The sequence below is a fragment of the Thalassophryne amazonica genome, chromosome 3 (genome assembly GCF_902500255.1).
Source record: "Thalassophryne amazonica chromosome 3, fThaAma1.1, whole genome shotgun sequence".
Taxonomy (NCBI): domain Eukaryota; kingdom Metazoa; phylum Chordata; class Actinopteri; order Batrachoidiformes; family Batrachoididae; genus Thalassophryne; species Thalassophryne amazonica.
In genome coordinates, this window is record NC_047105.1 from 59,425,563 (window position 1) to 59,547,737 (window position 122,175).

Consider the following 122,175-nt stretch of genomic DNA (forward strand, 5'->3'; position numbering starts at 1 on the left):
TCTTAAAATGTGGATCATTCTTTGAATAATCGCTGACACACCCATGAGTGGCTCATTATTCATGGCTTATTATTTGGTGGGACCAAGGCTTTAGTGGTTAGCACGGATGCCTCCAGCACGAAGGTTGTGGGATCACTTCCCACCCTTTCTGTGTGGAGCTTCCATGTTCTCCCCATGTCTGCATGGGTTTGCTCCAGTTTCCTCCCACAGTCAAAACAAAATGCTTATTGAATCACGTGATGCAGTTGGTAGAGAGAAACAGCTTAAAAGCAGAGATATTAAGAAGCATTTGCGGCATCAGGCCGCACAACGTGATGGCGACGACAACAGCTCGGAGGCCCCAGAGCCAGCATGCTTAAGCCAGGACATTGCTAACATCTCTACTCCGCTGTAAAAAAGTCCAGCGATCTAGCCAGCCTTGAAGATATACGCCAAACCACAACGTCAGTTGAAGAGAAACTGTCTTCACTTATTTCGCGAGTGGTGGAGGTGGAGTAAAGGGTAGAGTGGCTGGAGGACTCTGATAAAAAACTGAAGGCCTCGCTGGAGGCTAGTCCGTTAGCTACCAAAGCAGAGCTTGAAGTTCTCTGTGACAAACTTGAAGATATAGAGAACTGCAACAGAAAGAATAATCTACGATTTGTGGGAGTCCCAGAAGGTAATGAGAAAGAGGATATAGTGGAGTTTATGCAGAAACTACTAGCATCAACCAAATGAAGGGGAGAGACCGCGCATGATTCTGGTTCGCTTTCCACGCTCAGCCAACACACAGCGTGCAATAAATCCGAGCTAATCTGGGAAGGTAACTGCATTATGATTTTCCCTGACTTTTCAAGAGGCACAGAGATGAAACGTGATAAAATCAGTTCTCCCTACTCTACCTGGCAGTCCTGAGGTTCGACCACAACGGGACTCAGACGCGCTTTGAGGATCCAAAAAGTGCTGGAATATATCCATAATATTTAGGGGTGAAGATGCATTGGTAATGCCCAGGACCAAAAAAAAGTATGTTATGACATTTTTTACAGGTATGAGACAGTATTCTGGAGGAGGGACCTCCTCAAATTATCATGAAGCATATAAAAGTAATTACGATGTAGTTGGTCAAGATGGGTTCAGTCACTTCGACAGTCGATGTTCATGGACTGTCAGTTCTTTTTTGTAACAAGAGGGAGCACAGAGTTCAGAGCTGTGCATTTTGTTTGGACAATAGGGTACTTTGAGTGGGAGGGGTCTAACAAGGATATGTTTCATAAACACATTGTGTGGTGGCTGCTCACTGGTTATTGGTCCTTTTGTTTTGTCATGGTTAATATTTATGTTTAAAATTTGTTTATGACTGCTAAAACGGACAATTGGCGCATATCCACCTGGACTGTGAATGGCTTGGGACATCCAATTAAGAGGAAGAAAGTATTAGATATTCTGAAATCCCAACAAGATGTTTCTACAAGAAACATCCCAGCTGAAGAATCAGAAAAACTGTGTAAAACATGGGTGAGCCATGTTTATTATAATGTGGGATCCAGCCACAATAGAAAGCTACAATTTAAATGTCTCAGACAATTCAAAGATACCAGGGGAAGGATTCCGATTGTAGTGGCAGAAATACAAGGCCACATGATTATTCTGACAAATGTCTAGGCCCCAAATGGAGATGAACCACAATTTTTTGTTGATTTGGAGGCTAAAATGCTACAGGCAGGTGACTACAATGCTATTATTGGGGGAGATTTTAATTTGGTAATGGATTCCATTCTTGATCGTAGTAGTGCCGCTTCAGTAAGTCTGCCTAGAGCAGTATCAGCAATGAGAAGTATGACTGAATCTTTGGGATATATACAAGTGTGGAGAATGCTGAATCCAAAAGGAAGGGACTACGTCTTTTTATCTGCCGTCTTTTTATCTGCCGCCCACTCGACATTCTCCCGTGTTTCTAAAAACCTCCTGTAGTCAGTGGTTTCCTGTTCTATTGGAAGTATTCTAACTTCTGACCATGTGTCAGTCAACTTGGAGATGATGCCTTTTTGTGACAGGATTCAAATGCCAAGATAGAGATTTAATTCATTCCTGCTATTAGAATCAGAATTTAAAGAGGTATTAAGAAATCAAATTGAAGTATATGTCAGTTAAATGAACCTATAGCACCCTCTGCAAGGATTGCCTAGGAGGCGCTAAAAGTGGTATTACAGGGAATATTATTCAACATGCCTCTTATATGAAGAAAAAAGCATTGTAAAACAGACTGAGATTGAAGACAAGATCAAGAAATGTGAGGCCAAATTAAAAGATAAATTCAATTTCAACTAGAGGATTTAAGAGCTCTCACACAACTTGAATATGATCATAATTGTATACTGTCAGAGAAAGTGACATTTTCGCTTTTTAGAATGAGACAAAAACATTTTGAATCTGGCGACAAAGCAGGCAAATTATTGGCAAACTGTTTAAAACAGAAAGAGATGTCATCTATTCAGCAGTTAGATCAGAAAAGAGGGAATTGAAAACTAAAACAATAGATATTAACCATATGTTTAGAGACTTCAATGTGAATTTATTTTCAGCAGACACACAGAGTAATGAAAAGGATACAAATATGTTCTTTCAAGGACTGAATCTACCTAAACTATCCAAATCACAAAGGATGGACCGTGACAGGCCAATAACTAAGGAAGAAACTGATGTGGTAGTTAAAGGTCTACACAGTAAAATCACCAGTGTAAAACACTGACAGTGTTAAATTGACACTGACAGCGTACATATGGTCCATATGTTCACTGTCAGTGTTAATTTAACACTGGTGATTTTACTGTGCACCAACTGGAAAGGCCCCAGGACCAGAAGGATTCACAGCTGAATTTTTTAAATGTTATGCCACTGAATTGACACCGCTGCTACTTAGTATGCATAATGAAGCATTTGCAAAGGGGAAATTGCCAGCTACTGTATCAAAAGCTTTGATAACACTAGTTCTTAAAAAAGGAAAAAGATCATTGCTGCTGCAAGAATTATTGTCCGATTTCCCTTATTCCATTAGATGCAAAAATTCTGTCTAAAGTACATGCAAATAGACTGGAAAAGGTAATGACCTCTGTGGTACACAAAGATCAGGTGGGGTTCATTCAGAGATGCAGTTCTGCAGACAATATTAGACGTTTTATTAATATAATGTTGGCAGTCTTCGATTCTACTTTGCCAATTGCTGCTTTATCCTTTGATGCTGAAAAGGTGTTTGATAGGGTAGAATGGGGATTTCTGTTCAGAACTTTAGAAATTCTTGGTTTTGGCAAAATTTTTATAAAGTGGATATGCCTGTTATATAGTGGGCCAGAAGCAGCAGTACAGAATAACATACATCTCTTCATATTTTGGATTGAGGAGGGGTACATGTCAGGGTTCACCTCTTAGCCCTCTCCTGTTTTGCCTGGTGATGGAACCCTTGGCAGGGGCAGTAACGGGGGATGATAATTTTCCGGGAGTTGTATATAATGGTTCTATACATAAATTAATGATGTTCGCAGATGATATATTGTTACTGGCATGAGACCCTGCAGTATCAATACCCTCATTGTTGAATACAATTATTATCTTTTCAAATGTCTTGGGATATAAGGTCAACTGGGACAAATCCAAAGCAGTTCCGTTAACCAGGTTTTGCACATCCACACTCTTTCAAGCTGGAGGTTTTAGATGGCCTAAGCAGGGGCTAAAATATCTGGGTTTTTTTTTTTTTTTTGTCCCTAAACCAGAGGAGATTATCAAGGTGAACTTTGAACCTTCGATACAGGGACTAGAGATGATGTGAAACAGTGGTCATCACTGTATCTGTCTTTATGGGGAAAAGTTAATGTTGTAAAAATGAGCTGCATCCCCAGGATTAATTATCTGCTTCACTCTCTGCCATTAAACATCCCAGACAGTTACTTCAAACATCTTAATAATATATTTAAAGGATTTCTGTGGAATGGGAAACGAGCGTGAATGAATATGAAAAAAATTACAAAGACCAATCAACAGATTAAGATTAGGACTTCCAAATTTACAATATTATTATTACACATTTAATTTAAGGCACTTGGCACACTGGGCTTTACCTACAGAGGGAGCCCCTCAATGGTACAGTATAGAGCAGTTGGTGTCAGCCCCCCTCCCTGTTCTGCACTGTCTGTCCACTAAAGTAACTAAACATAACAGGACCCATCCAATCATATATCATCTTCAACGGATATGGAAAAGGATCTCAAGGTTGATAGATTTCAACCCTCATTTGAACAAAGCTGCTAGTGGACTGGACTGTGCACTGCATTTATATAGTGCTTTTTCATCTGTATCAGACGCTCAAAGCGCTTTACACATCAATGCCTCACATTCAGCCTGATGTGAGGGTGCTGCCATGCAAGGGCCCACATCTCTTATCCACAAAAAAGTGCTGAACAATTGTTATTACTATCTCAGGATACATACTATGAACACCGCTAGTATTTGGCTAAACCCTAAGTTAAACATTAACAAAAAAGCATTCATCTGGAAGGACTGAGTAGAAAAAGGTATCCTGGTATGTTTTACAGTATAAACATATTTAAAACATTTGAGGACCTTAGACAAGAATACAATCTACCAAAGACTCAATTCTGGAGATATCTTCAACGTCGCCATGTACTACAGCGGAATTTTGGGTCGAGTTTAGATCCCCCGAAATCAGTAGACAAGCTGGAAAAGATCCTTCGGGTACTGGGTTAAGGTCATGAAGCAGCTAAGTATTATAGGATGCTGATGGAATGTGAGGGAGAGATGGGAATATCAGTCTTGAGACTGTCCTGGGAAAGAGACTTGGGGGTGACATATGATAAGAAGGAATGGGATAAGGTCCGTGGAAACTCCCGAACAATGCCATGAGACGTAAGGGTTAGGCTTATTCAATTCAAGATTCTGCACCGATTTTATTGGACCCCAAACAGGCTGTTTAGACTTGGTTTAAAGATTCAGATGAGTGTTGGAAATGTGAAGTGGAAGAAGCTACAATGGTTCATGTGTTGTGGTCCTGCTCTAAGATTAATCAATACTGGTTAAAGTTTCACAGCTATATTGTCAAAGTGCTAACTTTTTTTTTTTTTTACTTTGCCCCAAATATTTATTGGGAGACAGTAAAGTGCTGTCCATTTTCCCTCAGCCACTACAATCCTGGATGCAAAAGGCTATCATAATCAGATGACAGATTATTCTCAGGAATTGGAAGAAACATGGAGAAGCGCTTTGAGGCAACTCTGTTGTGATAAGGCGCTATATAAATGAAAATAAATTGAGAACCTCCCTTTCAAGACTGGGTGACTGAATTAGGCAAACAGCTGCATATGAAAGGATGTCTTACAGGATGCAGGACAGAACAGACAAGTACCTTATGAAGTGGAGCAGGTACCTTGACGCTATATCGGTCCCAAAGTAATAAAAAAGAAAGGGGAAAAAATAAAGAAAAGCATGGGGGAAGGGAAAAAGAAGGGAAGAAAGGAAAAAATGGATACGATGGAACAGTTATGAAAAGGAGGGAGATATGCTGCTTATGAGAATGTTACTCCTTGCCCTCCTTTGTTTTCTGTTTTGACTGGGGCACTCTTATTGTAACAAAAAAAAAAGTATTTTTAATTTTGTTATTTGGAGTGACATTACAGACCTATTCTGGTGGATTGTTTTTCAGATTTGATTGAGTAATTCACAGCCACCTTTTGTTTACGGTTTATCCTTTTTTTTTTCCTCTTTCTTTTTGTGGATAAGATGACCCGTGTGGTGGTGGGTGGGACGGGGGGATTTTGTTCTATATTAGGAAAGAAAGTATTCTGTATTTCTTGTTGTTCTTGATGTTATCTGTTTATTGGAAGAAAATTAAAAAATGACAGTCATAAAAAAAAAGATGCTTATTTGGGGTCTGCTCCTATCTCTGCCCCTGAACAAGACAAGTTGGTCCCCGGGTGCCGGACTGTGGCTGCCCACTGCTCCTAGTGGTTGGATTGTTGGTTCAAATCTCAGCCTGACCTGTAAAATCACAAAGTGCCCTTGGGCAAGGTCCTTAATCCCCTAGTTGCTCCCGTGTGTAGTGAGTAACTTGTATGGCAGCAGCATCACATCAGGGTGAATGTGAGGCATTACTTTAAAGCGCTTTGAGCGTCGGATGCAGATGGAAAAGCTCTATATAAATGCAGTCCATTTACCATTGTGTCTAACTGTAATTAGGATGGGTTAAATACAGAAAACAAATTTTGTTCTATGTATGTACAACAACAAAGAAAATTATTATATAAATTATTATTATAAATCTTACTGTAGTAAGGGTTTTTGTATTGGGGTTTTGGGGGGCAGCATTTCAAAACGCCATTTCACAATTGTGAAAGAAAATGAAGAGTGAACATCTCTAGGTGCACAGTAAACATCTCTATAATTTACTACAGCAACACTCAAATTACATACATTCACAAATGCCCAATACACTTTGTCTTGTAATGCCAACCACACAAGCACAAAAACACTATAAATTTTATTTAGATCCAGCCCAAGATGTTGCATCAATTTAGATCCAGCCCAAGATGTTGCATCAATTGCATATTTTTTAAGTTATTTCAACTTGGTTATGTCAACTTTCAACTGAGTTAATGCCACAAGACTTCTCTAGTTAAATTGAAATAAAGTTTTAAGCTGAAATTCTATGCAAATTGTTACATCACTTTTTCTTGTTCAGACAGCAGTTCATTTTTTAGAGTGTAGGCTTTGCTTTTGTCAATATATTTTTGAGAGATACAACAGCTAAATATGAAATATGTTAGCATTTATTTTCTTTATCTTTTTCTTTCTCGGGAAGGAGGACATCCATTTTATCAGGGCATGTGGTTTATTTAGAGTTATGGAGAAAAATGATCAATCACATGATTTCACAATGTTCATGTAAAAATAAACTCCTAGCTCTGCATTATAATCTCAACAAAATATTATTTAAAAGAGAGAAAAAAACTTGTACATAATTGACAAACATAAGTATGTTGTCTGTTGTACAAATAAAAATCTGTCATTGTTGCAGCATTAGTGCACATGTTTGCAGGCGTTTTGTCTGTCCTGGAGAATACTCTTAGTACTGGATGAATATAATTTGCAGTTGAGGTCGAACCTTTACATAGACTCGTCATGGGCGTGACCATTATGGTAATTTTGGGCTTTTAATGACGACTTTGAACTGTTGCTTTTTATGACTGTACAACATACATCATCAATGACTCCAAAAAAAACAAGAATTGGGTGTACAAGTTTGAATTTATTTTGGATCTTCTCTAATCCACACAGGGTCAAAACTATACATACAGGCTCAAATATATACACGCATCCACTTAAATCATTTAATAAGTGTTGCTAAAGGTTCTACGGTGTCTTTTATTGTGACATGCCAAGGCCTGTTAACTCCTCATTAGTGATTAAAACTGACAACTGGTAGTTTCTTTTTGCCAGCATAAAAAGGCTGTGTTTGACAGCACTCACTGGACTAACTCAAAAGAATGAGAAAGTCCAAGGAACTCAGTGAAGATCTAAGAAGAAGAACAATTGTGGATTTAAACAAGTTGGGAATGCACACTTGTGCTCGAACACCATGTTCAAGCACAGGTCCGGTATGGGAACCACAGAATCTCATCTCTGCTGTTTGCGGACGATGTGGTTCTGTTGGCTTTGTCAAATCAGGACCTTCAGCGTGCACTGGGGCAGTTTGCAGCCGAGTGTGAAGCGTCTGGGATGAAAATCAGCACCTCCAAATCCGAGGCCATGGTTCTCGACCGGAAAAAGGTGCCTTGCCCTCTTCAGGTCGGTGGAGTGTCCTTGCCTCAAGTGGAGGAGTTTAAGTATCTCGGGTCTTGTTCATGAGTGAGGGAAGGATGGAGCGTGAGATCGACAGACGGATCGGTGCAGCATCTGCAGTGACGCGGTCGCTGTATCGGACCGTCGTGGTGAAGAGAGAGCTGAGCAGGGGGGCAAAGCTCTCGATTTACCGATCGATCTACGTTCCAACCCTCACCTATGGTCGTGAGATTTGGCTCATGACTGAAACAACGAGATCGCAAGTACAAGCGGCCGAGATGAGTTTCCTCCGCAGGGTGGCTGGGCGCTCCCTTAGAGATAAGGTGAGGAGCTCGGTCACTCGGGAGGAGCTAGGAGTCGAGCCACTGCTCCTCCACGTCGAAAGGAGCCATCTGAGGTGGCTCGGGCATCTTTTCCGGATGCCCCCTGGACGCCTCGCTGGAGAGGTGTGCCAGGCACGTCCCTTTGGAAGGTTGTGGGTTGGATAAAGCAGGCTAGCATTAAGCTTCCCAAAGCCCCAACCTCAAACCTATTGAAAATTTGTGGATTACATTTAAATGATGGGTCCATGCCACAAAACCAATCAGTTTAAAAGAAGTTTATGATTTCTGCCAAGAAGAGTGGCCAAACAGCCTGCCAGAATTATGCCACAAGCATGTTGATGACTATCAAAAGTGTCTGATCGAGGTGCAGCTTACACAGGGACATTTAACCAAATATTACTGAGAGTGAATGTATTTATTTGAGACTGTATGTATAATTTTGACCCTGTGTGGCTTAGAGAAGATCCCAAATAAAAGCATATTTGTACAACCAATTCTTGTTGTTTAAATAATTAATGATGCATGCTGTACAGCCATTCCACCCTGGCAAACAAACAATTAAAATACATCATTAAAAGCACGAGTATGTACACTTCTGACCACAACTGTGGAAAAAATTAAAAGCTGTCAAACTGTTAGCAAACAATATTCCTGATTTCCTTGTATCGTCAGCTCAAAGCTTAGCACTTTTGTGTAAAATCGTGACATAATGATCATATGAGAAAATACAACATGCAAGAGGAGAACAAAATTGACCATCAAGTGTCTTTTAAAAACATATTCAAGCAAAAAAAAAAAAAAAAATCATTTCAAAATGTTGTCACTTGTTGCTTGTTTTATAAGCTGATGTTAGGGGAGAAAAGAAACTGTTAAAATGTCGACCTTTTATGTAACAGTCAGAACCTGATGTTCCTGTTTATATTACAATTCAACTTTCAATTGCGTAAATGATTTACCCTAACAGAATTACCACAACTGAAGTTGTGGTCTATACCTGCCTCTGCTTTAAAAACTGGTATGATTGTTTTTTGACCAACAATCAGGGGTGCTGCCAGGGATTTTGGGCCCCATTAAAAGAAATCTTCCTGGGCCACCCCATATGATTTTGTCAGTATTATAATTGTATTAGGAGCTTCTCTGGGCCCATGTCAATCACAGACCCCTAGAATTCTTCTCCTTATTCTCCCCTGCCAACAATATATGAATCTAGCTGTATAATGTGAACGGTTGCATCTAAACTTTATCTGTTTTGTTCATTTGTAACAACTACCAAAAAAAAGCAGGACTTTCCATTGTATTGTCATCGCCCTTACAGCTGCTCCCATATGTTCGGGGTCACCACAGCAGATACAACCAGATTCGCATTGGTATTTGGCACAGGTTTTACGATGGATGCCCTTCCTGATGCAACTCCAGTTTTACCTAGAGAAGCACACAGCCCCTGGTGTTCCCAAGTGGTTGAGCAATCCGGTACCTATGTTGACCAATGGTTGAGCGACATTAAGCACGTCGAGCGCTCAACGTACCAATGGCTGAGTGACGTTAAGCAAGTTGAGTGCTCAACAGACCAGACCAATCACTGAGCGTTGATGGCCTCAACAGACCAATCAGGTAGCCCACCACCAGAGGTTGGATTGCACACACAGTGCTTTGCAAATGGCCACTGCAAGTGTGGAAGCGAGCGGAGCACTTTTTCTGCCGTCGTTTCTCTCAGGCAAGTTGAAAATTCTTCACCCTTATCTTATTTTGTAGTCATTTTAATAAAGAAGTGCAGTTTTTATAGTTTTTATAAGTTAACTGTTTGTCGTAAAATCGGCCGCTTCCCGTACTCCCCAGCGGTCTCCCATCCAAGTGCTAACCAGATCCCACACTGCTTAGCTTCTGAGATCTGACAAGATCAGGCTTACACAGAGCAGACCAGCTGCTCAGGATTTTCCGTTGTATCTGTGTACCATATTTCTGCAACCAACATCTTCACAGAAACTAGCCATGTCCAATTGTTCAAAATTTGCAAAACTGCAGAATTTACAATGTACACTGTCATGGCACAGCTGTCTTACAAAACGGCCTTGAGTTTTGACCACAGTGTCAGAGAAAAAGGGCCTAGAATGCAGTGCTATAATGACTACTAAACTATTTGCCAAAAAAATTAAGACTTTATCTGTTCTGAAAAGTACTAACTGAAAACACTCTAAAACCAAAGCTGACAACATCACAGCCATTTAGCATTTCCAATGGGACGGTGTCCCAGCATCAAACTTTACTTTTTTTAGGAGAGGAAAACAGTATAAACCACACATGGGAATTCTAGAAGTTTCCCATCAGCTCTTGTGGACGTCTAAGTTGTGATGATGACCATTTGTAAATATTCTGCTTTGCTAACTAAAGTAATGATTGACAATGAGCAGAGCAGCTTGACCTAAATCAACTAAGCATCAACTTGGCAGCGAGCTCAGTCAAGGTTGCTGCATAATCAATGAAGGAATACATTTAATATTCTTGTTGTTGGCAAGATCTTAGGAAAATATGCATGCTCATGCCATGGCAGCATGTGTTTCTTTGCACATATGTTGAAAAAAAACATAACTGACTGAAACTGTCTAATTCATTTTGTGTCACTCTGCACCAAAAAAAAAATTGCTTTCAAAAAGTGCCTCATTTTCTTTGATGCCACCGTTTTAAATATGATGCATTTCACTTCGGAAGCCCTTCTGTTTGTGTGTGTGTGTGTGTGTGTGTGTGTGTGTGTGTGTGTGTGTGTGTGTGTGTGTGTGTGTGTGTGTGTGTGTGTGTGTGTGTGTGGTGTGTGTGTGTCTGAACATAGTGTTCCCTCTATTCACGGTTCCCCAGTGGCAGTGCAGTTGGTGTTCAACAACATCACACACCTTCAGTCACAACCAACTTACGTTTTAGGACATAGAAAAGCAGATCTAAATTATTCTGAATGATCAAACATTTGTATTTGTAGATCATAAGCATTTGTGCAAAACAGGTGACCTGTTTTTGAAGAACATTTAGATTATTACAGTAAAAGGTATTCATTGCTCATTTTCTTTCCTTTCAGAGAGAAAAATTATTTCTTAAAGACTCAGATCCAACAATACACTTGAAAATCTTTACAGACGCAGTTGTATACCGTTTGTAACTGTGATACTGTGCAGAGGAATGCCGGCTCAGAACACAGTGACGTAAAGATCATATTCATGGACACCGTGTACTTTTGTAGAATCCATGTCACTGCTGATTCATGAACATGTGAGGAAAAAGCTGCACGTCTTCACATTTAACAAACCGAAATAGTCAAACGCTTGCATTAGTTTGAATTAATCAAATATATATATATAAAAAAAAACTTTCTTTGATTTTTTTTTTTTTATTATTATTTATTTATTATTATTATTTTTGATCAATCATCATTTTAGCATTAAACCTACGACTAAATGGACAAATGCAACAATATGCTGGGACTGTTTGGGAAAAGCTTTGACCCATTCAGCTGCTTTCATACACGTCACTTGACGAAGATGTTGATGTAACACATAATTAAAGTTTTGCACTCTGACATTTCTTTGCATTTGATGATGCAGACTGCTTTCTGTAATTGAGAGTAATTTCAATTTTTTTTTCAAGCAACAAAAATGGTTCAGAACCCCTCAACAGAATGAGAGAAAACATGTTGTTTGATTTCATTATATGTATACGTCCATCCATCCATTTTCTTCTGCCTTATCCGGAGTCAGGTCGCAATGAAATGTTGTTTGATTTCATTATGTCTTTTCATTATGTATGTCTCCTTAAAGCTGAGAGAGATGATTCATCTCACTTTGCCTCAACTTGTGTCAGAGTCAGTCGGCCAAGTCTCCAAACCACATCTAAATACACATTTGAAACACACTCATTTAAAATCGTCAGACCTCCCCCATTATACACCGTTATGTACCAGCACGGTTATACTTAAGTCCAAAATGAATTATAATCAGCTCATAAACTGGTGCTAATGTTATATTTCAAACAAAACAAAACAAAGAATGTACAATCTGTGATTTATGAAGCTACACCTCACCCTGAAGGGATTCTGGATGTAAACCAATGTCCTCATCCACCTCCAGAGGAAACTAATGCCAGTGCTGCATTCACACCCACACACTGCCAATCTTATCAGTCCTTATTTTGCAGGACACTGAGACACCCTGCCCTGTCCTTGTGTACCCCACCAAAATTATCACCATATCCATATCCAAAATTATCACCATATCCATGTTAAAGCTGTTTTCACTGGACTCAGCCAGGAGCAGACGCAAAGATCACCATTGTATTTAATGATTAGCTGTTACGCACCTGCACCAGGACTCTATGTATTCACTTACTTATGTATTTATGTGAAGACGGGAGACTTTCTTACGTTATGTCTAGTGTCTTTTTAGGCCCAGCACAAATAAACCTCTCCAGCAGCCATTTTTGCCACTTTACTCTTTTGTTTTATTGTCCCACAGTGCTTTGGTGTGGCCAAGTGAAGCCCAGTGTCATTTACTTGGCTGAATAATAGTTGGAAAAAATAATAATCAATCAATAATGTGAAGAGATAAAGGAAGAACTATTACTATCACTGGCTATTTTTTAATTTTTGAAAGGTTGACTACGTGGACAGTCCCAAATGAGTGTATACTGTTTTTTGTTTCCTATTTTTTAGGTCACTATAATTAGAATAACTTTGCCTGACAGTCATTTGAACATCACATTAGTCATTTTTAAGAAAGGTTTAAACAATTGGCAGTTATTCATCAGCAGAAAAATAATTACCGGCTATTTGATAATCAATTAATTTAAAAATGCAAAACAATTGCTTTTCAGTTTTTCATTCTCAGTTTTTAATCATTGAAGATTTTGAAATTTTATTAAACATCAGCAGAAAAACAATCATCAGTTACTTTGATTTGATAGGTTTTAACATTTTTTAATGTAAATGTTTGTTACAGCTGGCTCAACTGTTCATTGTCTCAGTTGTATGAAAATGTAATATTTTGTATTTGGGCATCGCATTGAGCTGTTGAATTTAAACAGTAATTTTGAATCAGTTTTTATTGATTTGTTGATTAATTGATTACTCACTGACAGAAAAATAAGAATCAACTACTTTGATTTCATAATGTTTACCTATTTTAGAGAGGTGATGGTCCACAGGTTAGAGATGCAGGCTTATAACATCACTGTGAAGTCCTTTGGAGGGGAAAAAAAGCATTATGATGCAGTTTATTTCGTAATGTAGTAATCTGACTGGTTTACAGCTTCTGGGGCGTTTGTTTTCCTGTACACTGGACATCACTTTGAGCTCTTCAATTAAAATGCTCAAGTTTGATGAGTCCTATAGGATTAAAATAATCATTAATTACATGATTTGATAGGGTTTTACCTTTATTTAGTCTTTTTTTTTTTTATGTAAACGTTTAACCCAGTTAAAGCTTCTCAAGTTATTTTAAATTGAATACATTTGAACTGCACTCAAGTGAACGTCACAGCTAATTTGGTAATGTAATTTTTTACGATAGCTCAGTTAATCAACAGAAAATAATACATTATTTGATTTGGTAATCTTTTACGAATGAAAAAGAAAATAAACTGGTTACAGCCTATATAATTATCATCAATTAAATATATTTGTTGTATCTGTGCAACCTGTAATCTTAAAATCTACTGACGGTTGACATCACATATTTTTACAGAGCAAATCATTTACGTTAAACATTTGGAAAAAAAAGCCATATGTTGCGGTGACTTACTTACATTGTCTTGAATTCTTCTCCTCTGTGACGTCACTGTGGACCGGGCCCACTCGTGTATCCTCCGCAGAACTCGATGTTCCTGAGCATGTGGTTGTTTTTGTCTCGCTCCACGATGTGTGCTGACGCTGCCGGTGGTGTAGTAACCACATGGACTTCACAAGACACGGGTGGCAGAGAGACACTGACTCTCTCCCTCTCTCACACACACACACACACACACAACACACACACACACCCACGCACACACACACACACACACACACACACACACACACACACACACACACACACACACACACAGAGTTGTGGGAGGAGATTTAGTGTAAAATTCGGGGCAGGTCTTGGAAAGCAGCCACAAAGTAACACAATGTTCCGGCTGTACTGTAGCTTCGCTGCCGCCGTCGCTGCTGCTGAGAACACTGTGTTCCAACAGACACCCTGACCTGTAACCCGTTCCGTGCCGAGCCGGAACACACTGTACCGCCGCGTCCCCTTCCACAACAACACGGAGATCCGCCGGCAGGTGACCGTCCCAAATTAAAGACCTACTGCTCCCATAACCACGAAACACCACCTTTTATTTATTCACTTTTCTTTCTTTTTTTTTTAACTCTAACCGCTACCGAACACTTATTTGAAGGTTCCATTTAAGAAACTGATAACAAACATGAGCTCTTATGTCTTTCTTCACTTCCTGGTTTATTTTCTCTCCTTTTTCTATGTTTGTCTTGCTGTATTTTCGTTTGTTTTTTTTGTTCATTTTCTCTTAAATATTGTTCTTTTCTTTAATTCTGTGTAGCTTTCTGTATTTTGTTTGTTGCTGATTGATTGGTTTAATTTACATTATTTTTGCCTGGATGTCGTTCTGTCACGCTTTTTTTTGGTTTATTTTCATTTTGTCTGGCTCTTGTTCTTCGTGTTTCTTTCTATTATTCCCATCGGATTTAAACCCTCAGGGGTCTAAGGGTCTTACCATAATTTCAGAAATCAAAGTGGCTAGCCGTAATAATTCCAAATTCAATTCATACATAGCACAGCCTTGTAATGGTTGTGGTATGGGTGAGGGGTTGTGGTTAACATTGTTTTACATTGTTTAACATTGTTAACATTGTTCCACCTCCGTTGGAAGCGTTACGGGACAAGTTTTGAACATGCCCAGCTGTTAAACAGTTTCTCGGATACTCACTCGACTGAAAACCATCGAAAGCCGCCTGAATTTTACGAATGGTTATCAACACGGAGTTGTTTCTCTGTGGCACAGGCAATGAGCGGCTGCCTGCCGACGCGCGAATCCATCCGCACGTCTTTCATTACAAAATCTCCTTTAACAGTGGAATGTCCGGATAAACTGCTGATCCCGACCTCTTCTGAAACTTCTCTGTTCTCTCACGATGTCCTGGGTCAACAGAGGCTTAAATTTGGAAGTTTTCAGCTCGAAACAGGCTGACAATGGCAGCTCGGAGCGCGGCACGCCCTCCAGCTCCGTGGGTTGTCCTTAAAGCCACGTAACACTCCATAATCTCTCATCAACCCTTAAAATTTTCACCGAAAACCAGCTGAATTTCTCGAATGGTGTCCACTCGGATGTGCCTTACAGTTTCTGAAAAAATTTTGATCAAGCAAAGCAGCAGGTCTCTGAGCCATTCCTGAACAATGAAAAAATAGACGGGAGGGGTGGACCACTCCTCACTCAAAGCCTGCCCACAGGCAAATGACGCAACCGACAGGCGGGAAAAACTCACGCATGCCCACGAGGGTTCAAGCTTGTCTGATGTAATTGCACGTGATTCAAATCCATATAGTTTTTGAAAAAAATAAAAAGGTCGGTTTCTTTTCTAATAGACCACGTATGTTAGCAACATATGATTACCATTTTATGATCACTAAGCATGACACATGGTATGTTCCCATTTAAAACTCTATTTGCTCAGCCAATAATTTGCATCACTTTTTACCAAATTGGAGCAACTTTAACTTTTGACCCCTGTACAAACTGATATTGACCTTTCTCGCCATTTTTGCTATTTTTTTTTTTAGCCCATAACTTCATAGAATTCAGTCACAGATAGTACAAACTATACCTTTTTCGAATCTTTATGATCAGACACATAATATGGAATACCTTTCAAAATAATTAGAGCATTTTTAAATTTTGACCCCTGTGTAAATCTTCATTGACCTACCTGGCCGCCTATTGAAAATTCAAGTGGACACTCTGTTTTTTCAAAAGAGTAATGTCTAAGGAGTATTTGTGACAAATTTGGTGCTTGCATCACTATTTAAAGGATTCCTCTGTAAATGTTCTGTTTTCTGCTGCACTAATAGAAGTGTGTAAATTATGCACAAACTGCACGAGGCCCTATGTGCAAACTGCGCAACGCCCTGTGCACAATGACATGCAGCGACACACAGTGTTTCCGAATTGGTTGCGCAGTGGTCATGACTAGCTCACGCAAGTGGCATGAAATTTATGCGTGCCAGAAATTTTGAACATTTTTTTTTTTTATTTGCACACTGGCACACCAGCTCACACAGTTTACACATAGTTTACGCACAGTTTACGACACGTTTACTCATTGGCACACAAGATTACAAGGTAAATGGCCGTCTCAAGATCATGTGTACTGAGAAAGGATTTTACGAGGGCTCGTATTTTAGCCAGAAGATGTAACTTGAAAAACTTGCTTTGACAACAGCATTTATCTGTTGATCGAGCCTCAAACAGCTGTCAGATATCACTCCCAAATTCTTAACAGCTCATTTTAAAGAATTAGCCAGAACAACAAAGTTTGATGGTACAACATTCGGCATGCCAGAATGTCCAAACACTATGGTCTCTGTTTCACCATCGTTCGGGTAAAGAATTCAGTGAATCACAAGATACCATTCATTGTTTTTGAGTTACTGTCTACACCAGCTGGCTAGGATGGACTAACTCACTCACTCACCCAGTCATTCGCATTTTTACCTGAGGACAAAATAAGGCCATCGGGTATTGCAAAGACTTTGTGTCTGTCTTTCTGTCCATCTGTCTGTGCTCAGCATACTCGTAAGTCCAGTTCTATTACTACCAGGGTCTTCAAATTCACAGGGAGCATTCTTGGGACATAGACCTTAGACACGTTCAAAGATGGCTAATTTTGACCTATTTTAAGGGGTCAAAAGGTCACATTCTGTTTCCTATTTTTATGCTCATACGGCCGAGGGTATTTTAGCATTACATTATATTTTTCCTGTTCAAGCTCTATGCAGAGTGCAGACAATGTTACTATTTTGTAAAAAGAGTACTAGAAAACAGTTTATGTAATGAAATACTTTAAAAAATCAAACTCTCCTTTTTTGCCTCTGTTGTTGTTATTGATTTCTTATTTTCTGTCTCTATCATTTCTTTTTCTCTCTTTCTGTGTGTCTTTTGTACTTTCTTTCCTGTTGCAGGGCTGTAGCCACAGAGGAGCCACGGGTAGCAGAGCTCACCCAACATTTGGCAAAGGATATTTATTTTATAGCACAGAGATTGCGCTAAAAGTATTTGTACTGTTTTGTTTGTTCATACCGTCAGGTTATATATCTATTATGCCACAGACTCACAAGATGGTTATTTCACTTTTACTTCCTTAAAAAAATGAAATGTAAAGACCGTTCCTTGTCCTGCCATAGAAACATGAGATACACAGCTTGATATACCCACCCAAACCTTTTTTTTTTGGGGGGGGGGGGGGGGGGTAGAACTGTGGTGTGCAGTTATATAAGTACATGTGAATGAGGTCTTTATTCTAAGCCAGTGTACTAAAAAAAAAACTTTTGAGAATGTGATTTGGTTGCATGCTTGTGCTACATAAACTTTGCCAAATACAACTCTACCCTTCAGGTGCACAATAAAGTATGTGAAGAATGAAGTTTGTGCATTTTGTGTGCACGTTCCATAGTTTTGCGAAATATGAGTCGACTTGTAGCTGTTATAAACAGCAACTAACAATGTCCTCCTTCAATGTAAAAATCTACTCTATGTGATTTGTCTGGAATAAAAAGTATATACCTTTATGTGTGATTAATGATGTATTTATTTTACTACTTCCCAACAATATAGTAAGTTCCTTCGGCTGCTCCCTTGTTTTGCACTCGGGGTCACCACAGCAAAACCAAAGTGGATTTGCATGTTGAATTGGCACACGTTTTATGCCAGATACCCTTCCTGATGCAAACTCCATATTGCATGGAGAAATGTGGCAGGAGCAGGATTTGAACCGGGGAACCATCTGCACTGAAACCAAGTGCATTAACTACTTGGCCACCACCCCTGCTAATTCCCAACAATGTTTTAATATGCATCTGGCATAAAATGGCAAATCCAATTGCATATCTCTACGGGGATTTGCCGCGGTGCCCCGAGCAACTGGGAATAGCTGAAAACAAATATGATAATGTAGTTGTACTAAATCAAATTTGAGAACACGCACATTATTACAACTTGACTGTTGTATGGCTGGGGGGCCTGGCTGCCTTTTTGTTTCTGTCTTTTGTTTTTCCTTCCAGGTGGCTTGCATTTGGGACTGAGTGGCTGTGTAGCTGAGTTTATCAGGACCTCACCCTGATCACCTGAGGCTGATCACCTGCGGCTCGTCAGGACTCACAGCTGTGGTGCATCTACATGGATTGGAACATGGTGGCATTTAAGACTGGAGTACACAGTGTGTATTTGCCAGAGACTCGACCTTGTGACCAGACGGGTGAGATCGTCGTCTCAAGAGCCATCTCATCATCAGTGGATGCAGAGAACGTCCAGGTTTGATGCATGGTCTGTGAAAGAGGAGGGGGTGAGGTCTCACGCTCGTCAGCACACTTCCTGAGGTACGTTAGATTTTGTGACTAACATTTATACAGTCAGTAAATGTGGTGTCCCTCACACCTTTATTATATTGAGCTGTATGTTGGTCGTTTAAATCAGCTTCCACTGCAGTGGAGTTTTGTGAACTGGATGTTCTATGCCTGCAGGATGGGAAGCTGATTAGTAACCAAGCCAGGAAGTGTTTGCTGTTTGTGCACCTTTGAGCGTTCTCTCTGTGTGTTGAGTGTGGACTCACATAATGATTCCTTCTTTCACAGACTCGGTTTGTCGCAGCCACCTGGGGGGTGTCGGCGGGGTCCTTGGGTCCGAATTGGTTCTGGCTCCAGACCGTTAGCGCTGCTGGGAGCGCACCGCAATCCACCACGCCAGACCGCGCACTTTTATATTTATCACAGCACTGTTATGTTCATTAAATTCTGTTATCCTTTGTACCGTGCTCTGCTTATTTTATACTGGGTCCTTCAAACGCTGGTCGGTTCTCCGGGCTGCGTCCGACACATAACATTGACTAGCTGATCACACATTAGGAACCCCACCCCCCCCCCCCAGCTCTCACACACACACACACACACACACACACACACACACACACACACACCACACACACACACACACACACACACACACACACACACACACATACACACACACACACGTTGTCCATATCCAGTAAGCATTTTGAAATGTGTTGGCCTGAAGGGTTGCCTCACCCCACTGTACAGGAAGAGGGTAAAATCACCAAAAACCAAAACCGTTTTAAAATGTGTAAGCAGGTCTCATATGGATTCAGAAAATTACTCTAAAAAGTTAGTATATGATCCAGATGTTCTGCACAGCAAAGCCTACCTTGAAGTGCCCAAAGTGGTACATGTCCATGTGTAATGTTTTACCACTTCAGCTACTGTTCATAATTTTGTTCTTTATTTCTATTAAAAGAAAAACAAAGATTCCTAACTTTAAAATAATTGTTATGAGAACAATTTGTGATCATCAGTGGAACCCAGAAGGTGATGTGACGTGAGATGTTTTTCACTCACTGCTTTCCACACTGGGTGAATTCCAGTCAGAAGCTGGCCCACTGCTGGCAGAAAGCCAGCAGCTCTGGAGAGGAACATGGTGCACTTGTTAATCATCCGGGTGACGTAACACCAGCGAACACAATTCTGCAAACCCACAGGGACATCTGTCATCAAGGGAGAGTTATTTTCTGTGGGATCAGTAGAGGAAGAGCGCGTCGTTCTCCCATTTCCAACAGAGACTGTTTTATTAAAAATAACTAAGAAATGTCACGCTTGTGCTAAAAACGGCCACAAACTCCACCACCATAAAAACAAACGTGAACGGCAATGATTTTCCAAATTTTTATTTAATGGGAGTGGAGAGGGCATGATTATACAGTTGAAGAGCAACAGGTCACAGTCTGGGAGCAGGCGCTGGTGCCATGTGTTGCTGCATCTCCACATTACAGAATCACCCTGCATCCTGGTTGGCAACCACACAGGAAACAACAGGCGTGCCAATTGTGCTACATGATGGACAAGACGCCAGTCTGTCACAACGCCACATACAGACAGACAAACACATTCATACCTACGGTCAATTTAAAGTTTCCAGTCCACCTAACCTGCATGTCTCTGGATGTGGGAGGAAGCCGGATCACCCGGAGGGAACCCACACAGACACGGGGTGAACATGCAAACTCCACACAGAAATGCCACAGGTGGGAATCGACCTCATGACCTTCTTGCTGTGAGGCAGCAGTGCTAACCGCTAAGCCACCGTACTGCCCAAATAATGATAAAATAATAATAATAACTACAGTACAACACGAGCAGAGCGCAAACCTCCTCCAACACTAGTTTCCAATTCCACAAAATTTTACCTTGGAAAAAAATTTCAAGGTCAAAGTCCTGTTAGAAGTGGCTTTTCATTAGTTAATTTAGATGTGATCAAATGTCAGGAATTTGTATTTACTTCATGCACTTGAATCAAAGTTTTTTGTGGTGTTGTCAGGGGTTTTTTTTTTTTCTTTAGCTTTTTTGGTTTCTGAATTCTTTTTCAGATAATTTTCACAGAACATTGGTTATCTCTGCTATACACGATTTGGCACTTGGTTTCTGACTGGTAGCTGGAAGATAAACAAACAGGCATAAAATTGGAACCTCCATCCAATTTTGGTGGTGTAGGTAAATCCATAACAGAAAAATGAGTGATTGAGGCACTTTTGATTGAGATATAATGCAAAATGTCCACCAAATGGGCTTTTCAGTATTAAATTAAATGTCCATAAAATCCGCAATCCAGATCAGATCAGGATCAAACTTTGTCAGGTAATAGTGAGTGCCAGTCTGGACCTCACTTTCAAATATAAAAGTGATTGGGGTGAGTTTGGTTAAGATACAATGTAAATATACATTAAATGGGGTTTTCAGTGTTCAATTTAAATGGTCACAAAGTCTATCATCATCAGATCCAGATCAAGCTTTGTATGTTGATAAAGGATACCATTCTACATAACACCTTCAAATATGAAAGAAATTTGATGTTTTTTGACAGAGGTGTAAATTTTAGAAAATTTGTTCAATGTAAAAGATAGGGATTTTTCTAAATTTCCAAGATTTTCCTGACTTTGCCCTTTGACCTTGCATATATAATCAATTCTTGTCTATCAGGATATGAATCTTCAGTAAAAAAAATTCATAATGCTATATGAAAAATTGTGGGCTCCAGGCTGGTCATAAACAAACAAGCAGACAGATAAACAAACGGGTCAAAACATTACCTTTTCCAACTTTGTTGGCAGAGGTATTAATACTAATATGGTCAACCCTCTCTGCCTCTTTCCTTTACAAAAAATAACTAGGAAATCATTAGTGGTTTTGAGGTATTACAATCTAGTCCACATTAAATAACAAGGCCATGATATTGAAAAAAAAACACTGCCTCCTCCTCTGAGCGTACAAACAAAACAGTCATCATCATAAAAGTGATGTTGGACATTACAGATTGTGTCCTGGCTGAACTGCTCTTTATTATCCTCTGCACATCAAAGCAGGTGAGAGACTATATTACACCGAAGACATGGACCATCATTCTTAAATGGACCAAATTTCAATTTAAATCCCCTTCAGACCTCTAGAGAAACCTCAGCACATCAGTGTCTTCATACATGCCTTCACCTAGTAAAGCATAGAATCAGTATCTGCTGCGATTGCCACGGGTTCTTTCCTAAATCTAGATACTACTCCAGTCAGTAAACCAATAAGGTCTGGCCCTTGTAAAAGGGACACTCATTGGAAACAAACACTTTACTCATTCGGGATATACCAAATTTTTTCATGATTATGTTCCAAATCCTCATTAGGAACCCTCTCAGCCGAACCCTTGCCAACAGTGTCATTCATAAAACCAGTATACTCAGCAGGGAGTGGATTCTGAAGCTTTTCTTCAAAATCAAAGCACTTCTTCTTATTTGGCATAATGACGCCTTTTCCCAGAATACTACATATATGTGCCTTCTGTCTTATTAGGGTGGACATAATACTCCCATACACCATTAATCCATGAAAGCATGTAACAAGAATCTTATGTCGTTTACCTACTTTAACTTACACCGCTATGATCACCAGCATCGGAAAGATCTCTCAAAACCAGAGTGTCGTCATCTGATCTGTCACATGTCCTTTCTGTTTGCTCAGTTTTTTTTTGTTGTTGTTGTTGTTTTTTTGTTTTTTTACTTTGAAAGAAAATGGAATAGGGTCAGATATTTTAGGCTACATCTTCGACATGTAAGTTGTTTTCTGCTGTCTTTGCTGCTGTGTCCACTATACAAGCAATATTAATCATTTTCTTCTAAGAAGATTATCTTCTTATTTTGGAACATTTTTTTCCCAATTGAGGATAGAAATCAGCAGAGACCGCTCTTAAGCCAAAACATTTCTTCCTTTCCTGTATCTTCAGGCTGAGTTTTATTTTCCACAGTACTCACACCGGCACCAAACCTAGTTCTTTTTGTTCTAGAACTAGGTAGTGATGTGGTTTTGCTTACATGGGCATTTACTGACAGGGATGGAACATCCTGAATATTCCAAAAACTGAGTTAGTTACAGTTTTCACTTGCCTTTCAATGAAAGTGACAATGGGTGGCTTTGTCTTGTCCTGGTTCCTCACTTCTTCTATACTAGTATGAGAACAGTCTCTGAGGAAAAACACTGTAATACTGAACAGTTTTTACATCTTTCGCGTTAATAAAAGGACATGAACGAACATTTTCCATATTAGACAGTGATGAGAGATGTTGTACAAGTATGTTGTTTCATTTTCATTGCATAATATCAACCATATTGCTTTCATCTCTGTCATTTGAATTCATTTTGAAGTGGCAAATGAATGTTTGGCTGAATAAAAATAAATAAATAAATAATTGACCATTGCCTTACCAATTGTCTTGACTTTGTCTTTAGGCCTTGTCACTGAGTCCATATGATCATGCTGGATTTCTTTTTGCTTTATAGATACTGTATTTGAGGAACACATGATTAGATTAGATGAGATTTATTGACATTGTCATTACACGAGTGCAACAACAACAAAATTACATTTACACTCCAATTACCTCAGACAAGATCCAGCAATACTCCATAATTATTACTTGTTTACCATAATAATGGCACACATCAGAATTAAAACACATATACATGTGACATTGTTTATGTGCACTAAACCTGAAGCAGTCCGTCATCCGAATTGAGGCAAGTGGGTGAAGGCTGCAGCAGGAGGGGCCCGCGCTGCCCAACTTGGAGTTGAAGGCTGCAGCATTAAAAAAAAGCGCTGCCTCCAGGGTGGCAGGGAGGAAGCCAGGGTGAGGGGAGTAGAGAGACATGGGGGGGGTAATAGGGATGGAATGAGGGAGACATGTGTCATCTGCAGATGAGTTCAATTTCTGTCAGTTTCTGTCTGTGTGTGTAAAGTCTGACATTGCTAGGCAACAGCAGGCTGGAGGAGGAGGTAGATAGATGAGAAGGGGGAGCCAAATTCCTTTACCAAGGCCATAGATCCTTCTGGGGGAAGAGCAGGATATTTGGCCTTCAGGAGCTGATACGGCTGCCATGTTGATGTTAGGTGGAGAGATACAGAATTCCATTTACTGCACCTCTGACCTTCTAGAGTCCAAATTTATGAAGAATATTCTCCGGTCCTCAGCAGCACATTCCCTTGCAATGCTGCGATATGCTCCAGATGGTATCCATTTTGCATTTGAGTTCAAGAGTTCACACAGTCTGAGATTTCACAGCATTGCCCAACTGATTAATCATGAGGGACAGATGAGGAGACGAGATTCTGGAAGCAGCCGTCTTGCTAATATTCCTGTGGGTCAGGGCAGCGAACAAACCAATCAGCACCAAATCTCCCACCATAAAAGCGAATAGAAATAAATCCTCAACGGCTTCCACAGAGAGTGGAGCCAAGCATGTCACACTCCATTCTCTCAGGCGTGGACAGCATAGCCCGCTGGGTAGGTTCCATCAGGGCACACAGGGTCCCCCAGCCCTGATTTCTTTATCGGAAAAAATGGTGTCAATAGCATTGAGAGACCAACTAATCAATTCCATGGTTAATCCAAATCTTAATTTGAAGAATTCACAGTCTAGTGAAGCTGGGACTTTTGAAGGTTGGCACAGAGACAGAGAACAGAAAGGAGGAGAGGAGAGGGGAGGAATGCGACTGTCCTTGCCGGAGTCCCAAGCAGTTCATGACATGTGTCATGTCTGTCTTTGCAATTGTCCTGGATCAATGCTAAGATCCAGGCTTTCAATAGCTTCCTGGACTCAGCCATCAGAAGTGTACATGTGTGCGGTCAAAGTATGGAACTTGTGGAGACATTCACTTATCTCGATGGTGACGTTCATGTGTCTGGTTCCTCACTCTTTGTGATCAAGAGACACTTGCCTTATGGGCGCATGAGGTCACTGGACAGAGGAGTTTGACAATGTCGATATCACCCAACAAAGGTCTATATATTCAGGTTCTGATATAACTTCAGTAACTGATATGAACTCATCTGCATGACGCACGCCTCCCCTACCAAGGTTTCTACCACCCCCTCCCCCTTGTGTCTCTGACCCTAACCCCCCCCCCCCCCCAGGCCTCCGCTCTGCCGCTCCCCCAAGCTCGCGGCTGCGCAGGAGACAGCTGTGCCCCCCCCCCACACACACACATGCACACACACTCATATTGCCTCAATTTGGATGACGGACTGTCTTAAAGTTTAGCGTACATAAACAATCAAATGTATATGTGCGGTGTTTTAATTCAGATGTGTGCCATTATTACATTCAACTAGTAATATTTGTGGATTAATTGCTGTATTTTTTGTCTGAGGTAACTGGGTGTGATATGAATTGTCCTTTTAGGGATCAATAAAGTTGTTTGAATCTTGAATCTTGAATTTGAGGTTCCGGATGTGTCCTCTGTAAATAAATCTTGACTTGAAAAAATATGCTCATGCAGCCCCTGTAGGGGGCGCATGAAATTCTGTGGTGAGACTAAGTATTATATATGTTTTGACGTATACTACCAAAAAAGGAAGTTGTGTGCTCAGAAAGTTGCATAGTTTTTCTGATCCTCTTAGTGTGCTTGTTGGCACCTCGTCCTCCTTCATGTGCTTAAGCAATGATCAAAAATGAACTTACTGAAATTTATAATTATAAGATGCTTCAGCTGCAGAATATTTAAAACATCTTGTCTCTGTTCTAGACAACAATAACATTATACTTGTGCATACAGTGTGTGAAATTAATAGTTATTCAGTAATTGTTCTAATGTGCAAATCTTCTATTCACTGCACTGGCTTTCATTCACATTTACTAAATAGTACATAAAGTACAGGATTCTGACAGGCAGTTGTAAAAATGCATGTGAACGGCTGAATGAGTGTCTTTGGTGTAAGCAGAAGCACGCGGCTGAGTTTATTCAGGGAAAGAGGCAGCGCAGTCATCAGGAAGTGAAAGAGAACAGAATGTGCTGTACTAATGTGATTGAAAAACAGTGTTCTGACTCAACACTCAACAATAGGGGTTTCATTTAAATGGCTCAAAGGAGAATCCTGTGTCGGTGGGGAATATGTACACAAAAAACACTTTTGAATCACTGAAACATAATAGGAAAGATAAGGACAGAGCAGAAAAGCCGCTGCAAGACAAACAAGCGCAGTGCGGTCAAAAGTGAAGCTGAGCAGCATAATACTCTGTTGTGTTCTGGACATCTGTGTTATGTACACGGGTGTAATCTCCTGTCTGATCCCTGTTATCCCTCAACCTTTGCCCCCTGAAGCAACAGTTCTTTATTGTTGTTTCTGCCAAGAAATTCACACTAAATTTAAAGAACTCATAGTGGGTCACTGTCTATCAGGGGAAAGGTTCATGATTTCAGCAAGGGTTTTAATCATCAATTACGATGATTGTAATGAAGATTCTGTTCAGACTTTGATGATTATAGGCAGTAAAAAAAATTGTTGAAGACAACTTTTAATTTGTTGTCTGACATAGTTTGACCTGGAATTTTTTTAATAAATGTTTTTTAATTACTTTTCCGTTGAATTTGTTTTTATTTAAAGGAGGCGCAATGTTCAAAATCTATTTTAGAGTGCGCCTGGAAATCACTTTTCCACATTTTGTTATGTTACAGCCTTATTCCAAAATGGATGAAATTCATAGCTAAGCCTGGCAGGCAGGGGTAGGTTGGGTAGGATTACTTTGAAAGAATACATGTGGATTACATGTATGTATGTACATACATTTGGATTACTTGTAATCTGATTATTTTTGGATTACATTTCAAAGTAATCCTACCCAACCTTGTAACAAGTAGGTGTGGGAACCACTGACATAGGCTATCTATAGTGATCCTGATAATCACGATCAGCATCTCTGTGAATGGAAAAATGCCAGCGGTGAAAGCATCTCCAACCTGCACAGACAGTGAAGAACACCAGCAGAGCAACAGCTTCTATTCCAGAGAGGTGAGGAATTTACTGGGATGATTCGCAATCAAGGAAATTCCACAACGCTGCAAAAACAAGAAAGGAAGTGTGCCAATAAGTGGCAGTTAAACTACAACAGCCATTCTCCTATGGACAAAATCAAATGGTGCAACATCAAAGTCAGAGCCAAAAAAATTGAAAGATGGAGAATGAGAGTAATGAAAAAAAATTCAAATCTTTGCAAGTATTATTTCATATTTGAGTTTTCCTTCTTCACAACTGCAGCACTCTTTTTACGGTGCTTCACAAATGCATTTTCAGAGTTAAATTTGTGGCTGTTCTCCTATATTTACCTCCGTCAACGAAGCTGGAGGAGGTTATGATTTTGCCCGTTTGATTGTTTGTTTGTCTGTTTGTGAACAGCCTGGAGCCCACAATCTGTCATATATCATTTTGAAATTTTTACTGAAAATTCATATCCTGATAGGCTAAAACTAATTCCATTTTCAAGGTTATAGGTCAAAGGTCAAAGTCAGGAAAAGCTTAGAAATTTAGAAAAATCCCCGTCTTTAACATTGAACTGATTTTCAAAAACTCATATCTTTGTCAAAAATATCACATTTCTTTCTTTGAAGGTGTTATGTAGGATTTATCGACTGACAAAGCATGAGCTGGATCTGATCCAGATGACAGATTTTGTGGCCATTTCCATTTAACATTGAAGAAAGAGGATCATATTTAATGTGGGTAACCAACAAAAGCACGAAGCTTGTTTCCAGAAGGGCCCACGGCACATGTCTCTCCCTCCTCCCCAGCACTGATGTTAAGAGTGCCAGTCGGGAGCATGGCTGCGATCAGGAAGCGAACCCGAGTCGCTGGCATCCCAGTCCAAGGTGCAAGCTGTTACGCCACCACCTCCCTGAAAATCCCATTTAATGGATATTTTATATTATATGTTCATCAAACGTGCCCCAATCACTCTCATATTTGAAGGTGAGATGCAGACTGGCACTCACTATCACTAGATCTGATCGTGGCTTTTGTGGACTTTTTAATTTAATATTGAAAAGACCATTTGGTGTACATTTTGCATTATATGCCAATCAAAAGTGCTTCAGTTACTCTCATGTCTCTGTTATGGATTTACCTACACCAACAAAATTGGATGGAGGTTCCAATTTTATGCCTGTTTGTCTCTCTTCCAGTTATCACTCAGAAACCAAGTGCCAAAACACAATGACAAATTGTGCATAGCAGAGATAACCAATGTTCTGTGAAAATTATCTGAAAAAGAATTCAGAAACTGACAAAGTTGAAAAAACACACACACACACACAAAAAAAACCTTTGATTCAAGTGCATGAACTAAATACAAACTCCTGACATTTGATCACCTCTAATTTGGCTTATGAAAAGCCACTTCTAACAGGACTTAGACCTTGAAATTTTTTTCCAAGGTAAAATTTTGTGGAATTGGAAACTAGAGTTGGCAGAGGTTTGCGCTCTACAAGCGTGGTGCTCTAGTTTTTGATCGTATTTTGGTTTGAAACCTTAGAAATGGTGATCTAAAACTGTTGTGCGATGTCCATCCATTTTCTAAACCTGGTTATTTGAATTAAGGGTCACAGGGTTCAAGTTGTTGTCATCCCAAGAACAACATTCTCAATTGTTGGAGTTATGAACAGATCAAATGATGACTTGATGTCTTCAATATGGCTGACTACATATCTTGTGGGGCCTGGTACCATTTTGATTATATTAGCAGCACCAAGTCTACCCTGCCGTTGAAGTGGTGAAAGGGACCATGTTATCTCCCCATTTTTGGAAGTGATCGTGTCTGCTTGTGGTTGAGTGAAGACAGGAGGTTCAACGCTTTCATTCTCATCAGATGAGACAGCTTCAAAATCTGGGTCCTCCTCTACACAATCCTCTGTCTCAGACACATTCTCCTCTATTTCACTTTCACTGTCAAAGAGCTGTTCCAAAACTTCATTCACTGTAAATCTTTTCCCAGATGACATCTTCAAGAGATAAAGAGAAAGAGGGACACCATGAAGATTGCAGTACCGATGGAGCACAATGAGGAATGATTTGGCTAGAGGGCTGCGGTGCAAGCTTTTATATGCTTGATCCTAGCTTATTTTGCATGAACTACCAGTGTCCTTGTGGGAAAATCCTGCCCCCACAGTGGGGGAATTATCAGTTGTATCAGTTCTCAGGCGGTGTCAGAAGTAGACCACACATTCATAGACACACACACATACACCCCCAATCCTCCCCCTAATGTCATGTATCAACTGTGCACCTACAGGTGTGGGGATGATACATTTCACATGGGTCACACACAGACAGACAAGTTTTAGACAGCTAAAAGAGCCTGGGGTCAAATTGATACCAGAGGACCATCGATGTGTGTAATATGTGTTCAGCACAATGAAAAAATGTCATTGTGAAAATTTTATGCTAAATCAAATGTACCCATTAAATTAGGAAAAGTCATGAAATATGAAGTTTGAAAAGTCAAGTATTATTTTTTGAATGATAAACATTGAATGGGGTCAAATTGACCCCAAGGATAATAGGAGGGTCTTTGCGAGTGGGAGTGAAAACATACTGCTGCTGAGTTGACCAAATTTTTTCAATCTGTTTATGTAAATTGAAGATGACAAGGATCTGATTTATTGTAATGATTTTGTACACTGTGTGTTTGATAGCAATGCTCCTGAACTGTTAATTTCTTGGGTACACCCAGTGCTGTGACCTTTACCCCAGAAGATGTTAAAAATGTGTTGCAGACGACACAAAATTGTTTCACCCTATGCAGTCATTAGAGGATTACAGTTGTATTAAGGATGATTTAGATAAGCTATCAGATTGGTCAAAAGAATGGTTACTCAGGTTTAATAGTGACAAATGCAAGGTAATGCACTTTGGTGCAGAAATCCTTGTTATGAGTGTTATATGAATAAAGATAAAACAGATACTGCTATGTAAGTAAAGGATTGAGGTATTTTGTTTACTAATAACACTACATATGTAACACAATTTTTGTTCCTGGCTTGTAAGTGTTATATTTCAACTGCTTATGTCTAAAGTCTATGGAAAAATGACTACATTCAGCACAAACTTTGATTTTATTTATTTATTTATTTACGTTCTAGAAAGTTCTAAACGTTTATTGAAATTTCTAGATAATTCTGGAAACTTCTAGGAAATTCTGGACAGTTCTAGCAGTTAAAGTATATTCTAGAAGACTACTCAGTAGTAGTGAAGGCGAATCGAGAATATTCTTGAAAACAGACAAATTTCAAAATATCATTGTCCTGATCACAGAAGCAAAGTTTCTCTGGAATAACAGCTATTTTCTATTTATTTAAGGCATAACAGGTTAGGAAAACACACTGTGTACCCAGGAACAAAACAAAAATAAAAATTTGTTACATAGTGTAATTTATCAGTTTCCAAGTATATAAGTATTTATATACTTGTGTGCAAGTGTGGTCCCCCTTTCTGCAGAGGGACAAAGATACATTAGAAAGAGTTCAACGCACGGCAACAAAAATTGTACCTGGTTTAGAACATTATGAAAATATGTTGAAGGAAGGATTTACTACACTAGAAAACAGAAGAAACTCATAAAATATTAAACTGCCACAAAAATGTTAATTGCAATCAATTTTTTTCTATTTAGAGATTATACTGGTCTGAGGCCACTTGACAATGTTAAAGGTTATTAGGTCAAGACTGCATGTCAGAAAACATTTTTTAACAACAGAATTGTCAGCTTGTGGAACAGTTTACCAAACCACATCGTTAACTCGCCCAGTGTCAATGTTTTTAAAGATAGGTATTATTATGGATTTTAGGTATTGTTACGGTTTTTAAGTATTGTTATGGTTTTAGCTTAGGTGGTGTGCTTTTAGGTGCTATTTTATTAATTGCATTTTAGTTTTTTTTATTATTATTATTATTTAATTAATATTTCAACTTTGGATGGTGTTTTATGTACTAATTGCGCTATTAGTATTATTATGGTTTTAATTATTACTATGGAATTTTAATTTTTGATGTGTGCTTGTACTATTTGTACAAACATTGTTCACACAATAAATTATGTTATGTTGTTATGCTGTACACAAATGAGAAAAGAAAAGCTTTGAAAGGTTAAAAGTCAGTGTTTGAAATTTCAGCCTCAGTTTTGACATAAATCTTACCCCCACCCCACCCCACTCACCCCACCCAACACTACCACCATCACCATTTCTGCGTGAGGCCGGCGCTGTTTCCTCCTGTGCGGTAGGGGGCAGCATGCATACTTCACAGCGGTTTACGACACTTCAAAAACAAGGAAGTGGCGCTTTTCTTGTGGTCTTCGTGTAATTTATTTTTCTCGCTTTTATTGCGTTTCAGTGAGAAAAAAGGTGAGTCGTGTTGAGTGAAGACGTTTCGCTATGTCTGCATTTTTTTTTTTTTTACTGTGTTTCTGTGAGTTATTTTAAAATCTTAATTGGCTGTTTTGACGTGCCTAATGTTGCTCATGCTACAAACACTGGATTTGCTCTTAAGGTTGAACAACGTCAAACCTGAAAAAAATAAACATAATTAAGGCATATGTTATCATAACCGACGTTCGCTGGAGCATAGTTTGACTCAAGTCTTATCGGTGTTATTTTGCTGTGACTGAACAGTCTAGGGATACACCGATCCGCAATTTTTCACTTCCGATCCCTATCCCGAGCCCTGAATTTGGATATTTGCACGATACCGATACTATTCCAATACCAGAGCTCAGAGCTCTGTTTGCTTTAATATTATTGATATGTATATGTCGCGGTCATGATGAGTGAAGCTCTTCAGCATCTCATCATTTCAGACTTTTTTTTTTTTTTTTTTTTTTGAGTAAATGCTTCGGTGGAGCATGAGTATGGCTAAAACCTTTCACCTTCCTTTTTAAACATGTTTTTTGTTGTTTTTGCCTTTCCGCTTCTGGGAGAGCTCTGCCGCTCCCCAGACCCCATTATTTTTGATTTTCCCTTTCAGCTTCTGAGGGAATCCCCCACCCCCCGCTGCTGCTGCCGCCGCCGCCGCCGCCGCCACCTTTTTAAGCAGTTTTCTTTTTTTGGCCTTTCAGCTTCTTGGGGGGGGACTCCAACTCCCCAAACCTCCCTAATTACAGCCCTCTTAACTCCCTGCCACTTTAAGCTTTTTTTTTTAGATGTAAATTAATATTCAGAGTTTTCAGCTAGTTGACAGTAGGGCTGTACAATATGTCCAAATGATCATATCACAATATTATCATATCAGTATGATATATGATCTGACTATGATTTTACACAAAGTGCAGCAGCAGTGAAAATGAAACATTCTTAAAGAAAAAAGTAATAATACCACACTCATTTTGCACTCATCATAAGGTTAGGATACAGTGCCCTTCAAAAGTATTGGAACCAGGGGTCGAAATAGTACATGCATGTGCTAGTTTGTGCACGTATTATTAGAGCGGTGCACGTAATTTTATACTGTACTAGCACTGGTGCAAGTAACTCCCCAGCATTAGGGTTCTCCAATTGGTTCAAAATGCTTTAGCCAGACTTTTGACACGAAGCAGAAAGTTCCACCACATTACACCCATTTTGGCATCCCTTCACTGGCTTCCAGTCCCAGTGAGATACGATTTTAAGGTTCTGCTACTAGTGTATAAAATTGTTCACAGACTGGCACCTCCCTACTTAGCTGACCTAATTAAACCCTACGTATCGGCCTGGGCTTTGCATTCTTAGGGTGCAGGACTACTTTGTGTCCCTAGGGTGAATAAGAATCTGCGGGTCACAGAGCTTTCTCTTATCGTGCCCCTGTTCTGTGGAATGATCTCCCTGCGTCAATAAAACAGTCAGATTCTGTGGAAACTTTCATGTCCACATTTAAGACACACTTATTTTCTCTTTCGTATAGCTAGCATACTGGCATAGTATAGTTTTAACCTTTTTACTCTTTTAATTCATTTTATTAGGAAACCGAGCGTGCCGCGGCCTCAACTTTACCTAAATTCTGGGTCTTTTACTGAAGGTTAGAGCTAGTGGCCGGCGATCACCTTAGTATTTCCTGTTTTTCTTGTTGTTTAATGCTAGCAAATTATACTGTATTTCTTGTCTTTCTGATGCTTGATTCTGTTTTTGTTTTTTTTAAGGTGCAGCTCCATCCAGAGATGGGTGTGGTATTCGTGCTGGAGACCCTCCTGTCCTGTGCACCAACTGCATTTCCTGTATATTCGTTTTGTGAATTGTTCTGTAATTTATGTCTGTAGCATGGCCCAAGCGTAGGGTCACCCCTTTGAGTCTGGTCTGCTTGAGGTTTCTTCCTCAGAGGGAGTTTTTCCTTATCACTGTTGCTCTGAGGGTTAGTAAGGTTAGACCTTACTTGTGTGAAGCGCCTTGAGGGAACTCTGTTGTGATTTGGTGCTATATAAATCAAAATCAATTGAAATTGAATTGAATTGGATAAACATCTGCCTCCATCATCCCTGTCTCTCCTTTCTTCACACTCTAACACTCACTACACAGACTATCACACAAACATTTTCTAAGGTTCTCACACTCACTTCACACTGTCTGCTAACTAACCTACTAATCTTTCTCTGTATGTGTGTAAATCAGTATGTATAGTGTCTGAATGTCTATGTGCCACTGTGAGTGTATAAAAGTCCATTTGGCTGCTCCCGTTTTTGTGTTCAGGTCCGCCACAGCGGATACAACCAGATCCGTATTGATATTTGGTGTGAGTATATAAAAGTATGATGGTTTATCTCATCTAATGTTAAATCTGACCTAAATCTCTCTCTGGTTGTCAATCGATGAAACTATACTAACAATGTTGTCCATTCGGCTGCTCCCGTTTTGTGTTTGGGATTGCCACAGCGGATACAACCAGATCCGCATTGATATTTGGCACAAGTTTTACGCAGGATGCCCTTCCTGATGCAACTCCAGTGTTACCTGGAGAAACACACATGGCCGCTGGTGTTCCAAAGAGGTCTCCCATCCAAGTACTAACCATATCCTGCACTGCTTAGCTTTTGAGATCTGATGGGATCAGGCTTAAACAGAGCAGATTGGCTGCGAAACTATACTGACAATACACACCAAAACTCTCCTCAAAAAACCCACCAATTATAGAGGGATTGTGTCCTTTCATAAGCACTATGAGTTTTTGATAAGTCCCGCCCTGAATTCAAATTAGTGGGACACGTTGCCCATACACATGTGAGGTAATGAAGCTTTATTTGGGGAGTTACCTGATTTTTCACAGGGTGAAGCAAGGCATTGAACCATCTTGCAGTGACACTTTTGCTTTGAAAGATCAGTACATTGTCGACCTGTCTTCTTTGAACATAACATCATGAGTAATTTCTTGAAGTGAGATCCTTAATGAGCCACTGTGTAGTAATTGGGATTCCTTGCACAGTACACTTTACCCAAAAGCTGAAATGGTGTGCCTCAAATTGCTTATTTCATGTTGTCTTCTTTTTGCATTTAGGTCTATCTGTAGGACTTGTAAGGATAATTGTACCTGCTGAAATGGGAGGTAAGATGAATTGTTATGCCACCTATTACTTTCCCAAATACAAAATATTACGTTATATACAATTACAGTAATAGTTGTACAGCACTCTCAATGACATTATAGTGTATTTACAACTTCAATATAATGAAAACAATAAAATCACGATGAAACACAATCATGAAAACAAATTTTAAAAATAAATACAAACTAGCATGTTGCCCGTGGGATCCACTGGCTCTAGATTGGGTAGTGTTGATAAAATAGGTAGGTGACGGGTGGTAATAAATTATGCAAAGTTTCTATAATGAGTTGGAATGGCCTGTGAGTCCAGAATGTTTTTAGAATGTTAGACCTTATATTTCCTGTTGAGTATGTAAATTTTAATGTTAATTTACTGTCTTAATGTATTTATAAATTGTTTAGGTTCTTGTTATCATATACACACATATTTTATTTTTGCTTCTATTTTATCATTTGATTTTTAAATGGACTACAGTGGAAATGTTTTCACTTTCTTGTCATCCATGTATTTTTAAAGTATTTACAGTTATATTATGTACTTGCATTGAACTTGCTACACTCAACAAAAATATAAACGCAACACTTTTGGTTTTGCTCCCATTTTGTATGAGATGAACTCAAAGATCTAAAACTTTTTCCACATACACAATGTCACCATTTCCCTCAAATACTGTTCACAAACCAGTCTAAATCTGTGATAGTGAGCACTTCTCCTTTGCTGAGATAATCCAGCCCACCTCACAGGTGTGCCATATCAAGATGCTGATTAGACACCATGATTAGTGCACAGGTGTGCCTTAGACTGTCCACAATAAAAGGCCACTCTGAAAGGGGCAGTTTTGTTTTATTGGGGGGGGATAACAGTCAGTATCTGGTGTGACCACCATTTGCCTCATGCAGTGCAACACATCTCCTTCGCATAGAGTTGATCAGGTTGTCAATTGTGGCCTGTGGAATGTTGGTCCACTCCTCTTCAATGGCTGTGCGAAGTTGCTGGATATTGGCAGGAACTGGTACACGCTGTCGTATACGCCGGTCCAGAGCATCCCAAACATGCTCAATGGGTGACATGTCCGGTGAGTATGCCGGCCATGCAAGAACTGGGACATTTTCAGCTTCCAAGAATTGTGTACAGATCCTTGCAACATGAGGTGATGTTCTTGGATGTATGGCACAACAATGGGCCTCAGGATCTCGTCACAGTATCTCTGTGCATTCAAAATGCCATCAATAAAATGCACCTGTGTTCTTCGTCTATAACAGACACCTGCCCATACCATAACCCCACCGCCACCATGGGCCGCTCGATCCACAACATTGACATTAGAAAACCACTCACCCACACGACGCCACACACGCTGTCTGCCATCTGCCCTCAACAGTGTGAACCGGGATTCATCCGTGAAGAGAACACCTCTCCAACGTGCCAAATGCCAGCGAATGTGAGCATTTGCCCACTGTTACGACGACGAACTGGAGTCAGGTTGAGACCCAGATGAGGACGACGAGCATGCAGATGAGCTTCCCTGAGACGGTTTCTGACAGTTTGTGCAGAAATTCTTTGGTTATGCAAATGGATTGTTTCAGCAGCTGTCCGAGTGGCTGGTCTCAGACGATCTTGGAGGTGAACATGCTGGATGTGGAGGTCGTGGGCTGGTGTGGTTACACATGGTCTGCGGTTGTGAGGCTGGTTGGATGTACTGCCAAATTCTCTGAAACGCCTTTGGAGACGGCTTATGGTAGAGAAATGAACATTCAATACACGAGCAACAGCTCTGGTTGACATTCCTGCTGTCAGCATGCCAATTGCACGCTCCTTCAAATCTTGCGACATCTGTGGCATTGTGCTGTGTGATAAAACTGCACCTTTCAGAGTGGCCTTTTATTGTGGACAGTCTAAGGCACACCTGTGCACTAATCATGGTGTCTAATCAGCATCTTGATATGGCACACCTGTGAGGTGGGATGGATTATCTCAGCAAAGGAGAAGTGCTCACTATCACAGATTTAGACTGGTTTGTGAACAATATTTGAGGGAAATGGTGATATTGTGTATGTGGAAAAAGTTTTAGATCTTTGAGTTCATCTCGTACAAAATGGGAGCAAAACCAAAAGTGTTGCATTTATATTTTTGTTGAGTGTAAATAGAATTACGCCCGCACTCATGCTTTTAATATAAAGATCATTTAACACCCCCTGCTGGAATGGCGTGTTGGTCCAGAATGTAATTAGCAACATTAACTAATATCTGTAGTTTCTGCAAAAATATTAGCCCTATCAGTGTTTCCTTTTTGCACCATTCATTCTTGACCCAAAATACATAAGCATACCAAACAGCAAATGTCAGCTCTCCACAGTCACGCACACACACATTGTTTTTTTGTTGTTGTTATTTCTGCTGCAAGCAGGTGCATTTAATTTTTATACACACACAAATGGAGACTGTCTTCTGCCACAGTGGCGGAAGACATCAGAAGTAATACTCTTTTCACTCATGGTAACGACAGCATGACACTTAACTAAACTGACTAAACCAATTGAACTACAAAACACAATAAATTAATAACACTTACAACACTGTTAAACTAACATGAAACACAATAATATTTAAAACCCCAAACACCCATGGTGCATTGCAGCACAATGTCCATTGTTTACTGGTCAGCTAAAATTTCTAATTTCTCCAAAGATATTAATCCTATCAACGGTCCATTTGGTGGTGTTCATCCTTGACCCAAAATACATAACATACAAAACGGGAAATGTCAGCTCTCCACAATTTATCCATGATCGAAGTTATACGCACACACACAGAGCTTTTTCACAGTGAGGGTTGTACTGTATGATAAATCTGTCTGGAGGAAGCAGTTGTCAAATACAGTGACAGTGCAAGAAGACTAGTAAGGGAAGCCATTAAGACACCCACGGTAACTCTGAAATAGTTAAAGGCTTATGTTTTGAGAAGCAATGCAGAATTTTTGATTCTGACCAGCACACCATGTTGAAGTGGGCCAAAGAAGAACTTATGTATTAGAAATCTGATCATATCTAGGCTTCAGCCTCCCATGTGTGTAGCTGAAATTTCATATTTTCTTTTTAAGAAAGTCCTTCTAATTGCCACTAAAATGTATCGTTAGATGAATCAGTATTCCACGTCTCTTTTTGGAAGATGTAACTGCTGTGTACCCAAATGTGAAAGGGCCATCTAGACTGTTATCAGCAACAAGTCCAAAGGCCAGGTGTGTCATGGTATGGATAGTGCCCTTTACACTTATATTTACACTTAATGCAACATTCATGCAGAAAAGTACATAGAGATTTTAAAGTAACATATGCTGCCTGAACCTCTATACCTTAGTGTCCCGCCTTTTTGGAATACATTTCAGGCCTTGAATGCAGGAATGGATGAAGCTGACCACACAAAGCAATATTTTTAGTTCAGACTTTGTAATACAATAGAAATCAAACTAACTAAGAATTATTGCAGGGTTTGTTTGTTTTGTTTTTCCTCATTTTCCATACTGTCCCAACTTTTTCTGATTACGTAATTGTTGTTCTTTTCAGACCCTGCATTTCAGAGAGACTGTCCCCTTGACTGCAAGGTTTATGTTGGAAATCTGGGAAACAATGGGAATAAGACTGAAATAGAAAGGTATTTTGGATACTATGGTCCCTTAAGAAGTGTCTGGGTGGCCAGGAATCCTCCAGGCTTTGCATTTGTTGAATTTGAAGATCCCAGAGATGCATCTGATGCTGTGAGGGAGTTAGATGGAAGGTAACATTCAAAAAATAAAAACTGGGTTTTTCTTTGTGTTCTGCTCATTCTTGAAATATACAGCCACATGGTCATTTGTGTTTAGAAATATGTGTGGTTCTCGAGTGCGGGTGGAGATGTCCACTGGGGAAAAGCGATCCAGGAGCCGCGGCCCACCACAGTCCTGGGGAAGACGCACTTCTGATGACTACAGGCGCCGTAGCCCCCCAGTAAAGCGCAGGTGTGGCTTTTGTGCTTACTGATTCTGTTAACTATTGAGGCCAGATTTGACTACATCTGGAAAGTTTTTGTTCAGTACTAAATGTTAGCACTTACTGCGCTTCCTTCTGTTGAGCAGGTACAGCGTAGCAACCTTCTTAGTATTAAAGCTTTGTCTTTTTGAAGGAAAAACAAAATGGTAAGAATTTTTAACCCTCTGGGCCATAAAGACGCTCTGTGTCCTGGTCAACTTTTCATTATATTTCTATTAGTAGATCATATCTTTACACAAGTGTTCTCGACAAATACATGTCTCACATTCAGAAAGCTGAAATTGTTTTGAAGATTTTGATATGCAGCACATGGGAGTTATACTAAAAGAGAGTATCTCAAAAGGGGAATTTCTTAAGGTGTGGTAAAATCAAGGAAATACCCTTCGGGCTATAAGGGTTAAAGTGGAAATTTGTATAGATTACATGCAACTCTGATATTGACCACTTCAGTAAAATAAATTGTTATATATGTGAAAAGACAAAGCTCTGCCATAGTGGGTTAAACAACTTTTATCAGTGTTGATCTGACAAATTTGGCAGCTTTAGCAAATTTTTTTTTTTTTTTTTTTTTTTTTTTTTGGGGGGGGGGGCGGGGTTGACTTTCTGTAGGTTTAAGTTTTGTTTTGAGTTCAGTTGTTATCTATTAATGAAACTGAACCCCATTGCAGAGTCACCACCATCCTTCTCACCATCTGAGTCAGTCAACTAGTCCTCTTTCAGCGTCATGTGACTGCAGACCAGGGAGCCCCAAACAGCTTGGCTGGTGTTGTCACATGTCCCAGGCTCACCGCCAGTCGTCAGGTTCCATCAACCTTTTGGTTCCTGAGCATGCAGGTCCCAGCACCATCCTCTTCTTCCTCCAACCATAATCCAGTCCTCTGCGACCCACATCGTATTATCAGCTTATCTGCGTCTTTACTTTGTTCTCAACACAACTGCTGTATCAGTGAGAACAGTCCCTTCCCCCAAAAAGCAGAGAAAATGTCCAACTCTCCCCTCCAACCAGCCACGACATCTTCATTTCGCCAACATTTACAGCATGTGCCAAACCCTCTCTGCAATTCGACCTCCCTCATCGTCATGCTGGCTTCCTTGCGTCATTTCTATCTTGTCCAAATATCACAAAAATAGTAAGTTGATTTTTATCGTGCTATTTGTAGTTTTGTTTTTTTTCTCTCTTTTGCCTAATGTAGTTGATAGAACTGTCTGACATTTTAGCCTTTTCAGTCAGATCATGATCAAAACTTTATCAATAACTTTCCTATTTGTTTTTGTTTCTTTGCATTTTATCACTGTTATCAGTGTAAATGTGTTTTGTGCATCTTCACATTTATCCATCATATGCATTATCTAATAGACTAGTGACTGGTTTGAATGATCATCACATTATGGGTACAGATTTTGTCATCAGTATTCAGAGTCCACATTCTTGTGCAATCTATATCATTTTACAGTTTCTTGTTTTTAAAGATTTTGCAGGGAAATTACAGTGCATCCAGAAAGTATTCACAGTGCTTCACTTTTTCCACATTTTATGTTACAGCCTTATTCCAAAATGGAGTAAATTAATTTTTTCCCTTAATTCTACTCACAACACCTCATAATGACAACATGAAAAAAAATTGCTTTTGTTGCAAATTTCTTAGTAAAAACAAACAAACAAAAAACTAAAATCACATGTACACAAGTATTCACACCATTTGTTCAATACTTTAGCAGCAATTACAGCCTCAAGTCTTCTTGAATATGATGCAACATGCTGGGCACACCTATCGTTAGTTTTGCCCATTCCTCTTTGCAGCACCTCTCAAACTCCATCAGGTTGGATGGGGAGTGTTGGTGCACAGCCATTTTCAGATCTCTCCAGAGATGTTCAATTGGATTCAGGTCTGAGCTGTGGCTGGGCCACCTGAGGACATTCACAGAATTGTCCTGAAGCCACTCCTCTGATATCTTGGCTGTGTGCTTAGGGTCATTGTCCTGCTGAAAGATGAAACGTTGCCCCAGTCTCAGGTCAAGAGTGCTCTATAGCTGGTTTTCATCCAGGATGCCTCTGTACATTGCTCCATTCATCATTCCGTCAATCCTGACTAGTCGCCCTCTTTCTCCTGCTGAAAAACATCCACACAGCATGATGGTGCCACCACCATGCTTCACTGTAGAGATGGTGGCTGGTCTCGTCCAAACATGACACCTGGCTTTCATGCCAAAGTGTTCAATCTCATCAGACCAGAGAATTTTGTTTCTCATGGTCTGAGAGTCCTTCAGGTGCCTTTTGGCAAGCTCCAGGTGGGCTACCATGTGCCTTTTACTAAAGCGTGGCTTCCGTCTGGTCATTATACCATACAAGCCTAACTGGTGGATTGTTGGAGAGATGGTTGTCCTCCAGGAAGGTTCTCCGTGAAGGAATGCTGAAGTTTTTACAGAGTGTCCATCAAGTTCTTCATCACCTCCCTGACTAAGGCCCTTCCCCCTGATCACTCACCCTTTACCAGATTTGTGCATCAACACAATCCTGTCTACAGATAATTTCTTTGACTTCATGCTTGGTTTGTGCTCTGACATGCACTGTCAACTGTGGGACTTTATATGTAGACAGATGTGCCTTTCTAAATCATGTCCAATCAACAGAATTTACCCCAGGTGGACTCCAATTAAGCTGAAGAAACATCTCATTGGATCATCAGTGAAAACGTGATGCACCTGAACTCAGTTTTGAGCTTCATCACAAAGGCTGTGAATACTTACGTACACGTGATTTTTTTAATTTATATATATATATATATATATATATATATATATATATATATATATATATATATATATATTTTATTGAATACATTTCCAAAAATCAAAAAAAAAAAAGAACTTTTCACATGGTCGTTATGGGGTAGTGTGTGTAGAATGTTGAAGGGCAAAAAATGAATTTCATCCATTAATAAAGCTGTAACGTAACAAAATGTGGAAAAAGTGAAGCACTGTGAATACTTTCCGGATGTACTGTACATAATGTTACTTCAAACTGGGGGTGTCACAGTACGCAAAAGTCATGGTTTGGTACTAGTGTGGTACAGGAGCTTTAATCTGAGCAGCACAGGTGCCATCAGACATTTTAGCACTGTGTGTACTTTTTATGAAACGTTTATGAATTGATTACATCTCTTTTCATTTGCATTGGAATGAAATTACTGTACAGTGAGTTGTTTGTTTGTTTTTTGTCTGTTTGCTTACAGTAGTGTTCAGAATAATAGTAGTGCTATGTGACTAAAAAGATTAATCCAGGTTGTGAGTATATTTCTTAATTGTTACATGGGAAACAAGGTACCAGTAGATTCTCACAAATCCAACAAGACCAAGCATTCATGATATGCACACTCTTAAGGCTATGAAATTGGGCTATTAGTAAAAAAGTAAAAAAAAAAAAAAAAAGGAGAAAAGGGGGTGTTCACAATAATAGTAGTGTGGCATACAGTCAGCGAGTTCGTCAATTTTGTGGAACAAACAGCTGTGAATCAGGTGTCCCCTATTTAAGGATGAAGCCAGCACCTGTTGAACATGCTTTTCTCTTTGAAAGCCTGAGGAAAATGGGACGTTCAATACATTGTTCAGAAGAACAGCGTAGTTTGATTAAAAAGTTGATTGGAGAGGGGAAAACGTATACACAGGTGCAAAAAATAATAGGCTGTCCATCTACAATGATCTCCAATGCTTTAAAATGGACAAAAAAAAAAAAAAAAAAAAACAGACGCATGGAAGAAAACAGAAAACAACCATCAAAATGGATAGAATAATAACCAGAATGGCAAAGGCTCACCCATTGATCAGCTCCAGGATGATCAAACAGTCTGGATTTACCTGTAAGTGCTGTGACAGTTAGACGCCTGTGTGAAGCTAATTTATTTGCAAGAATCCCCTGCAAAGTCTCTGTGTTAAATAAAAGACACGCAGAAGAGGTTACAATTTGCCAAAGAACACATCAACTGGCCTAAAGAGAAATGGAGGAATATTTTGTGGCCTGATGAGAGTAAAACTGTTCTTTTTGGGGTCCAAGGGCCGCAGACAGTTTGTGAGATGACCCCCAAACTCTGAATTCAAGCCACAGTTCACAGTGACGACAGTGAAGCATGGTGGTGCAAGCATCATGATATGGGCATGTTTCTCCTACTATGGTGTTGGGCCTGTATATCGCATACCAGGTATCATGGATCAGTTTGGATATGTCAAAATACTTGAAGAGGGCATGTTGCCTTATGCTGAAGAGGACATGCCGTTGAAATGGGTGTTTCAACAAGACAATGACCCCAAGCACACTAGTAAACGAGCAAAATCTTGGTTCCAAACCAACAAAATGAATGGCTCACAGATGTGAAGAAATCATGAAAAACTGTGGTTATACAACTAAATACTAGTTTAGTGATTCACAGGATTGCTAAAAAAAGCAGTTTGAACATAATAGTTTTGAGTTTGTAGCGTCAACAGCAGATGCTACTATTATTGTGAACACCCCCTTTTCTACTTTTTTTTTTTTTACTAATAGCCCAATTTCATAGCCTTAAGAGTGTGCATATCATGAATGCTTGGTCTTGTTGGATTTGTGAGAATCTACTGGTACCTTGTTTCCCATGTAACAATAAGAAATATACTCAAAACCTGGCTTAATCTTTTTAGTCACATAGCACTGCTATTATTCTGAACACTACTGTATGTTGCGTGACATGTGGAGCTAGACTCCCTTCAATATTTTGTCCATTTTAAGTTTCTTATTTTTGTGCAAATGATGGCATCTCGTAAAACTTCACTCTGTACAGATTTGAAATCATTGTTTGAAGTGTCGCTATTCTACGGCTGTCTCATCTGTGAAATTTTCCGCGAATTCATATAAACATCAACTTATAAGTTGGTGGCATTTTCTGTGTAAATTGGAATGTGCACTGATCTCATCCGGGGACAGTGATTCAGCAGGTTTATGTTTTGGAAGAAAAAGGTAAATTAACCAATTACATTTATGATCCAAAAGTTTCTAATGGGAATAATCTGTTCACTAACTTTAACTGCCTGGTTCTTTTCACCTCCGAAACAGACACCAGACTCAGGGGTGTGGCCACGCCTCCTACACACAGCATGGAACTAGAGTGACAGTCTGTGGAAATGTAAATGGCAAAATACCAGTGACTTACGGAAGCAAATAAGCATGTGTCTTTCATACTGTGCAGTTGTACCATGTATTTTGCGTGCCATTCTGTGAACCAAACCATCACGTGCACACGGTACAGTTCAATACATTACGCGTATTGTGACATCCCTACTTCAGACCCTTGTTATGGTAGTAATACAGCGGACACGAGTAGTTGGATAACAAAAGAATGAATTCTTAGATGCATCACGATACAGGCATTGGACATTTCTGAATTGATTCACAAATGTCTAAAATTGGTTTTATAAATGTTAATTGCAGAGGTACGAACACGGGTCCTGACCACGGTCAAGAAACACTTTTCATGTTCGTTACTTATATCTGTATTTCTACTTTTACTTTTTGTGTTTTTGGTGGTGGGGGGGGGGAATAGTCTAGGACCTAACTTAGACATGTATGCACATCATTTAGGAGAGTATAACTCAACTGCTCTAGACTAATATGACCCCACTGAACAACTTGGGATATGTGCTAAAATCTCTGTCCAGGACTAACGGCCCAAAAATGACCACGCTCTTTTTTTTGGCCTGAGTGTTACTTCAAATACAGCTGTATTTTCTAAACTGCAGCAGCTACAGATTTTCCAAGGTACTCAGTGTTTACAATGACCAGTACATGTTCAGAAGGGTCAAAAAAGAGTGTAAAATTTCCAATTTCTATATTTTAAGAAAAAAAAAACACTAGAAAACACTGGGTCAGACAACCTACATACTGGCAAGAATCACCACATATTTAATGATTTCAACTTTTTTCATTTTCTTTCAATGTACCATAATGCATTGACCCACTTATTTTTGCCATTTACTCTTAAAATATCAAAATAGAAATTTTACACTTTTCTGTGACCCTCCCAAATGTGTACTGGTCATTCTGAGCATTTTGAATACCTTGGAGAATGTATAGCTGCTGCAGTTAACACTCAGGATGAAAAAGGGCGTAGTCATCTTTGGGCTGTTCGTCCCGGATAGAGATTTTGACACACATCCCAAGTTGTTAATTGTGGTCATATTATTATAGAACAGTTGAGTTATCTTCTTCTAAATGATGTACATACATGTGTTGGGGCGCACATGCACACAGTTCTGTCCCGCTGAACCCATAGTGTAAGTAAAAGCAATATGCATGCACAAAATGAGACCAGATGTCACATGCCATGTTTTAAGTGTTTGCAACTCCGTAATACAACAAAATTTCATCATTATCACAGTTTTATTACTGTGACATTCGCAAAGTACATTAGTGGAACCCAGCCAGTGTGACATGTCATGCATTGCATTGAGGTGCACACAGATATTTTGCCTTTTACTTTTCTGGAGTTGCAATAGTCCGAAGTGGAGTCGGTCATATACATGAGCCCACACTTACACAGGTGGTGGAAGCAGGGTGGCTGTGGGGGCAACAGCCTCCCTAGGTTTTATAATTTAGAATCAGTGAGTGAGAGCCACACATGTGCAACTATGGCTGAACTGCTAAAGAAACCATTTCAGAATGGATCATTAGAAATACTTTGCTTTAACAATTTCCAAGCAGTCACATGGTGAGAAAAATAGAAATTCTACACAGAAAAAAAATATAAGATGCATCGAAAATCGTATTGCAGCCCTCGGAATCATCAAATCATGAGGTGCTTTGAGATTCCTACCCCTAATGGACAGTTTTTAATAACTGAACAGTAGCAATGTTGGAGCTTTTGAAGTTGATTTGCTGCACCCGTATTCAGGCTTCAAACTTATTTTAATATGAAACAGTTGGTTTGAAGTGTTGATGTCATTTGTCACGTGACACTAGATGACAGCATTTCCATTAACTGGTGGAAGGTGACTGATGGCTTGTGTCTTTTTGGAATAACATTCTAGCTAGGGTCTTGCGAGAACTGTAATTCTAATAGGCATGGCTATGGAACGGTAAGTCCAGCTAAATATTGCAATTTCATTATTGGTTTTTTTAATTCAATGTTGCTGATATGTCATCTCAAGCTTTCCGTCTCTTACTTCATCCACATGTACCGCCATATTTTAGAATGCTTTTTGAATGTCATGTGCCCTGCATTTACTGAAAAGTGTTTCTATTACACTTCTTTGAAATAAGGCTTTTTCATATTGCCTGAAAAACCTTTTTACAATGATCATGGTGTGACTTGTGATCCAGTTAACATTCAAGTCACTAAACCTTACATCTGCAACACGTGTCTTGTAAAAAAAAATTTGAATACAGCTGTCTCAACTTAGAAAGAGTCCAATTCCTCCTTTCTTTTACCTCACCTATATCATAGGTCACCACGGAGACGAAGCCTCAGCCGCAGTCGCAGTAGGTAAGGTCATAAATGGCTGTTTTTCCTCTTAATTACAGAGTAAATTTTGCAGTGTAAAATTTACTCTTCTCAGATAACATTTGGTCCCAGTCCATATAGAGTTAAATATACTTTATCACAGTGTAAAATCAACTCCTATTGGAGTAGAAACACTTGATTTGACAAGACTGTAGAGCTGATTTCACGCTATAATAGTGTATTTTACTGTATTTTAGAGTGGGACCAAATGTTATCTGAGCAGAGTAAAATTTAATGTGTAGCAAATTGTCACTGAATCATAAAAAGTCATGTTCACTGCTGTCTGAACTTTTGTGGTTTCATTCCAAAGGTCACTTTCAAGAGACAAACGAAAGTATCGGTCTCTATCCAAGAAAAAGACTCTAAACGCTCAAAACATTTATCAAGGTCAAGGAGGTAAGTAATTTTAACATCATACTGGACCTTAAGGCTCTTATTTTTACAGATGTTTTGGCATTTATTCCTTTTTTGTCTTCATTTTGCAGTCACTCCCGGTCTAACGAGAAGAGATGAATACATTGGAGAACGAATATTTTGCAGGAGCCTCTTATGGGGGTTAAAAATGAACATTTTTACAGTCATTTTCTTCATAGTCAGCCCAAAGCAGTCTCTTTAGCTGGCAAGGTTGGGTGTTGTATGAGAGCAGAACAAACGCGTTTTCTGACATATTGAATCTGATGGCAAGATGGTTCAAGTTTTGGTGGTCTTTGTTTGGGTTTGGGGGGGGGGGGGGGGGGGGGGGTCTCCCTTAAATTTTTTTTTTTTTTTTTTTTTTTTACTGCATGTTTTGAAATGGAGTACAAGGGTTAATTTTATATGACTGCATTTATATTTTTGGTTTAATCTCGACATGGAGTTTTTGTCACTTTAATTCTTGATGGTGGCTCAAGTTTTCTCCGAGGGTTAAATGTAAGGTATTGTGAACAGCATAAAATTGTAAATAATGGTGATTCTTTTCACAGGCTGTGAAGCCACATAAACATGTAATTCTGACTGCTGGTTGTCATTTTTGCAAAAGAAGACATTTATTGTATTCAGATTTGCTTGACAGTCCCTGTTGGTTTAGGTACTCAATAAATGTTTTTTTTTATAAGGGCAAACTTGTGCTGTTCTTGTGTAAATTCCAAGGTAATATGTTTTAATATGCAAGAAAGAAAGAAGAATTAAGAAGTATTTAGTGATCTAAATGTAATAGAAACAACTTAGATATGAATCAGGATGTGTGTTGTGGGCGTGAGTGCTGTAAGCATGACCAACACAGGAAGTTATCACAGTTGCAGTCAAGAAACTTCATAGGTAGTTTTTTAGTTTCGGGCTGCTGTTCAGCAGAAGCTGATGATGTTATGAAGCTGTGAGAACGAAGGACCAGGAATTGGAAGTAAGTACTTCTGTCATGACTGACCTGCATTTGGCTTATTTGTGCTAGAAAACTATGTTCTATGTCTGTGCTATGTTCTTCAGTGATGTGGTTTGGCAGTTTGCTTTTGCTCATGGTGCACTGATGGTATATAATTAAATATTTCTTGCTTCAGACAAGAAGAATAGAAGTTATGTCTACTCAAAGTGTCAAGAAAAAAAGAATTGCTTCACGCCGCCGTGTAAAAAATCAGGAAGAAGAAGCTGTTGATTATGAGTTCCATGCAGCGGACAGTCCATCTGTGTTACGGGAAGAAAACACAGAAATATTAGCCGAAGTGGTTCACAACACTGATTCCCAGTCTGCAAGTCAACATCTACCTTCACCAGTTATGGGGAACAGAAGAAAACTTGGGTCTAGCCGAAGAAGTAAAGGAAGACGATATGTCGAGGGCCTTGTTTCTGAATCATGGAATGATCAAGAGGAAAACGCCTTGGGTAACGAGTTCCTTAACACACCTTCAGCACCCACAATGGTAACAATGAGGCAAGAAGAATTGAGTCAAATGAGTGAAGGTGAATTAACATCTGTGACACATCACAGCTCACTATATCCATCAACTTCATTTGACTTTTCTTCTGAGATTCAGGACACCAACAAAACAAATACTCCACAGTCCATACAAAATTTGAAAGAGCATTTTGATGAAAAGGACTGCAAACAGACCTGTTGTGAAATCACACATGAAAAGATGAATACATCAGAAGCTCTTTGGAGTGACAATGGTAATCGAATCCCACAAAGTGTGCATAGTTATTGTGTATCTTCAATCACAAGTTTAAAAGAACGTCCATGTTCTCAGACTGAGCAGCAGTCTGGTGACCAATCGCATGTCGTGGATGATGAAAAACTTGTAAAGTCTGTATTAGTACCCAAACATCAAGCTGATGCAAAACTGATGAGTGGAAATGTACAAGACCACTATTTGGTTCCTGAGGTACAAGTAACATCAGAAGACAAAGTGTCTTGTATCACATCTATGGACAGCACAAAACAAAACGCAGGAGAAGCAGCTGAAATTCAAAGCATTGAGCAAGCCCCATTTGCAAAATCAGAGCAGGCAACCATGAATGAGAAACAAAGTGAAGTCGCAGCTGATCATCAACCAGAGGATAATGTAAATGAAATGCATGAGCTGGAGATTGTGTCTACACAAATGCAAGAATTGCATCAGACTCAGAGTTGTGGCCTTGTGATGCATGGTGCTAACGACACCTCGGATTTTGGACATCTGCTGGAAACTGGGAAAAATATGGACACGCATGAATCTGAATTCAATGTGAACAATTCAACTGCTGATGGTGAACTGCCAGTTCCAAAACAACTGAATGAACATCTTATTGATGAAAGCAATGTGGACATTTTAACCCTCAGAAATAAAGATCATGTTTGTGACTCTGAGGGATTACGGATCAATAGCCCTGAATTGGTGGAGGCTGAAGCCAGAGGTGTAGATGATGTAAAATGCAGTTGTGAACAACTAGTGCATGGGAAAATGGAAGCACTAGTTTCTGGTGTTGAGGGTTCTGAATGTTCTTTCCAAATATTGCAGTTAGAAACAAATGTCTCTTTGAACTCCCAACCTATGGATGATTCTGAGAGCACAGAATTGCAAACTGATACAGACTTCAAACCTGCAGGGGAAGTGAGCTCCACTGAGGAACATTCTCAAAACTCAGCAGATACATGTGATGAGAACACAGTGTTCCAGAATACCACGGGCAATAACATTGTGGCAGCTGAAATTACTTCAAGTTCAGATAAAGACCAATTTCTGAAATCCACAGAGGACATCAGTGTGGAGGAGAACCTGGGGATACAAATGAAAGACCCTGAGAATCTCAGTCAACTTGAAGAATATGAGCCATTTACAACAGAACTGATGCATGTACAAGAAGATTCACCTTCTCAGAACCTGTCAAATCACAGTGAGGCAGTGATCTCCATCACAAGTGTTGTGGATGAACTTTACCAAGGGGCAAGTAGTCCTGTTGCATTGGATCAAGATATGGACATGAAACAAGGAGATGATGTGGAAACTGCAGAAGACGCCACCATAGAAAACTGGACAGAAAATTTGGTCAAAGACCCAGTGAGTTTGGTGGATAGTGTTTCTGGGGGGGATGAAGTTGGAGAAAAATGTGATGTTCCTGTTCGAGAAGACTCTGCTGTCACAGAAATTGATGGGACACAGGAAAGCATAGATGTTGTTTTGTTTTCTGCTCCATTTCATGAAGAAAATGAAAAGGTACTTGCAGAGCCACCTGGTGATGCATGTGAGGAAAATGGAATTTCAAATGCTGCTGATTGGGATAACATTCAACAAGATACACAGCAACAAATGCACTTTATAGATGATGATATGCACACAAGCACCAAACAGAAAAGGAGAAAGATGGGTTCAACTCGTAGGATTAATCTGAACAGAGGCCAAGACGAAGGAATGGACACCAGAGATGTAACAAAAACTGAACATTATGCTGAAGCCAAGGAGACAAATGAGTCTTTTTCAGGTGCAGAGAAGAGAAAAACACTTGAGCTTAAATGTAATGAAAACAACCTGCATCAGGTATTAGATGAACAGGATGTTGGCAGTATTGTGACAGACATGACCCATACATTAACACAGCTGACTGTTAAAGAAAATGACCATTACACTGACATCAAAGTGACTAAACAAACAAATTTGGATGAGGCTGTAGCTCGCGAGGAAGTCAGTGAATCAACAACCTGGGAATCTGCATTCACCGTGATGGATAATAAAAAGACGATAATTACAGAAGAGAAAACATCACCAGATTCAACTCCAAGCCAAATTAGTCAAAAAGACGCTGAAGAGGCAGATCAGGTATTAAATGAAGAAATATTTGCTCAAAGTGTCAATAAAAGAGGAATTGGTTCACGTCATGGTGTACCAAAACAAAATGAACAGGGAAATACTCACGATGAGTTCCGTGCAGCAGACGCTCCCTCTCTGTTCAAGGGCTACGAACAGGAAGAAAACACAGAAATGATGGTTGAAGTGGTTCATACCAATGATTCCCAGTCTGTAAGCCAACATTCACCTTCACAAGAAGCCTCGGGGAACAGAAGAAAACTTGGATCTAGTCGAAGGAGTAAAGAAAGAAAATATGTCAAGGACTATGTTGTGGAATCACAGAGTGAGCCCCATGAAGAACCTGTGGAGAACACCTCAGGTCATGATATCCTCAATACACCTGCAGTGGTGGCAACTGTGGGACAAGAAGAATTGCAAGAATCTTCATTAACTGCATTAATTGAACATCCATGTTCCCAGACTGAGCAACACTTGAGTGACCAGTCTCATGTCATGGAGACACCAGGTGATGTCAGTATGGAGGAAACCATGAGGTTACCAGTGAAAGAACCTAACAGTCTCAGTCAGCTTGTAGCATATGAGACATTTACAGTGGGTTTGATGCAGTCACCAGAAGATTCAACTTTTCAGAACATGACAAATCACGGTGAGGAAGTGATCTCCATCATAAGCATTGTGGATGAACTTTACCAAGAAGCATGTAGTCCTGATGCATTTGATCAAAATATGGACATGAAACGGGGAGGAGATACAGAAACTGCATACGGTGCCACAGTAGGAAACATGGCGGCAAACTATGACAAAGACTCACTGAGTCTGGTAGATAGTGTTTCTGGTCAACGTGGAGGAGAGAAATGTGATGTTCTTGCGAAAGAAGAAATCAATGCTACACAGGAAAACATAAATGTCGTTTTTTCTGCTGCAGAAAGTGACTTATCTGTTCAGTTTCATGAAGAAAACTCTAAAGTATTTACAGAGCCAACTGGTGATGTATGTGAGGAAAATGGAATTTCAAGTTCAGCTGATGGATTTAAGAGTCAACAAGATGGAGTGGAAGAAACACATTTTGAGTACAAGGACAATTTGGACACAAACACCAAACAGAAAAGGAGAAAGATGGGTTCAAGTCGTAGGATGAAGCTTCACAGAGAACAAGAGGGAGAAGTGGACAGCAGAGAGGCAACAAAAGACAGCGACTTTCACGTAGAAGTTGAGCAGAAGAAAAATGAGAGTTCTGGTGGTGAAATGGAAAAAACAGTTGAGTCTAAGTCAAACGTAAACAATCTGCAGCAGGTAAAAGAAAGTGAAATTATGAGTGAAGTAGCGCATAATACAAATACCAGTCAGGATTCCAATGCATCAAGCAGGAGAAGAAAGTTGGGCTCCACCCGGAAGAATTTTGGATCAAGAACCAAAGTGGAAAACTTGCATCGAAAGCAGGAGATGGTGGCGGAGACTGCAACAAGTGAAAGAGATGCCATAACTGAAAATATCTTTGTTGACAAAGAAATGCTACAATATCAAATGCAACATGATGTTTGTGGCCCTGAACGAGAGATGTTAAAAACTTTCCAATCAGTGGAGTGCAGCCTCATGTTGTTGGCATGTCAGTCAGTTGAAGAAATTGCTGTTTCTCACATCCAGCTGGGAGAAATGGAGCGGTGTCAACCTCCAAATGACTTTTCTTCAAGATCACCAGATTCTTCCGCGCAAGATTTTCAGTCAGAGTCAACAAGTGGTGGTCGAAAAAGGAAAATGGGCTCGCACCGCAAGACATGTGGACACCAGCTTTCTGAAAACCGAAGTGCATGTGAGGACAAAATAACAGGTGATAGAAATGGAAGACCAGTTGAAAGTACCAGAGATGCAGCTGCTATCCAGACCTCTAAAGATGAGAGTGAAGAATCACTGAAGAAAACACACGAGGTAAGAAACAGAACACAAATATCTTCATTTCATATTTATTGCAACAGCAGCACATAGCTTTGAGTTTGGCTCCAGTCACATTACTGCCTGCAGATGCTTGCTTGAGATAAAGGGGGTGATGATTAGATAAACACGTTTCCTCCCCGATCTGAGCCCTCAGGTGGATGTTGAAGTGGCGGGGCTGAGCAGCAGCAGTGACATGTTGCAGCAGGCATCATTTGACAGGCAGAGGGGGGAGCTGGGAACTTTTTGCGCCTTAAATATCTCGCTCAATTTAGAGGGATTTTTTTTAGACGCTCACATGACATAGTGTTTTAGTAGGAGGTACAGGGTATTTGTGTAAATGAGGCATGTTAGTGTATATGTAGGAAGAAGCTCAAATTAAAGGTCATATTGCCAAAATAAAGGTGATATATTCTTTCACGTTTGTGTTTAATAGCTACATAAGTTCCTTTAACTGATTACTATAGTCCATGAGCCACTCATCAATTTTGCCCAAATCGGTACCACTTAAGGGGAATAAACAACACTTAGAATCCAGCCTCAGTGTATCACGGCCAACACAAAAATGTATGATAGCCATCCCAGGGTGGTAGCTGTAGCCAGGTAGGGGTCAATGAAGAATTACACAAAGGTCAAACTTTAAAAATGCTCCAATCATGCTGAAAACTATATCACATTACTTGTCTGATCATAACGAATCCAAAAAGATATAAGTTGGACTATCTGTGTTGGAATGTTTTGGAGTTATGGGGTAAAAACAGCAAGAATGGTGATAAAGGTCAGTTTCAAGTTTGTACAGGGGTCAAAAGTTAAAGTTGCTCCGATTTCAGTACAAAATGATGCAAATTATTGGTTGAAATAAAAGGATTAATAAACGGAATAGTTTTGACTGTGTTGAATGTTTGGTCTCCAAGGTAAAGGTCAAACAAGGTCAACTATTGGATTCTATGACATGTGACATATGTTACCTTGTAACATGATAACTAAGCATGACAGATGGTGCAAACTATTCCTTATTAGAACCCTATTAACCCAAACAATAATTTGCATCTTTTTTTTTTACTGAATTTTAGCAACTTTAACTTTTGACCCCTGTACAAACTGAAACTTGACGTTTGTAACCATTTTTGTTGTTTTTACCCCATAAATCCAGAACATTCCATCACAGACAGTCCAACCTATACCTTTTTGGAATTGTTATGATCAGACAAGTAATGTGATATAGTTTTCAACATGATTGGAGCATTTTTTAAAGTTTGACCTCTGTGTAATTCTTCACTGACCCCTACCTGGCTACAGCTACCACCCTGAGATGGCTATCATACATTTTTGTGTAGGCCGTGATACACTGAGGCTGGATTCTAAGTGTTGTTTATTCCCCTTAAGTGGTACAGAAAACCTGCTTGGCCCATGGACTACTAGTTCTACTGTAAATATGTCCTTTGCAGGTGCTATATAATGATTGAAGCTACATTTTTACATTAGCCTGTAATGTTGATATTTAACCAGTCAAGCTTAACATCATGTCAACTTGTTCTTATCTGATCCTCAAACGTGTTCCCCGAGTTTGGTCAAAATCAGTTCATTGTTCACACAATGCCCCTGTGCGCACAACTGCATGTGGGGTTTGAAAAGTATTTTTCTAACTACAGGCAGTTACCAAGTCAAATAAATAAATAAATAAATATATTGTGCACTTATTGCTGGCTTCAGCCTGAATGATTGGTTCAACACAAGCTCTTGCAAGGTGCACAGATAAATGACACAACAAAATGGCACAGTTAACTGAAATGAGGAACATGAAGTTGCAACTATAGTTTTCTCATCATGAAAAAGAAGAACAAGAACTTGTACCTGGAGTCTTCAGCATAAATATGTCATCATTTCTTGTTAAGGTTTTTATCTGTTGTGGTTTACATTAGCAGCAAAACAAGAAGCTTGTCAAATGACTTAATCTGACAGTATCCAAGAGAGCACAAAACTGTGTGGCAAACCATTTTTGTTAGTGAAAATTAATTTTAACAGATGCAGTTGGGGCCATAAGTATTTGGACTGTGACACTATCTGTTACCTAAAGACCACTGAGTTGCAACATGCACAGTTTCTCCAATCACAGTGACTGAAGCCTATAATTCCTTCAGAGTTGTCTGGATGTCTTTGGCTTTCCTCACTACTACTACTACTACTACTACTACTACTACTAGTGCCAATACTCCCTTTTTGAGAACTGCCTACTGCAGACAGATTTACAACACAGTACCATACCGTTTGCATTTCTTAATGACTGATGTAAATTAAGTTCAAGACATATTGCAAATGTTTATGTATCCATCCACTGACATGTCTATAGATAAGTAACTTGTATTAACAATAATGCTTATACGGTGCATCCAGAAAGTATACACAATGCTTCACTTTTTGCACATTTTGTTATATTACAGCCTTATCCCAAAATAAAAGTAAATTAATTTTTTCCCTCAAAATTCTACTCACAACACCCCATAATGACAACATGAAACAAGTTTTTTTTTTTTGCAAATTTATTAAAAATAAACTTGTTTGGGGAGTTTTGGAAATTCCTCTTTGCAGCATCTCTCAAGCTCCATCAGGTTGGATGGGGAGCATTGATACACAGCCATTTTCACATCTCTCCAAAGATGTTCAATCGGATTCAGGTTTGGGCTCTGGCTGAGCCACTCCAGGACATTCACAGAGTTGCCCTGAAGCCACTCCTTTGATATCTTGGCTGTGTGCTTAGGGTCATTGTCCTGATGAAAGATTAACAATCTCCCCTTTAACATCATTCTTGGTTTGTCCTCTGACATGGAAAAAATGAATTTAGTCCAATTTAGAATAAGGCTGTAAGATGAGAAAATGTGAATAAAGTAAAGCACTGTGAATACTTTCCAGATGCACTGTATGTAGTTTGTCCAATTACTTAAAGCCTCTGACACTGGAGGGACTGTGTATGAAAATGGTTAATGCAATATTGTTTGTTGAACTCCTTGAATTAAAGGTTAAAGTCTGAAGGACATGTTGAATTTAATTTTTTTATTTTGGCTCCATTGTGGTGTTCAGAGGAAAATTATAATAACTGACACTGTCAAAATTTAGACATGACTGTATGTTCACTATTTTTGTCTTATTACTAAACACCTGCAACCTTTTTTTCTATTAGATGTCTTTTTTTTATTGTAATTTTGCATTGTTGTATACAAAAAAAATTTAAAATTCTGGAATTACTGTGACTCCATTCCAGAGCAACCACATTAAGAAATGTTTCTCCTTTAGGTTAATGAAAATGGCAGAAGACCATCACGTAACTGCGGTTCAGAGTCGGGGGCGAACTTTCCAAGGTGAGTCATCATCGAAACAAATTAAACAAAAACACTTCAGCCGCACATTAAACTCATGATCTGCAGCGTCTACAGACCTACTATATACATTTTGGGTACAGTGGTTATATATCTAGTTGTTACAAATACAGCCTAATACTGGTTGAGCGTGATGATATTTTAATTCTGAGCCATCGTGGCTCAACAATGTATTTCTGTTCAGCCACAGTTAGTTTCCTTGAGTCACATAATGTATATGGATAACATTAAGAAGATGAAAATAACATGAAAATGTTATTAGCCACTGTAGATAAAAGTAAATGTTCTTCAAGTCACACTGCATTTCTCTTAGCATCTGGCTACATGTCTGTTGGGTAGCACTCACCCAACTAATACAGTAGTTCTCACGGTGTGAACAGGGTGACCAACTGTAACAATATAAAGTGTCAATGAGCAAGACTCGAATGAGAATAATATAATTTCCTTGAGGCAGCAAGTTGAACTGATTTTTGATGCAGAACTTACAAAAAGCTTGAGTTTGATCATTATTTAAATTTACAAAATTAAAATGGACCCGATTCCGCATAAGCAGTTGAAGCTGATTGTAAGTAAAATGGGCTGCTTTTCTTAAAATTTGTATTATTACTAATGTTAAAATATCAACTAATTCTCAGGGAGTATGACTGTTTTTCACCTTCTAAAGGGTGTATGTGAGAGAAATTGTTTGAGGACTATTAATTTAATGTGCATTAGAGTGCATATCTCCACAAAATTCTGTGGAAAACGACAAACACCTTTTTGATGGGTGGGTAGAGGAGTGCTTCTCTTTTTTTCCTTTTTTTTCGGCAGATTAACTGCCCACGGGTCTGTAGTTAAGTGGGCCTAGAGTCTTCGGCTGCTAAATTTATAGCACCAGTTCTATTGTTTCTTCTGTCATTTATAGAATTCTTGTGCTTACCAACACTGTAGAACATCTGGCTGGATCATTGTAACACTTTATTTTGTAAATCTTGATTAGTAAATTACACAAACACTGCTAAAAAATAGAAAACAGACAAAAATGGTGAAAACACATTTTTCCTTTCCATTTTTCATCAACTTTGCAGTTCAACAGTTTCATCATCTCTATTTTTCCAGCAGACTTTTGGTAGGAAACAGTAGTGACTGACTGCTAAAAGACATTGTTGTAAATTGTACAAATGCTATTTACTGTGTAATTTATGCCAACGCATCTTCTTTCACTTGTATTCATGAAATCGTACAAACAAATTCTACCTCTGGTTGTCTTTTCCACAGTGAGAAATCACCTGAACATGTCACAGTCCAGCAGGCACGTGCTGAAGTCCACTTGGTTCCAAAGAAAGAAAACAGACATTCTTTGGGTACGTAGAATAACAATATCTTTGCTACAGAGATGATATTTAGTGGTAAAGAGCAGGATAACATAAAATGTGGTGGAAAAAGCTTTTTCTCTGTCCCTCCCATAGGTAATACCAAAGGTATAGATGTTACACCACAGTGTTATAGTATTGTCATGGTTGGAAACAGCGGTGTGGGAAAAACGTCTTTCATGAAAAGAGCTCAAAGCGGAGCATTTTCTTCAGATGTATGCGCCTCTGTTGGTAAGATGCTGGTTTTTCTCTTATGCCTACTCTCATACATAAATGTAAATTTGCATGATAATGTACTATAAATGTACTTCACAGGCATTGATTCTTGCACGGTGACTGTGAATGTTAATGGTAAAGCAGTGGTGTTGCGACTCTGGGATACAGCAGGTCAAGAAAGGTGAGTTATCTTTTTTAATCTCTGTAATTGTATCTGTCTTCTTTTTTTTATCTTCATGCACAAATTTCAGTAGGTTGGGTGGGGAGTGTTGCTTGACAAATGTAGATATCTCAACCTCTCCTTCCGACGGTTCCACCTTTTTGGATCAAAAAGGGGGGAGAGGCAGGGCAAAAGGTGTGCAAAAAAATGGGGAGAGGCCAGGCTTGTATTTCGTTTTGTGATCAATACCTTTAACCTTTAGGAAGTTGTGTCATCAGATGGTTACCAACGATCATAAAGTCTTTTGACCATTAACTATAACACTCTCCTGTTAGCGGGTCAGTATTGGTGGACAGCCACTATTCACTCCCTCCTCCAGCTCCATATCCAACAAGAGGCTCTCTCTGCTGCCTTCCTGAGCCTTTGCACTGACTTCTTTCTCTCACTCCCAGTCAGACCCATAGCTGTCAACAACTTCCAGTCCAAGGCTAGGACACCTTTGCACCCTACTTCGTCCGGGTACAACCATGTCCACCATCCTTTGTCCCTACAGTCCTGCACCAGATCTTTGTCGCACTCAGATTTTCTCTCAAGTGCCTCTTCACACCCTTCTCCCCATGGCACAGTGAGCTCCACCAGGATGATTTTACTTCCTTCAACGGAGAACAGGACTGCATCAGGTCTTAAGGTGGTGTGGACGACATCTGGGAACTGGAGTTTCCTCTTCAGGTTTACCCTGAGCTCCCTGAGCTTGGGCTGACTGCAGGAGACTTTCGCTGGTTTTATTGGGTCCTGGTGGCTTTGCTCCCTCCTTGATGAATGTTATTATAGATGGCACCTTGTTCATTCATTGACCTTTCCTGATTCTCTCCTACTCTAGGATGTCAGCAAGCACAGCTAGTACTTTGTCATGGTGACATCTGTATCTACCCTGGATCAGAGCAGTCTTACATCCTGTCAGGATGTGTGCCATGGTTCCCTTTTGGCCGCAGAGCTTACACATTGGGCCATCTCTCATACCCCATCTGTGTAGGTTCACAGGAGTTGGAAGGATGTTATAGACAACCCTCAACAGGAAGGATTATTCTCCTCGAAACTCTGCAGATCCGAGGAAACTGATTTGTATCTGTAACACACAGATCAGTGTCCGCGGACTTATAAAACTTGCATGATGTCGTAAAAAAAGAACGCTTTGCGATAAGCATTTTAAAACTCAGTAACGATCACGATTAAAGAGTACAACACGAACACCCCCCGCCCCCCTCCCCATGATGAAATCAACAACCCTACAGTGCTACTCGGTACTCTTCAACCAGGGATGAGAGGGGTAGTTGTAGTTGCCCAGATTTGATGTACAACTTGACTGATGTGAAGCTAGGTACCTGTTGATCTTACATTCCACTACTGTAAGTGGGATTTCACACATGGTCATCATCCACATCACTCTGGGGAGCAGGCCATATTGGTACAGCCATGCTTAAAACTTCCCTGCGGGTGCAAATTTCTCAGTGTTCTTCAGCCAAACCTCTACTTGCTTCTCTATCCTGAAGATGTAATTGCCGTCCCTTAGTGACTCATCGTACCACTTTCCCAGACACTTGATGGAATTATTCTTGATAGACGGGATGATCTCGCCTTGTATGAGCAGATTATCCTTGTCGGTGATGTTACTCTCCCTAATAATAATGCTCCTTGATTTTCATGGCTTGAATGAAAAAAGAAAGACAGATTGCTGTCTCTCCAATAGAATTCAAGTTGCTTCATCTCCTCATTGTATACTGACTCAGTGCTGTTACTAATGAAATGCAGTACTGTAGTGTCATCGGGGAATTTGTGTATATTTGTTTTAGCATAGTCACTGATCAACATATTTAAGGTTTGAATACTGGTGTTGGTATGTGTAGAAGTAGAGGTTGCTGTCGTGACACTGAAAGTGAAGTATCCTGTTGTACAGGGATGTGTTCAAACCCACAACACCCAATTTCCCTGTTCTGAACAATCACTTTTTCCACATTTTATGTTACAGCCTTATTCCAAAATGGATTAAATTCATTTTTCTTCAAAATTCTGCACACAATATCCCATAATTACAACGTGAAAAAAGTTTTTGTGATTTTTACAAATCTACTAAAAATAAAAAGCTAAGAAATCACAGGTATTCACAGCCTTTGCCATGAAGCCCAAATTGAGCTCAAAGAATCCTGTTTCCACTTATCATCCTTGAGATGTTGCTACAGCTTCATTGGAGTCCACCTGGGGTAAATTCAGTAGATTAGACATGATTTGGAAAGGCACACACCTATCTACATATAAGTTCACACAGTTGACAGTGCATGTCAGAGCACAAACCAAGCATGAAATCAAAGGAATTGTCCCTATATCTCCAAGACAGGATTGTCTTGAGGCACAAATCTGGGGAAGGGTACAGAAAGATTTCTGCTGCTTTGAAGGTCTCAATGAGCACAGTGGCCTCCATCATCCATAAATGGAAGAAGATGAATCCATGAGGACTCTTCCTAGAGCTGCCATCCATCTAAACTGAGCGATTGGGGTAGAAGGGCCTTAGTCAGAGAGGTGACCAAGAACCTGATGGTCATCTGGCAGAGCTCCAACATTCCTCTGTGGAGAGAGGAGAACCTTCCAGAAGGACAGCCATTTCTGCAGCAATCCACCAATCACACCTGTATGGTAGAGTGGCCAGACGGAAGCCACTCCTGAGTAAAAGGCACATGGCAGCCCAGCTGGAGTTTGCCAAAAGGCATCTGAAGGACTCTCAGAGTAGGAGAAATAAAATTCTCTTGTCTGATGAGACAAAGATTGAACTCTTTGGTGTGAATGCCAGGCATCATGTTTGGAGTAAACTAGGCACCATCCCTACAGTGAAGCATGGTTGTGGCAGCATCATGCTGTGAGGATGTTTTTCAGTGGCAGGAACTGGGAGACTAGTCAAAGATGAATGCAGCACTATACAGAGACATCCTGGTTGAAAACCTGCTCCAGAGCGCTCTTGAACTCAGGCTGGGGTGACTGTTCATCTTTCAGCATGACAATGACCCTAAGCACACAGCCAAGATATGAAAGGAGTGGCTTCAGGACAACTCTGTGAAAGTCTGTGAGTGACCCAGCCAGAGACCAGACCTGAATCTGATTGAACATCTCTGGAGAGATCTGAAAATGGCCATCCAACCTAATGGAACTTGACAGGTGCTGCAAAGAGGAATGGGCAAAACTACCCAAAGATAAGTGCACCAAGCTTGTGGTATCATATCCAAAAAGACTTGAGGCTGTAAATGCTGCCAAAGATGCATCAACATGTGATTTATATATATATATATATATATATATATATATAATTAATAATAATAATAATAATAAATTTGCAAAATCCCCCCCTCCCAAAAAAACTTTTTTCTTATTGTCATTAAGGAGTGTTGTGAGTAGAATTTTGAGGAGGAAAAAAACTGAATTTACTCCATTTAGTAATAAATAATAATAATAACATAACAAAATATGGAAAAAGTGAAACACTGTGAATATTTTCTGGATGCAGTGTAGTTAAAGTGTAGCTATGTTTTTGTGGGTTTACTTGAAGCTATTGAGGGTCTGTGCCCTTCTGTTTTTATTTTTTTCCCTCCCAACTCCTCATTGATGTTTTTGGAATGGAGATGCTCACTTCACCGTTGGGATTTGATAGGTCGCACTGGAGCTTAGTTCCTAAATTGGCTCCTGGAGGAAAACCCCAACTAGTTATCCTGTGCTTTTATTACTTCCAAACGAAAGATCATGGTGATTCATGAAGCACGTAAGAAGGGTGACCTGACCTACAATGGACATAAGATTTGGTTCTATGAAGATCACAGTCCCAAAGTGGTGAAACTCGACATAAAGTTTAAGGGCGCCATGTCGGAGCTCTCTTATATATATATATATATATATATATATATATATATATATATATATATCCCCGCTCATAATTTCTAGTGGTTACTTCCATGTGTAACTGGATTAACAGCCTTAATAGGATGCGTTTTGCTGATTTTTTTTATTTTTTTTTATTTTTATAAAGTTATAGTGTGGTTGGAGCCTGCAGTAGGAAGTCAGATGTATGGTTAAAGCTGCAGTCTTCATCGTTTGGGGAAGGGGACCAAGAGGATGGGGATGTCCTGGCCCATGTGTGTTTGTTATAATTTGTTTTTCCACTTTGTTTTTTCTTACACTGTTTGCTTTTATTTGGTTTATTGTGTTTGGTCTCTTTCACACCCTTGACACTAAAGTGGCTCAATGATTGTGTCACCCTTTTTTGTCAATATGGAATTGTATCTACACAGTAATACTTCTGGAAATGTGCACATATGGCTGACAATAGTCCCATTAGATTGTTATCCTGGAATGTGAAGGGCATGAATTGTCCTGTAAAGTGGTCTAGGGTTTTCACCCATTTGAAACATCTTAAAACAGATGTGATTTTTCTCCAGGAAACTCATTTACATATTAAAGTACAAGGAGAAGAGCAATGGAGCACACACCCCTGAGGGGCGCAAGTGCTGATTGTCCGTGTGCTGGATGTGATACTCCCCAGGCTCACCTGCTGTGTCCTGTCCATCAGGAAGTTGGAGATCCACTGGCACAGAGAGGTTGGAGATTTTATGGTGGAGAATGTTGGGGATGATGGTGTTGAACACCGAGTTAAAGTCCATGAACAGGATCCTCACATAACTCCCTGCAGAGTTCAGGTGCTCCAGGCTGTAATGCAGTCCCATCCTGACTACATCCTCGACTGACCCGTTTGCCCGGTAGGCAAACTGCAGGGGGTCCAGGAGGGTTCCTGTGATATCCTTCAGGTGGCTCAATGCCAGCCATTCAAAACACTTCATGACTATAGATGTCAGGTCGATGGGCCTGTAGTCATTTAGGCTAGTCCTGTTATCAATCAATCAAGTCCAGGTTACACATAGACGGTTTTGTCGGCGAGTAGTACGTAGACCGAAGTTCGCGGTAGTTCCGGCTGTTTTCGCGGTGGAAAGGGGCGGAGCGTGCGCACGTAAAAAAAAAAAAAGAGAAAAAAAGAAACTCCGCTCCCTGCTGCTGTTTGCTGTTTGGCTGCTCCTCGCTCTTTCCCCAAAAAACTCTGTCATAATTGTGTTTAGAAACCAGTCACCATTTGTTTTATTATACATCTGTGTAGATAATTAATAAAATATTCTCTACAGACGATTCGCTCACGCGCACGTAAAAAAAAAAGAAAGAAAAAAAGAAACTCCGCTCCCTGCCGCTGTTTGCTGCGGGGCTGCTCCTCCGCTCTTTCCCCCAAAAAACTCTGTCATAATTGTGTTTAGAAGCCAGTCACCATTTGCTTTATTATACAGCTGTGTAGCTAATAAGCAAAATAATCTCCAGGACGATTCGCGCGCGCACGCACGTAAAATAAAAATAAAAAGAACCTCCACTCCACGCTGCTGTGGTGCTGCTGCTCGCTCCAAAAACTCTGTCATGATTGTAAAATAAAGGACAAAAGAGACATAAGTCCTGCTCACAGGCTGCTACCAGATACAGGACATGTTCACATCTTAAAACTCCAGACATCTCCATGTCACTACATATTCAGTCCCTGATTGGTCATCGCGGCACGATGAGAACTGCGGCACTACAGGAAGCGGCAGGATGAAACCGCGATTAAAAAGTATCAAAAGCCGTTGTTCGCGTTGTCGCTGTCGTCACGGGAGGTCTCCGGGAGTGCTCCCGGAATTATTCGACATGTTGAATAATTTGTATTCTATTGTAATTCATTATTATCAGGTTGTCCTAAAAGTTCCCTGAAAAGCCTTCAGTTAATTCAAATGCTGCAGCTAGAGTACTAACGGGGACTAGAAGGAGAGAGCATATCTCACCCATATTGGCCTCTCTTCATTGGCTTCCTGTTAATTCTAGAATAGAATTTAAAATTCTTCTTCTTACTTATAGGTTTTGAATAATCAGGTCCCATCTTATCTTAGGGACCTCATAGTACCATATCACCCCAATAGAGCGCTTCGCTCTGACTGCAGGCTTACTTGTAGTTCCTAGGGTTTGTAAGAGTAGAATGGGAGGCAGAGCCTTCAGCTTTCAGGCTCCTCTCCTGTGGAACCAGCTCCCAATTCGGATCAGGGAGACAGACACCCTCTCTACTTTTAAGATTAGTCTTAAAACTTTCCTTTTTGCTAAAGCTTATAGTTAGGGCTGGATCAGGTGACCCTGAACCATCCCTTAGTTATGCTGCTATAGACTTAGACTGCTGGGGGTTCCCATGATGCACTGAGTGTTTCTTTCTCTTTTTGCTCTGTATGCACCACTCTGCATTTAATCATTAGTGATTGATCTCTGCTCCCCTCCACAGCATGTCTTTTTCTTGGTTCTCTCCCTCAGCCCCAACCAGTCCCAGCAGAAGACTGCCCCTCCCTGAGCCTGGTTCTGCTGGAGGTTTCTTCCTGTTAAAAGGGAGTTTTTCCTTCCCACTGTCGCCAAGTGCTTGCTCACAGGGGGTCGTTTTGACCGTTGGGGTTTTTACGTAATTATTGTATGGCCTTGCCTTACAATATAAAGCGCCTTGGGGCGACTGTTTGTTGTGATTTGGCGCTATATAAATAAATAAAATACTTACTCGCAGTCCTTACGAAATTTGGTTTTGGTGATAGATTTATTTCAGGGATTTGTCTCATGTATACCTCCACCTGGCTTCTGTCTGTACTAATAAGGTAAAATCAGAATATTTTAGTCTGTCACATGGTACACGCCAAGGTTGTCCCCTCCCCCCTTTACTTTTTGCTTTAGCAATAGAGCCACTATCAATAAGTCACAGAATCTCTTCCTTTTTCCAGCGTGTGACTTGTGGGAGTACAGAACATAGGGTTGCTTTGTATGCAGATGATTTACTTTTATATGTCACAAATCCAACTAGTCCTTTAACATTTATTATGGCAGTACTCCAAAATGTTGGTTCTTTTTCTGGATATAGGCTTAATATACAAAAAAAAGTGAATGCTTGCATATAAATGTAGCTGCCCAGAGTCTCAGACAAACTTACGTATCTTCCTTCCCATCTGACTCATTATGGTTTTAAGTATTTGGGAGTGAATGTAACCTTAGACTCTGTGGGCTGAAAATTTTACTCTTTTATTGTCCAATATAAGGTCAGCTTTTAAGATGGGCTAATTTACTAGTAGCTCTTTTCGGTAGGATTAATCAGTGGTGGGCACAGTTCCGCTAACTGCTAATTATCGAAGCTAATGTTTTCATTACCGGAGTAGCTTTCCAGATAACTTTGAAAACCATCATCGGACCAATTATCTTCTGATAAGTTTTGGTTCAATAATTTTTAGACTGCTAACATGTTTTTGGTGGTGTAGTGAACAAAGCTTAACTGTTACAAACATTTATTAAGTTTAAAATTAGTTGAGTACCTACCTGTTAAATGTTTTGTACTAGATGTGCAGTTCTGTCCTCTGCAAACAGAGGAGAGCTGGTTCCAGAAGAAACCGCTTCTCTGTAGGTAAAAGAGAACTGGTCACAGAAAAGAAAAAAAAGCTCATTTCTTTTGACCCCATACTGATATGCTGGCAATATCACCCAAGTCACCCAGAGGCATACAGTTTTAACTTATGGTTAAAATTTTATCCAAACTAATTTCAGACAAGTTATTTAAATTAACCTCACGTCTGAAGTTTTATAAAGTGAAAATATCAGATATATGTTTTAGTTTTAAAGTAATGCACTAATTTTAAAGGTTTTAGTGTGAACATGCTGTGTCCAGGTGCATTCTGGGTAATCTCAGTACATTCACGACAGGAGAAATGCATTTGAGACGCTCTGATCAGGCTCCACACGGACAACAGCATTAAACCCTTTGTATACTGTGCGTAAACCTCTCGTGAATATATTCTCTGTGTTTATAGATGTTATTGTGTTTGTTTTATGTAAAAATGGCAGAAAAAGCCCAGGTTGCTTCTCCATTATTTTCAATTGGAATCATTGCAATTGATTCCTGTTTGCTATTTAGAGTCCTGCTTATGTCAAACACTGTCTGTCGTCTTTGTTCCAGAGTAATATATACTCAACAAAAATATAAACGCAACACTTTTGGTTTTGCTCCCATTTTGTATGAGATGAACTCAAAGATTTAAAACTTTTTCCACATACACAATATCACCATTTCCCTCAAATATTGTTCACAAACCGGTCTAAATCTGTGATAGTGAGCACTTCTCCTTTGCTGAGATAATCCATCCCACCTCACAGGTGTGCCATATCAAGATGCTGATTAGACACCATGATTAGTGCACAGGTGTGCCTTAGACTGTCCACAATAAAAGGCCACTCTGAAAGGTGCAGTTTTATCACACAGCACAATGCCACAGATGTCGCAAGATTTGAGGGAGCGTGCAATTGGCATGCTGACAGCAGGAATGTCAACCAGAGCTGTTGCTCGTGTATTGAATGTTCATTTCTCTACCATAAGCCGTCTCCAAAGGTGTTTCAGAGAATTTGGCAGTACATCCAACCAGCCTCACAACCGCAGACCACGTGTAACCACACCAGCCCACGACCTCCACATCCAGCATGTTCACCTCCAAGATCGTCTGAGACCAGCCACTCGGACAGCTGCTGAAACAATCGGTTTGCATAACCAAAGAATTTCTGCACAAACTGTCAGAAACCGTCTCAGGGAAGCTCATCTGCATGCTCGTCGTCCTCATCGGGGTCTCGACCTGACTCCAGTTCGTCGTCATAACCGACTTGAGTGGGCAAATGCTCACATTCGCTGGTGTTTGGCACGTTGGAGAGGTGTTCTCTTCATGGATGAATCCCGGTTCACGGTGTGGATGAGCGGTTTTCTGATGTCAATGTTGTGGATCGAGTGGCCCATGGTGGCGGTGGGGTTATGGTATGGGCAGGCGTCTGTTATGGACGAAGAACACAGGTGCATTTTATTGATGGCATTTTGAATGCACAGAGATACCGTGACGAGATCCTGAGGCCCATTGTTGTGCCAACATCCAAGAACATCATCTCATGTTGCAGCAGGATAATGCACGGCCCCATGTTGCAAGGATCTGTACACAATTCTTGGAAGCTGAAAATGTCCCAGTTCTTGCATGGCCGGCATACTCACCGGACATGTCACCCATTGAGCATGTTTGGGATGCTCTGGACCGGCGTATACGACAGCGTGTACCAGTTCCTGCCAATATCCAGCAACTTCGCACAGCCATTGAACAGGAGTGGACCAACATTCCACAGGCCACAATTGACAACCTGATCAACTCTATGCGAAGGAGATGTGTTGCACTGCATGAGGCAAATGGTGGTCACACCAGATACTGACTGGTATCCCCCCCCCCCCCCCCCCAATAAAACAAAACTGCACCTTTCAGAGTGGCCTTTTATTGTGGGCAGTCTAAGGCACACCTGTGCACTAATCATGGTGTCTAATCAGCATCTTGATACGGCACACCTGTGAGGTGGGATGGATTATCTCAGCAAAGAAGAAGTGCTCACTATCAGAGATTTAGACTGGTTTGTGAACAATATTTGAGGGAAATGGTGATATTGTGTATGTGGAAGAAGTTTTAGATCTTTGAGTTCATCTCATACAAAATGGGAGCAAAACCAAAAGTGTTGCGTTTATATTTTTGTTGAGTGTATATAAGATGTCTGAAATTCAGTTTGCATTTATTAAATTCCACGCATCTTAAACGTAGCAGACACGGATTATCTGGAATTTTGTTTTGGCAAGTTTTCACGGTCTTTACTGCCATCTACTGGCCAGTAGTGTTCATGGCAGTATGAGTGTCTGAATGAGTGTCTGTGCCCACCACTGGCAGAGTTCTATTTATTTTAACCCCAGTTATATCAGACAGTTTTCAAATAACAACTTGACTTTTTGGCTTTTTGCAAATGGCTTTTTTTTTTTTTTTTTTTTTTTTACAAATAAAAAAGGCATATCTTACAAAAGCACATTTATATGTAAACACACACACACCTCACATTAACGTGTTGGTTTTTTACATAGAATGAATGAGTCAACCAATCAGTGTTAGCGGAGGCACATTTTACCCATAATCCCTTTGGCATCTGTCTGTGTTTGTTGCAAAACTTCAGAATTAGTGCATTATTTAAAAGATATGTTATTGTAACCCCTGTTTAAAACTGATAATAAATAAAATATCTTAACTGCTGCCTCTGATATTCTCCGAGTTCTCGCGGTACTTGGCGCCATCTCGCGTTAACTCATGATGCACGTGAATCATGTGACCAACTAGTTTTAAGCATGGTGCAGCAGACATACAGACAGGAATGGGGGAAAACCTCTCTAAGGGCTACAACAGATGATAGAGCTGAACCCACTGTCTACATCGCGAGGGATGTGCGTGTAGATCACCGCAAATTGCCCGGGTTTTTTTGTTGTTGGCTAGAAAAGCTTATACAGAAGTTACCTTGATGGCGAGCTGAAGCCCAGGAACGAACAGGGCCAAGAAAAACAAATCAATCAATCAATCAATTTTATTTATATAGCGCCAAATCACAACAAACAGTTGCCCCAAGGCACTTTATATTGTAAAGCAAGGCCATACAATAATTACGGAAAAACCCCAACGGTCAAAACGACCCCCTGTGAGCAAGCACTTGGCAACAGTGGGAAGGAAAAACTCCCTTTTAACAGGAAGAAACCTCCAGCAGAACCAGGCTCAGGGAGGGGCAGTATTCTGCTGGGACTGGTTGGGGCTGAGGGAGAGAACCAGGAAAAAGACATTCTGTGGAGGGGAGCAGAGATCAATCACTAATGATTAAATGCAGAGTGGTGCATACAGAGCAAAAAGAGAAAGAAACACTCAGTGCATCATGGCAACCCCCCAGCAGTCTAAGTCTATAGCAGCATAACTAAGGGATGGTTCAGGGTCACCTGATCCAGCCCTAACTATAAGCTTTAGCAAAAGGAAAGTTTTAAGCCTAATCTTAAAAGTAGAGAGGGTGTCTGTCTCCCTGATCTGAATTGGGAGCTGGTTCCACAGGAGAGGAGCCTGAAAGCTGAAGGCTCTGCCTCCCATTCTACTCTTACAAACCCTAGGAACTACAAGTAAGCCTGCAGTCTGAGAGCGAAGCGCTCTATTGGGGTGATATAGTACTATGAGGTCCCTAAGATAAGATGGGACCTGATTATTCAAAACCTTATAAGTAAGAAGAAGAATTTTAAATTCTATTCTAGAATTAACAGGAAGCCAATGAAGAGAGGCCAATATGAGTGAGATATGCTCTCTCCTTCTAGTCCCCGTTAGTACTCTAGCTGCAGCATTCTGAATTAACTGAAGGCTTTTCAGGGAACTTTTCGGACAACCTGATAATAATGAATTACAATAGTCCAGCCTAGAAGAAATAAATGCATGAATTAGTTTTTCAGCATCACTCTGAGACAAGACCTTTCTAATTTTAGAGATATTGCGTAAATGCAAAAAAGCAGTCCTACATATTTGTTTAATATGCGCTTTGAATGACATATCCTGATCAAAAATGACTCCAAGATTTCTCACAGTATTACTAGAGGTCAGGGTAATGCCATCCAGAGTAAGGATCTGGTTAGACACCATGTTTCTAAGATTTGTGGGGCCAAGTACAATAACTTCAGTTTTATCTGAGTTTAAAAGCAGAAAATTAGAGGTCATCCATGTCTTTATGTCTGTAAGACAATCCTGCAGTTTAGCTAATTGGTGTGTGTCCTCTGGCTTCATGGATAGATAAAGCTGGGTATCATCTGCGTAACAATGAAAATTTAAGCAATGCCGTCTAATAATACTGCCTAAGGGAAGCATGTATAAAGTGAATAAAATTGGTCCTAGCACAGAACCTTGTGGAACTCCATAATTAACCTTAGTCTGTGAAGAAGATTCCCCATTTACATGAACAAATTGTAATCTATTAGATAAATATGATTCAAACCACCGCAGCGCAGTGCCTTTAATACCTATGGCATGCTCTAATCTTTGTAATAAAATTTTATGGTCAACAGTATCAAAAGCAGCACTGAGGTCTAACAGAACAAAGAATACACCTGCTCAGGAATCATCATCTCTCTTCATCTCCACCAGTGCAGTAGGAGCTGTTTGGCCCAATCCCCTATTGGTCTTTTGCTGCTGCCATATCACAAACTGTGGCTGATGAAAGAAACTGAACTTATAAGCTTTTTACCATATCAACTCCTCTTCAACTCAACTCCCCTGGAAAAGGGGAGCTTTGGTTCTGAACTCTGGGGAGGGGAACTTGGACTTTCTCTGTTTTTTTGGTTGTTTAACTATTGTCAATTTTGTCTGCGTTTATTATACTGTCTAAAAACCTCTCGGAGCGAGTCTAGATCTCCTGATTCAGTTGCCCATTACTGCACTACATTTACTAGCCCATAATATATAAATTCCAGCAAATTCAAATTACTCTGTAGTATAAGGGCATAAGTGCTACACAAGTTGTGGCGAGTGCAGCCAGGAGGTTGTTGAACAGTATTTAATAAACAACTATACATTTTACATTTAGTATGGAAGTGTTTAAGAATCTTAAAATTGAAATTCCACATGTTGTGCTGATTGATAGCTTTACTGGCACTCGGGCAGATGATGAGGTGCTAGATTTTTTGAAACGGTTACGGTTACAGTTCAATTAGCAGAACAGAAATGATAACAGATAAAACCTCTGAGTTTAATCAATATCTTGTTGTTGAATTTGGTAATAGTGATGCTGTTACTGCGCTGCAAAAACTGTTACCATATTCATTTATTGCACCGAGCAATGATATTAAATTTACAATTTCTTCATTGTTGGACGTTTACACTCAATTAGTAGGCAACTCTAAGACTCAAAACATATTTGTCAGAATTGAAAATGCTGGCTAAAGCCAGGAAAAGATTTTGCTGTAGTTTTACAAGACATGATGTCACAAATTGGAGGCGCTGTGTCTGAGCTCCATTCTGGAACAAGCACAATAAAACAAGCAGCAAATGATGCACCTGAGACAGAAAACCAAGAAGTTTCACAGCAAGCAAATCAAAATGACAATCAAGCGTCTCAATCTCAAACTAGACCTTCTCTTTCAAGTTTCTCTGCTTCTGATCTCACTCCTCCAGATGTTCAAAGATATGTTGTTGAACATATTGTTAAAAGTGAAGACCACTCTATGCATTTTCTCACCTCTCAAAAATTGCGAGCTTTCTCTGGAAAAGTACCTCGACCTGTTCATGAATCTGATTATGAAACTTGGCATTCCAGTGTTGATTTGATTATGAAAGATCCTGCAATTTCTGATCTTCAGCGTTCAAGAAAGATTTTAGAAAATCTTTTGCCACCTGCTTCTGACATGGTAAGACATTTAAGTACAGATACATTGCCTGGTGTTTATTTACAACAGCTTGATTCTGCTTACGGTAGAGTGCAGGATGGAGATGAATTATATGCAAAATTCATGAACACTTTTCAGGATGCGGGAGAGCCCCGTCAACTTATTTACAACAATTGCAAGTTGCTTTGAACCTTGCTATAAAGAGAGGTGGAATCAAAGAAACAGACACTAATAAACATTTACTAAACCAGTTTTGCAGAGGCTGCTGGGACAATGCATTAATATCAGAATTACAGTTATCACAGCGAAAATCATATCCACCTTCTTTTGCAGAGTTGTTACTTCTGTTGAGGACAGAAGAAGATCGCAAAGCCGCCAAAGTCGTAAGAATGAAACAACACCTTGGTGCTGCTAAACACAGAGTAACAGTTAACTCACAAGTAACAGGAGAATCAGATAGTTGTGCTGCTTTAAAAGTAATTACTCAGCAACTCACTAAGCAAATGGCCGAAATTCAAAAACAACTCGCTGCTCTCACCAGCGCGCAGTCCAGAAATCAGTCCCAGTCTAGCCAGTCCAGATATGCCAGTGGTCACAATCAAAAGCCAAAATCAAACAAATTTGCTAAATCCCCAGCAAAACCGTCATCTTCATTGCCTAAGCCAGGTTATTGTTTTCGGTGTGGGGAGGATGGCCACACACGGCCACAATGTTCAGACTCCCCAGATCCAAGCAGAGTTGCAAGTCAAAGAAGGAAATTCAATGAAAAATTGCAAAAATGGCAGAGTCAGAATCCTCCAACCTGACCGCCTTTAAACTAACGCCAGTTCCCGTTACGGGGCGGACCGGAACTGATGAGGACCAGCAATGTCCCACCAAAGAAACAATTGAATCTGTCCAGCTGAACTGTGCAAACCATTTTCCTACAAAGATGGCTATTATGCCAAAGGGCTTAGTTGGTTCAAGATGTACAGCAGTTGTAACTATAGCTGGAGCAGAATGTATTTGTCTTATGGATACTGGTTCACAAGTCACTACAATACATACAAATTCATTTTACAATCAGTACCTGGCAGATCAACAAGTTCACGCTTTGGAAAATCTCTTACAAATCGAAGGTGCAGCCGGACAACCTGTCCCACATTTGGGTTACGTTGAGATAAATGTCAAGTTCCACAAAGACTTTCTTGGCTCCGAAGTTGAAATCCCTACTCTTGCTCTTGTTGTTCCAGACACACAATCTTCTGTACAGTCTGTTTTGATTAGGATGAATACTCTTGAAGTTATGTATGACCAGTTTTTGACTAGTGTCTCTTCTAAGTTTGAACCTCAGTCTCATGGTTACAAATTAGTGTTAAAAATGCTTAATTTGCAGCATCAAAAGAATGAAGCTGGCAACACTGGGGTTGTGCATACTTCTAGTAAAGCTCCTTTGCTCATTCCAGCAGGCCAAACTGCCATTTTCAGTGGGTTTGCACGAATTACTTGTCCTTTCCCATGCAAATGGGCCATTCTTGAACAGCCCAAATCTTCTCTTCCTGGTGGACTGATTGTCAAAAACTGCTTGATTACTTTACCTTCTGAATCACCCTACAAAGTGGCTGTTGTTCTTTCCAATGAGACTGAGCAAGACATTTCTCTTCCTCCTCTTACTGTTGCAGAAGTTGCAGTTTGTCAAGCTGTTATATCTCAGCAGATTGTCACATCTCCAGTTACACAGAGAGAAAACAGTGATTTTAACATCAATTTGGAGATTCTGATCTCCCACAAGAATGGAAAGAGTGTATTGTCAACAAGCTTCGTGAGATTCCTGAAGTTTTTTCTCTTCACGACCTTGACTTTGGCTGTACGAATAAAGTGAAACATCATATAAAGCTTCATGATGAAACTCCTTTTAAACATCGTGCCAGATCAATACACCCGAACGATGTTGAAGCCGTTCGTAGACATCTTCAAGAATTGCTGGCAGCTGGAGTCATCAGGGAGTCTGAATCCCCTTTCTCGTCGCCAACTGTCATTGTTCAAAAGAAAAATAATGACATCCGATTGTGTATAGACTACAGAAAGCTTAATCAGCAAACAATCAAGGACACATACGCACTTCCTAACCTTGAAGAAACTTTCTGTGCTTTAACTGGTTCAAAATGGTTCTCTGTTCTTGACTTAAAGTCGGGGTATTATCAGATCGAAGTGCATGAAAATGACAAACCGAAAACAGCTTTTGTAACACCCCTAGACTTCTGGGAGTTCAACCGAATGCCACAGGGCGTTACCAACGCACTAAGTACGTTCCAGCGGGTAATGGACAGGTGTATGGGCAATCTTAACTTGAAAGAAGTACTTGTCTTTCTGGATGATCTGATCATTTTTTCTGATAGTCTTGAAGAGCATGAACGTCGGTTGCTCAGACTCTTGAAGCGTCTGAAGGAGTATAATCTCAAATTATCTCCTGAGAAATGCAAATTTTTCCAACGCTCAGTCCGATACCTCGACCATGTTGTTTCGGAGTGTGGAGTTGAAACTGACCCTGACAAGATAAGTGCACTTAAAACCTGGCCAATTCCAAAAACCTTGAAAGAACTTAAATCATTACTTGGGTTCTCTGGTTACTATTGCCATTTCATCAAGCATTATGCAGCAATAGTCAAACCTCTTAATGAACTTACACGTGGATATGGACCTCTTCAAAAATCCTCCAGAAAACCATTCAAAGACGAGTACTATGACCCCAAACAGAGCTTTGGTGACCGTTGGACACCTTCATGTCAAATGGCTTTCGATACTCTTGTAGACAAACTTACCTCCGCACCTGTCCTTGGCTTTGCTAATCCCAAAGAACCCTACATCTTGCATACAGATGCAAGCACCACTGGGTTGGGTGCAGCCTTGTATCAGGAGCAGGATGGGAAACTTCGGGTTATCGCATATGCCAGTCGTGGATTGTCCCCGAGCGAATCTCGATATCCAGCACACAAGTTGGAATTCTTGGCATTAAAGTGGAGTGTGTCCGAGCAATTCCATGACTACCTCTATGGAGCAAATTTCACAGTAATGACCGACAGTAATCCCCTCACTTACATTTTAATATCTGCAAAGCTGGATGTCACAAGTCAACGATGGCTCGCAGCATTATCCACTTACTCATTCAAACTCCAATATAGAACTGGCAAACAAAACATTGATGCTGATGCTCTATCCCGAAGGCAACATAACAGTCTTCCAGAAACCCACCATTCAGAAAAATAATCTGATCTCATCCGTAATTTCACAGAAAAATATCTTGATTCGAGTGACAACAGCTATGTCTCTGCTGATGTAGTTGATGCCATTTGTCAAAGTGCCTTGGTTCAAACTGGTAATCAGCTCGAGCTCAACCAATGGCCTATCACTCTCATAGAGTCTCTTACTGTTACTGCCGATGCTGTTTCAGGCATCTATGGCGAAGAATCAGACCTTGGTCTGCCTGTAATTTCTTCTTTATCACAGTTAAATCTTAAAGCGAAGCAAAGAGCAGATCCAAGCCTTCATGAAGTCATTGTACAACTTGAATCCGGGGACAAAGTTCATCCATCTCTCTGCAAAGAACTTCCTGAACTTTCCCTCCTGTTAAGAGAGTTAAACAGGCTTGAACTTACTGACGGAGTCCTGTATCGTCGAAGGCAGGATGAAAACAACCTTCTTTTCCAGTTGGTGTTACCTACAGATTTGCGGTCGCAGGTTTTGCACAGCCTCCATAATGACATGGGTCATTTAGGAGTAGATCGGACTCTGGGCCTAGTGCGTGCACGGTTCTATTGGCCTAAAATGGCTACCAACATGGAAGCCAAGATCAAGGCCTGGCCTCGTTGTGTCAGGAGGAAAACCCCGCCAGAACGAGCTGCTCCGTTGGTTAACATTCACACCACCCATCCACTGGAACTCATTTGTATGGATTTTCTAAGTCTGGAACCTGACACCAGCAATGTCAAAGACATCTTAGTGTTCACAGACCATTTCACGAAGTTCACTCTGGCTTGTCCTACGCCTGACCAGAAGGCTCGAACTGTTGCTAAGTGTCTCTGGGAAAACTTTATTGTTTACTATGGATTTCCCGAACACATTCATACCGATCAAAGTCCTGACTTCGAGTCAAAACTCATTAAAGAGCTGTGTGAAGTCACTGGCATTCAAAAAAGTCGAACTACTTCATATCACCCACGTGGGAATCCCGTGGAAAGATTCAATAGAACTCTTCTCAGCATGCTTGGTACACTTGAAACCAAACAGAAATCTAAATGACGCGAACATGTTAAGCCTTTGTACTCGTAATGAAGTGACAGGACACACACCTTATGAGCTTATGTTCGGATGTTCACCATGGTTGCCTGTGGATCTTGCTTTTGGCTTCTCGGCTGCAAGAACGTTATCAAGTTGCATCTCGCAATGCTGCAAAGAATGCAGAACGTAACAAAACTCGCTTTGATCAATGAGTAACATCTTCAGTCCTTGAACTTGGTGATCGTGTACTTGTAAGAAATGTACGCTTGCGAGGAAAGCACAAACTAATGGACAAGTGGGAGGAGGATGTCTGTGTAGTTGTCAAGAAGGCTGGTGATCTCCCGGTCTACACAGTGACACCTGAACACAAACCAGGTCCACTTTGTACATTACATAGAGACCTCTTGCTGCCTTACAATTTTCTTTCCGTGGAGGCAGAAGAAAAATCTCAACCTGTTCCTCTGCAAAAATTTCAAACTCACTTGTCCAATTCCAAGGGAAATGATGACTATCAGGGTGAAATCTCTGATGGTGAAGATGGACCCATATTTTTATCAGAAAGGCCTGATCTACCACCTGCTCCTTTCACCTTGACCAGAACCTCTATCACAGATGCTCAGTTACCTTCCAGTGCTTCTGTAAGTTTACATGATCCAGATGATGCAATACTTACCATACCACCTGAAGCCCATTCTGGAGATTTTGATCCTGAACAAATGCTCTCACCTAATTTACCTGAAGGAAACCTAGTAGAGGAAGAAATAATTAAACCTGTAGAACAGCACTTACCTGTGGAAACAAGAATCCAACCTGTGGAAAGAGAAACGAGAGAAACATTACCTGATACGTCTTTAAATGAAGAACAGCTTGCTCCAACAGTTGACCTACCTGTTAATGATCTTGACAAGTCATATTCAAATGGTGATCAATCTAATCCTACTTTAAGACACTCAACTCGTGATCGTAGACCTCCAAACAGGTTACATTATGCAAAGTTTGGCAATCCCTTAGTGTCTGTAGTTCAAACCTTGTTTCACGGTTTAGTCAATGCTTATGCAGAAGTTTTAAATCTGACCAATGCAATGCCCTCTATTTCTGCATCACAAGTTCATGTAGTATAAATACTTGTTGGGAAAGTGTAGTGACACGGACCCACAACAGGGGGCGTAAATGAACGGACAATAGAAGGAGTCAAATTATAACACTTTACTGTTGTGAATGACACAACCAAACACAGCAGATTACAGAATGTGCACAAGTCAATCAATAAAGGTGTCGTGTGGGCAGGCTCGACGATAGGAGACGCCCGTCTGGAAACGAACCGGAACCACATGATTTCCACTGCCACCGAACCCGAGGAATACTGGAGCCGCCAAGTCCCGAAGTCCCCAGGTGGCCACCGTCACGGCGTGTCGGATCTGGTACTGCTGGCAGAAAGCAAAGACAGTCAAGGGTGGGTGTGTGAACACCCAGTAACAATCCTGGTGGGAATTCCACCTCCACCTCTCACTCAATATGTTGCAGCGATCCCTCAGAGGAAAAAGAGTGCCATCTTGCACAGCCTCCACAAACTAAGGGCCGGTACTCCTGCAAACACTCACAATAAACAGATTTAGAAAATACTACAAAAGGCTGAGGATATTACCTCTGGTAGAAGATGATATCTCGGCAAAGTGGTGGAGGTGTCTTCCTGCTTTTATTCCAGATGTGGATTGGATGATCAGTGACAGCTGTCACGGATGATGGGTGACAGCTGTCACCACGGCTTGTTCCTAAGGCGGCAGCGCCCTCTGGTGGTGGGCCAGCAGTACCTCCTCTTCTGGCGGCCCACACAACAGGACCCCCCCCCTCAACGGGCGCCTCCTGGCGCCCGACCAGGCTTGTTCGGGTGGCGACGATAGAAATCGGCCAGGAGGGCCGGGTCCAGGATGAAGCTCCTCTTCACCCAGGAGCGTTCTTCGGGTCCATACCCCTCCTAGTCCACCAAATACTGAAAGCCCCGGCCCATTCGACGGACGTCCAAGAGCCGGCGTACTGTCCAAGCCGGCTCCCCGTCGATAATACGGGCAGGAGGTGGCGCCGGACCGGGTGCACAGAGGGGTGAGGTGTGATGAGGCTTGATTCTGGAGACATGGAAGACCGGATGGATTCGCAGTGAGGCCGGGAGTTGGAGCCTCACTGCGGTAGGACTGAGGACCTTGAGGATGGTAAAGGGTCCAATGAAGCGGTCTTTCAGTTTAGGAGACTCGACCTGTAGTGGAATGTCCTTGGTGGAAAGCCATACCTCCTGCCCGGGCTGGTATGCGGGGGCCGGGGACCGTCGACGGTCTGCATGGGCTTTAGCCCTTGTCCGGGCCCTCAACAAGGCCGAACGGGCGGTGCGCCACACCCGACGGCATCTCCGCAGGTGGACCTGGACCGAGGGCACACCGACCTCTCCTCCACCAAAGGAAACAAAGGGGGTTGGTACCCCAGACACACCTCGAACGGGGAGAGGCCGGTGGCAGAGGACACCTGGCTGTTATGAGCGTACTCGATCCAGGCCAGATGTTCACTCCAAGCCATCGGGTGTGCGGAGGTCGTGCACCTAAGGGCCTGCTCCAACCCTTGGTTGGCCCGTTCGACCTGTCTGTTAGTCTGTGGGTGATACCCAGACGAGAGGCTTATGGTGGCCCCCAGTTCCCGGCAGAAACTTCTCCACACCTGCGAGGAGAACTGGGGACCGCGATCCGAAACGATGTCTGTAGGTATCCCATGCAGCCGGACGACATGGTGGACCAGGAGATCCGCCGTCTCCTGGGCCGACGGGAGCTTCGGGAGGGCCACGAAGTGGGCCGCCTTGGAGAATCGGTCCACTATCGTGAGAATGGTGGTGTGTCCCCGGGACGGCGGGAGGCCCGTGACAAAATCCAGACCGATGTGGGACCAGGGGCGGTGAGGCACAGGAAGTGGCTGTAGGAGTCCCTGTGCCTTCTGGTGGTCCGCCTTGCCCCTGGCGCAGGTGGTGCAGGCCTGGATGTAAGCCCGGACATCAGTCTCCAGGGACGCCCACCAGAAGCGCTGCCGGACCACTGCCACGGTCCTACGCACCCCTGGGGTGGCAGGAGAGCTTGGACCCGTGACAGAAGTCCAGAACGGCAGCTCTGGCCTCTGGTGGGATGTACAATCTGTCTTTCGGTCCTGTTCTGAGATCCGGGCTCCGTGCCAGGGCCTCCCGGACGGTCTTCTCCACGTCCCAGGTTAGGGTAGCCACGATAGTGGACTCCGGTAGAATGGGTTCCGGTGGATCCAACAGCTCGGTCTTGACTTCCCGTTCGTGCACCCGGGACAGGGCATCCGATCTTTGGTTCTTGGTCCCGGGGCGGTAGGTGATCCGGAAGTCAAAACGGCCGAAAAACAGTGACCAGCGGGCTTGCCTGGGGTTCCTGATATACTCCAGGTTCCGGTGGTCAGTGAAAACCGTGAAAGGCACTGACGCTCCCTCCAGCAGGTGTCTCCACTCCTCAAGAGCCTCTTTCACCGCAAGGAGCTCTCGATTGCCCACGTCATAGTTCCGCTCTGCTGGGGTCAACCTGCGAGGAAAAATAGGCACACGGGTGAAGAACCTTATCGGTTTCTCCGCTCTGGGATAGCACGGCTCCTATCCCTGAGTCAGAGGCGTCCACTTCAACCACAAACTGGCGACTAGGATCGGGCTGCACCAAGACCGGTGCAGTCGAGAACCGGCATTTCAACTCCCTAAACGCGGCTTCGCACCGATCCGACCAGGTGAAGGGAACTTTTGGTGAGGTCAGGGCTGTCAGGGGGCTAACTACCTGACTATACCCCTTAATGAACCTCCTGTAAAAATTTGCGAAGCTGAGGATCTGTTGCAGCTTCCTACGGCTAGTAGGTTGGGGCCAGTCTCTCACCGCTGCAACCTTGGCCGGATCCGGGGTGACGGAGTTGGAGGAGATGATAAACCCCAGGAAGGACAAAGAAGTGCGGTGAAACTCACACTTCTCGCCCTTCACAAACAGCCGGTTCTCCAACAACAGCTGCGGGACCTGACGTACATGCCGTACATGGGTCTCAGGGTCCGGAGAAAAGATGAGTATATCATCCAGGTATACGAAGACGAATCGGTGCAGGAAGTCCCGCAAGACGTCATTAACCAAAGCTTGGAACGTCGCGGGGGCGTTAGTGAGGCCGAACGGCATGACCAGGTACTCAAAATGACCTAACGGGGTGTTGAATGCCGTCTTCCCTTCGTCTCCCTTCCGGATCCGAACTAGGTGGTATGCGTTCCTAAGATCCAACTTTGTGAAGATTTTGGCTCCATGCAGGGGGGTGAACACCGAATCCAACAAAGGCAACGGGTATCGGTTGCGAACCGTGATCTCGTTCAGCCCCCGGTAATCAATGCATGGACGAAGACCGCCATCTTTTTTGCCCACAAAAAAGAAACCTGCTCCCATCGGAGAGGTGGAGTTACGGATCAACCTGGCAGCTAAGGAGTCCCGGATGTAGGTCTCCATTGATTCGCGCTCAGGTCGGGAGAGGTTGTACAGCCTGCTGGACGGGAACTCCACACCTGGCAACAAATCGATGGCACAATCGTACGGACGGTGCGGGGGAAGAGTGAGTGCCCGATCCTTGCTAAAAACGTCAGCAAGATCGTGGTACTCAACCGGCACCGCCGACAGATTGGGGGAAACTTTGACCTGCTCCTTAGCCTGGGAACCGGGAGGAACCGAGGATCCCAAACACATCCGATGGCAGGTCTCGCTCCACTGTACCACCACCCCGGACGGCCAATCAATCCGGGGATTGTGTTTCAACATCCAGGGGAATCCCAGAATCACACGGTAGGTGTGGCCCTGCTCGTGTCCATAGCTTCGTCAGCAGGGGGAGCTGTCGCCCCACGGGACGTAGAGGCCAGGGAGCGTGAGAAGGGCGGACCTTTCTCGGACCCGGAAGGAAGAGGGACGGCGCGCGCCCGGCCATGCCCTTCGTCTCGTTCCCGACGGCGTTCCTCCAACCGATTGTCTAACCGTATAACGAGATCAATAAGCCCATCTAATTCCCGCGGTTCATCCTTGGCCACTAGGTGCTCCTTTAGGACTGACGACAGTCCGCTTATGAAGGCGGCGCGGAGCGCAGCGTTATTCCAGCCGGACCTCGCAGCCGCGATGCGGAAGTCGACTGCATAAGCAGCTGCGCTTCGGCGTCCCTGTCTCATTGACAGCAGCACTGTTGAAGCGGTCTCTCCCCTGTTAGGGTGATCAAACACAGTTCTGAACTCCCTCACAAACCCAGTGTACGTGTGAAGGAGCCGTGAATTTTGCTCCCAAAGCGCCGTAGCCCAAGTGCGTGCCTCTCCCCGAAGCAGAGTGATCACATAAGCTATTTTGCTTGCATCTGACGCGTACATGACGGGACGTTGTGCGAAGACAAGCTGCGAACACTGCATCCACGCACGTCTCCACACAATCTCCGTACGGCTCAGGAGGGCTTATGTATGCTTCAGGGGATGGTGGGAGGGGTTGTTGAACCACCACTGGAACATTTATATCCTTCCCAGGGTCGGCAGGAGGAGGAGCTGCAGCAGCGCCCTGAGCGCTCGCCGCCACTTGCGCGGAGAGAGCCTCCACCCTGCGGTTCAGGAGGATGTTTTGCTCGGCTATTTGATCCATCTGAGCCGTAAAGGCGGTGAGAATATACTGTAGCTCACCAATCACGCCTCCTGCAGATGCCTGCGCTCCCTGCTCTCCCATTGGTCGTTCAACAGCCTGGTGACGCCCCTCGGAGTCCATGACGCTGGCCGAGATATCCTGTTGGGAAAGTGTAGTGACATGGACCCACAACAGGGGGCGTAAATGAACGGACAATAGAAGGAGTCAAATTATAACACTTTACTGTTGTGAATGACACAACCAAACACAGCAGATTACAGAATATGCACAAGTCAATCAATAAAGGTGTTGTGTGGGCAGGCTCGACGATAGGAGATGCCCGTCTGGAAACGAACCGGAACCACACGATTTCCACTGCCACCGAACCCGAGGAATACTGGAGCCGCCAAGTCCCGAAGTCCCCAGGTGGCCACCGTCACGGCGTGTCGGATCTGGTACTGCTGGCAGAAAGCAAAGACAGTCAAGGGTGGGTGTGTGAACACCCAGTAACAATCCTGGTGGGAATTCCACCTCCACCTCTCACTCAATATGTTGCAGCGATCCCTCAGAGGAAAAAGAGTGCCGTCTTGCACAGCCTCCACAAACTAAGGACCGGTACTCCTGCAAACACTCACAATAAACAGATTTAGAAAATACTACAAAAGGCTGAGGATATTACCTCTGGTAGAAGATGATATCTCGGCAAAGTGGTGGAGGTGTCTTCCTGCTTTTATTCCAGATGTGGATTGGATGATCAGTGACAGCTGTCACGGATGATGGGTGACAGCTGTCACCACGGCTTGTTCCTAAGGCGGCAGCGCCCTCTCGTGCCTGAAGCCCGCACTTCAGGCAGGGCGCCCTCTGGTGGTGGGCCAGCAGTACCTCCTCTTCTGGCGGCCCACACAACAATACTGTTCCTATGCACAGGGACGTGCACGGATTTAGAGGGGGGACCCTGTAACCTCTGTTTAAAACTGATAATAAATAAAATATCTTAACTGCTGCCTCTGATATTCTACGAGTTCTCGCGGTACATGGCGCCGTCTCGCGTTAACTCGTGATGCATGTGAATCATGTGACCATCTAGTTTTAAGCATGGCGCAGCAGACATACAGACAGGAATGGGGGAAAACTTCTCTAAGGGCTACAACAGATGATAGAGCTGAACCCACTGTCTACATCGCAAGGGATGTGCGTGTAGATCACTGCAAACTGCCCGGGTTTTTTGTTGTTGGCTGGAAAAGCTTATACAGAAGTTACCGTGATGGCGAGCTGAAGCCCAGGAACGAACAGGGCCAAGGAAAACAAAGAATACACCTGCTCAGGAATCATCATCTCTCTTCATCTCCACCAGTGCGGTAGGAGCTGTTTGGCCCAATCCCCCATTGGTCTTTTGCTGCTGCCATATCACAAACTGTGGCTGATGGAAGAAACTGAACTTATAAGCTTTTTACCATATCAATTCCTCTTCAACTCAACTCCCCTGGAAAAGGGGAGCTTTGGTTCTGAACTCTGGAGAGGGGAACTTGGACTTTCTCTTTTTTTTTGGGTTGTTTAACTATTGTTTATCACTGGTCATGACCAATGCACTGTAAATATTTGCACTTGCATATTTAACAAAAAATAATAAGGTACCTGCATGTAAAAATCAATTTTGTCTGTGTTTATTATACTGTCTAAAAATCTCTCGGAGCGAGTCTAGATCTCCTGATTCAGTTGCCCATTGCTGTACTACATTTACTAGCCCATAATATACGAGGGCTGTCAATAAAGTAACGGTCCTTTTTATTTTTTTCAAAAACTATATGGATTTCATTCATATGTTTTTACGTCAGACATGCTTGAACCCTCGTGCGCATGCGTGAGTTTTTCCACGCCTGTCGGTGACGTCATTCGTCTGTGAGCACTCCTTGTGGGAGGAGTCGTCCAGCCCCTCGTCGGAATTCCTTTGTCTGAGAAGTTGCTGAGAGACTGGCGCGTTGTTTGATCAGAATTTTTTCTAAACCTGTGAGACACATCGAAGTGGACACGGTTCGAAAAATTAAGCTGGTTTTCAGTGAAAACTTTAACAGCTGATGAGAGATTTTGAGGTGATTCTGTCGCTTTAAGGACTTTTCACGGTGCGAGACGTCGTGCAGCGCTCTCAGGCGGCGTCATCAGCCTGTTCAAGCTGGAAACCTCCACATTTCAGGCTCTATTGATCCAGGACGTCGTGAGAGAACAGAGAAGTTTCAGAAGAAGTCGGTTTCAGCATTTTATCCGGATATTCCACTGTTAAAGGAGATTTTTTTTAATGAAGACGTGTGGACGGATCCGCGCGTCGGGACGCAGCCGACGCGGTGCGGCGGCACAGGAAAAACACCTCCGTGTTGATAACCATTTGTAAAATCCAGGCGGCTTTTGATGGCTTTCAGTGGAGTGAGTATATGAGAAATTGTTTAACAGGCAGGACATGTTCCAACTTGTCCTTAAGGCTTTCAACAGAGGTGTTTTTACCTGTGGCGGAGCGTCGCGGCGGCTGCGTCCCGATGCGCGGACCCGTCCGCACGTCTTTCATTAAAAAAAATCTCCTTTAACAGTGGAATATCCGGATAAAATGCTGAAACCGACTTCTTCTGAAACTTCTCTGTTCTCTCACGACGTCCTGGATCAATAGAGCCTGAAATGTGGAGGTTTTCAGCTTGAACAGGCTGACGACGACGCCTGAGAGCGCTGCGCAACGTCTCGCACCGTGAAAAGTCCTTAAAGCGACAGAATCACCTCAAAATCTCTCATCAGCCGTTAAAATTTTCACTGAAAACCAGCTTAATTTTTCGAACCGTGTCCACTTCGATGTGTCTCACAGGTTTAGAAAAAATTTTGATCAAACAATGCGCCAGTCTCTCAGCAACTTCTCAGACAAGGAATTCCGACGAGGGGCTGGACGACTCCTCCCACAAGGAGTGCTCACAGGCGAATGACGTCACCAACAGGCGTGGAAAAACTCACGCATGCGCACGAGGGTTCAAGCATGTCTGACGTAAAAACATATGAATGAAATCCATATAGTTTTTGAAAAAAATAAAAAGGACCGTAACTTTATTGACAGCCCTCGTATAAATTCCAGCAAATTCAAATTACTCTGTAGTATACGAGGTCTATTAGAAAAGTATCCGACCTTATTATTTTTTTCAAAAACCATATGGATTTGAATCACGTGTGATTACATCAGACATGCTTGAACCCTCGTGGGCATGCGAGAGTTTTTTCACGCCTGTCGGTTACGTCATTCGCCTGTGGGCAGTCTTTGAGTGAGGAGTCGTCCACCCGCTCGTCGATTTTTTTCATTGTTTAGGAATGGCTCAGAGACTGTTGCTTTGTTTGATAAAAAATTTTTCAAAACTGTAAGGCACAACTGAGTGGACACCATTCAATAAATTCAGCTGGTTTTCGGTAAAAATTTTAACGGCTGATGAGAGATTTTGGTCTGGTAGTGTCGCTTTAAGGACGGTCCACGGCGCCTGACGGCGAGCTGCGCTTCGAGGCGGCAGCGTCTCGCCGTTTCAAGTTGAAAACTTCCACATTTCAGGCTCTGTTGACGCAGTAAGTCGTCAGAGAACAGAGAACTTTCAGAAGAAGTCGGCATGAGGAGTTTATTCGGACATTCCATTGTTAGCGGTCATTTTGTAATGAAAGAACGTGCGGGCAGAGTCGCATGTCGGGCTGGACCCGACCGCGGGGGGTCGCGGCAGGAAAAACACCTCCGTTGGAAATCTTAAAGGGCAAGTTGGAACATGCCCAAGCTGTTAAACAATTTCTCAGTTACTCACTTGTTGAAAGCCATTAAAAGCCGCCTGAATTTTACAAATGGTTTTCAACACGGAGGTGTTTTTCCTGTCGCGGCGCACACAGATTTGCCGAGTCGTCACGGAAACGACTCGGCGAATTGCGCGTACGTCTTTCATTAAAAAAATGTCCTTAAACAGTGGAATGTCCGCATAAATTCCTCATGCCGGCCTCTTCTGAATCTTCTCTGTTCTCTCACGATGTCCTGGGTGAATTAAGCCTTAAATTAGGATGTTTTCAGCTCGAAACACGCCGACGACAGCGCCTGGAAGCGCTGCGCGACGTCCAGCTCCGTGGGATGGACTGCATTTATATTGCGTTTCCATCTGCATCAGACGCTCAAAGCACTTCACACATCAATGCCTCACATTCACCCCAATGTCAGGCTGCTGCCATGCAAGCTGCCCACTATACACCGGGAGCAACTAGGGGATTAAAGACCTTGCTCAAGGGACCTTATTGATTTTCTGGTCAGGCTGGAATTTGAACCGAGCATCCTCTGGTCTCAAAGCCCAACGCTTTAACCACTAGACCATCACCTCCCCTATAATATTTGGGGGGGTCCCCCGATAATATCTTTCTTAATGTTCCTGATATGTCTTCCTTATATGGCCTGCCCGCATCTATTTTATTTTTTCAAATTAGACATTGTGCATCTGCTATTTTTCTGAAGTTCCCCTCTCAGCCCCCTAAACATCTTTGGGAGGACCTCTTTGAACTTATGCCCCATAAGTAAACTCTTATATTGCGTGTATATAATCTTGTTCTTTCAAAGGACAATCACCCAGTCAATAAAACTATCTGTAATTGGGAACAAGAGTTGGGTCTGGAGTTAGGGGAAGGTTTCTGGTATAAGGCATCTTGACAGAATTCGTATGTCATCATCTTGTGCAAGACTCCGTAATTCAATTTAAAGTAGTACACATTCTGCATTTGTCAAAGTCCTAATTACCCAAATTTTTTCCCAATGTTTCTCATCTGTGTGACAGATGTAACTCCTCTCCCTATGATTTAAGTCATGTGTTTGTCTTTGCCCAAAACTTCAGTCACATTGGATTTCATATTTTGATGTTATCTCTCATGTTCTTGGCGTCAGGCTGGAGGCTTGTCTGCTGATCACTGTTTTTGGAGTTCCTGGAGTCCCCACTGTGTCCCTTACAAACTCACAGGTGGATTTAATTGCCTTTACCTCATTGCTAGCACAATGCAAAATATTATCCAGGAAAGCTCCACACCCCCCACGTATTTTTTTTATGGTTGAAAGATCTTATATTTTTCTTAAAACTTGAAAGAAATCAAGTTTAGTCTTAGAGGGAGGGCTGATGGGTCTCTTAAAGTGTGGCAACCATGTATTTTTGGACCTGATTGAAATGATTGTTGTGGGAGCATGTTTTTTTTATTATGTATTTATTTATTATTTTGCAGGGCCTATGGTTGGTATATTGGTGAGGGGTATTTATGACGGTTTGGGTTGTGGTACATTTATGTATTTTGATTGCACATTCTTTATGTTTGCACTTTGTAAGTATGTGCAGGTGTTTTGTTTTTGATGAAAAAATTTTTTTTGTTTGTTTTTTTAAAGAACTGGTTTAACAGATCTCAGCAGCTTTTTGTATTGTGGAATTTGTTTGACACTCTCAAGACACAGACTTTCCTGCTGTAGGTATTTCTAAAAAAAAGAATTAAGTTTTATCTTGACCACATAGTTTCTACATAGCTTTTACAACCCCAGGTCAGAAAAAGTTGAGACAGTATGGAAAATGCCAACTGTATAAAGATATTTCATATTTTTCATCACCTTTATTTCATTTGCATTTAAGGCCTGCAATTCCAAAAAACAACTTGGGATGGTAAAGCATTTTTCACTTTATAACGTTGCCATTGTTTCTCACACTTAAAAGATATTTTGGCATTGACAATAACCAAACCATTAAGTGTTTCATAAGTTATTTTGTCCCACTTTTCCTTCAAACACATCTCAAAAAAAAAAAAAAAAAAAAGAATCTCCACACATTCTCTATTGGGGACGGGCCAGGACTGCAGACAGAAGGTAATGTATGCATAATGTGGTTTTGCATGGTCTTGTTGAAACATGCTTGGACAGCCTTGTAAAAGATGTTGTCTTGAAGGCAGCACATGTTGTTCTAAAATCTCAATGTACTTTTCTGCATTAACACAGCCATCACAGAAGCGTAAGTAACCTTTGCCAAGGTCACTGACACAGCCCCATACCATGACAGACCCTGATGTTTGGACTAGCTGCTGCTAACAATCTGGACTGTCCTTTCTGTCCTTGGACAATGCGGCATCCATTTCTTCCAAAAAAGTGTCTGGACGGATTAATTTGACTATATATAACACGTGATTGTCTAACCCAGATAACCCCCAAGACCATAGAAGTTAATCCTGCTTCTGAACAAGATAAACATTAGGCTACTTACTTTGCACTGTAAAGTTTTAACTGGCATTTGTGAATGTACGAGCGTAAATGGACTATATTTACACTGAACAAAAATATAAACACAACACTTCTGTTTTTGCTCCCATTTTTCATGAGCTGAACTCAAAGATCTAAAACATTTTCTATATACACAAAATACCTATTTCTCTCAAATATTGTTCACAAATCTGACTAAATCTGTGTTAGTGAGCACTTCTTCTTTGCCGAGATAATCCATTCCATCTCATAGGAGTGAAATCAAAATGCTGATTAGACAGCATGATTATTGCACAGGTGTGCCTTAGGCTGGCCACAATAAAATGCTTGATATGAGAAATATGTTTTCATATCTCAAAAACGTGATGTAAATGGCGGAAAATAACACCAGATTTTGATTCAGCCCCTCCAAATTACCCAAAATCTGTTGAAAAACTCCATGCATGAAAAACCGTGTTGACCAGTGTAACCACCTGTTGACATCAAATGTTAAAAAAAAACAAAAAACTTTATTTTATGTATTTATTTATCTAGACCTAAATTACCTCCATCCTAACTTTTTTGGAATATGTTTCACCCCTGAAAGATAGGAATAGACTGATGTAAATCAACAAATGAAATCAAGTTACTCAGACAAAATACAAAATATCATGGGTTCGTTTTTTGCATTTTCAACATTGTAACAACTTTTTCCTGATATGAGGTTGTAACTTGCATATGTTGTGCAGTGTGTACCCACAGTGATAACAAAGACCTTAAATCTTGTAGGCTTGGAAGTGTAAGTTGTACACCCTGTGTGCAAACATACAACATATATTCACCCAAGTTGCAAAGCCAAGCTAAATTTCAAGACTGGTTTTAGATGAGCAATTTGCAACGTCTTTCTTATTATTATGTTTTCTATTATTGTCCAAAGGTTCCACAGCCTCACAAGACAGATGCTTCATAGAGCTCAGGCATTCCTCTTGATGTATGATGTCACTTTGGCTGACAGTTTCTCTGCTGTCCGCTACTGGGTCACCTGTATTCAGGTATGATACGTTTTATTTATATAAGCGGACTTATTATATAAACCATTTGAGCAAGCTAAGACAGGTCATCAAGGGAATTTAAAGGAGAGTATTTAAATGAATCATGCAACGTGATTTACAAAGGTTTGCCAGGATGCACAAAAGAAAAGGTATGATGCCACAGAGAACAAATAGGACAAGGAATCAGTCTCTATACCCTTGTTAATTTATTTTTTATACCAGAAGGAGACGTCATCATTGCATATGGATCACCAAGGCACATTATCCTTAAACTGCTTCAGGAAATCAACGATGCCCTGGAACCATCAACTCCCCGCCTTTTTAAGCAATTTTCCTTTTTGTCTTTCAGCTTTAGGGGGGTGGAGTTCCCCCAGACCCCCTAATGCAGGGGTGGGCAATTAATTTTTACAATGGGCCACATAGGGAACCTGAATTATGCCCGAGGGCCACACCATCAATAACTCGGCTGTCTCCCATTACAAAGTTTACAAAAAATTACCTATTTAATAGCTTTTATAGGTAATTTTTATTATTGTAATAATAAGTAAATATTTAAATATACCTAAATAAACCTCTCTAATAATTTGGAACACACAAGCTTGACATTTTTAATATATGTAATAATAATCACAGACCTCATGAGGGCCGGACAGAGACAAAGGGCCACAGTTTGCCCAGGTCTGCCCTAATGAAAGCTCTCTTAACCCTCTTTTTTTTTAATGTCTTAAAACTGTAATAATACCACACTCATTTTGCATTCATCATAAGGTAAGGATACAGTGCCCTCCGAAAATATTGGAACACTTGGTATTTCACACATTTTAATTTGTTTATGCCATTTCAAATATAAAAATATAAAGAATAAAAATTTCTAAAATGTACATCAATTATGAAGAAATACAAAAGTTTCAAATCTAGGCTTGCATCTCAGATGTACTTTCTGGAAAATTGCAGCTGAACTATCGGGTCTTCTTTTTAAGAAAATCCTGCTTTACACCACTTCACCAGGAAGCTGGATTTTATATTTTAAATTAATTTATATCAAGTTGTAGAGATGTATAACACGCAGTAGTAGGCACAGTTCTGCTAATCCGCTAACCGCTAATTATTGAAGCCAATGTTTTCATTATCTGATTAGCTTTTCAGATAACTTTGAAAACCATCATCGGACCAATTATCTTCCGATAAATTTTGGTCCGATAATTTTTAGATCGCTAACTTGTTTTTGCAGGTGAAGTGAATAAAGCTTTAACAGTTAAAAACCTTTAAGTCTGATCAGTGGTGGGCACAGATAACCAAAAAATTAACTTTGATAACAGATAATCAGATAACTGAAAAGTTATCTTCGATAAAGATAAAACAATAAACCACCCAAAAATGTATCGGAAGTTACAGATAACTGATAACAGATAAATTCCAATATTGTCTCTGGTACATTTGCAACTACTAGTAAAACGAATTTAAGTTTTAATGCCACAATAACTTCTACTAATATTCAAAGTAACAACAGACCCACACACTGGGACCACACTTTTGTCTTTGAACATTCTGCCCCCGCGGGAAGCTCTTGTTTACTACAGAGCTCCAAACACAGAGGCACCCTGAGAGCAGCTATAAAGCCAGCTCTCTATCAATTACAACACTCCGGTCAGGCAGAGGTCTTGAAAAATAAAGTCATGCTGACTTATGGTTTTGATTTATAAATAACATTAATACCGATAGAATAACTCCATTAATGTCAATTCTGTCATTTGTACAAAGTTAAAATATAGCATATATCTTTTAATGTTGAATAATGCACTACTTCTGAGGTTTTGTAACAAACACAGACAAATCGCAAAGGATTCTGGGTAAAAGTGTCTCTGCTAAACACTGATTGGTTCAGACATTCATTATGTAAACCAACACATTAATGTGACGTCTGTCGTGTGTTGGTGTTCATTTTTTTATTTGTAAAAACAGGCATTTTTACGGAGCCCTGGAAGTGTCATCGCAAAATGTTTTGCATGTGGAGAGTGTGCGCACGTTTTATGATGTTGTAAAACGTGCTTTACACTGTGCAAGATGATTTTTCATGCAGGAATTTTTTGGACCGAGTTTCAGGTTAATCGCGCGTCCTGCATCGTGTAGTGTACATGGAGTAACAAGCTGCATTTAACATCTCAGAACCACCTCCTGATCGTCGATCGTATGGTCCAATGAAAATCAAACCTGTTTGATATTATTCTGGTCGGCGGTCGTGAGGTTATCCTCCTGCTGAAAAGCTACAAGCATCCAACCGCTCACACTGTGCCTGTGCAAACACTGCAGAGCTGTCTTGTAATATTATATTTTTTTTTGCTGTTGTTTTGTTTTGTTTTTAAACTTCATTTGTAAAAAAAAAAAAAAAAAAAAAAAAAAAAAAAAAAGCCAAAAAGTTGATTTGACAATCATCTGATATAACTGGGGTCAAAACAAATACAACACTGCCATCTACTGGTTCCCAGACGCTTAGTAGTTAGGGTGAATACTGCCATGAACACTACTGGCCAGTAGACGGCAGTAGAGGCCTTGAAAACAAAATTCCAGATAATCCCTGTCTGCTACATTTAAAATGCGTGGAATTTAACAAATGCAAATACAGTAACAACGTCTATAAACCCAGAGAATATATTCAAGAGAGTTTTAGGCACTAGAGTTTAATGCTGTTGTCCTTGGAGCCTGAACAGAGTGTCTGAAATGCATTTGTCCTGTCGTGAACGTGAGATTACATCATCCTACCCATAATGCACTGCTGGGCTCAGCATGTGCTCACAAAACCTTAAAAATTAGCACATTACTTTAAAACTAAAACATATATCTGATATTTTCACTTTATAAAACTTCAGACATGACAGTAATTTTAAATAACTTGTCCAAAATTAGTTTGTTTAAAATTTGAACCATAAGTTAAAAATGTATGCCTCTGGATGACTTAGGTGATATTGCCAGCATATCAGTATGGCATTAAAGGAAATGTTTTTTTTTTTTACCACTTTGTCTTCTTTGTCTGCAGAGGATAGAGATGCTTTTTATAGAAGCAGCGCTCTTCTGTTTGCAGAGGGTATAACTGTATATCTGTTACAGAACTTTTAACAGATAGATGCTGAACTGATTTTAAATTTTAGAAATGCTTGTTGCTGTTAAGCTTTGTTTATCGGTCTAAAAGTTATCGGACAGTCAGAAGATAATTGGTCTGATAATGGTTTTTAAAGTTATCTAAAAATATAATCTGATAATGAAAACATTATCTTTGATAATTATCTGTTATCGGATTATCGGAACTGTGCCCACCACTGAGTCTGATAACAAAGATTTTAGCACTTATCCGTTAAATGTTTTGTAGCAGATAAACAGCCCTATTCTGTGTAAACAGAAGAGAGCTGGCTTCAGGGGATAACTGCTCTTGACACCACACTAACTCACCGGCAATATCACCCAAGTCACCCAGAGGCATACAGTTTTAACTTATGGTTAAAATTTTAACAAAACTAATTTCAGACAAGTTATTTAAATTAACATCACTTCTGAATTTTTATAAAGTGAAAACATCAGCTATATGTGTTAGTTTTAAAGTATTTCACTAATTTTGAAGGTTTTAGTGTGGACATGCTGTGTCCAGGTGCATTATGGGTAATCTCAGTACAGTCCCGACAGGAGAAATTCATTTGAGACGCTCTGGTCAGGGTCCACACAGACAACAGCATTAAACTCTTTGTATATTGTGCCTAAAACTCTTGTGAGAATATATTCTCTGGGTTTATAGACGTTGTTATGGTGTTTATGTAAAAATGCCAGACGAAGCTCAGCGCAGCTAGTACACAGATAATTTGGAATATTTGTTTTGGCATGTTTTCACTATCTCTACTGCCATCTACTGGCCAGTAGTGTTCATGGCAGTAGTCGCCCTAAGTATTGAGTTACCCCATAATCCTTTGCGCGACTCAGAGTTGCTGCAGCCTCTTCCAGCAGCTAAAGAATTAAAAATGTACATTTTGGTTGTATAATGTTCATTTACAATTGTCGTCATGGATTGTTGTTTAAACAGCAGCAACTCTCTGGTGCGCGAAAAAAAACTGGTACGCAAAGGATTATGGGTAAGGGTATGAGCGTCTGGGCGCCAGTCACAGTGTTCTATGCATTATGACTCCGGTTATATCAAACGACTGAAAAATCACAACTTGACTTTTGGGTTTTGCAAATGGATTTTTTTAAACCTATGAATAAAATGGCATATTTTACAAAAGCACATTTATATGTAAATACCAACACATACGTCACATCACATTAACATGCTGGTTTTTACATAGAATGAATGAGTCAACCAATCAGTGTTAGCGGAGGCTCATTTACCCGCAATCTCTTTGGCATCTGTCTGTGTTTTTTACAAAACTTCTGAATTAGTGCATTATTTAAAAGTAAAAGATATGTGTTATATTTTAACTTTGTAAAAATGACAGAATTGACATTAATGGAGTTATTTTTTCAATACTGCTTTATTTTCCAAGACCTCTGCCTCACGGTGGCACGGCTGTATCTTGTTAAGGAATAATGGCTTGTGTTGTGTGTGTAGAGTTGAGCTTAGCTCCTCTCAACTGTTTCACTGCTGCAAAATATGTGGTCAACAGGAGCTTCCAGCAGTGGGCAGGGCGCCCAAAGACAGAAGTTGTTGCAAGTGTACCGGAGACAATACTTAAAGTTATTGGTTATCGATTAGCTGTAGCCTCCGATAAATGTTTGGGTGGTTATTGGTTTAGCTTTACAAAAGATAACGTTTCAGTTAGCTGATTAGCTGTTATCAAAGCTAACTTCTTGGTTAGCTGTGCCCACCACTGATAACATGTATATATAACGCAACCCGAATTACAGGAGAAATGCCCCTTTTAACAACCTGGACCTCATTTCAAGTGTTCAACATTTGACTTTTCCTGTTTCACTGTGGACTCAAAAATTGGCACTTCCTGTTTCAGTGTTAACTTGTCACTGAGTTCCCGTGAAATTCCATGAGATCTTGTCTATCAATCCAGGAAGTGTTAATCCAGGAAGTGTTTGACATTTGACATTTCATGTTTCACTGTGGACTCAAAATTTGGCACTTCCTGTTTGGGACTCACTGTACTATCAGACCCGGCGCCAGAAAAAAATATTAAGGGGCGATGAGTTTATCACAGGGGGCGGGGTCGCCCCCCCCAAAAAAAGTGCGCACCGGAGGGTACCTGCCTCTGAGCGTGCGTAATGAATTGGGTGCGCTCCTAGAAAGCTCGTGTATTTAGGCTACACCGTTGTAAGAGACTGACTAAGAGTAAAGAGTGATGACAGTATTTTTTTAATTATTATTTGAACGTATAGACCCTCGGTCAAGTGGTCTCCTGCATACCACAAAACCAAACCAACAACTGATCTGAGAAATGACACGAGACAGTAGATTAACCCCACATACAGCCCTCCATCACAAGCGCAGACACAGCACAATTGGGCATGGCAGTCACACAACGGGTCAAAGAAAAACCTTTCATGTATATATACAGTGGTCCCTCGTTTATCGCGGGAGTTACGTTCTAAAAATAGGCCGCAATAGGCGAAATCCGTGAAGTAGACAGCGTTATTTTTTACAATTATTATAGACGTTTTAAGGCTGTAAAACCCCTCACTACACACTATACACTTTTCTCAAACAGGCATTAACATTTTCTCACTTTTCTCTCATGTGTAAACACTCTCAAAGTTCAAACCTTAAGACCAACCTGTTTTCAGGCCCAAACATTTGTTTGAGAAATAAAAATAGAACGTTTTCCTATAAATAATTATGATGGCTTTTAGAACTAACGAATTTAATTTTAACCATCAACCTCCGAGGTTGGACACATAAGAAATTATTAATAGTGACTGACCAGTATTTCACAGTTCCTCTGATCGCGCCTCTTTGTCCTGGCACCGCGCCACTGTTGCGCCTTTTTCCACTCACACCTCGCTGCAGGTGTCTTTTTCTGAGTGAAGAACACAGTTATGGGTAGTTGTTGGCGCTCTTTTTTCTTCTGGGCGAGAAGATTCTTAGAAACAGACACGCAGAACACAATGCGCGTACTCTCCCTTCGCGGTGCCGCAACAGGTGTCCCGTCATCTCGACAGAACACTGGCCTGCTTGATGAGGACGCAGAGCACAATGCACTGTTAAAAAAAAAAAAAATGCAAAATTGGACTAAAACAATCCGCGAAACTGCGAGGCGCTATATTTTCCAGTATTTCTTTTTCTTTCTTTTTTCTTTTTATTTTTGATAACTCACATCCGTGGAGGCGAGGTTGATGACGTGAGGGGGTGTTGCCCCCAAAAGCCCCCTTGTGGCGCCGGATCCATGTACCATGAGTGAGCTTTTGCATCGCTTAGCTCGTATAACTCCTACAGAGTTGTCATGGTGTCTTGGTGGCTTTCCTCACTAGTCTCATTCTTGTACAGTCAGTCAATTTTTAAGAACTGCCTCCGCCAGACAGATTTTATCGTGTAGTACAATATTGTTTGTACGAGGTCTGTCCATAAAATATAGGTCCTTTTTATTTTTTTCAAAAACTATATGGATTTCATTCATATCAGCCTGTTTCAAGCTGAAAACCTCCACATTTCAGGCTCTATTGATCCAGGACGTCGTGAGAGAACAGAGAAGTTTCAGAAGAAGTCGGTTTCAGCATTTTATCCGGATATTCCACTGTTAAAGGAGATTTTTTTAAGGAAAGACGTGCGGACGGGTCCGCGCGTCGGGACGCAGCCGGCGCGGTCGGCGGCACAGGAAAAACACCTCCGTGTTGATAACCATTTGTAAAATCCAGGCGGCTTTTGATGGCTTTCAGTGGAGTGAGTATATGAGAAATTGTTTAACAGCTGGACATGTTCCAACTTGTCCTTAAGGCTTCCAACAGAGGTGTTTTTCCTGTGGCGGAGCGTCGCGGCGGCTGCGAGCCGACGCTGCAATCCGCCCGCACGTCTTTCATTAAAAAAAATCTCCTTTAACAGTGGAATATCCGGATAAAATGCTGAAACCGACTTCTTCTGAAACTTCTCTGTTCTGTCACGACGTCCTGGATCAATAGAGCCTGAAATGTGGAGGTTTTCAGCTTGAAACAGGCTGACGACGGCGCCTGAGAGCGTTGCGCTACGTCTCGCACCGTGGGAAGTCCTTAAAGCGACAGTATCACCTCAAAATCTCTCATCAGCCGTTAAAATTTTTACCGAAAACCAGCTTAATTTTTCGAACCGTGTCCACGTCGATGTGTCTCACAGGTTTAGAAAAAATTTTGATCAAACAAAGCGCCAGTCTCTCAGCAACTTCTCAGACAAAGGAATTCCGACGAGGGGCTGGACGACTCCTCCCACAAGGAGTGCTCACAGGTGAATGACGTCACCGACAGGCGTGGAAAAACTCACGCATGCGCACGAGGGTTCAAGCATGTCTGACGTAAAAACATATGAATGAAATCCATATAGTTTTTGAAAAAAATAAAAAGGACCTATACTTTATGGACAGCCCTCGTATTTCTTAGAAACTGATGTAAGTGAAGTTAAAGACATTCACTGATGTGGAAATGTTTATGTATCCATGTATTGTACGTATTTAAGGATGTGTATACTTACGTGCACCATTGTTTTGACTTTCATGTTTTAATTTTATTTATATGATGTTGCAAAGATTCGTTTTTCACTGAGAGTTTAAAGGGCACCATTTTAGAAATTTTTAATGCACAAAAGCTTGAATGATGCTGTTTTAAATCTGATGTCACGACAAAATTCAGGCGTATAATAGGTGCAAAGGGTCACAAACGTTCGAGCAGCTTTGTATATGATAAATATTAAATATACGACCACATTTTCCATTGGTGAGTTAAATTTTGAATTGTGATGAATAAATATTTTTAATCACAATAGAAATAAATTATGATCTTGTCTGATAAGATTAGTGCATTGAGAGAAGTTGGTCAAAACAACAGAGCTGGAGCCAGATTCACATTGATATTTAACAGGGTTTTTTTTAACCCCCTCTTAAGATGCATCATCCAAGCACATCTGAACTCTTTTTACATAATAGTGCTTGCAAACCCTCCTGTTAACACATCAGTAGTAATATTAGTTTAAAGAGACAATTATTGATTGAGGCTGAGGAGGAAACGACATTAAATTTGTAATGCAAACTATGGATGTGGAACAGGACCCCTGAAATATATGACTGTACTCCAAATAATTGTGTGTGACAGGAAGGGGCAGCAGAAAATGTGACCATTTTGCTTCTTGGGAATAAAAGTGACTGTGCAGAACACCGGGTTAATTCCCAAGAAGGGGAAATACTCGCTAAGGTATGAATCTGTTGGATTACTTTTTAAGACCAGCTGATTGAGAAAATCAGCCATGAGGGCCCAAAGCATGGAAAGTGACATCTCACTGATTTCAATGAAATTTGGTATATGAACACTATTTGGCTAGTGTACTGTCACGCAATATTTATAACATATCGTTCAGTGGTTGCCATGGTAACCAGTCTTGTATTTTTGGACTAAAATGTGCCATTTTACAGATGTGAAACAATGGCAAAATGGGCATTTATTCAGAGCAGAATAAATGAGAAAATTCGATGTCAGACAAACCTTTACTTCATAAATATCAAGCAGCACATCTCTCCTTGTCAGAAAAATTATTTATTTTTTTTTTTTTGTCAAGTCAATAATTTGGAAATTATCATTTATTTATGAGGACATGAATTTGCTATGCAAAAAAGATAAAAAAAACAACAAAAAACATGCTGTGCAATAACGTAAATTGTCGCTATGAGGACCATACCTGTGGCCTATCATTTGGCAAACACAGACAAGCATTTATCTTACCATATATGTAAAAAAAAAAAAAAAAATCCAATCGCATTGCAAGGAATACTTGTCAAGAAGCCAAGCAAAATTACGAATTTGCTACTATTTCTAGTATGCTCTGCAGTCAAATTTGCATGCAAACAGTTCATCAATCAGATTGTGGTCTGTGTCCAGTAGTCACCTGGCGGTGGTGACGTGTTCTGTGACAGTCTGTCACGGTGTCCAGTCAGTGTCTTGTAGTCACCTGCCGACCTTGTGTGTGGCAGTATGTCCCGGTGCCCTGTGTGTGTGTGTCTGTGTCACCTGGTGGTGGTGACTTGTGTGTGGCAGTGTCACGGTGCCCTGTGTGTGTGTGTGTGTGTGTCTGTGTCACCTGGTGGTGGTGGTGACTTGTGTGTGGCAGTATGTCACGGTGTCTTGTGTGTGTGTGTGTGTGTCTGTGTCACCTGGTGGTGGTGGTGACTTGTGTGTGGCAGTATGTCACAGTGCTCTGTGTGTGTGTGTCTGTGTCACCTGGTGGTGGTGACTTGTGTGTGGCAGTGTCACGGTGCCGTGTGTGTGTGTCTGTGTCACCTGGTGGTGGTGACTTGTGTGTGGCAGTATGTCACAGTGCCCTGTGTGTGTGTGCCTGTGTCACCTGGTGGTGGTGACTTGTGTGTGGCAGTATGTCACAGTGCCCTGTGTGTGTGTCTGTGTCACCTGGTGGTGGTGGTGGTGACTTGTGTGTGGCAGTGTCACGGTGCCCTGTGTGTGTGTCTGTGTCACCTGGTGGTGGTGACTTGTGTGTGGCAGTGTCACAGTGCCCTGTGTGTGTGTCTGTGTCACCTGGTGGTGACTTGTGTGTGGCAGTATGTCACAGTGCCCTGTGTGTGTGTGTCTGTGTCACCTGGTGGTGGTGGTGGTGGTGACTTGTGTGTGGCAGTATGTCACAGTGCCCTGTGTGTGTGTGTCTGTGTCACCTGGTGGTGGTGAATAGTGTGTGGCAGTGTCACGGTGCCCTGTGTGTGTGTCTGTGTCACCTGGTGGTGGTGACTTGTGTGTGGCAGTGACTTGTGTGTGGCAGTGTCACGGTGCCCTGTGTGTGTGTCTGTGTCACCTGGTGGTGGTGATTTGTGTGTGGCAGTGTCACGTTGCCCTGTGTGTGTGTCTGTGTCACCTGGTGGTGGTGACTTGTGTGTGGCAGTATGTCACGGTGCCCTGTGTGTCTGTCACCTGGTGGTGGTGACATGTTCTGTGTCATCCTCATTCTAAGGGGAGGTGCTGTACTCGCATCAATTACTCAAGCAAGCAAACAATTAATAAATCAGTCTTTATCTGTGAGGAAAGGACACTGTGACATTAATGTCTGTGAATATGAATTCAATTAACCTGTCAAGGCTTTTTGTGTTGTTGCATATTCCTTATTGTGGATCTTTAGATAGAATGGTTTTTCATAGTGAAGACTGGAGTCCAGCTAGTTTCCTTCAGTTTTCTTTTCATCAAACTATGGCGATATTCATGTGACATTTACTCCTACTGGTGCTTAATATAAAAGATGACAACTTTTACAAATTAGCAAAGGGGTCACTCTTGGCATGTGATATTATGACAGAGTCTATGCGTGATCCGCTGATTTATTTTCAGTGAGCCAATCAATTTCACCATTTTCAGTTCTTCAAAATATGGCTACATGGGCTACAGGGGTCACTCTTGAAATGTGATATGATGACAGGGGCTAAGGATGATCCACATATTCCCAGGGGTCTGATTAATTTCACCATTTTCACTGATTCTGCTCTTTTGTCCATTTTTTCAAAATATGGCTATATTTGTCATACATGTATTGGCACTCGTTCTATTGGTATGTAATGTTCATTTGTATGTAAAACTGATCTCTCTCTCTTTGTGCTTTGTCTAATAACGGTGAAAATGCGACCACTGCAGGAGTCACAACAGCTGATTTTGGCCCTTTTCCAGCATAGTGCATTTCCATGGCAACCAAACTGATTTTTTTTTAATACTGTAGGATTTGCCATTTTTCCTCAAAATAAGCTGGTGAGAAAAGTTTATTTCCACCCCATGGCTGATTTTCTCAGTCAGCAGCTGTTAAATGTTAAAACATGATCAGGTTCTGATAAAGCTACTGCGCAACAGTTTGTGGTAAGTAAAAACACTACTTAATGTCACAGGAATACAACTTTGAATTCATGGAATGCAGTGCTGCCACAGGATACAATGTGACTCATGCTCTAGAAACTCTGGCCAGGTAAAAGCGCTCACATGCTTCACTTATATTTCCTGTCTCATTATTAGAAGTATAATTTCATCATGTGTGCACACATACTAATATTTTCCCTGCTTGCTTGTAAAATCTTGTACACTCATCCACTACTGTGTTGTCTGCAGGATATTGAATCAGAAGATTGAGCTGAAAGAGGAAGGCATGGCATTACACAAAAAGCCCCAACAGAGAAGAGCATTAGGTTGTTGTTGATCACCGTTGTCTGCAAATTTAAACTGTGATGTCATGCACACAACCCTGCACTGCCTTTCAAAGTTTGTGTGCAGCTTATCCCAAACCACCCTTATTGTTGTGGTTAAAACTGTAATAATTCATATTAAAAAGGCCTTTGAATGTTAATATCAAGATATTAATTACATCTGATAGGTATTTTCTGACACAGGAAGTCAGTGTAAAGTTGTAACTCAAGTTGCGTGTGTCTTTTTAGTATTTGTTTGGACAGCATGGTGGATCAGTAGTTAGCACTTGAAGTTGCCTCATAGCAAGAAAGTCTGGGGTTTGATTCCACCCATGCAAAGTTCCTTTCTGTCTGGAGTTTGCATGTTCTCTCCAGGTGGATTTCCTCCCGCCATCAAAAACATGCACACATTAGGGTCTGTGTCTTTCTCTGCCCCTGACCAAGGCAGCGTCTCTATACTCTGCATGTGGTGTTGGTCCTTGGGTACCAGTCTGTGGCTGCCCTCTGTTCCAAGTGGTTGGATTATGTCTTTTCTGTGATCACGACAGGTTAAAATGCAGGAAAAATTTTCTTGTATGTTTTCTTGTACAGTGACAACAAAGGCCCCTTTTTCCGGTCACTCTTGGAAAGTACTACATCATAATGTTGCATTGTATGTATGTTTTGTCTCACCAGGTAAAATGGATTGTTAAAGACTTCTAATAAAGAATTCTGCTGCAAACTAAAAATTAGGCATTTAAAGAGTTCATCTTGTAATATTTGGGGTGTGGATGGCTCAGTGGTTTGAAGAAGGTTGCCAGTTTGAGCTCTACTGGGCACCTAGTAGGAGAAGGTATAAGGTGGTGAGGAAAGAAACTCACCACCCTACCTCACCATATCATGGCTCTGCACATACACATCTCTACAACTAGCACATCCCCGAAGCTCAGATTTTATTGGTTTTTTTATCTGATGCTGTGTCTGCACTGCGTTGCAAAGCACAATCACTTCAGACATGATTTTAAAGTGTTTCTACTTTGGCTGATTTATTGGAGGACATTTAGTTGCTCACATCTCTGCATGCTGTCACAGCTTCTAGGTCAAATAGTCCACAATAAACAACTTTCAACACCAAACTAGTGACCCATAATCACCATCAGACCTTAAGCCTCCCTCTGAATAGTTTGTATCTACTTCTCAGACTTGTTTAACAATATATTAAAATCCTTATATTCACGTTTTCTGAACTATGTTGCCATGGCAATGTTTTCCAGTGTAAGGAAGAACTGCACGTTCTCTCTGAACATCCTGTTACACAGCGGTAAGACCATGACAACAGGACCCACACAGCACTAACCTCACACAATTGCAAAAGAGCTTTGGTGGGAAGCTTAAATGTAGAAGGAAATTTCCCCATTTATGTGAGGATGCGGAAGATAATCAGAAATCCCTGCAACATTCTCTGCTGCTGTAGAATATCCAAGTACAGTCCATGCCTGCAAATAAAGAGCTCAATCAGTTAAATAATTCAGACTTCTTTGATCATGGTTTATGCTGATTCAAATTTATTCATTTATTTTTTTAATTCTTTATTTTGGTTTTTAGACAACAGAGAATATTTACATTGTTTTTTAGATATAAATTTGTTCAGTTTCCTCTGTAGTCCTCAATTTTAAACAGTAAACATAAAATACAAACATGGGAGAGATAATGATTGTAAAACAACAAAAAAGTGCCTACCGGCCTATCAAAGAGATATGAAGAGAGAGATACAGAAATTTAGAGCAAATAAAGAAATAACTTCAGTTAAAAAACACTAGAACAAGACGGCATCATACGGTTCTTGGACTGTCACCTCCATAAAGTCCGCACGTAGAGGTTTCACATATTTAACCCACTTCCTCCAATGTTCAATAAAAGCATCCTTCTGTAATTGTAAACAAAAAGTCATCCTTTCCATAACATAAAGCTCATTCACAGTATTAATCCACTCAAGTATTGTGGGGGGCAGCCACTTTCTAGTGAGAGCTTTTTTACAGGCTGAGATTAGTATGCCGAACATATATTTATCACTTCTTGACTGAAAAACAACAATACCCAGAAATAGTGAAGTAAAATGTAGAGGCAAATCAATGTTCAGGATGTTTTTAGTGTTTTATGGATCTCCACCCAAAATGGTTTTATTACTGGGCACTCCCAGAAAATATGCCAGTGGTCGGCCTCCCGACACCCACATTGTCTCCAGCATTCACTATCCTCTCGTGCAAAGTGTGCTTTCTGCCTAGGTGTGATAAAAAAAAAAAAAGAACACTACACTTCCAACCAAATTTCCTCCACAATTGGGAGTTTGTACATCTCCATACAAAATTCCACAAACCTGACCATTCCTCATCTGATAGAGAGATTTCCCGCTTTTTCCCATTTCACTTTAATGTACTCTGTTGCATGTTGTTTCTTAGTCATAAGACCTTTATAGATTTTGGAAATAACTCCTGTGTTTAAAGCATTCTGATAAACATCTGTAAATAATCTCAGTATTGGATCCTCTAGATTTGTATTGTTTCTTATATTATGATCAAAATAGTTACAAATCTGAAGATATCTATAAAAAAAATCACTTTTCTCAAGACCATATTTTCTTTTCAAATATTCAAAGTCTTTAAATTGGCCTTTTTCTGATAAGGTGGTTGTTATTCCTTTTGTAATCCATGATTTGAATCTGTAATCCATCTTGTTAGGTTTAAAACCAGGGTCAAAGGCACACCACTGATTTGTATTTTATCATCCAGTTTATATTTGTCTTTTGTCTTCCAGATTTTAAACTGCGCTTCTATTAAAGGATTTTTCACAGTATCTAGAAGTCCTCCAAGATTCTTTTGAGCTGTCAGTGCATGTACTGGGAGTTTTTTTTTTTTCTCATATGGGAGAGTTCAGTATCTTTCCACCTAGGTTTATATGATGGGGTACAAATATTTATCAAATGTTTAATCTGGGTTGCATAGAAATAGCTTTTGACATGTGGAAGGGCCATCCCACCTTCTTCCTTTTGGAGTTGTAAGGTCTGACATTTGACCTTAGGCTTTTTTCCCCTGCCAGATAAATCGAGAGATTTTATTTAAATCAGAGAAAAGTTTCTGGGGGATTTCTATTGGAAGGGCCTGAAATAAAAAGAGAAATCGAGGCAGAACATTCATTTTTACCAAATCAATTCTATGACTGAGACCGAAAGAAGTAATAGAGTTCCATCTACTGATATCTTCTTTAATTTTTGTCATCAATTGTATTTGATAAATTTATTCACAAGTATTTCAATGAATTCTGGTCCCATTTGAAGAATTTCTCTTGAATCTGAACTGGAGATGATTAATTAAAAGACATTTGTGTTTTCTGTATATTTAATTTGCATCCTGTGTATCTACTAAATGTCTGTAAGAGCGTAATTCAATAAGTGAGCAAGAAGATTGGGTTAAATGGACCAAAACATCAGCTTATAGTGCCACCTTGTGGACTTCATTTATATAAATTCCCTGGATGTTTTCTGTCTTATTTGTTGTGCTAGAGGTTCTATGTAAAGGACGAAGAGCAGTGGCGACAAAGGGCACCCTTGTCGCATTCCACGCTCTAAACTTATAGGATCCGTGTGATAGCCATTTATTTTAATATGGGTTGAAGGTTTACTATAAATTGTATTAATTATTTTAACACATTTTTCATGCATGCCAAATCTTTTTTAATACATTACATAGGAAAGGCCAGCTCACCGAGTCAAAAGCTTTCTCGGCGTCTAGGCTAATATAGAATAAAGATTCTATATTATTCTGTTGGATATGATTTATTATGTGAAGAGACCGTCTATTGTTGTCATGAATTTGTCTTTTTGAGATAAATCCTGTCTGGTCATTATGTATGAGCTCAGGGAGAATCTTTTGGCAATTATAGCTGCAAAAATTTTGTAATCAGTATTTAACAGAGAAATTGGCTGATATGATCCACAATCCAAGGTATCTTTTCCTTCTTTGGGTATAATCGATATCATTGCTTCATTCCAAGATGGAGGCATCACACCTTCCAAAGTTGTATTACAGGCTCTGAGTAAGCTTGGTATTAATTCCTGGCGAAAGGCTTTATACCATTCTGAAGGAAAACCATTTGTTCCGGGGGATTTGTTTGCTTTAAGCTTTGAGATAGCGTTATTTAATTCTAAAACAGTCACTGGACCAGTTAATAGTTTATTTTGTTTTTCTGTCATTACTGGCAAGTTCAGAGTACTTAAAAACCAGGCTATTTGTTGCTCATCTTCTAGCAGGGGTTGCGTGTATAAAAGTTTATAAAACCTTTTAAATGTCTGTTGTTTTTCCTGTTGCTTATATAGTGTAATTTTAGAAACTGGATCTATTATCTTGTATGGTGTTATCAGCTTGTTGTTTTTGTAGCCTTCTTGCCAAAGGTTTCAATGATTTTGAGCTTGACTCATAGTATTTCTGCTTTGTGAATACCTTTTTTTTCAATTTCCTTTGAGTACAGTATATTTATCTCATTCTGATTTTCTTTATCTTTATGATCAAGTCTGTTTTTTGCTCCTTTTTATGTTGTGTCTCCATAAATGTTGCAGTTAATATACCATTGACTTTGCCTGTTACCACTATAAATCTTCCCTTTCTTACTTTTGAAACTAATTCAAAAGTTATTTTTTTGTGATATTAATATTGCTACCCCTCTCCTACACCCATTCTTATAAGATGAATAATATACTCTTGAAAAACTCATTTTTAAATTTTCATGTTCCGTTGGGCTGTGGTGTGTCTCCTGTAAGAGTATCACCTGCCCATTTTCCTTTTTCATTTTAGACAATATTTGACTTCTTTTAGTTGAGTTTAGAATCCCTTTCACATTAAAAGAAATAACTTTAATTTCTCCCTTATTCATGTTTATATTTGGCACTTGTTAGATGTCCATTATCTTTGAAAATAAAATTATACACAATTCTCTCCCAACAAAAAATAGCACACAAAGAACAATTTTGAACAAAACCTTAACAAAAAAAAAAAGAAGTAGAGGCTCGTTTAAATGGAGCCTTGTGAAGTCAAAGCTCCCATTAGAGAATGTCCCCCGCTGGATCAGTGGTGGGGCCCTATAGAGCGGCCACATTTTAGTCAATGTCTCAATAAAAAAATATGTAATACAAACTGAAGGTAACTTGTCAATTCGCGAATTCCAACATATTTAAATAAAGTAACACACTGTAGAACTCACACACACTGGTGGAAAAACCTCAACTGTCTCTCAGGGTGAGGATCAGAATATTTTAACACTTACATATCCGTGATCATCATCTTTATTTTAATAAAATGATGAAGCTATTCGTCTGCTGTAGGAGAGCGCCTTCTGAAAGCTTGGAATTTCTCCTTGTATTGAGAGCGGTGGTGGCCTTTTTTGCGAGTGATGTCAGCCGCTTCCCGACGTCCGCGTCATCACTCCGGTCCGCCGTCGCCCATGGTCTACCAGGCAGACAGCTGCTGGATTTCCTCCCAAACCGGGTCAGCGGCGGACTTCACCACATTAACTGCAAACCCTCGTGAGATCATGCCGCTTGTCACTTCTGAAGCATTTTGAAACATCCGGGTGCCGTCTTCATAAAAAATTTGCATCCGCGCAGGATAAGGAGTCTGGAACTTTATTTGCTTTCAGAACTTTGACTTCAGCGTATTCACTGCGCTTCTTCAGCACCTCAGGAAGGAAGTCATGGTCCACATAAAAGCGAACACTGTTACAAAGCACTTCTTTTTTCTGCCATATGCACTGGAGGACCTCTTCCTTGGTCTGGTAACTTCCAAACTGGAGCACGATGGATCGGGGTTTGGTATTCAGGTCCTTCGGCTTCAGTGCCAGGGCTTGGGCAAAACGGCGTGTTTTTCAAAAGACTGTCTAGAAAACCAACCATATCAGTCCCATCTTTTCCTTCAGATCCTCATGTTGGCTCTCCTTGCTCTCCCCTCCTGGTCAATCAGTTTTTCCTCGAGATTAGCTTGGCGCTGCAATCGCTTCTTAATTACGTTGTTACTTGAAGCACGTTATCAGTTTCATTAATTCTCTCCACCTCGTCCAGTCTGTCATTAGCTCTTTTAAGCTCATGTTTTATATCGGAGAGTTGCTCCGTTATTGTTTCTGAATTCTCGAAGCTCATGAAGGATATTTTTTAAGATAGCTTCTGGAGTATCCTCTCCATGTGCGGGGAGGCTCGGTGATCCCGCTCGGCTACTTCAGTTCAATTCAGGGTCGTCTTCCATCACAGCTGTGGTCGCCCTACTTCCGAGTAGTAACCCCTTTCTCCATTGTTTTTTTTTTTTTTATTATGTATTTTAAGATGACCCAAAGTTTATGGGGTTATTTTACAACTCCGTCAGGGAGCTCACGAATTAAGCTGCCATCTTCCTGGAGCTTCCTGATTCTAATTTAATTGTGGTTTTAAAGCTCTAAACTGAACAACCAACCAACTGCCTTTAAGATTTAAGTTTTTGGGTCTAACTTTTCACTCAGGATAAAATAATTGATTCAGTATTAAGTCAAAATGCCAACACTGTTAAAGGCTCAATAGTTGACGATTTCTTCGTCAACGATCCAGAGTATCACCACACCTGCTGTGAAAGAACTTCTTAACTGACCTAAATTCAATTCCAAGCAGGTTTGAAGCTGATCAACTTAACCTGCTGCGTGTCCACTGCATACACACGTACACAATACGCCCCACCAGAAAGACTTCACTGTTCCTCCAAAACAGAATTTATTCTATTCAACCGCTCCTTCAGTGCATCTTTCATTTTGCTGATGGGCTTTCAGGTTGTCCTCTACTTGAAGCGGTAATGTTGTGCTCTTCACCCGTGCATGAGACTTTTTTATTTTATTAGATGAGCGGTACTGTTGAATGGCCTGCATGACAGCAGAAGCAGTCCAGCAGTGATGGGTCAGGGCATCCTTCAGAGAAAAGGCGCCGTCTCTGGTCCGTCTCACACCTTTACACACGGCTGTGCTGCGCAGCTCAAGTCCAATCTCATGCACAACTTTCCTCAAATATTTCTGCGTTTCATTAAAACACTGGACTTCTGGAAAAACAAGAGCAAAGAAAGAAGGGTTGAAAAAGACCAGTACTTTTGTCTTAAATTGTAAAACAGGATTGTTCATGAATCCTCCTTGCTACAGCTGAAAGATGAGATACCTAGCGCGAAGTTAGGAGGCTCAAAGCGAATGCAACGGAGGCCCCTCAGAATAGGCTCCGATTTCCCCTGTGGACCCAGTAAACCTTGCGCTGCCATCTCATACGCTTCCTGTGAGTGCATATCTACGCCGGAATACCTGTGCACAAAAAATGAAGTCAGGTGCAAATCATTTTGTAGGAAGAGTTGTGAAGATTCCATATTACAAGTAAAAATATTTTCATTAGCAAGAAGCATTGGTGTTTGTAGAAAAACGAATACTGAGCTTAAATTTCTTACGTTAGTAGAGCCTTCTGATTGGCTCCCTGCAACACGGCCAAGATTCTATCCAGTTTATCCCGTGTAATGTGGTCTGTTGAATAAATGGATATTATTACTGTATCGCATTAATTAGGTGTGCAATAAATGAAAAACATTACTTTCTCTACAGCTATAAGCTGCTTTAATGTTCTGTTGTATATGATAACTAGAGCAATAACCAAACAATAACAGCGTTTATCGTTTGGATTACGTCTAATGTTGTAAAATATGGGCTGCATCACGCAGCTACACAGCAATGGGCCTTTTTGTGAAAATTATGCGTTCAAGCTGCCTCCACACACCCAGAAATACTGTGTGCAGAATGACGAGCTGAGCAGATGCCAACCAGAAGACAACTAATGAAGCAATGAAGCATTTAGCAACTCCACACGTTAAACGGGACCGATCATGCACCACTCTGACATTTCTCTTCGGCTAGCATTTATTGTTATTGACCAACAGTAACATTACATGGCAGATAGCTAAGCAAAGCGATACGAAGCGATGGTTCATAAGAGTCAGACTCTGCTAATCCAGGCTTCAAACAGACAGCAGTGTTTTTTGCTTTTTTTAAACTTTACTTTTTATTTCTACACTTTTTAAAATTAAAAAAAATTCTAACTTCAAATAAAAATACCCTGTATCCATTCAGTTTTCATTATGAAACAAATCATTATATTAATTGTAGTGTTCTTTGATTAAAACAGAGAAAATAAATTGCAAATTTCATATTGAAAAGCATGCGTGGGAAGCTGATAGTGAAGAAGGAATGGATGTCTCAATCTGTGAGTGGCCAGCTGCTTTACCTACCTAATTGTATTAGCGAATGCAGTGACAGAGTCACTTTGATTTCCGACCAATCACAACTCGTGTAACAAGTTTGCCCGCTTTGGTTTTATTTACACTAATGGTGCTGATCGTATTGAGAAATCTCAACATGGAATTCTTTGGTTTTCACCCGTTTTGTTTAAAAAAATAAAAATAATAATTTTTCGACTTAGCTGTATCTTGTGACGGAAATAACGGAATCTGAATTTCGATTTTGATGGAAATCTGTCATATGACGGAAGACGCACCCATACATAACCTCCACCCAACTTCGCTGGCGGAGGTGAAAAATTAAATACACATATTAATTTAAAAAAAAAGGCTGTGATATTATATGAAAGAATTTATGAGTCTGTCCTCCAATTAACATTACAAACTATAGCACTAATGTTCCAGTGTGATACCATATGTGGTTCTTTCCACAACTCTGCCAATGTGAGAGAAATCATCTGTCGCCATTCCAAATTCACCCTCCAATGTGTAATCCTATAACACAAGAAACAAAATTAAATCAAATACACATATTTGAATTAATCATTTCTTTCCCCTCGAATGCGAGCCCCATAAGTCAGAAAGTTACCCTTGTAACTGGTTTGTGGTGAAGCTCATTCAAACCCTTGTTTGCTTTCCCAACTCCAAGAACTAAAGATACATCAAATTGAAAAAAAGAAATTTATTCAATAATAATAAAAAAACAGCACTGATGAAACAGAGGCATGGTGCTTTCGTCAAAGATCAACAATAAATCAGTACTTAGAACACCAGATGAAAACGCATCCAGACGATGTCCTACTCCAACTCGTATATGTTGAAATTCGGGTCCAGTCACTAAAATACAGTAAGAACAAACACTTTAGTGTCAGGTCTAATGTAATGTGATTATAAAAATAAAAGAAGATACTGATATTGACTGTCACCAGCTTTACAGTCATTAATAAGTGTAAATTGACTGCATGCTGTGGTGGTTGAAAATTATTTTAGCACTCAATTGAACACAATTTGAGTAATCAAATATATGAACTGAGGCAGAGGAAAGTGGACATACACACCTAGAGGGTGTTTGGCCAGTACAGGTACAGAGACTGCAGACACCGTGAGTCCTTTGGGTTCTTCAGTCCCACTCTCTGGGTGCGTCAAGAAGCGGACTGCCTGAGGAAGAGGCTGCAGTGGTGCTGCATTTAAAGCTGCAAGGTTTGTTGCAAATAACCATTATTTCTGTAATAGATTAATCTACAAATGATTTTTTATTCAGGCTTATTAAGATATAGCTTCTAAAACATGAACACGGCTCACCACTTTTCCCTAGAGCTCAACAAACCTCATTTTGATTAACACTTTAAAACTCAATGATGTTGAACTTAAAATGGTATAAAACAAAACCACACCAAAGTCTCACAAAGAATCTGACACAGAATATTTGCTATTTTTCACTGACTTATGTTGTCCCTTTGGCTTGTCCCGTTTTTGTCTGGGGTCACTACAGCGGATACAGCCAGATCCGCATTGGTATTTGGCACAAGTTTTACGACAGATGCAGCTTCGTGACACAACTCCAGTTTTACATGGAGAAACACACACACAGCAGCTGGTGTTCCCAAGCGGTCAAACAGCCAGGTACCTATGTCAACCAATGGTTGAGCAACATTAAGCAAGTTGAGCACTCAACGGACCAATCATTGAGCGTTGTACTTTCAAGTACATTGAAGTACTTTTACAACTTTGATTTAGAATAAAAATACATTTAATTCACTGGTTGCAAACTTTATTTTCTGTCTCTCTGACATTTCATTGTAATGACTTCTTGCATGTGTAATGCAATTACCTGCAGTAAAACAAAACAAAAAAAAACAATAAAATGTTTTTAGCAGCTCCACCTACTGGTTGAAAAAAATGACTGCACCTGGGCGCCATCTTTTATTGCTGTGATTTTGTGATCACAGGGACCATGAATAGGTACAGGGGTGGGGTCATGAACCCTTCCCAAGAGGTCCCCCAACCAAGTACTAACCAGATCCAGCACTGCTTTGCTTCTGAGATCTGACAGGATCAGGCTTACACAGAGCAGACGAGCTGCTCATTTTTTCATGGATTTATACAATTAAATATTCATTACCTAAATCTTTTTTTGTGCAGTAAATATGTGGGAACCAAGTGCATCAAGGTTGGGCAATTTGGGAGTATAATGTTTCGCACCGTCCAATAAATAGACACTCAACTCTACTAAATCTGCTACTGTTAAACAAACACCAAAACAACCGCGTACATTTCAATCAAGACATCGAGTAATTGCAACAACGACCCACAGGCTGCAGAAGAGGGAGGAAAAAGAGGTTATGGATGTGCCGAGAGAGGACATGCAGATGGTTGGTTTGATAGAGGAAGACACAAAGGACAGGATGAGACAGAAACTGATTATCTGCTGTTGCGACCCCTTCTCTGACATGTTGATCTGATGGCTTGGTTTTTTGCATGTTTTATTGATTATAACTTTACATATTTGATTCTGGACTGTTGGGAGGACAAATGTTTGATTCAGTCCACCAAGTTGGAATTTTTCCTCACTCCACATCTGACACAGCGCAGTAGCTTAGCTCTATTCTATTCTAGTGGTTAGCCCCGATGCCTTACAGCAAGAATGTCACAGGATCGCTTCCCACCCTTTTTGTGTGCGGTCCCATGTCTGCGTGGGTTTCCTCCCAAAATCAATAAAATGTGCGGATTTAGGGTCTGCTCTTTTCTCTGGCCCTGACCAAGGCAGCATCTCTACATCTGGAGTTGATCCCTGGGCACCGGACTGGGGCTATCCACTACTCCTAGTAGCTAGATTCTCGCAGTCAGCGTGACATCACACGTGACATAATTTCTAGGCGCCATCTTTGTTTGGGGAAAACATGAGAACATCCGCAAAGTTCATCGTTTCTCTACTTCCAAGTTTGTTTTTTCGATGATGTATCAGTACGAACAGAATTTTCCACCTGAGGCACGGAATCGATACAAAAAGAAGCTGGAGTTGGCAGGAATCCAAAAATACCCATATAAGATTATTGCAGACAAATGGTTAGATGATCCTAAACAATGGCCAGAGACTGATTACAAAGACATCTACACATACTTCATCAAGAGTCCTCGTGAGTATTCTTATATATATATATATATATATATATATATATATGAATATATTAATAATTGTATCAGTTAAGCCCCGGTCACATGGCACTAATGACGGCCACCGAAGCCAAAACGAAACAAGAAATCTGGACTTACGTTGACTTTCGGAGACATCGTTTAACCGTCATGCAGCTTCTTTCTGTAGCTGCTGCTTTGTCAGAATTTTCAAACTGTTGAAAAATGTGAACGGATCCTGATGACAACCTCAATTCATAAATCATAAATATTAACACAAAAAGTACTTACGAGATTAAATGGGCAGAAAAGAGATAGCAGGACCAGGCTTGGGATTCCATCGTTTCTTTCTGCTGATACTCCCATCGGTGTTTACAGCAGCCCTGTTAACTGCAGCGAGCCATTTCTCACACCTGCATTTCTCAGATAGTATAATGTAGAACTTCCATTTGAGATAACTCTTGGTTGGCTGTACGACCCGGAACACAACAACTTTTGGGCATTTTCGTGCTGCTTTCGATGTTACCAAAGTCGCTCAATTCCCCCAAACAAAGATGGCGGCTTGCTTCCCTCTAGGAAGTTCCCTGGATGTCCGACTGCAAGAATTGTGTCTAAATGTAATTAGGATGAGTTAAACACTGAGGACAAACTTTATCGTATGTATGTATGTACGTACAATAATAAAGGCCCTTCTTCTTAAAGGACTTCATTCTATTATTACTATTCTGTTTAAGTGTCAGAAAAAAGATTCTAAATCTGATGTCTCAGCTGCACAGCAACATTTAATTTAGCTTAGAGTGAGGATAAAGGGTTTTATTTTCATGAAATGCACAAAATGTTTGGACATTTGAACGATTAATGCTTCTGCTTCCGAACCACAGATTTGCGTACTTCCAGAAGTCTTGCGCAGTATCAGTTCTAACATTTCCATGTTGTGCGGAACACAAATACAATTTTGAAGACGTCTATTTGGACCATCATTTACGGACTAATCACTCCAAAATATAACTTTATTTCTCCGTCAGGTAAGACATTTGAGTTGAAGGACGGCTCACCTTTGAGAAGATTTGTTTCCACCGTGTCTCGTACCAGCTTCCAGTGGACGCCGGCAGGCTTGTAGACACAAAACAAACCCTCTAGCCTGTGAAAGGTCCTAACAGCTGCAGTTGCCATTACTATTTCAAATAATTTTGGACAATTCTGTAAATTTCAAAGCATATTCATAACAACCTACGCTAATTCCATCTCACGCCACACTAGCGTATCTTTGCTAAACAGCACGTTAATTGTTGGCGCATGCGCACCATACAGCCAGCAGTGCCCACACTGCCACCTAGTGCCTTGGAGCCATTCGACATTTCCCCAATAACCGCCATTAAACAAGAAGACCGAAGAACTGCGTTGACTTCGGTAAAGTTCTTAACAGCGTCTGTGTTTTTGGTGGAGTGACAGCTGGTTGTGGTTGTTAATGCAGCGGCGTGGGAAGTTATTTCAACAACATTACAGCGTATCTTAAATTTAAATGTCTTTATTTTGAAGCTCACGCGCTCTCTCTACCCCCATTGTACGTCAGATTTAAACGACTCATGCTGTGCATGTTTTTCTATAACTTGTGAAAACATTGTAGCGATTTCACGTGAAACATCCTCAAAATGCCTCAGTTTTATGAGTGTGTATGAAAACTTGCCTGAAACAAGTCCCATATGGGTAAATTTGCAGTATCACAGCAGCAGTGGCGCTCGTGTGTGTGTCAGATGTACGTTTTTTTTTTTTTAATGAAAGAAAGTGATCGTCTAACAAATTGAACAGGTCCGTGTTAATCATAGTGAAGTACTTTAAAATGAATCATCTCCGTACCAGTAGACTATTTTCTGTTGAGTATGTCAACCAAGACATACTCAGGTTTTTAGCGTTCCTAAATTCATTCATTTTCTGATGCTTATCCGGGGGGCAGACCAAGCAGCTCATCCCACACTTCCCTAATCTCAAATTCTTCCTGGAAGATCCTGGGCTATTCTTAAATTATCTGGTCAATATAATCCCTCAAGCAGTGTCTTGGGTCTTCCTTGGGGGATTATCAACAGATGCCCCAACAAACTCTGCTGGGTCCATTTGATGCTCTAGATCCCTCCTGGATATGCACGCTTATCGCCGTGTAGATATCCAACGGAGGAATCTCATTTCCACTGCTTGTATCTGCACAGTTGGTGACTATAAATTACTGGGAAATAGAGAGTTTTGCTTTCTGTCTCAGCTCTTGCTTCATCACAGCAGTCTGGTACAGTGTCTGGAGGGCATGCAGTGGCTTGCAAAAGTATTCAGCATATTCAATGACTTGGAAATCTTCATGTATCCATCCCCTGACTTGTCTGAAGAAAACTGCCAATTAAACTGATTATTTACAGGTATTATACCAAAGGGGTGATTACTTATGCAACCCATCATCTTGGTTTTTATATTTTTAATTAATTTATATCAAGTTGTAGAAATTTACTTTGAGTCTAAGGAAGATAAGTTTAGAAATTTTTATATTGAGAAGCCTGATTTACTTTTTGTATTTGAAATGCCATAAACAAATTAAAATGCATGAAATACCAAGGGGCTGAATACTTTTGCAAGCCACACTCCTAAATATGACCACATTTGTGAAATGGTGCTGTGCGCTTTCCCCATTCAATATGAGGCTCTAAATCTGATATGTCAGCTTTATAGCAACCTCATCAGTTATTTTATCATAGCATCAGGTAGGGCATTTGGCATAAAACTTGTTCCATATCCCAGTGTGGGTCTGTACTAGATCCTCTGTGGCGACCCTGGACAATCCAGCCACTAGGAGCAGTGGACAGCTACAGTCCGAAGTCTAGAGACCATCTCCTGATGTGGAGACACTGTCTTGGTCAGGGGCAGAGAAAGGAGCAGAACCTAAATAAGCATTTTTTTGGTATGTATCCACGATCTTATTCTTTTGGTCATTACCCAAAGCTTATGACCATAGGTGATGATAGGAGCGTAAATCACCTGGTAAATTGAGAGCCTCGCCTTCTGGTTCAGCTCCTTCATTACCACGACAGTCCAGTACAACATCTGTAAAATTTCGAATGCTGCCCTAATCAGTCTGTCGATCTCCTGCTCCAATTTACCTCCACTCGTGAACAAGACCCTGAGGTACTTAAACTCCTCCACTTGGGGCAGTAACTCTCCCCTGACTCAGAGGGTACAATCCAATGTTTCCTGACAGAGAACCTTGGTCTCAGAATCGGAGGTGCTGACTCTCATCCCAGTTGCTTCACACTCAGCCTCAAACCTGCTCAGTGCACGTTGGAGGTCACCATATCCGATGTAGGGAGATGGTGGTGGGTTAAGCGTTGGGCTTGAGACCAGAGGATCCTCAGTTCAAATCCCGGCCTGACTGGAAAATCACTAAGGGCCCTTGGGCAAGGTCCTTAATCCCCTAGTTGCTCCCAGTGTGTAGTGAGCGCCTTGCATAGCAGGACCCTCACATCGGTGTGTGTGTTTGTGTAAATGGGAGCATCTGATGCAGATGGAAAAGTGCTATATAAATGCAGTCTATTTACCATTTACCACCTGATGAAACCAACAGAACATCATTAGCATTTTGCAGAGGATGTGGTTCCAAACTGGACACCCTCCAGTCCCTGACTGTGCCTTAACCCTCTGGGGCCGACACCGTTGTATATGACGGCTGAGACCAAGTTTTACTAAATTATAAATAACTTTTTAATGATATGGCCTAGTTCAAAAATAATGAAGCCTAACTGCTGATTTGCATTGCATTTGTCATGAACAAGCCATTATTTTATTTAGATTGATCTGTGAGTTTAATCCAGATTTATCTGTGAGTTGCCTATAGTCTCTTTGACAGGTACTGAAAATTTCATGGAAAAATTCTGCATGGTTCCAGAGATATGCATGAAATTTACCCCAAAATAGCACTTTTTTCATCAATTTTGTGTGACATTGATATTTAGCATTATCATTTAAAGTTGAATGTTAAAGAAATAACCTTGTATTTTGTCAGTTTGTCCGTTTGTGCTTCATACTAACACAGTAATACATTTTTGTAAAGGTAGAAATGTAATTTCCTAGAAAAAAACATCATGTTTCTAAAGCAAGGTAAAACTTTCGCAAGTGTAACACTGAGAATAAGTCCTTGATTTTTTTTTTGTGTCAAAACCTTAGCTATATCTCTTTCTCTGCTTCAATAGAATAATATAATACTTGTTCATTAATACCAGGAGCTAATGGACAGAATTTCTTTGTTTCAGGCTTCTGCAGACTAAAGAAGATACCTCCAACTGTTGTCGCAAGCGTTACACTCTAGCACATTGTAGTATATATGCACTGATAATTTCTAGCAATGATTGAACCCAGACCAGTAGAAATATTGAAACTCTGATATATAACTATACCTAAAATAACATTTCACAAAAAAGACCACTTTTAAATTTTTATTGTTATGTCACACTTTGGCTTCATTATTTTTGAACTAGGCCATATGAGATAGAAACTGTTCTGTTTTTTTTGTTTTTTTTTTGTTTTGTTTTTTTTGTTTTGTTTTTTTGCTGAAAAGTTCCGCAGACTTTCAAGCCAGCCGTCCACCATTTTTGTACTCCTCATAGAATCTGTGTGATGACGTGCGCAATGTGAGTGTCCAATTGGAATTGGTTCACCGTCACATGGTTTTCTAATATCCAATCGTAGGGCTGAGCAGTCTCACGTGGTATCCCAAAGATTGTTTATAGAAGGATTGTGTTACTCTGTGGCATGTGAATGCTGTTTGAAGAGCCTCCTGACTGCTGGCTCCATGCGTAAAAGTGCAGCGTTGCGTATATGAATGAAGGTGATCAGCGTAAGAAGGCCTCATACAACCTCACGTGGTCCACCAAAGATTGTCACTGGGAGAAATAACTCACTACTTGGTCAGGAATTGTTGAATAAGCCTCTCTCACTCTCACTCATAAAGTGCCCTTTACGCATATGAATTGAATGGTGGGGGTGTGAAGAGAGCCTCAGAGTCTGAGGAGAGGCTGTTTACACTGCAGGAACACATTCCAAGAGAGAGTCAAAATCCATGGAAATAAGTTTGTGTTGTAAGCCTTTGTGTAATAGCAGACAGAAATTGCTTTGAGATGTAGCATAAAGACAAACAAAACGCGTAGACCATTTTGTATATATTGTTGAAAATGTGCATCCCTTAGTTATGCTGCTATAGACGTAGACTGCTGGGGGGTTCCCATGATGCACTGTTTCTTTCTCTTTTTGCTCTGTATGCACCACTCTGCATTTAATCATTAGTGATCGATCTCTGCTCCCCTCCACAGCATGTCTTTTTCCTGGTTCTCTCCCTCAGCCCCAACCAGTCCCAGCAGAAGACTGCCCCTCCCTGAGCCTGGTTCTGCTGGAGGTTTCTTCCTGTTAAAAGGGAGTTTTTCCTTCCCACTGTAGCCAAGTGCTTGCTCACAGGGGGTCGTTTTGACCGTTGGGGTTTTACATAATTATTGTATGGCCTTGCCTTACAATATAAAGCGCCTTGGGGCAACTGTTTGTTGTGATTTGGCGCTATATAAAAAAATTGATTGATTGATTGATTTGTGTTTATTTCTGTGTAGGCTCTCAGTTGTCCAGGTGGTTTCCATAGTAGAGAAGCTTGAATCTTCGACTGGACTGGGTTTCTTGACGCGAGGACACTTCGCTTCAAATCGCAGAAGCTTCCTCAGCTAAAATTCTTGCTCTGGTAGTCTGACTTCTGTCTTGACTCTTGTAGAGAAGAATGTTTATTGTTTGAACCTTTTTGTTGTACAGTCTTTCACACAAGAGCCCAAATTACCTTTATAAAGTGTTAAAATAGTTGTTTATTATAGTTTGCTGCGTGTTTTGAATAAATGTGTGAAAATTATTTTCCACTTTATTTTTTCCTTTCTTATTTCTGATTGTAAACCTTTATTACACTTATAAAACACAACTATAGCATATATATTCTGAAAGTACAGGTTGTCCTGAAAAAAAGAGGCATACTACTTGATTGTGGGATACAGGGTGAGCTTTTAACAGCAATAATAAAACATTTATGCCAGGCGAGTGAACTGTCTAAAAAATGCCCTCGGACCCCAGAGGGTTAAAATCCTGTCCATGAAAGTCACAAACAGGATTGACAAGGGGCAGCCCTGGCGGAGTCAAACTCCCACCAGAAGCAGGTCTAATGTAATGCTGAGAATGCGGCCACAGCTCCTACTGTGGTCATATAGAGACCGGATTGCATGGTGCAGCAAATCCGGTACCCCTTACTCCTGCAGCAGCCCCCCCATCTCTTCATCTCTTAGTTGCATCTCTTCAACAGGTGCAGGTAAAATGCTAAAATAATGCCTGTTTTTCTATCTGCAGGTGTAATGCGTGCCCCTTTGCGCTGGGTGTTGTGGGATGCAAAAGACACTCTGTTGAGAGTGCGCACATCTGTGGGAGACCAGTATTGTACAGAGGCTGAGAGAATGGGCTTGAGCCTCAGCGCTGAGGAGGTTAACAGTGCTTTCCGCCAGGTGTATCAGCGTTATTCCAGCCAATATCCAAACTACGGTATCGCTCAAGGCCTGGATGGACAAACATGGTGGAAGGGGGTCGTTAGAGACACATTTTCTCAGTGCAGGGTGCAGGATCCAGCACTGCTGAATGCAATGGCCCACAACATTTATCACAACTTCTACACATCAGAGAACTGGGAGGTAAAGTATGGAGCTGTGTTCAAGTTATATAAGGCAATTCCTGGCCACTAGATGGCAGGATTACAATGTAATTTTAGCAATTCACAGCTCAAGGAAAAGCTTGTGCATCCAACAGCACCACAACACATGGCGAGTTTAAAAGCTTTATGTGTGTGTCATTTGGTCACCACTAATTCTTGGATCACTATATTGCTTGATAATCTTTTTTTAAAATACAGCTTTAACACATATGTTCCAGCATTTGTTTTTTGCCAATTTACCAAAGAGCAGTAATGTTACAAGTTTAAATCACAGTTTAAAGAAAAATGCCAATAAACAATACACACAGTGTAAGCATAATAGCTTTGAAGATTATTAATATCATTATATATTTCTAACCTTTATTCAGCATTATGCAAAGCCTTTATATTGATGCTGTATTGAAGAGTTATTACATATACGTGTTTTAAATGGTTGCAGTGGAAGGAATATCTCAGTGGTATAAATTTATAGCTTTAAACAGTTCAGCAGAATTCAGCTGCAAAAAGTGAGAGTACACTATATTATTCATACTTGTCATAATGATAGGATGTTTGCTTTATCAGATATCTGTGACATAATTTGCTCAACTCTTCCTTTCCCTCAAGTCCATCTCCCACAACATTTAGTCATAATCTGTGGGTCACTGTTTGTGCAGAAGTTCCTGTAAGCAGACAGCAGTGATCATATTAGTATCATATTATGAGCCAGAAGCCAGTTTTGAAATAATTATCGGTAGTACCGATATTTACCATTCAGCATCAGTATAGCGGGGCCATCCCAGTGTAGCAGCTACATAGTCAGGTAGTGGTCAATGAAGACTCATACTGAGGTTAACATTTAAAAATGCTAAAGTCATACTGACAAGTATACCACATTATTTGTCTAATCATAGTCAGGGGCATATCTCTTTTCATGGACCAAAAAACCCACTGAATGCTGTTTCTGTGCACTCCATTCAGCAACAAGTGACTCAGCTAGATAACTTTGTACCAGACCACGATTCAGCAAGGTTGTTCACTTTCTTAGTCAAAGACCGTTCAAATGTTCTTTACTTGTCATCATAACGTCATAGCATCACTTTAAAGATTGTACAATAAAAGTTCAAATGAATTTAAAAAACAGGTTACAAGGTATTTTTTTCCTCTGTGACTGCATTTTGTGGTGAAATATGCAACAAAATGCAGGAAATGGTACAACCCAAATTCCAGTGAAGTTGGGACGTTGTGTGAAATGTAAATAAAAACAGAATACAATAATTTGCAAGTCCTCTTCAAGCTACAGTAGTGTTCAGAATAATAGTAGTGCTATGTGACTAAAAAGATTAATCCAGGTTTTGAGTATATTTCTTATTGTTACATGGGAAACAAGGTACCAGTAGATTCAGTAGATTCTTACAAATCCAACAAGATCAAGCATTCATGATATGCACACTCTTAAGGCTATGAAATTGGGCTATTAGTAAAAAAAAAAGTAGAAAAGGGGGTGTTCACAATAATAGTAGTGTGGCATTCAGTCAGTGAGTTCATCAGTTTTGTGGAACAAATAGGTGTGAATCAGGTGTCCCCTATTTAAGGATGAAGCCAGCACCTGTTGAACATGCTTTTCTCTTTGAAAGCCTGAGGAAAATGGGACGTTCAAGACATTGTTCAGAAGAACAGCGTAGTTTGATTAAAAACTTGATTGGAGAGGGGAAAACCTATACGCAGGTGCAAAAAATTATAGGCTGTTCATCTACAATGATCTCCAATGCTTTAAAATGGAAAAAAACAAAAACAAAACAGATGCGTGGAAGAAAGAAGAAAACAGAAAACAACCATCAAAATGGATAGAAGAATAACCAGAATGGCAAAGGCTCACCCATTGATCAGCTCCAGGATGATCAAAGACAGTCTGGAGTTACCTGTAAGTGCTGTGACAGTTAGAAGACGCCTGTGTGAAGCTAATTTATTTGCAAGAATCCCCCGCAAAGTCCCTCTGTTAAATAAAAGATGTGCAGAAGAGGTTACAATTTGCCAAAGAACATATCAACTGGCCTAAAGAGAAATGGAGGAATATTTTTTGGACTGATGAGAGTAAAACTGTTCTTTTTGGGTCCAAGGGCCGCAGACAGTTTGTGTGATGACCCCCAAACTCTGAATTCAAGCCACAGTTCACAGTGAAGACAGTGAAGCATGGTGGTGCAAGCATCATGATATGGGCATGTTTCTCCTACTATGGTTTTGGGCCTATATATCACATACCAGGTATCATGGATCAGTTTGGATATGTCGTAATACTTGAAGAGGTCATGTTGCCTTATGCTGAAGAGGACATGCCCTTGAAATGGGTGTTTCAACAAGACAGTGACCCCAAGCACACTAGTAAACAAGCAAAATCTTGGTTCAAAACCAACAAAATTAATGCCTCGCAGATGTGAAGAAATCATGAAAAACTGTGGTTATACAACTAAATACTAGTTTAGTGATTCACAGTATTGCCATAAAAGCACTTTGAACATAATAGTTTTGAGTTTGTAGCGTCAACAGCAGATGCTACTATTATTGTGAACATCCCCTTTTCTACTTTTTTTTTACTAATAGCCCAATTTCATAGCCTTATGAGTGTGCATATCATGAATGCTTGGTCTTGTTGGATTTATGAGAATCTACTGGTACCTTGTTTCCATGTAACAATAAGAAATATACTCAAAACCTGGATTAATCTTTTTAGTCACATAGCACTACTATTATTCTGAACACTACTCTGTGTGTGTGTATGTGTGTATATATATATATATATATGTATATATATATATGTATATATATATATGGGTGATTCTTTAACTACGGGCACTATTGGCCTTGTAAATGTAATTTCCACCACACCATTGCCTTACAATATAAACCGCCTTGGGGCAACTGTTTGTTGTGATTTGGCGCTATATACATGTGCTCTGATGTCACTGTTTATTTCCATAGAAACTACCAAAACAATCTTTCATACAAACTGTTTAAAGGGACATTACAGTGTTGTGGTGGAAATTACGGCAATAGTGTGGGACAACTACATTTTGTTTTGATTATTTGACTGATATTTTATTCAGAGATATTTTAAAACATTAGAAAAAACGTTTCTTTACCATTCATTTTTGTCACTGAAGATCAAAAGTCTGGATGTGGGAGAAGCACAAAACAGCAATATTTGCATATAATGATGCTGAAAAAAAGGTGAAAAAGTCATCATAGACTACTAGAACAAATTTCTTAACACACTTCATTGTAAAGATAACTATAAAAGTGTGAAATTTCCCCTTTTTTCTGTTTTTCATACATTATGATCAAAGGACGTAATAAGTGCCCGTAGTCTAAGAATCACCCATATATATGTGTGTGTGTGTGTGTGTGTGTGTGTGTGTGTGTGTGTGTGTGTGTGTGTGTGTGTGTGTGTGTGTGTGTGTGTGTGTGTGTGTGTGTGTGTGTGTGTGTATAATAAACTTAAAACTGTGCATTGTGTCTACTTTTTAGGTATTTCCAGACACAAAAGCAGCCCTCGAGAGTTGCTCCGCTTTGGGACTCAACTTGGGTGTGGTATCCAACTTTGATAGCCGACTCAAAGTCATTTTAGACAACTGTGGCTTGCTGTCTCACTTCAGCTTTTTAATAACATCTGAAGAAGCAGGTGTCGCTAAACCCAATCCAGCTGTCTTTAAGCAGGCACTGCAAAAATGTGGTACACCTGCTTGTGATGTAGCTCATATTGGAGACCACTACGTGAATGATTACCTCGCTTCACGGTCTGTGGGGATACATGGGTACCTTCTAGATAGACAGAAGAAGTATAACCTACTTGATATTCCCAGTGAGCACCGGCTTACTTCCCTAGACGGGCTCTTGCTACAACTTCAGCAGCACATGGACTAATTCCAGTGTCATAAGCTCATATGGCAGAGTTAGTCAGCAGACACAAGTACATCTCAGATAATTAACTGAAATTGCTGATCCAAACAACCAATGATTTATAAAGGAAAATCATGGAAATCATCAGGGTGCCCAAACTTACAACTGCACAAAGATACAACTGTATCTTTGGGCAGTTTTGCCTATTCCAGGTTGCAGCACCTCTCATGCTCCATCAAGTTGGATGGGGAGCATTGGTGCGCAAACATTTTCAGATCTCTCCAGAGATGTTCAAGCTGATTCAGGTCTGGGCTCTGGCTGGGTCACTCAAGGACATTCACAGAGTTGCCACTCCTTTGATATCTTGGCTGTGTGCTTAAGGTCATTGTCCTGCTGAAAGATGAACCATCGCCCCAGTCTGAGGTCAAGAGCACTCTGAAGCAGATTTATATGCAGGATGTCTTTGTACATTGCTGCATTCACCTTCCCCTCAATCCTGACTAGTCTCCCAGTTCCTGCTGCTGAAAAACATCCCCACAGCATGATGCTGCCACCACCATGCTTCACTGTAGGTTTCTTCTAAATATGATGCCTGACATTCACACCAAAGAGTTCAACCATTGTTTCATCAGACCAGAGAATTTTGTTTCTCATGGCCTGAGAGTCCTTCAGGTGCGTTTTGGCAAACTCCAGGTGGGCTGCCATGTGCCTTTTATTAAGGAGTGGCTTCCAGCTGGCCACTCTACCATATAGACCTAATTGGTGGAGTGCTGCAGAGATGGCTGTCCTTCTAGAAGGTTCTCCTCTCTCCACAGAGGAATGCTGGAGCTCTGACAGAGTGACCATTGGGTTCTTGGTCACCTCCCTGACTAAGGCCCTTCTCCCCCCATCCCTCAGTTTACATGGGTGGCCACCTCTAGGAAGAGTCCTGGTGGATCTGAACTTCTTCCACTTACAGATGATGGAGGGCACTGTGCTCATTGGGACCTTCAAAGCAGTAGAAATGTTTCTGTATCCTTCCCCAGATTTATGCCTACATACAATT

General features: G+C 40.7%; 5 protein-coding genes and 1 long non-coding RNA gene across 8 annotated transcripts in view; 3 read left to right on the forward strand and 3 right to left on the reverse strand.

The window, feature by feature from the left end:
• LOC117507767 (peptidyl-prolyl cis-trans isomerase FKBP5-like) overlaps window positions 1–14,094 on the reverse strand; it is a 27,907-nt gene extending 13,813 nt beyond the window's left edge. Inside the window, exon 1 of the mRNA XM_034167574.1 lies at window positions 13,932–14,094. Coding sequence (XP_034023465.1) covers window positions 13,932–14,079 — 148 coding nt within the window. The 5' untranslated portion in view covers window positions 14,080–14,094. The remainder of the gene's footprint in view (window positions 1–13,931) is intronic.
• Window positions 14,095–31,064: 16,970 nt separating this feature from the next.
• Window positions 31,065–46,531, forward strand: srsf3a (serine and arginine rich splicing factor 3a). The gene is given in 8 exon segments (XM_034166426.1): window positions 31,065–31,182; window positions 34,291–34,338; window positions 37,903–38,113; window positions 38,199–38,333; window positions 45,831–45,869; window positions 46,198–46,235; window positions 46,238–46,283; window positions 46,373–46,531. Coding segments are annotated over 7 exon segments (504 nt in total). The 5' UTR covers window positions 31,065–31,182; window positions 34,291–34,331; the 3' UTR covers window positions 46,401–46,531.
• Window positions 46,532–47,040: 509 nt separating this feature from the next.
• Window positions 47,041–104,937, forward strand: rab44 (RAB44, member RAS oncogene family). Of its 3 annotated transcripts, XM_034166421.1 has the most exons (11): window positions 47,041–47,265; window positions 47,420–49,588; window positions 49,619–52,069; window positions 55,364–55,428; window positions 56,704–56,789; window positions 56,895–57,029; window positions 57,114–57,195; window positions 87,618–87,732; window positions 95,992–96,090; window positions 98,766–98,842; window positions 98,983–104,937. In XM_034166421.1, exons 2-11 carry the CDS (start codon window positions 47,438–47,440, stop codon window positions 99,068–99,070), a joined length of 5,349 nt encoding a protein of 1,782 aa, XP_034022312.1. In that variant the 5' UTR covers window positions 47,041–47,265; window positions 47,420–47,437; the 3' UTR covers window positions 99,071–104,937. The 3 variants fall into 3 exon arrangements, with proteins under 3 accessions (XP_034022312.1, XP_034022309.1, XP_034022310.1); XM_034166418.1 differs by having other exon boundaries at window positions 47,420–52,069; XM_034166419.1 differs by having other exon boundaries at window positions 47,420–52,064; window positions 55,362–55,428.
• LOC117506801 lies at window positions 85,821–87,503 on the reverse strand. The gene is made up of 3 exons (XR_004559551.1): window positions 87,493–87,503; window positions 86,919–86,923; window positions 85,821–86,223 (listed from the first exon to the last, which is right to left on the reverse strand). It is a non-coding gene; the product is annotated as an uncharacterized LOC117506801 (long non-coding RNA).
• Window positions 104,938–105,792: 855 nt separating the features above from the next.
• trub2 (TruB pseudouridine (psi) synthase family member 2) lies at window positions 105,793–111,783 on the reverse strand. The gene is made up of 8 exons (XM_034166422.1): window positions 111,553–111,783; window positions 108,424–108,558; window positions 108,128–108,202; window positions 107,955–108,016; window positions 107,779–107,860; window positions 106,526–106,598; window positions 106,249–106,385; window positions 105,793–106,135 (listed from the first exon to the last, which is right to left on the reverse strand). Exons 1-8 carry the CDS (start codon window positions 111,668–111,670, stop codon window positions 105,822–105,824), a joined length of 996 nt encoding a protein of 331 aa, XP_034022313.1. The 5' UTR covers window positions 111,671–111,783; the 3' UTR covers window positions 105,793–105,821.
• A 65-nt stretch (window positions 111,784–111,848) lies between these two features.
• On the forward strand, window positions 111,849–121,397 carry hdhd3 (haloacid dehalogenase-like hydrolase domain containing 3). Its single transcript, XM_034166423.1, has 3 exons — window positions 111,849–111,907; window positions 116,900–117,234; window positions 120,759–121,397. The coding sequence occupies exons 2-3, from the start codon at window positions 116,905–116,907 to the stop codon at window positions 121,152–121,154; spliced, it is 726 nt and encodes a 241-aa protein (XP_034022314.1). The 5' UTR covers window positions 111,849–111,907; window positions 116,900–116,904; the 3' UTR covers window positions 121,155–121,397.
• Window positions 121,398–122,175: the final 778 nt, after the last annotated feature.

Coding starts and splice junctions, on each gene's coding strand:
- rab44 (XM_034166418.1), top strand. CDS start 47,438: ATGTCTACTCAAAGTGTCAAGAAAAAAAGAATTGCTTCACGCCGCCGT. Junction 55,429..56,703: donor TCGGGGGCGAACTTTCCAAG/GTGAGTCATCAT, acceptor TCTTTTCCACAG/TGAGAAATCACCTGAACATG. Junction 57,196..87,617: donor GATACAGCAGGTCAAGAAAG/GTGAGTTATCTT, acceptor TATTGTCCAAAG/GTTCCACAGCCTCACAAGAC.
- trub2 (XM_034166422.1), bottom strand. CDS start 111,670: ATGGCAACTGCAGCTGTTAGGACCTTTCACAGGCTAGAGGGTTTGTTT. Junction 108,203..108,423: donor ACTGGCCAAACACCCTCTAG/GTGTGTATGTCC, acceptor ACTGTATTTTAG/TGACTGGACCCGAATTTCAA. Junction 108,017..108,127: donor GTTTTCATCTGGTGTTCTAA/GTACTGATTTAT, acceptor ATGTATCTTTAG/TTCTTGGAGTTGGGAAAGCA.
- hdhd3 (XM_034166423.1), top strand. CDS start 116,905: ATGCGTGCCCCTTTGCGCTGGGTGTTGTGGGATGCAAAAGACACTCTG. Junction 117,235..120,758: donor ACACATCAGAGAACTGGGAG/GTAAAGTATGGA, acceptor TCTACTTTTTAG/GTATTTCCAGACACAAAAGC.